We start from the raw sequence: 143,239 nt of genomic DNA, 5'->3' as shown, positions 1-143,239 counted from the left end.
ATGAAATCCGGTCCATTTGTCCCTTCGTCATGGGCCGAGTTATCTACTGGGTGCCAGACACTGTGATGGGGATCCAGCTGTGGGTGGACATGCATGCGTAGCCGTCACACAGTTCACATTCAAGAAAGAGGAGCGAGCACAAAGGACGCTGAGGCCAGAGGGAGCAGGGAGGGTGGAGCCGTCTTTTAGAGCGCTTTTCTCAATCCAGAGACTGACTGTGAGGCTGCTGCTGTCTCCTCTGCCTGCTCCCATTTCAGAACCTTCTCCACGGTGAGCGCAGCCAGATCTATGAAACACAGAGGTCCAGAAGCTTCGCGGTACACGAGGGAAAGCAGAAAGGTACCCCTGATACCTGGGATTCTCCCATGCTACCCAGAGGTGACAGGCTTCCCACATCCTGTCATTTGGGTGGATTCCTGATCCCAAATATAATTCAGTCATATGGTTTAGGAGACTTCAGTGGTAGGGCTATTTACAGGGTGTGGATGGGTCAGGCAAACCCAGAGACCAGGCACAAAATCAAGAGGCCACCACAGACCTCTTAATGGCCCTGGACTCCAGAAGTGTGAAGGGGGCGCGGGGAGCGGTATTCTCTGGGCTCTGTGAGAGCTAGGACTGTGAGGAGGCACCACACAGAGCAGCTATGGTCATGGGCTACTGTGGTAGCCGGAGCAGCGGCCATACGCTGGAGGGCCCCTCTGGTCTCTCTCCCACCATGGATATCTCTCTCACTGTCTCCCACTGGTAGGCCAAATCAGAATCAGAAGGCACCAATGGCTGCGCCATCCTCAGCATGGGCCTTCCAGCACTCAGAACGGAGCAGCAAATGAGTGAGGAGAGGTAGAGAGCAGTGAGAGGACCCAGGGATGCGTTCCCCGCGGAGCTGTGTGCTTAAACCACATCGATTATTCATTACTGCTTTCCACAGACCTGTGCTTAAGTGGCAGCTGGAGAAAATCAGGTTTTCCAGAAGGAACATCCTGGGAAGAATAATGATTAGCTACTAAAAGCCAGACTCCATGAAATCCCAACTCTGGCATTAAATGTTCACTGGCCCCAGGTATTGGAGAGCTTCCAGAAGGGCAGAGGGACAGGCGAGGATGCTTCCAGCTCCAGGGTTGGCAAAGACTGGCCAGTGTTTTCTATAATGGTCATGGAAATCTTGATGCAATGAACAGTGTTATAATTTTCCAAGTAAATTGTATACTGTCAGGTAGTGTTAGCAAGAGGGTGATCTCCGCCCCCCCCCCCCCAAAAAAAGACATGTGACATCCTGAAAGCCTGGAAGGCCATTAACTGATAATTATCTAAGCCTGATTCCAAGAGCTTAGGAGATTACTGCCTAGCAGGAGGCTTTCTGATAAAGGGCAGAAGCTTACCTTTTCCCTCCCGCAGGAGTCAGTCCAAACAGGCCTGTCAGTCACCGGGACAGGAAAGTTGTCTGGTCTAGATGTTTTAAAATAGTATGAAGCCCGTCTTGCTGTATGTAAAAATTAAAGTAATGATAGAATACAAGGTACCAGGCAGATATTATATCATACAGAGTTTATTAGATGAGCATGGGGCAGGGGGAGAAGAAAAAGGGGGAAGGGGTACCCCAGAAAAAGAGAGAAATAAGGTAAGAGCGGGGTAGAGAGAGGTAGAGAGGTAGAAAATTAGAGAGATTGCGCCTCGGGAAGGGTCTGTCTTTTATATGGCCCAGGGCAGGGCCACGCCCCCACAGCAGGTAAGCAGTGACATCACAGGTAGGCTGACTGAAGCAGAATCCTGACACACCTAAGGTGTCAACTGGCACAGTGGTCTCTCTGGCTGTGGTTGGCCCTCATCCCACTAAAGTGTGTTGCTCTCTCTCGGTGGCCTCGGTGGCCGCTGCCCACTATCATCCCTTGAGTGTCCTGCTTTACTCTGTGAGGAACTTGTCAACCTACGTGTCACATCTGAATCCTTTGAGCTGAGCTGAGGATCTGAGAGGAGACCAGAGACCCAGTGATAATGCCACGAGGTAAACTGAGAACAGCCTGAAACCTCTGCCCGAGGAGGCCTCTGGGCAACCGATAGAGTAGGTGGGCCTTAAAGCTCCTGTCAGTTCCAAACAATCATGGTGTTTTAAAGCCAAAAAGAATTTGTTGACAACTGTGAATGTTATTTAAAATCTGTGGCAGGAGAGATGGCTCAGCAGGTAAAGGCACTTGCCACTAAACACGATGACCTCAGATTCCTCAGTGGGACCCACATGATGGAAAAAGAGACATGACTACTGTAAGTTATCCTCTGACGTCCACATGCCTACACACACACACACACACACGCACACACACACACACACACACACACACACGGCCAGATATGACTGACAGTCATATAAGAAAGTCTTCGTAATCTCAAAAACCAAGGACCACAGGGGAAGAGAGGTCGGCTGTGGGTTTTGCTCAAGGCAGGCAGATGGTCAGATGCTGTGCTGCTGAGCTGGAGCGCCTGTGTCGGTGAAGCCGTGGGGAGGGGAGTGAGCACGGGCCTGCAGAGTAACAACAGCAGCCTGCCTTTCAGCTCTTACAGTCTTATTAGAAAACTGCACTGGCGAGACTCCCTGCCCTCCTCTCCCTGTAGAGCGTGTGGTCAGCTCTTCCCTCCCCTCTGATTACCCTCATTTTGTAGCTCAGAAGTGAACTAATCAGAAGGCCGGCGTTGCGCGAGCTACTTCAGGCGCAATTTAGAATCCAGTGTGATGAGGAGAGTTGGCAGGAGTGCGCGGTTGACGGCAGCTTTTCAAAAGTAAATGAACGCAGTTGCGGGTCCAGGGGTGAGGGTAAGAGGCGTGGGGGCGGGGAAGGGGGAGGAGCTGGGACACCGCCCACCCTCCCTTTCCTTACTCATCTCTGCCTGTCCAACCTGCCCAGTGCCGGTTGCTCCGGTAATAACCCCGCGTTTAGTGGCCCAAGAAGACGCAAGTTAATTTTGTTTGTTTGTTTGAGACAGAGTCTCCTATAACCCAAGCTGGCTTGAAACTCTTTAGTATGGAGCTGAGACTGGCCTTGAGTTCTTCATTCTCTTAGGGATTATTTAGGCCCCCACCACCACCCTCGGAGACAAGTTTTCCTAAAGCCCTGGATTTCAGAAGCTCAAAGCAAGGTGTCAGTAGAGCTGGGTCCCACTTGTTTTTCTTGTCTTTCCCAGAGGCTGCCGTATTCCTCTGAGAACTCATCTTTCTCACAGTGCATGCCTGTGACTCTAACTCTCCTGCGCTCCTCTCTCCCATTAAGGATCTTTGTGAGCACTCGCGGCCCACACCTGAGTAATCTTATTTTAAAGTCAGCTGGTTGGCAACTTTAGAGCCCTTTGCCAGTTATGTTTGTGCACGTTCTAGGGCTGAGGGCATTAGAATGTAGAGACATTAAGGGCAACGTGCTGCCTGCTGTGGGTTTGTTATTTTCCAGGAGAGAAGCTTCCACATTGCGTTTTGTGCAAACCAGAGACAGGCTGGCCTGCTGAGATGACCCGAGAAGCGTCAGCCCTGTGAGGAACAGAAGGGAGACTCTGACCCTCTCACTAAACACTGCTGCTGTCTCAGATGGCGTCAGAACACAGTGATGGCTGAAAGTTAGGAGGCAAAACAGCATCCTGATTTCAAGATCAAATACACATTTATCCCTCTTCTTTCTCCCCAGTGGTAATATTTTGTGGGATTGTTATAGAGTTTGGCCACTGGGAGAGCTTCAATTAAATCAGGGAGGAACAGCATCAGGCTTAGCCAACAGAAGATAGAATTAATTGAGCAGATTCAGGCAGATGTACATGGGTCATGCAGACTGCAGATGGAAGGAGAAGGTGGGAGATGCTATCAGAGGGGGACAGGAGGGAAAGTAAACTAGAAATGTCAAATACTCTCAATCTTGCTACCAGGATACCGAGGGCGGCTGAGAACCCAGTGGGTGTTCAACCAGACAGGGTTAAGGTTCGGTCAAGGATGGACTTTCCCGCCTCCACTCTCTGGGTTGCCCTGACAACCTCCTCCTCCTGGTATTGACATTAGAGTGAGAAAGAAGGAAAAGCAGACAAATGAAGAAAACAGTAATTAGAGGTGGGAGCAGCTGTGGTCTGGCTGGTTTTATCTTGGAGGAAGCTCCAGAGAGGAGCTTGAGGGTTGGGAGACAGGGAGGTTGGGGCTGGTGCTACAGACAGAGGGAGGGACACACTGGTGACATCGAGTCTGCATGCCAGGGATGTGGGAGGCATCTCTGAGGGGCGTTTAGGTCCAGTCAGGGCGTATACACTGAGCCTCTCAAGGGAGCCCTGAGAGCCACAGGCACGGGAAATGGTAGATACAAGTCCTTCCATGGCTTCAAAGTCACCGTGTCAGGCCAGGTCCCCTGTCTCCTTTTTATTACCCAGATGAAAAGGAGTAAGGGGGACAGAAAAGGTACAATGGCCGTTGCTACTTTTCTCTTTCCAAATGAGGAAACTGAGACCACAGAGGACATTAAGTCACGTACTTAAGATCACAAAATTAAGGTGGTCACGATTCTAAATGGGGGGGGGGGGGATAAAAAGGAAAGGGAATGGTTTCTCCTAGGTATGATGGAGGAGAAAAGTGATCCTATGTGGGAGAGCCTAGCCTGAGGCAGGACATCTGAGAGAGTCCAGGGTGGACGTGCGCCTGAGCCCTGTGAGGAGAAGGGGAGGGGAGCCAGGGGCAGCAGCCAGGAGGCCCAAAGGTACCAAAAAAGGCGGGTAACCAAAACAGCTGAACTAGACAGGGAAGAGCAGCCAGGCCCCCCTAGGCTGGAGAAGTTTGGGGTAGGGGGCGAAGTATGCCAGGCAGGAGGGCCCTGAGACAGGTAGGGGTGAGGTATGCCAGGCAGGAGGGCCCTGAGACAGGTAGGGGTGAGGTATGCCAGGCAGGAGGGCCCTGAGACAGGTAGGGGTGAGGTATGCCAGGCAGGAGGGCCCTGAGGCAGGTAGGGGTGAGTATGCCAGGCAGGAGGGCCCTGAGACAGGTAGGGGTGAGGTATGCCAGGCAGGAGGGCCCTGAGACAGGTAGGGGTGAGGTATGCCAGGCAGGAGGGCCCTGAGACAGGTAGGGGTGAGGTATGCCAGGCAGGAGGGCCCTGAGACAGGTAGGGGTGAGGTATGCCAGGCAGGAGGGCACTGAGACAGGTAGGGGTGAGTATGCCAGGCAGGAGGGCCCTGAGACAGGTAGGGGTGAGTATGCCAGGCAGGAGGGCCCTGAGGCAGGTAGGGGTGAGGTATGCCAGGCAGGAGGGCCCTGAGACAGGTAGGGAGGGAGGGAGGCTGGGAGGTTGGGAGGCTGACCTGGCAGCCAGGTCCACTTTGATGTGTTAAATAGGCATTTATCCCAGGTTCGAAACTTAACAGATGCGCTGGGCATTGGTGGCGCACGCCTTTAATTCCAGCACTCAAGAGGCAGAGGCAGGTGGATCACTGTGAGTTTGAGGCCAGCCTGGTCTACACAGAGAAACCCTGTCTCTAAAAACCAAACCAAAAAAAAAAAAAAAAAAAAAAGTGAAACTTAACAGGTGCAAAACCAAGTCCGGTCAGTTCTGAACATTCTTTGGTAGTTGCTTCACTGTGACACACAGTGTGGTTCTTACATTTTAGCTCGTATTAGAATCCCTTGAAAAACTGTCCCATGCCTGTAGTTCTTGACTCAGTGGCTGTGAGGTTTGGCCAGATAATTTGTATTTCTTTTTTATTTTTTTTATATTTTATTAATTTATTCATATTACATCTCAATGGTTTATCCCCTCCCTTGTATCCTCTCATTCCTCCCTCCCTCCCACTTTCCCCTTACTCCCCTCCCCTATGACTGTGACCGAGGGGGACTTCCTCCCCCTGTATATGCTCAAAGGGTATCAAGTCTTTCTTTGATTTTTTTTTTCAGAATAATTTTGACTTTTATTTCATATGTATGGATTTTTTTTGTCTGCACCTATGTCTATGCACTACATGTATGCCTTGCCGTGAGCGGGCATAAGAGGGTATCTGTTCCCCTGGGAGTTATAGCTGGTTGTGGTGACTGTGTGGGTTCTGGGAACCAAACCATCCTCTAGAAGAGCAGTTGGGGCTTTTAAAGTCTGAGCCATCTCCTGCTAACCCTGAGGTCCATGAGAGGGAACGCATTCCACGGTTCTGAGCCAAATCTGAAGCAAGTGTTTACTAAACACTGGCCGGGATGATGGACTCTGGCCAGATCCATCCTGGGGTTCCCAGGAAATGACAAGGAGCCACGTTTTGCAGAGACTCTAAAAAGCACAACCACAGGGCCACCATATTCCCCATCGGGTCCAACCAGCAAATCTACTTCCTGCCTACCTCCTGCCTATTTCCTGCCTACTTCCTGCCTATGTACCTCTGGCCACATCCAGTCATCCAGTGTAAACCAACTCGTATAGGGGAGAAAACACATGGCTTGTAATTTCCCAAGAACCATAGCCCCCAGCGTTCCAGGAAGTTCTCTGTCCTGGGCAAGCGGGGCTCACAGATTAATTTAGGCTACACAGAGTAACAAACAAACAAACAAACAAACAAAAACAGATTAACTTTGGCTCTTACACTCTCTAGACCCAAGAATTTTTGTTTGTAACACGTTTCCAGATGGTATTGATTTGGTGGGTCCTGGGACCATACTTTGAAACTGCTTACATGAAGTTAGATTTACACTTAACCCTTGGACTTTTTAGTATATTCTTTGTGAGATAAGCTGAGCCCAGTTGGAGAGCCCCTGTGTTTGTTAGTTTGGTTTTCGGGGTTACTTTAGCCCTAGGGTAGGGATAAAGCCTGGGGAGATTCAGGTCTACTCTTCTGACTTCAGGCAAAGAAACTTCCTTCACGTGAGGGCTGCACACAGTGTTTTCTGTCTTAGTTACCCTTCTCCTTGCTATGATCAGTTATCACAAGAGCTACTTAAGAAAGGAAGAGTTTACCACAAGGGAATACAATCCATCACAGGGGAGCATGGCAGCAGGGACATGAGGCAGTTGGTCATGTTGTCTCTGCAGTCAGGAAGAGGGCGTGCTGGCGGTCAGCTCACTTTCTCCCTTTATTCAGTGTGAACCCCCAGCTGTGAGACGGTGCCACCTACTTCAGGGTGGGTCTTTTTACCTAAATCTATTTCGAAGCCTCATTACAGAGACAGCCAGAAATCTGTTCCTGTGATTCTAATCAACGAGGCAATTCAGATAACTCATCACGGAAAACCCTATACACAGGGCCAGAGAGATGAGCCAGTGGGTAAGTTCCCATCTCATGAATCCCAAGCCCTGAGGCCAGCCCCCCAACCCCATGGTGGAAGGGAAGAACTGTTGTGGAAGTTTTGGTTTACGATATGTAAACATGTTTTTTGTTTTGATGCCAGCTGTGGGATAAGGGGGCTGGATCCAGTTTGTCCACAGCTGATAACTGCGTGTGAGAGGGCGTGTGAGAGGCCATATGATCTTTGTCAGCTGAGAACTGCCTTGTGCAGAGGCGTGGTCTTTGCCAGGGGGAATAAAGGCCAGGCCCAGGGAAAGACTGGGGGCTCGGAGAAAGAAGAAGGCTGCTTCTCCCCTGCTGCCCCTGGTTGCCGTTGATGCAGTTTGAGGAGAAGTTGGAGGTATCCTAAACCGAGGATTGGACTTGCCCCAAGGAACCTGATGGCCCTGAACAGCAGGAAGCAGCTAAGGAGAACCATGCCCCTTCTCCCCACTAACCTACTTTCTCTCCTAGGCAGTGTTGGGAGGTTGGAAGGGATTGGGGTGGGGAAGGGAAAAAGAGTGAAGAGAACCTAAAATAAAAATAGGTTTTAAAAATACACCAACAAAGAACCAACTCCCAAAAGTTGTCCTCTGACCGCCACACCTTGTAGCATACACATGCCTATATTCACAGACATATATCACACACACACATACTAATAGCAAATAATTTGTATTTTTGTTTTTTCAGGGCAGAGTTTCTCATTGTAGCCCTGGCTGTCCTGGAACTTGCTCTGTAGACCAGGCTGGTCTTAAACTCATAAAGAGCTACCTGCCTTTGCCTCCCAGGTGCTGAGATTAAAGGTGTGCACTACCACCACCTGACAATAAACACTTTTAAAAAGAATTATAAGCAATTGAAGTACATGATGTTAGAATCCTGTTTGTTCTTCTACCTTACTGTACCTTACAGTAACCATTCATTCATTCAAAGGTCTAAACTCAAATCCTAATTATTACATAGCAAATACTTTACACACTGAACCATCACCAGCCTCTGCCTTATAGCTAAATCTCTAGTTACATGAGCCAGTTCCTGTTTGCTGTTTTTCTGAGAGCCATGGCTGACACTGGTAAACTAAAGCAGTATCCCTAGAGCAAATGCCATAGAATACAAGTTTTTTGATGAATGCTAGTAAATCTTAAACTATTAATACAAATATGCTTCTGGGGGCTGGAGAGATGGCTCAGAGGTTAAGAGCACTGTTTGTTCTTCCAAAGATCCCGAGATCAATTCCCAGCAACCACAGGGTGGCTCATGACCATCTGTAATGAGATCTGGCGGGCAGGCGCACATGCGGGCAGAATATTGTATAAATAATAAATAAATTTTAAAAAATGGTTCCGCTGCCACTTATGTTTGGGAAAGCCTTTGTTAAAGGATGCATTCAGATCTCTGCTGAATTGCTTTCTGTAACTTGGCTGTGGATCTTGCTGTACAGGAAGTCTGGTGCCTTGGTGAAGGCTGCTCAGGGCTCATGGCAACCTTCCTAAGCAGTGAATCTTTATTCTGTTTTGAAAGTTTTAAAACATCTTGTTTGGCCTCTCTTTCTGAGGTTCTTGTTTACTGGAGACAGATGTCTCCTTGGGAACGGAATTCCCTGTGTTGGCCTCTTTTGTCAGAGCAGCCTTGTGGCCCCCATGCTGTGAGCTGGGGCCCTGGGAAACCTTTCCTAGCCCTGGCTGCAGGAGAACGTGAACTCCTTGCTTCTTCTGGAGCAGAACCAGCAAATGGGCCGCTAGAGGATGTTGACAAGATGCTTGTGCTTATGTGAGCATACGATGGTGCAATTCCTGGGGTCCTCAGCTCAGGACCATTGCCTCGGCCTGCTGTTGGTGGGGCACAGGTGGGAAGACACCTCAGCCAGCTCCCCAGAATGCGAGGACTTCACTCTGCTGGCTGCAGGCTACCCATCTGCCCACACCCCCGTTTAGGGAACTTGAAGAATAATCAGCCCAAAGAAGTAGGGGAAACATTGGCATCACCTCTTCCAGGATGCCTTTCCAGGTTTTTCCTCCTCCTTCCACTGCAGAGGGAGATGTGTGTCCCCTCCGAGTTCCTCAGTGGCCACGCTCGGCGCTATCACGGGTGACGGCAATTCATGCATCCAAAGTCCTCTCTGGATCCTCAGCACCAGAGATGCTATCTAACGTGCGACACTCAGATGTTGTATGGATCGACAAGTCTGTTCCTGTGTCACTAGGTCACAGAAATGCAGCTGTTTGGCTAGGGATAGTCTTTGCCTCTGGATATGCTGAGCAAAGTTAACACGTAAGCAAGAGGCAGGAGGAGAGGTGAGTTAGGCACTCTTAGGAAAAAAAATCTCTTTCAAGCACGTTTGACAACCTTTACTTGAAGAGCAGGTGATTAGTTCCAAGTGGTTTAAATGTATTTATTCAAGTGGATTCAACAGGAACAGTCCCTGATTGGCAGAAGCTTGTTAACACTCCCTTTACTGTTTGGCATCAGAAGGAATTCACTTCTGCTTTGCTTTCTCAGCCCCCTTCTTTTTTCTTTGAGGCAGGATCTTGCTAGTAGCCCTAGCTGCTCTGGCATTCAAGATTTTTCTGCCTTAGCCCTATGAGTACTGTGATTACATGCTTTTTTTTTTCTTTTAAGTTTCACTATTTACTCTGATAGACCTTTGCCCCAACAATTCACAGAATGGATAAGGCATCAGTGGTCAGGCGTCTTGGCTTTCCTTCTGCATTGCTCTGATGTTGCCTCCAACTCACGCGACAGCTTTTTGTTATTCATGCTGTGGTCCTTGCACAGGTGGTTGTCCTCAGCATCCATGGATGGTTGTCCTCAGCATCCAGGGAAGTTGTTTAGAAATCAGAATCTCAACCTCATCCCAGGTCATCTGGTCCCTGAGTTATGCATATGAATATTCACATTGGATGTAGACGACATGGGGACTGAGCCAAGAGAAAATGACTAAGTACATTCTCTGTGCACTCCATCCCCACTGCTAAGTCAAGGCCTGGGCTACATCTATGTGCTGCACACCCGGCAGCTCCACTCAGCCCCAGAAAGACACAGCCCCATCTGTAGCATCAGGGTCTGTGGCTACTGAAAGCTTCCCTGGTGTCAAACACTGCCGCAATTTTTCTGTGTCCGCTCTCACTTGATCCTTAAAACAAAAGCTTTGCTCATCCTCTTCTGCAGATAAGAAGCTAAGGGTGACAGAGATGAAATAGCTCCTTATTCTCAGTAGTCCCTGGCCTGTGACAAAGGTTCTACAGCAGAGAGCTGTCTCTGAGGGACAGATTATTCTGGTTTTTGAACAGCTTCAGAACAGCACAGTTGATGGTAGGCTGCACTGTGGCGACCGCCTGATGGCTTTGACTCACTGTGGCATTTCTCTGCCTGAGCAGGGAGCCGAGAAGATAACATCTCATTGCCTGCCCCGCCCCATGCATGGCTCTTTCTTCTGGTTCACCTGCCCCCTCCTCTTCCTCCTCTTCTTGTCCTCTGCCTCCTACTTTCTGTCCTTTATTCCTTCTCCTCCTACCATGAAAACCCACCTTAACCACTGTCTTTCATCCTTTCCCCTTGGGCTCCAATAGAAACTTTAGATGCTGATGAAGGCAAAGGTTTTGTTGTTATCATCGTGTAGTCAGCCAGGAATTGCTGTGGCTGGCATTTATTTGCTTGTTTACTTACTGTTCTTTTGATACAGAGTCTTACTCTGCAGCCCAGATTGACCTCAAACCTATGCTCCTCCTACCTCAGCCTCCTGAATACTGGGATAGAAGCTTAGTCCTGGAACCCTTGGTCAACGTGTGCAAGGCTCCGGGTTTAATCACTTGCAGGAAAAAAAAAAATAGATTTCAGGGTTCTCCTTAGGTATCTATTCTGAAGAATGAGTAGTTTAAAAAGCAACAAGCTACAGAGCTATGTTTGGCACCGTTCTCTGCTTAAGGTGTGTTCACAGTCACAGACAAGCAAAGCAAATCCAACGAGTCCCTCGGCCACTGAGAGATGAGGCACTTATGTCTATAAAAGTAACCTTTATTCTCCCGGCTCAGTTGTCTGAGAGGCTTTCCACCTCTGTCTGCTAACCTAGGCCTAGTCCTGGAAGCTTCCAGCCTCCGTACAATCTTATCTAGGCCTAGAGTGTTTTCAGCCGCTGAGACTTACTGCTCACCCTTTCTAGTTTTTTCTAAACTCTGGCTGGCTGGTTCAAGTCAGCTGCTCTGGCTCAGACTTCTCTCCAAGCTGACTGATCCAATCTGGCTTCTCTTTTGGGCCTCTGACTGAGTTGCTCTGCCTGGCTTCAAGCTAACTCCAGCAATCTGCTCTAATCATCTGGTTCCTTCTCATTTTCTGGCTCACTCCGTCTTTACCAGGAGAGTGTCTGTAAAACTCTGCAAGTGAAACAGCCTCTGAATTCCACAAACTGAACTGCCTCAAACTCAACTCCCCCGCACTGCCTCTCAACTCACTGACTCAGCTGAACTGCCTGAACAGAACTGACTAGAACCCAGATAATCCGCATGCCTCTATCTCCTGGGTTAAAGGCGTGTCCGTATTCCAGCTGGATCACACAGACCTGGAAGGTCTTGCCAGAGCAGCCATGTTCCGAATTAACATTCCTCTACATATGTTGTCATCGATATCAGCTGTCCAGCTCCCACAGTCCCTTCAAGTGTCCAGCGCTCATTAAATTTTTTCATACATGGCTACTCATGCCTTCCTCACTTGGACAAAATACCTGAGAGAAACAATTTAAAGGAGGAAACGCTTAACTTTGCTTCATGTTTTTGGAGGTTTCTGTCCGTGTTGGCCTACTTCCATTACTTGTGGCCTGTGGTGAGGCAGAAAGGTATGGTGGAGCAGAGCTGCTCACGGCTGTGGTTCCAATGGGAAATGTAGGCTCGGGCTTGAACACGTGGTTGTCTGTGTGGGGAGTTTAGGGCACGTCCAGTTCACTCTCTCTGCTTCATGCCTGTATTTGAAGGTGAGCTCCAATGTTTCTGCTCTTGTTCCCGTGCCTGCTTCTTTTTGATGTGCCTTCCTCCCATGACAGACTCTTACCTCTCTGGAATCATAAGGCAAAATAAACTCCTTTTTAAAATAAGTTGCCATGGTCATGGTATTTTATCACTGCAACAGGAAAGTAAATTGTACACACATCTTTGTTTTGTTTTTTGAGACACAGTTTCTCTGTGTAGCCTTGGCTGTCCTGGACTCCCTTTGTAGAACAGGCTGGCCTCAAACTCACAGCGATCTGCCAGCCTCTGCCTCCCCCCTAACCCTAACCCTAACCCTGAGTGCTGGTATTAAAGGTGTGCGCCACCACCGCCCGGCCCTGTATACACGTCTTACCTTGGCCAGGAAGCAGAGAAGGCAAAGGAAGGGCTGGGAGCAAGACATAGCTGCAAAGAGCTTACATCTCCACCACCTCCCGGCGATGGCTCAGCTCATCGGTTAGAGCAGAGCTGTGTGTGGTTGGATCCGCTGGCTGAGGACCAAACCTACAGCCTATGAGGCTTAACAACACACAATCTCTATATCCCACAAACGGGACAGAGTTGGAAACTGAGGCCTCTGTTTTCCTTGTCTGGTATGTGATTGAGGTGGAAAATAAGGTGTTAGATCTTTGGGATCTAGCTGAGTGGATGACTAGCTTTTCTTTGTGTAAAATTGCTGGACAAGGTCAGCAGGGCATGATCATTTGATATCACTCATTTACTGACTATTTGGGGGGCTGGAGAGATGGCTCAGTGGTGAAGAGCACCACCTGCTCTTCCAGAGGTCCTGAGTTCAATTCCCAGCAACCACATGGGAATTGATGCCCTCTATAATGTGATCTGATGCCCTCTTCTGCAGATAAAGCACTCATATGCAATAAATAAATTAAATCTTACAGACTATTTGGGAAGACAAGACACACAACACAGGGGTAACGAACAATGGGTAGCTGAAGCAGGAGGATTGCCGAGAGTATAATGCAAGCCTATTATTGTGGTTTAGATATGAAATGGCCCCCATATGCTCATGTTTTTGAACAGTTGCCCGCCCCCCCACCAACCAGTGGATGTCACAGTTCAGGAAGGCTGTGAAATGTTCGGGAGGTAAAACTTTGGTGAAGGGGTGGTCACTGGAAATGGTGCTTGGTGATTTTGTAGCTCAGCTCCATTTCCTGTTCATACTCTGCTTCTTGCTGGAGGGTTCAGTGTGACCAGCTGCCACCTGCCCATGCCACTGTGCCTAACCCATTCCTCCTCTGCGTTGTGTCTTGTCAGGCATTTAGCCACAGCAATGACAAAAGTCAGTACTGCACTTACAAGAGGGGCTTAGGCCAGCCTGAGTTATAGGGTGAGATCTTATGTCATTATAAGTTAATAAAATTGCCACTTTACCACTTCCCTGAACCCTAGTGTTGCAGGGTTGATGAACAATGCTCACACTGATGCAAAAGTTAATAAACAGGTTGTCAGAGCAAAAAAAAAAAAAAAAAAGTTAATAAAAATACAAGAGATTCCCCAAACATGGTACAACTAAATGCCATGGCAGAAATGTAGATCAGTACAGTGTGTTCATTAAAATGCGGATGAATTGCAGACAATCACCAAAATACAGACAAGAGACATTTGAGACACTTGGAAATAAATGTGTGTTGTCCATAGCCTCTTCTTAGCCTGATAATAACAAATTGTAAATACCTCTAGGCCAAATGTAACTAATACTATTTTATAAATTCAAACTTTCTTCAAATAAGATTATCTGTTTCCAGAAGCAATCACAGGCCTGAGGAGATTTGCAGCACTTGAAAGGATTTTTTTTTTTCATTCTCTCTTAATGAACAGATTAAAACTTAATCCCAAGGTCTGTCTCTGTGTCAAAGTATAATTGTGGTATGAGTCATTCCAAGTGGGATATTTTCATGTGTACTTGAGAATCATAAGGCTTTGGTAGGAAAAAAAAACCATGACGTTTTGAAAGTTAATTAAGGAGATGATGTTTGGTAATGAATCCTTTGCACTATTGGGCTCTTAGGAAAATAAGAGTCTCGTATCAGGATGCTCAAAGCTCAGCTGCTTGGTAGCAATTTGCAGAGAACTCCCAGCCTCACCTCCTCTTTGCTGCCTCTCAGACGTGGTGATCCCGAGGTTTGGCCCATGAAGGAGGAGCTTAGCCCACAGGTTAGGAGGTACCAAGGTGGGCGTGGCCTGCGGTGGCTTGAATAAGAAGAATGGCCCTCAGAGAGCCAGGTGATTGGATATTTGGTCTCCTGTTGGATGGGCCTGCTTCCGTAGGTTTGGGAAGTGTGGCCTGGCTGGAGGACGGGTCGCTGGGTTTTGAGAGCTTGAAGACTTGCACCATTGAGGCTAGAGATGTGACTTCCCAGATATCCTGCTGCTGTGCCTACTTCCCAGAAGTGATGATGGTGGCCTCTGATATCCTCTGGAGCTGTGAACCCAAAGTAAACCTTTCCTTCCATAGGTTGCGTTGGTCATAGTGGGGGTTTTTTTGTTTTTGTTTTTTGGTTTTTTTGAGACAGGATTTCTCTGTGTAGCCCTGGCTGTCCTGGACTCGCTTTGTAGACCAGGCTGGCCTCGAACTCACATTGACTCGCCTGCCTCTGCCTCCCGAGTGGTGGGATTAAAGATGTGTGCGTCACCTTGCCTGGCTGGTCATGGTGTTTTATCGCAGCCACAGAAAAGTAACTAATACCTGGCCCATCCAGTCCCCAAGCCTTTCCTCAGGGAGCAAAGGTGACAACTGATTTTGTTGTGCTGCTGAAAAATGAGGAGCTAGGTCTAGAAAAAACTTTACTAGGGCCAGCAAGAGGCCAGCAAGATATCAGCAGTTAAGAGCACTAGCCACGCCCGAGGGCCAGAGTTGAGATCTCAGCACCCAAGTCCGGCAGCCCACAGGCCCCTGTAACTAGCTCTAAGGCATTGGCTCTCAACCTGTGTGTCATGACCCCTTTGGGACTTGACAGACTCTTTCACAGGGACCATATATCAGATATTTTCATTATAATTCATAATAGTAGCAAAATGACAATTATGAAGTAGCAGTGAAAATAATGTTATTGTTGGGGTCACCATAACATGAGAAGTTGTATTGAAGGGTCACAGCCTTAGAAAGGTTGAGAACCACTGCGGGGGATCTGGCAGCCTCTTCTGGCTTCTGAGGTGTGTACATACACTCAAACACACACACACACACAAATAAGTAAACAAATGCAACTTAAAACTTCATTGGCACGTAGCCAGGCATGATGGCTCCCACCTTTAATGCCAGCACTCAGGGAGGCAGAAGCAGGTGGATCTCTTGAGTTCAAGGACAGCTGGTCTACAAATAGATTCAAGGACAGCCAGGGCTACACAGAGAAACTCTATCTCAAACAAACAAAGAAACAAACAACACCCCAAAAAACACCCAAACAGAAAAACCAAGCAAAAATAACCTTAGAGGTGCTCACAGAGTGAAACACATGACTCAAGGCCTGTTTGGACCTTAAAAAGGAGCAGCTAGGGCTCACGCTGTGGAGACTATGACAGTGACCTTCAAGGTAGGCAACCAACAACAACCCTTTAACCTTTCCTTATGCTTGTGGGGAGGACAGCTGGTTATATGGGGTGAGGGCCAGGTGACGCACTTGTTGCTTTTTCAGACATTTTGTTGTTGTTTTTGTTTTTGGAGACAGGGTTTCTCTGTGTAGTCTTGGCTGTCCTGGACTCGCTTTGTAGACCAGGCTGGCCCCGAACTCACAGCGACCTGCCTGCCTCTGCCTCCTGAGCAGTGGGATTAAAGGCGTGCAGCATTGCGCCTGGCCTGCTTTTTGAAACATTTAACTCCGGTTCTTCACGCAAATTTGTCCAGCAAGCACAAAGAGAGGCAGCTGGCTGTAGTGGGTAAGAGCTCAGACTCTGGAGCCAGAGACCCATGAGACATTTCACAGCAGTGCCGGTGCCGCTGTGCTGGCTAGTTTCACATCAAATTGACACAAAGTAGATTTCATTCGGAAAGAGGGACTCTCAGGGAAGAAAATGCCTCCCTAAGCCTGGCCCACGAGTGAGCTTGTGCTTCATTTCCTTAATGGAGGTGGGTGTGAATCTCCAAGCCCACTGTGGGCGGTGCCACCCCAGGGCAGGTTGTCGGGTTGGGGTGTGTAGGAAAGCAGGCTGAGTTGGGGCTGGAGAGATGCTCGGAGGCTTAGAGCACTTGTTGCTCTTGCCGAGGACCCAGGTTCACTGCCCAGTACTCACATGGTGGCTCACAGCCGTCTGCAGCTCCATTTTCAGAGCCCTCTTTGGCCTTCAGTGGCACCATGCCTACATGTGGTGCACATGCGTACATGCCAGCGAAATAAAATAAGTAAACCTAAAAAGTTTAAAAAAGCAAGCAAGCAGGCTGAGCAAGCCTTGGGGAGCGAGCCACTAAGCAGCACTGGCTTCTGCTTCAGCTCCTGCCTGAAGGTTCCTGGCCTGGTTCAGTTCCTGCCCTGACTCTCTCCAATCATGGACTGTGACATTTAAGTATAGACCAAATAAACCCCTTCCTCCCCAATTTGCTTTTGGTCATGCTGTTTTATCATAGCTATGGAAACATTACTACATAAGACAGTGGCCTTGAACAATAAATAGTCATAGACTCTAAGTGTTTCAGTTTCCTCAAAGTGCCCCAATTTCTGCAAAATGATGGTGGTAGCTGCACTGTCCCCAGTCAGATGGATGGTGGTTCTTTTGTTCTACTCAGAAGAAATCATGGCAGGCCTCAGTTATAACAGGAACTGTCCCTCCAAGTGTTACAGTTCTCATGCAGGCCTGGGGCATAGAGACCCTAAATTTTGTTCTTTTGTCTTTTTTTTTTTTTTCCCTAGACCTGAGGACTGAACCCAGGGCCTTGCCCTTGCTAGGCAAGCACTCTACCACTGAGCTAAATCCCCAACCCTGAGACCCTAGATTTTGGAAGTGTTGCAGTCCTCTGTTCAGTCCTTGGGTATTAAGAGCCTAAGCCCTGGGCAGTAGCCTGTGGTCTGAGACCTTGGTCCTATGACTTAGCGTCTCTCTGGAAAACTTCTGGTGACCGTAGTGTCTATGAATTCTCTTCTCTGGCTCCTGTGTCCTTTTGCCCTTCTTTAGTCATCTCTCCTTTCTCCTGTCATTTATTTTCACATCCCTTCTCCCTGGCTTGGTTGCTCTTGAGTGGTTCAATTACTGCCTCAGCATCTCTTCTTCAAATTCAGAGGCTTGCTGTTGAGATGACTCAGGGTACCCAACTCTGTGTTTGAGATCTGTTTGGGACCCAGTATGCTGCTCAAGAGTGGGGTACACTGGATGATTGGGGTCACTCAGATGTGGACACCCCTTTTTTTTTTTTTTGGTTTTTCGAGACAGGGTCTCTCTGTAGCCTTGGCTGTCCTGGACTCACTTTGTAGACCAGGCTGGCCTCGAACTCACAGTGATCCACCCGCCTCTGCCTCCCGAGTGCTGGGATTAAAGGCGTGCGCCACCACGACCGGCTTGGACACCCATTTTTGATCAGCTACCAAGTGGGTCTGGTACTGGGCTAGAGGGTGGCACCCAGTGGTCTTACATCTAAGACATACCTGCAAGATCTTTATCTACTGGGCTGACAACAATAATTGAGAATGCACATCTGAAACGTATTTTTTTTTCTTTTTGCTATTGTTTTTGTGCATGTCTATAAGTGACCTCAAAAGAAACATAAGTCCTATCAATTTTGGAGTTACACATCGACTTTAGCAAATAGAGAGCCACAAATACATATAATCTGCGATTAGTGGGAACTTATTTCATATTCTCTATGCAAAAAGATCACACTCAGCTGATGTGACATCACATGCTTGTAATCACAGCAGTCAGACCGCTGAGGTTGGAGAATCTAGCGACTTCTAGAATGTCCTGGGCTATATGGTGAGACTCTGTCTCAAAAATCTAGAACAAGGGCCAGTAACTTGGCTCAATGGGTTAAGGTACTTGTTGCCAAATCCGAAAGCCTGAACTTTATTTGTAGGACACACATGGAAGAAGGGGGGAAAAAAAGCTGACTCCCAAAAGTTGTCCTCTGACCGCCACACATGTGCCATGGCTGAGCACCCCTGATACAAATAACACATAAATTGTGTCAGCGATAAAGAGTGGAGGCTGTTGGGAGAATTGGGGAGGGACGGAACACCTAGTTTGGAGGATTGTAACAGGTACAGGGTGCCATGAGGGAACACGGAAGATACTTGAGAGACCAGGCAACAGGACTTTTATGTGGAAATGGGAAAAACCTAGTCTATATATAGAAGATGGTTTTACTGCAATGAGCAGAAAACTCTCAGCAGATTCCAATTCTGGTTCTAGAAGTGGGTTGGGAGGAGGGAGAGAGACGGAGGGAGAAGACCAAGCTCTGCACCACGGAAGATGGCAAGAGACAGGGAGGGAGGCAGGAACACGCAGGTAAGCGAGGAACTGAGAAGGCGAATTGGAGACTGTCCCTGTGCTCCCAGCCTCTGCTACAAAGCCTGGCTCCTGTGGGGCTGTTTAAGTGAACATCACAGCAGAGAGGAAATCACAGGATGGTAGGAAGTGAGGACATATGGGTGGGAGGCACACAGGAAGAAAAAGGGATCCCCCCCCATTTCTATTGTGTGGGAGCCCTATTGCAATATGGGAAAAGTGGTAATGCTGTGAATTTTGACCCTTGAGTCAAAAGAACCCTGGCTTAAACCTCCCACTGGGTGAACCATGGGTTTTAACAGTGTTGATCAAAGCGCCTCAAAGAATTCCACTGCTTTTTCTGAGAAAATCTGATAAGCACGCTGATGACCCATGGTTACAGTCAAAACATGTCTTGCCTTTTTAGGCCTATGTTTGGTAAGAACTCCGTTTTACTCGTCTGGACCTATGTTCTTAGTGATCAGCGTTCCTTCCTAATCTGTAAATGCGCCCAGGGCCTCTCCTCAGCTACATCACCATCTAATGTTCTAAAGGAAACTTCCTTGGGTGAAAATAACCATACCAGGGACTGGCCAGATGATCTGACTCTGAGCCTCAAAATCCACGTAAAGGTAGCAGGAGGGACCATCTCTGCGAAGTCGTCCTCTGAGCCCCACAGGAGTGCCATGGCGCACAACCCCTCCTCCCCGAATCATGCACAACCCGAGGCCCAGTCAGCCTTCCCTCCTGGTCAGGAAAAGACCTGTTCACTGTGTAAAATGAAGTTTCCGGAAAAAAAGACAGACCTGTTTAAAAACACTCTCTGAGTCTCACTAAGTGACTATGGGGAGGTAGGACATACAGGTTGGGAGCCAAATTATTTTGGGCTGTCTTAGCCCCCGAAATAGCTATGCACTGCCAATCCTTATGTGTGACCTAACTTCCTGTGTCTATTGGGTGAAATCCTGTGGGAAAGCACAAACAGGCGCTCTCTTCCAATGTCCACACGCCATCAGATAGCATCTGAGCCCTCCGGCAGATTTCTCCGCTTTACTGAAGCCCACTCTCCTGGTGTTTCCTCTGACGTATTGGGAAATTGTCTTGGTTTATAACTTGCTTTGTTCCATTGCTATAGAAACTTCATAAAGTGTTACCAAGTTGGAATGCGATTTTGAGGATAACCTGACTCTGTGTTCTCTGGCATCGCCACTCATATTTGGTTCCAGAATAAACCACTTTTTACTCCCTTTGAGACAACTATCTCACAACTCAAGCCTACAACATTTTTTGGCCTTGGTGCCATGGTTTTCTTTACATTCTTTTCAGGCACAGTGGGAGAAATTAGCAGCAACCAGCTCCTTCTGGCCAAGCAAGCAGTAGGTCTATTTCCCTTAGTAATTTCTATTTCCTAATTTTTTGTGGAACACAGGGAAATGAAGTGCTGGGCTATGAGTCAAGATTCTGATAACAAGCAGAGGCGAGGGCTAGGGTAATAGTCAAAGGCAAAAGGGTGGGGGGAAGGGGAGGGCTTGGTTTATAGTTAAAGGCAAAAGAGGTGTGTGTGTGTGGGGGGGAACAAATGAATAAAAGGCAAGTTAGTAATGTCCAAGCTTCTTTCCTTGCAAGGCAGGAGCGGGAATCAGAGAAGCCCAGGGAAGTAACCGGTTAGTTAATACAGGGAATGGATTGATAATACTGGGAAATAATGGATTAATTAACCCTGAGAGATAATGGATTGGTAGTGCTGGGAAACCATGGACTAGCAACACTGGGATATTTCAGGCTACTTTGTATGTGTGAAGATTAAAGCAGACGGAAGGAACTTTATCAGCGCAGCTTTCCTGGGCCGTTGGGAAACCTGCCCATTCTCTCTCTAACGCTCACTTAGCTTGGTGGTCTGGAACTTTGATGTGAGTGACTCCACCGGGCCTGGGACTGTTGGCTTCGAGCAGATTGAGACCTTCCTCTAGTTTTTACTTAGTCATGGGGAATCACTCCCTGTGGAGACGGTAGAGGGAAGCTCTTTCAGTTTCTAGTTTTTGATAAGATACATATGCCTACAATTTACCGCTTCAGCCAGGGGAGGAATGCAAAGAACTCTGCCCCCCCCACCCTCCCCACCCCCACCCCAACCCCGACATGTTTTTACTGTTTGTTTTGAGATGGGATCATTAAGTTGCCAGGCAGCTCTGAATTTGCTATTCTTCTACCTCAACTTCCTATGTGTTTGGAATTGCAGGCATGCGCCACTACTCCTAACTTATTGTACTCATATTTTTGTTTTGCTTTGTATTTTTCATGCAAGGTCTTGCTATATAGCCCTGGCTGGTAATCCTTCTGCCTTAACCTCAGAACTATTTGAAATACAAGCATGCACTACCATGCTCGACTTCCTTTTCTAAAAAGAAAAAGAAAAAAAGAAAAAAAAAAGAAAAAGAAAAAGATGTAACACGCTCTACACAGCTAGCAACTTGTCTCTTTTATCTAATAATGCATCTTTGCAGCATGATCTTTAAGAGTGAAAGGACTTACTTTCATGCTACTGTCTTTGATGTAAAAATAGTTACTTTTCAGAAAAGCAAATGACTTTTAGGAAAATTCCACTTGAAATAATCTTCTAAAAATGTCAATGTTAACTTCACTTCATAAGAGGACAGGGAGATTTTTGAACCAGAATAAGGACAGAGGTTATGTGTTGATGTGGGGTGGGGTGGGGAGACATTCTGCTTATGTATGGACATGGGCATTATGAGTCATAGGTTCAAAGTAGGCTACCCAAAGAGCCTCTCCTCTCTATGTTGCCCTAGACCCAACCCCATGGGCTTGTCCCTAGCACTGCGACAGAACACCAGCGCAGCCTTCCTTTACCCCTGCTAACCCAAGGGCCTCTCCTCCCAGAGAAACAATTGAGCTGGAGGCAGACCCATACCTCGCTCCTGACATCCTAGTCTCGCAGTCTCATCCCCAGCTCTGTAGCTAGAAGCCTGCTGTAGTCTACCCTTCCTCTCTGACCCCAGCCCAAAGGACCGCAAAGACCTTCTCTTCCAAATTTCCTTTTCCCCAGCTCATCACAGTATCCCAACCCCACCAACAGGCATGCTCTGTGAACACGCCAGCTGAACAGGCTGGAAAAACAGGCAACACACAGCTATCACACTCTCTAAAATCCAGATAGGGAGCAAACCAAGGAACAAAATACCCACCCAACAAAGACAAATTCAGAAGGCAGCACCTAGGCCTATAATCATCCCAAACCCAGAGGCCTGGACACCAACATTAAAAACAAAAAGCAAAACTGCAGTAACAGCAAGGGTAATATGTCTCTAGTAGAGCTCAGCTATTGTACTAGCAGCCCCTGAATATTCTAGCCGAAGCACAGAAAAAGACCTTAAAATGGCCTTTATGACTATGAAAGAGGTCACTAAAGAGGAATGAATCAATCCCTTAAAGAAATCCAGAAAATGAATAAATTATAATAATAAAAAAAAGAAATCCAGAAAAACACAGTGTAAGGAAACAAATAAAACTGCTCAAGACCTGAAATCGGAAGCAGAATCAGTAAAGAAAACCCAAAATGAGGAAAATCTGGAAATGAAAAATTATTTAGGAATTTGAGCAAGAACTACAGAGCCAAGCTTCACCAACAGAATACAAGAGATAGAAGACAGAATGTAAGGCACTGAAGACAGAAGACGTAGATATATCAGTCAAAGAAAATATTAAATATAAAGATCCCCTGACATAAAACATGCAGGAAATCTGGGACAGTATGAAAAGACCAAAACTAAGAATAATAGGTAAAGAGGAAGGAGAAGAAACCCAGTTCAAAGGTCCAAAATTTTTTTCAACAAAATCATAGAAGAAAAATTTTCTAACCTGAAGAAGTTGCCTATAAAGGTACAAGAAGCAGAGAAAACACCAAATATATTGGACCTAAAAAGAAAGTCCCCATTGGTACATAATAATCAAAACACTAACATACAGAACAAAGAAAGAATATTAAAAGCTGCAGGGGGAAAAAAAGACCAACATATAAAAGCAGACTTATTAGAATTTCATCTGGCTTCTCAATAGAGACTCTGAAAGCCAGAAAGGCCTGGACAGATGTGCTGTAGACTCTAAGAGAGCGCAGACACCACCCCAGACTGACCCAGCAAAACTTTAAATCGCCACAGGTGGAGAAAGATAACTATGATAAAGTTAAATTAACCGTATATCTCTATGAATCTAACAATACAGAAGGTGCTAGAAGGAAAACTCCAATCTAAGGAGGTTAACTGCACCCATAAATAATCTCACAGCAGCAAAATCAAAAGAAGAACCCCCCCCCCCACACACACACAGAGAGAGAGAGAGAGAGAGAGAGAGAGAGAGAGAGAGAGAGAGAGAGAGAGAGAGAGAGACAACCACCACTGTCACTACACTGCCACCACCACCACCAACAAAATAGCAGAAATCCACAATCAATGGTCATTGATATCTCTTAATATCAATGGCCTCAATTCCCCAATACAAAGTCACAGGCTAACAAAATGGATGCTAAAGTAGGATCCATTCTCCTGCTGTGTTCAAGACACAAACCTCAAGATCAAGGATAGACAGTACCACAGAGTAAAGGGTTAAAAAAAATTTCCAAGCAAATGGACCTAAGAATCAAACTGGTGTAGCCATTTCAATATCTAACAAAGTAGACTTCAAACCAAAATTAATCGAAAGAGATGGGGAAGGGTACTACATACTCATAAAAAAAAAAGTTCATCAACAAGACATTTCAATTTTTAGCATCTATGCCACAAACACAAGGGCAAACACGATTACAGCTTAAATCACATGGTGCTGTTACACACGATGGTGGCAGACTTACTACCCCATTCTCACCAGCGAATAGGTCATCCAGGCAAACCAAACAGAGAAATATTGAACCTAACGGATGTTATAAACCAAATGGACCTACCAGATATTTACAAAACATTTTACCCAAACACTAGAGAATATACCTTTACTCTGCACTCACGGAACTTTCCCTAAAACTGACCACACACTTGGACACAAAGCAAGCTTCAGCAGACACAAGAAAACAGAAACAACTCCCTGTGTCCTGTCAGACCATCAAGGGTTAAAGCCGGCCATCAACAACAGGAGAAACAACAGAAAGCTCACAAACTTGTGGAAACTGGACAACACTCTACTGAATGAAAAATGAGTCAAGACAAAAGTAAAGACATTAAAAAACGTTATAGAATTCAATGAAAATGAATACACAACCTACCCCAACCTATGGGACACAATGAAAACGGTGCCAGAAGGAAAGTTCAAAGCACTAAGTGTTTACATAAACAAAAAATTGGAGCCATCTCATACTAGCAACTTAACAGCACACCTGAAAGCTCTAGAACAAAAAGACGTAATCACATTGAAGAGGAGTAGATGGCAAGACACTGAGGGCTGAAATTAATAAAATAGAAACAAAGAGAACAGTACAAGAGTCAGTGAATCAAAGAGTTGGTTCTTTGAGAAAACCAACAAGATAGACAAACCCTTGTCCTAACTAACTAAAAGCCAGAGAGAGAGATAGTATCCAATTTAACAAAATCAGAAATGAAAAGAAAGACATAATAGACACAGAGGAAATCCAGAGAATCATAAGGATATACTTTAAAAATTTGTACCCTACCAAATTGGAAAATCTAAAAGAGATGGAAATTTTATTGATAGGTACCACTTACCTAAATTAAATAAAGAACAGACAGTTTAAATAGTTTTATAACCATAGTGAAATAGAAGCAGACATTAAAAGTATCCCAACCAAAAAAGGCTCAGGGCCAAATGGTTTTAGTGCAGAATTCTACCAGACTTTCAAAGAAGAGTTAATGACAGTGCTTCTCAAATTACTCAACAAAATAGAAACAGAATAACATTGCCCAGTTCATTTTATGAAGCCACAGTTACTCTGATAACCGAAACACATAAATACTCAACAAAGAAAGAGAATTGCAGGCCAATTTCCCTTATGAACTTAGATGCAAAAATCATTCAGTAAAATACTTGCAGACTGAATCCAAGAAAGTTGCAGGATATTTGATTCCATTGTGAACCCCAAGATTGTGAACTGTAAAAGCCTGTTTCTTGTGGCTCAACCCTAGCACACACCTTCAATCCAAGAACTTCCTGTTTATTGTGCACAGGTGATTATGGTATGGCTCAACCTTAGCACACACCTTCTGTACACAGGATTTAATAAAGTTAGCCCTGGGCCAAGAGCTTGAAGCCAGACACCAGTTGACAAGGATTAAGTAGAAAGGAGGGACTTGGGGAGAAAGGTATTTAAGACAGCATGGAGAAGAAGAAGGAGCTCTTTAGCTCTTTGGCTTTTAGCTTTTGACTTTCTCCTCCTGGGCTGTCAGATAAACTAGCAGGCCTTTTCCTCCAGGGCCTTCAGCTGAGCTAGCAAGCTTTTGGCCTTGGGCTCTGTAGCTTTTTGGCTTTTAGCTTTTGGCTTTTTCCTTTAGGGTGGGAGCTGAGTAGGAAGGTCAACTGGGTGCTTGCTCTGTCTCTCTGAGCTATCAACTTTCTACCCCAGTCTTTATTGGTAAAAATTGAACAATTTGGGATTTTCTTTCTTATTAAAACACAAGAACATATATTAAAAAAAAAAAAGATCAAATGGGCTTCATGATCAAGGAGGCTTCATTCCAGAGATGCATGGATGGTTCAACAGACAAAAATCAGTAAATGTAAAAAAAAAAAAAAATCAGTAAATGTAATCTGCCGCATAACAAACTGAAGGAAAAAACCCCATGTGATCATCTCATTAGAACAGAAAAGGCCTTTGACAAACCTAACACCCCTTTATGATAAAAGTCTTGGAGAGATCAGGGATGCATAATCAAGGCAGTTTACAGCAAGCCGATCAACAAATCAAATGGAGAGAAACTCAACGCAATTTCACTAAAATCAGGAACAAGCCAAGGTTGTCCACTTTCTCCACATCTATTTAATACAGTACTCAAAGTTTTAAATAGAGCAATAAGACAACTGAAGGATACAAAGATCATGGGGATCCAGGTTGGAAGGGAACAAGTCAAAGTGTCACTATTTGCAGATGAAATGGTAGTATACATGAGTGACCCTAAAAATCCCACCAAGGAACCCCTGCAGCTGGGAAATGCTTTCAACAAAGTGGATGGATACAGGACAAACTTGGTAAAAATTGGTAGTGTTCCTATATAGAGATGACAAATGGATTGGGAAATAAATCAGGGAGATGCCACCTTTCGCAACAGCCTTAAATAATATAAACTATCTTGTGGCAACTCTAGCCAAGCAAGTGAGAGACTTGTATCATAAAATCTTCACTTCTTGAAGAAAGAAATTGAAGATGATATCAGATGATGGAAAGATCTCCCATGCTCATGGATCAGTAGGATTAACCTAGTAAAAATGGCCATCCGACCGAAAGCAGTCTATGGATTCAATGCAATCCCCATCAGAACTCTAGCCCAGTCCTTTACAGATCTTGAAAGGACAGTTTCTCATTTTCATGTGGAAAAGAACCCCCGGGATAGCTAAAAACAATCCTGAAGAAGAAGAAAAGTACTGCTGGATGTCCCACCGGTCCCAACTTCAAATTGCACTAACATAGTACCAATATAGTAATAAAAGCTGCATGGTATTGGTATAAAAATAGACATGTCGATCAAAGGAATCAAACTGAAGACCCACACATAAATCTATATATCTATAGACACCCAGTTTTTGATAAAGAAGCCAGAAATACACACTGGAAAAAAAGATAACATCTTTGACAAATGGTGCTGGTCAAATTGGATGTCTACATGTAGAATAACACAAATATATCCATATTTATTATCCTGCACAAAACTCAAGTGGATCAAAGACCTCAACACAAAGCCAGAATCATTGAACCTGATAGAGTAGAGAGTTGGGGAATAGCCTTGAATGCCTTGGCACCCTGGACAACTTTCTGAACAGAGCACCAACAGTGCAGGCACTAAGATCGACAATACTTGGACATCATGAACCTGAAAAGCTCCTGTAAAGTGAAGGACACTACCAATCAGACAAAACAGCAGCCCACAGGATGGGAAGGCTTTTTTTTTTTAAACCAACTCCACACATTATAGAGGACTAATATCTAAAATACATAAAGAATTCAAGAAACTAGCTATCAAAAACCCACATAATCCAATTTAAAAATGAGGTACAGATTTAAACAGAGAATTCTCAATAGAGATGTCACAAGTGGCCAAGAAATTCTTAAGGTTCAACATCCTTAGCCACCAGGGAAATGCAAATCAAAACTAATTTGAGATTCCATCTTATACCTGTCAGAATGGCTAAGATCAGTAACACAGTGACAGCTCATGTTGGCAAGGATGTGAAACAAGGGGAACCCTCCTCCATTAATGATGGGAGTGCAAACTTGTACCAAAGTGGTGATTCCCCAGAATGTTGGGAATCGATCTACCTCAAGACCCAGCTATACCACTCTTGGGCATATACCCAAAGGATGCTCCATCCTACTACAAGGGCATTTGCTCAACTACTGTGGCTTTATTCATAATAGCCAGAAACTTGAAACAACCTACTTGTCCCTCAACAGAAGAATGGATAAAGAAAATGTGGTGCATTGACACAACAGAGTATTACTCAGCTGTTAAAAAAAATGACATCATGAAATTTTCAGGCAATGCATGGAACCAAAAAAAAAAAAAAAAAAAAAAAAAAAAAAAAAAAAGAAAGAAAGAAAGAAAGAAAGAAAGAAATCACCGTGAGTGAGGTAACCTAGAACCTTAAAAATAAATGTGGTATGTATTCATTTATAAGGGGATCTTAGCCATTACGTAAATGGTAGTCAAGCTACAATCCATAAAAACAGAAAGTTTATGTAAAGAAAAAGGGTCTGGGGATCTCCTTGGGAGAGGGTTAGATGACAGAATAGATTTTATGGGCTGCTTGGGGTTGAGTGAGGAAGGGATGGGCTGGCTGGAGGGAGAGGGTGTTGGGAGAGACACCTGGGATTGAGCGCTTGCGTGGGTGGGCGGTGGCTAGTGCAACGTTGCCACAGAACTTGTGGGAGTAGCCCCCCGGTTTTCAGGTGAGGTTTCATGCTGTTGTTTTGCATTTTCGACTATCAGGAAACTTTATTTATTTATTTATTTACTTACTTACTTAAAGAGTCTTGGAAAGGGACAAAAGTTTCCTATGTGTCCCTTGGTGGCACACAGAATGAAGTTTTATTCTCTGTAGGAGCGTACACCCTTGCCAGCCTCCCTGTGGGCTTCTCACGTGTGTGCTTAAAAACTCTTCCTGAAAAGGATAATAGTTACATGATCGGTCTTTTGCAACTCCTTGATTTACCACAGGCCAGAAGCACTTGCTCCCATGTGTGCAGGGGTTCGGGGCACATTAAACCTCAAAGGAAAGTGGTCAGGCAGCTAGCTTTCCTAACTGCCAGTACAGTTTATTCCTATTCTACGCTGGGCTTAGGTAGTTTCTGCGTCGCTGAAATTCAAACCCTAGCCGCGAACCACCTCAAAGCTTTTTTTACCATCTGCAGCCTTTATCCTTTAGCATCGTCCCCACCAGCCTCGCCTTGTAAGAAGAACTTGTTCAAGTCGGCTAAGCCTGCACAAGGGACCAGTCTGTGGGCGGAGTCATGGCCTCTGCGCAGGCGCCTCGTCCTTACTTCCTGGCTCCGCCTCTCCTGTCTGTGTCCGCTGCCTCTGCTTCTGATAAAGTTGTTGTTTTGCCAACATGGCGGCGCCCATAGTGACTTACCTGGCCACGTTCGTGTAAAGCTTGGGGAACCTGGGAGAAGGGAGCTGCTGGCCAGAGCCTGTGCACAGGTAACGCCCTGCTTGGAGCTCAGGAGGGCGAGAGACAGGCTTCGCTTAGCCCCAGTCGCCAGGGGCAGGCGTTCAGAGTCCCGGGACCTTGCAGTTTTCCACACTGGGAAAAGCTCCGAGATTTTAGTTTACAGGTTCTTTGAGTTGTGGACCATGTTGACAGCTCCAGACCCTCGCTGGGAGAACGCACATCTTCACATGGCGTTGTATTCGAGTTCTCCTCCACTGCTCTCCTGCCCCGGTGCCTGGATCTTCCTTCTGGGGTTGGGGGGTTTGGACCCAGACAAGGATCATGCAGTAGCACATCTTTGGGGACCCCACAGTGCATGAGGACCTGCAGGTCCTCAGAAGTCGCCTGGTCTTACAGGCTTACAGCTTACAGAGAGCGTGGAGTACCAGAGAGGAAATAACTTGCCTGAGGGTCTGCAGGGAATTAGGAGTAGCATCTGCTTATTAACATTTGTGTTTTCAAGACATGTTTGTTGACTTGTTTTGCAGGACTTGTTTGTTGGGGTGAGGTGTGTGTTTACTTACTTGTTTTGCTTCTTTGAGACCGGGACTTGCTGTGTATTCCAAGTTGTTCTGAGCTTGCTTTGTAGCCCAGGCTGGTCTTGAACTTACAGCCAGTCTTCCTGTTCAGCCTTCTGCGTGTTGGGATCCCAGGCACCCACTGGGCCTGACCTATCTTGGTTTCCTTCCTCCTGCCTTGTCTGACGACCTCTCCTCCCCCCACCCCCCCTTCCTCCTCAAGCTTTGCTGCCCCTCATGGCAGCCCAGGTTGCACTGGCACTCTTGGCAGTCCTCCTGCCTCAGCCTCCCAAGCTACTTCCAGATGAGACATCCAGCTTTGTAACCGCCGTGCATACATACATTGTCAAACTGCTCCAGAGAGGTGTCCGCAGTGTGCATTCCTACCGGCAGTGTTTACAAATTATTTTCATTAAAACACACTTGATAAACAGGATATTTAATTGCTTTCATTTCTTTGATTAGTTGTAAAGTTGGTCTTTTCATGTTTCTTAGCTTTTATCTTCTGTCTTATCTGACCCTCTCCCCACCATCAGCCCCCATTTTTCTGGTGGTGTGGGTTGAATCCAGGGCTTTGCACTTGCTAAGCAGGAGCTCTACCACTGAGGTACATTTCCATGCCTAAACCTCTGCCTATTGTAAACAGTTTTTTGGGGGGTGCTCTTCTCATATGTGAACTTTTTATGGAGTTGCATAACCTTTTGTCATTGTAGTTTGGGACAAATAATTTCCTTCAGCAATTTGTTTGCTCTTTAGCAATTTGTTTGTTTTTTTTTAAGATAGGAAATATATTTATTTATTTAATTTTATGTGTCTACGTGTGTGCTTGAGGGTATGTCTGTATCTCATGTGTTCAGAAACCCTTGAAAGTCAGGAAAGACATTGGATCCCTTAAACCGGAAGTATAGACAGTCTGAGCTGCCCTGTGGGTGCTCTGTAGGAGCTGTAAGTAGTCTTGTACAGTGAACCATCTCTTCAGCCTCCAGTGTTAGATGTCCCCCCCTTTTTTTTCTTTTTCTATCTCTCTCTACATTAGTGCTCATGACAGTGTCTCTCTCTGAGGCTGAAGCCCAGTGATTAGCTAACTTGGCTGGTCAGCAGGCTCCAGGGGACTTCCTACTTCCACAGCCCCCACCCACAGGGCTGGGCTTTTTACATGGTGCTGGGAATCCAAACCGGTTTCCGTGCTAATGCAGCAATCAAGACTCACTGAGCTGCCCAAGCTGCACAGACTGCCACTTCCTAATCTGCCATGTGCTTTTCTCTTTAACTTTAATTACATTTATTTTTTGTTTGTGGACACGTGCGCCACATACAGAGGCCAGTGGACACAGCTTTCGGGAGTCGGTCCTCTCATCCACTACGAGGGTCTCAGGCTCAAACCTGGGCTGTGGGGTTTGGTGGTGGCAGAGAGTTTCTGCGCGTTCACGATGTTCCTGCTGGTGGTTATGCATTGGCATTTTATCTGCTTTGATGGGTAATCAAGTCCCAAAATATGGCAATAGCAGTTCAGGTCAATCTGTGTTTTACCATCCTGTTCCTGCTTATAAAAGAGAATAGTCCAGAATACGCTCCTTATGTGCCATCTAGGAAAGAAATGTCAAGTATCTGTCAGATGCCTTCTACTAATAGATAGCCTTTGGTTTATGGTGGGTTTCAAATGTTTGCTTAGCAAGAAAACTCACACAGATAGTTCTAATAACATAGAAGTCTAAGCCCTAGGAAGGAATGCTATTGCCTTCCCTATATGAAGTTGGCCCTATAGAACTGCTAATGCTTCATGCCTTTCACTCTAATTCCTATATAGTCATACTTACCTATTTTAAAATATCCAAACCCAACTGATAGGCGATTTTCCCTCCCACCTTCCCAGTTGGTCACTTATTCTAGTCCTGAGAGTAAGCGGTGTTAAAAATAGTGGGATTTGGTATGTCAAGACTTGTGCGGATCAACTTATAACAACCATGCCACAGGGCCGTGTTCTGTGAGTGCGGATTCCTCTTACAGCAGCCGTGCCACAGGGCCGTGTGCTGTGAACGCGGATTCCTCTTCCAGAGCCTGTAGCGGCCCCAGCACAGTTGGCCCGCTGCCTTCCTGTACCAGGCCAAACCATAGTAGATACGGAAAGCATTTCCAGAGGGTCACATGATCAATCTTAGTTTGGGATGCCAGATTTTCTTGTCTCTCTTGTTTCTGAAAAGTCTTTTTGCTCTTCTCTCCATCACTCTTATGCAGGAAGGCAGAAAGTGGAGAGTGTTTATTTAGTGCTGCACCCTAAATGTCTGATGGACTCTCTCCCCAGCCCCTTGAAAGGGATAAAGCAGGGAAGTCTTCATCAAGGCCATTTCTATCACTCACCCAAGGAGGAAACCAGTCAAGTATTAGAATTAAGATTTGAGTCCCGGGCTGGAGAGATGGCTCAGAGGTTAAGAGCACCAGCTGCTCTTCCAGAGGTCCTGAGTTCAATTCCCATGGTGGCTCGCAACCATCTGTAATGAGATCTGGTGCCCTCTTCTGGTATAATGCAGACAAAACATTGTGTATATATGATAAATAAATAAATCTTTAAAAAAAAAAAAATTGAGTCCCAGGTGGTTATCCTGCTGGATCCCTGCACAGTGTGGTAATCCAGAGTTAACTAACAGCACCTCTGCGAGTTGTGTCATGCGTTTATTTGTTCGTGTGTTACCTGCTTCTCTGTGTATTTATAGTTGCTGTGAAAGAAGACACTTTGTCTTTTGTCTTTGCCTGCTTTGGATGAACCCAGGGCTTTGCACACAGCAAGCATGTGCTCTGTGTCTTACACACCCAGCCTGGGACTCTTTGTTGCTGTGTCTGTAGTGCCTGGAACAGTGTGTCATTCAATAATTGTTCAGTATAGTGGGACTTTCGGACCCACCAGCAGTATGAATTATGTCACAGAGGATTTTTAACATTTTAAAGTGAAGGCGTTTTAGCTGGGCGGATTCTCAGCCAGCTTTCTAGCTTAACCTGACTAACCCTGGCACTGTGGTCCGATGTGTGGCCAGCTCTACCTCTCTGCTCCTGTTCACTCTTGTCTGTTCACTTCTTCTTCCCGGAAGTTCCGCCTCTTCCTTGCTGCCTAGCTATTGGCTGTCAGCTCTTTATTAAAGCCAATCAGATACAATTATAGATTGCCTTAGGCAGATGAGTAAGGAACACATATTTACAAAATATGAGACCAGTGTGTTGGGAATGGGAGTTGGACTCTAGAGGGCTTCTCTACCCCAGCTAGTTCTCAAATAATTGAGACAGAGACCTTTTAAAAATTATAAAAGCTTTGGGGCTAGAGAGATGGCTCAGAGGTTAAGAGCACTGACTGCTCTTCCAGAGGTCTTGAGTTCAATTCCCATCAACCACAAAGTGGCTCATAACCATATATAATGTGATATGATGCCCTCTTCTGGCCTGCAGGTGTACATACAGATAGAGCATACATAAAATAAATAAATAAACCTTAAAAAAAAGAAAATAAAAAAAATTTTTAAAAAGCTTTAAGACACCATAACTGGGCAGGTATCTACCCTTTAAGCTATTTTGCTATTTCCCATCTGCATACCCCAAGTAACTTGCCAAAATTGTTCCTGCCTGGTGTGCTCTGTTCCATCAGGCCAGCCCTCAACACCACGGTGCTCATGGTCCTTTCTGCCCCATGGTGACTTCCCTCTCTCCAGCTTCTCCCTCTCGCCAGCTTCTCCTCCTGCTACATCTTCTGCTTCCTCTCTCTCTTTTCCTGCCTTGTCCCTCTGAGACCCCAAGCCTGGGAACCTAAACCCCGCCTGCTTCTCTCCTGCCTAGGCACAGGCTGTAAGCTGCTTTATTTAACCACCCTGAGAAGACTGGCCAGCAAAGCCACATACACAGCATTTGATATATGTGAGAACGCACTCATCTGGGCAGCAGACAGATGTTGGAGACCAGTCATTAGCATTACAATACATAGCACCAAACCAACCCCCACACCAGGGGTGGGCCATAAGAATAACTATACCAAGGTCTGGCCAGCACTCAGCTCTCTGCTGGTGCAGCAAGCAACAATTGAATATACAGAGACAACCTTCACACAAAGTACAAAATGTTACCCCAACAATTTGGCAAATGAAGAAACAAGTGAATATCAAGTTTTCTAAATAATGTTTTGTTTTTTTTTGCTTAGTCTATAAGGGTGTGTTGAACTCATAACACACATAAATATAAAATATATTTATATATAAATATAAAAATGTTAATTTTGTTCAGAGTGTCTTGTCCTCTGGGGGACCTGGGCTCAGATCCCTTCTGGTATTTGCATTTTGAGTACACGCCCAAGTCAAGATGTGCTTGGACTTCTTCTGGAGTTCAGACAGACAGCAGTCAGTATGCTTGACAGACTCTGGAGGGAGGGGCTTGATCACCTCCTATGCTGCTGGGAGGGTCCATAGCAAGTGGCCTTGTGGTGGCCTCCCTTTGTGTCTGTGAGGGGTTTGTATCGTTGATGTTTGGGGTGTTTTCTTATAAAAAAAAAGTTTATATCTAATTCAGCAGAACTTGTAAACGGTTCTATTAGGAAGTGATTACCAAAAGAAGAGGACGCATATGAACAGGCAGCAAATGCTGTGCTGTGTTGGTGAGGAAGAGCTGTCCTGAGCAGCCCTGAGCAGCCCTGAGCGGTCCTGAGTGGTCCTGAGCGGTCCTGAGCGAGTTCTGGAAGTGTACATCATGTCCCTTTGCCCTCTTTTCCAGGCTCTCCCCTCCTGAAGAATGGCGTCAGTTAGTCAGAGGCTGAGTTTGTATGTCACTCCTCTGAACAGGCAGTTGATTTGTGGGGGGCCAGCTGTCATCCACTGGGAGAGAAGAATAGTTCCAGGGTGTTCCAGAAGTATTTACAGTGCCACGGGGAAGTGGACGAAGGAGTACACACTCCAGACAAGAAAGGATGTTGAGAACTGGTGGCGTCAACGGATAAAAGAGCAGGCATCCAGAACTTCAGAGGAAGATGTGAGTACTTAAGAGGTCGCAGCATCAGTCGCTTTCCTTGCTGTTGCCAAAAACCTGTCAAGAAGCAGCTTGAGGGAGGAGGAGTTTGTTGTGGTTCACAGTTTGAAGGGACACAGTCCATCATGGCAGCCTGTCAGGAATGGGAGGCGGCTGGTCTCATTGCAGCAGAGAATGGACTGGAAGTGGGGCTCGGCTATAGCACCCCAGGGCTCATCTCTAGTGAGCCGCTTCCTTCAGCAGGGTTCCACCTCGTAAAGCTTCCACAGCCTTCCCAGATGGCACCGCCATGTTACTCCGGCTCACACTGCTTAGTTTAGGATAAGCTATTAGGCGTACGGCCTTAAAGTAAGTTGTTGGGTCTGTGTGTGCTTTTGTTTTCTTCCCTAAAATGGAGGGTGGTGACGGCACTCCCTCGGTTCCCAGGAGGATTGCTGAGAGGGGCCAAGGAAGTGATCAAGGTTAGGGCACAAACACCTTCCCAGTGTAAGACGTCCATGCTAATCACGTATGTGGTTGTGTCACAGGCAGCCCCATAGCTGATGTTTTGGAGCAGCTTTGATTGGGGAGCCAACCAAAGCTAGTGGGTGCTGGGCCTTGTATTGTAAGATGTCACCCATGGATCTAAGAGGCTGTATGTGAAATTGCAGGAGAGGCCTGTGCATCTGTCTGTCAGGAGGCTGTATGAGGTGAGACGTATCTGCCCCTTTCTGCTGAGGACTTGATTTGTCTGAAGAGGGAGGCCAGCCTGGTCTTGATGTGATCTGAAATTGGGGTGCAGCCTTCAACGTCGCAGTAGATCAGCAGACCGCGGTTTCTGGTCCCAGTCCCCACCCAGATCAGTTGCATCACGCACTCGATGGTCACTGATGTCTTTGGGATGTTCTCTGCCTCCTGTTATAATTGGATCAAAGCAAATGCTAGACACATTCTTATTTACATACTTTCCCTTTGTAACAGCAGCAACTGAATAGCAAAGATACTTGTGGAATTTATTAGGTGGGGCCACAGGCAGAGAGCCGAGTGTCCCTGCAGCTGACACTGTTATTGGACTTGCCTTTTCCTGTCCCCTGATTCTTAGGGAGCCACAGTCGCTCCTTCTGAGAGTGGGAGCTATTTGTATTCAGCTAGAAAGTGGTTTGGGCATTGTATAGAAAGAAGATTTGCAATTAGGAGTATAGTAGAAAATAAATAAATCAACACTAAAAAAGGAATTTGAGTGATTCCCGATGAAAACCTGGCCTTTCCCTTAGCCCCATGATCCTCAGTTCCTTACGTTGTTTATCTTACATGTCTGTCTTGAAAGTCAGATGAGAAAATGCGATCTCCAAACTGAAGCCTTAAATAGACAAATAAATAAGTAAATGTGCTTTTGTGCCTGGGCCTATGACTGAACACTGGTGTATATGAAACCTCAGAATTCACCTCGTGTTGATATAAGTATGTTGGAAATCCACTCGAGTGTTTAGAAGCCAAGTGTCTTGCCACCATCATCAAATCACCATTAAAACAAACAAAACAACCACTGCCCCCCCCCCCCAACTTCCATTTAGTGAGCATGTTGCCATGTACCGGGTACCATTTCCAGTGGTTGAGTTACTTAATACCAGAACAGCCTTGTGAGCAGGTACCAGCCTTTCCTGGGGAGTTAGAACACTGAGGCCCAGGTCGTGGGGCCAAGCTGGGACCCACTCCAACCCACCGAGAGCCCTTCTTTCTGAAAACTCTGTGTCATCGTTGGAGAATAGCCTGAGCCTGGGAAGGCCCAGGGATTTGTCTGAGGCCTCACAGCTCATGGCACAGTAAGGGTCAGACCTGGAGACCCTGCCTGTGGGGACTCCAGTACAGCTCCAGAGAGCAATCTCCAGAGCGGCAGGAGTGATGTTCTAAATCACAGTCTGATGGAAATGGGGGACCAGCTTTTAAAAGCCGTCCTCTTCCCATTGCTAGCAGTCGTACTTTCTCTTAGAGGCTTGAATTCCTGCACTTTTATGTAATTATGAAAATGTCCCTTTCAGCCAGATTCCTACTCAGTTATAACCCAAACTCCTGTCATTTCTTCTCTCTTCCCCACCTCCAGACGATAGAACTCATTTCATTGTCACAGAGGAAAATGACTTAATTCACACAGAAAAGCACAAGGCAGGAACAGGCAGTGGGCTGAATATATTTCTGCAAAGCTAAAAATATTCATGAATATCAAAGACTCAGTAGCATTGCTGTTCTGTGTATCTCCTGTGAACTCAGGTTAGAGTTCAGCTTTGCTCTCCTGTGATGCATCATTTGATGTTGCCATTAATTTAATCTTCACTGAACAAGCATACAGAAAAGGAGAGGCTAGTGAAGAAGCTGTGTATAGAAAATGTTTGGGCAAGGTTGTTAATTAATATGATACAATAGTACAAAAAGATAGGGGTTATAACAGAAGAAAATAGTTTTTACATAATACCTTAAAAGTCAAAGACTAGAAATAAGACAGGTGTGCACAGGCCCGAGGTGCCAGCACTCAAGAGGCCTGAGGCCAGCCTAGGTTACAAAGCAAGTCCCTGTCTCAGAAAGCAAAAAAACCCTACAAATGTGTATGTCCAGGATTTTTTTTTAAGCATTTCTACTTACCAAAGGCATGATTACTTTTTTTTTCCCCCTGTATCCCTGAAAATTCCCAAAGAAAAGCTCTGTGGTCTAACCCACTGCAGGTAGGAGAAGAGTTCAGTGAAGGAGTCAGCTTTATTTTTGCACTCAGTATAATTCCATCACTCACCTTCCCCCTGGCCCCATGCCAGGGGTAAAGCCCATGAGCTTGTACAGGCAAGCACTGTGTCCTGGAGCTGAGCCACCTGCCCGGCCTAGTCTGAAAAGCAGTGAAGCTCCAGAGTGTGCACCAGGCCTGGCCTCAGGGCCTCCCTGCCATGAGACTCCCATTCCCTGCCTGCTACTCGGCTTATGTAGGTCACTGTCACCCTCCCAGGGGTGCAGAGGATGCTCTATGTTTGTGTACTCCAGATTCTGAGAAAAACCTTAAAGAGTTTCCTTCTGCAGTGCTGCCTTACCTGGACATTTCTAGAACAAAGAAAAGCTGTTCTTTGCTTTTTTTTTTTTTTTTTTTTTGTGGGTGGTGGTTAGTTGTTGTTTGTGGTTCTGTTAAAGATTTAAAGCCGTTTGCTGAAGTTTAAGAACTTGGCAAGAAGCTGGACATGACATGGTAACATACACCAGCACTCTGGTGTCGGAGGCAGGAGGATGGCTACAAGTTTGAGGCCATCCTGTGTTACATAGCAACACAAGAGTCTCAAACCAAAACAACAACAAAACCCAAAAAACTTTGCTGCAACCTGATTCCTAGTTCAGCTTCCCTGATTGAAGTTGTATATTAGTTACTTTTGTTGTTGTGATCAAATACCAGGCAGAAACAAGGTAGGGAAGGGTTGGTTTGAGAAGACAGTCTGCCGAGCGGGAAGGCAGGTGATCATGTTACATCCTCAGTAAGAGAGCAGAGGCTCTTGTTGGGCTGTTGTTGGGCTTGCTTTCTCTTCTCAGTTCAGACCCGAGCCCCTGGAACACTCCACTCACATGTGCTGGGTCGTCCCACGTCAGTTAATCTAGGCTGACTGACGTGCTTTGCTCAGTGACTCTAGACCTGCCAGGTTAACAGTCGGTATTAACAGTAACAAGTGGGCTCTGTCTGTCATCAGCTATGAAAACACCAGCCAGTGAAGTCTAAAACTTTACCTCCCACACATGGTCAGGAAGGAATGTGTGTTCCTGTTGTGTTTGTGGTCAGTGCTTTGGTGCTTTGGCAGAGACTTGGTGTCCCTAAAGCTTTAGGAAGAAGTAGGGACCAAAAAGGGAGAGCCAGAAGGCCGAAATTAATACTAATGTGGCAGTAGCTGGCCCACCCTCATTGACCACCAGCAGCAGTTACCTGTCAGTCTTCCAGATTCCCCATGGCAGGATTTACCTGGACAGGGCTTGTAAAGTCTGCAGGGGGGAGGAGAGTGGGGGGCAGATGGAGGAGGGGGTGGGGGAGGGATGGCTGTGTCTTAGGTAGAAGGTGCTTCCCCAGAGGCCAACAAGAGATCATTTAAGAGTTACTGCAGTCCTACTGGGTGGCAGGTGGCAGGGAGGTGAAAATAGAGATGATTAATACATAGTCCTTGGGGCTGTGCATGAAGTCCAGCATACAGCACTCGCCTAGTATGTATGAGGTCTGCAGAACTTTCCAGAAGCACAAAAGATGTCAGGTCTCTCATAAGCAATCAGCTCCAAGACTAGACCCATTCCTCTGGGGCCTCGTCCTCTGGTGTGCACAAGCCCTCGACGACGTTTGCCATCCTGCCAGTGGAAGACTGAGGGGGCCCAAAGGCAGTGACCTCGTGGGGACCCCCTGCCCTGCCTTATTTATAGTCAGATATGTAGATTTCCTGTTTTTCATCCAGTGCCTGGAGACCTGTGGTCAGCTCTGGATCCTCAGCTGCGGGGAGCTGAGGAAAGGACTCTCTTTTACTTGAATAATGTGAAACTCTGGGTCAGAGGCTCGTTTGGAAAAACAGTGTTTTAAGACCTAGATAGAAACTACTTTAGGAGAGAAGCTTTTGAAAAAGGGAGAAAAATTAAAAAATACTAAGCTGATTAGCCCTTAATATATTGTTCTGAATTATTGTGGGTATTCTTAAATCATGATCTTTGAGTTTTGGAGGTTTTAACATTTTTTTTGTCAATTTACATATTGAGAATAGGTTTTTTCTTTAAAAAAATTTTAAAATGTTAAATGATTACTTTGAGTAAAGTGTTAAAATATTAGCACATGCAGAGCCTCTAGAAAAAAATGTAATAAACATTTTCTGTCACCCTTTGTCACTTTTTCCTAGAAATTGAAGCCCAAGTTCTATGTGCTGTCCATGTTTCCGTACCCTTCCGGCAAGCTGCACATGGGCCACGTGCGTGTCTACACGCTCAGCGACACCATCGCGCGGTTCCAGAAAATGAGAGGCATGCAGGTAAGGCCGGTACCTGCCTCGCTCTGCACAGGAAGGGAGTGTGCCAAAGGCGTTCAGGATAATGAAGAAATCTAAGTCTAGTTAAGACTGACTGACTTTAAGTGTGGACGTGAACAGTTTCCTTGTGTGCAGAGAAGCCATGTAATGAAGCATCTGGGTGACCCTGGAGCAGCTGCAAGGGTGGGTTCATGTAGGGGCCACAGATGTGGTTAGCATCGCGGTTCCTTCAGGAGGAGCGCCTCCATGAGCAGTGGCCACAGTGAAGCCTGCCCCTCTGTGGACATTACCTGAAATGACTAGTGAGAAAGAAAGAAGGCAAGATTAGAGGGGCCCAGAGTTGAGGATACTAGGTAGCCGTGGTGAAGAGCACATCAGAGCGCAACTGTCAACCCATGGCTAGGAACCAATAGCGAGACCCTTCAGTGATCCAGAGACTTCCCGCTGGACCCTGATTCTTGGTGAGGGCTACAGGGAATAAGCCCAGAGCTCTACACATTCCACGCAAGTGTTCTATCACTGAGCCACACCCTTAGCTCCTCTTCCTAATTTCATTTTGAGACAGGGTTTCACTAAGTTGCCCAGGCTGGCCTTGCCTTCTGCCTCAGCTGTGGAGTAGCTGGGAGGCTTGTGCCACCAGGCCCAGCTAGTCCCTACCTCTTGAAGATTCCACCATTGTCCAGTAGTACCACACTAGGGACAAAGCCTTCAACACACGGGCCTTTGGGTACATTCACGATCCAGACTATAAAGCTGTGTGGTAACGCACCCCTGTAGTTTCTGCACTTGAAAGTTTGAGGAGTAAAATCAGGGGTTCAGTGCCAACCTTGGCTACACTGTTTGAACATCACATCCCCTTGTTATTGGATGTTTTTTATATTCTCTGATGAACATGAATTTTATTTTATAGTGGGTAAGATAAAATTTTATAGGAAAAATATTTGGGGAATAGTAACTGCGGGGAATGGGAAAAAATTCCCTAAAGGAGAAACATCTTATTTTATTATATTTATGTTTTGTCAGGGATCACATACCACGGTACATATAGAGGTCAGAGGACAAACTGCCCAAGTAAATTTTCCTCCACCATGTGGATACTAGGGATCAACTGTTAATGACAAGACTCTCTAATTGCTGGGTATCCCACTGGCCTGGAGGAACCACCTGATCCTGATCTTGAAAGACAAATGAAACTTACAGGAGGATACGCCATTCCTTGGCTGATGTAGTTGGTTTTTCTTCTTTCAAGATTTTTTTTTTTTAATTATGTTGATGTGCGTGCTGGTGTGGCCTGTGAGTGCAGGTGACTGAGGAGGTCAGAGGCATCAGACTCTTGTGGAGCTGGGAGCTAAACTCAGGCCCTCTGCAAGATCAGTACATGCTCTCAGCCACCGAACCCCCACGATTAGCCTTGACTAACTTGACACAGTGTGGAATCCCTTGGGAGGGGAATCCCAGGGAGTGGTTGTCTAGGTTGGGTTGGCCTGCGGGCATGTCTGTGGGGATTGTCTTGATTACAGTAGTTGAGGTGAAGGACTTGCCCGCCACTTTGGCATCTTTCTGTAGGCAGGGATGCTGGCTGGGACAAGGGTAGAAAAGGAGCTGAGCATAGGATACGCATGCATTTGTTCTCTCTGGTCTCGATTGTGAAGGTAAGAAGAACGGGCTTCAAGTCCCTGCAGCAGTGGACTGTGACATGAAACTGTGGCTGAAACAACCTGTTCTCTCCTAGGTTCCTTTTGTCAAGGTATTTTATCGCAGTAACAGGAAATGAAACCAAGCATGGTCCCAGAGCTTTCTCTGTGGTCTTTAGCAACAGGGTGTCTATAAGATGGGGGTGGGAAAAAAATCAGTCATTATATCTTGCTTAGTGACCCACAGGAAGCGGGGGTGGGGGCAGGAGATCGTATCGGGGCTGAATATGAGATGGACTAGACTTCCAGGATTCGAATAAAGGTGGTATGGTCTTTGTCCAGTTAGTTGCCTCTCTAAGACCTAGTTTCTTTGCAGCTGTGGGGTTAGAATAAAATAGTATGTTAGTCAGGGTTCTCTAGAGTAACGGTTTCTAGAATGATCCTCTCTGTATAGAATCAAGATTTATTGGAATGACATACAGGCTGCAGCCCAGCTAGTCCAGCAATGGCTGCCTGTGAACAGGAAGTCCAGGAACCCAGTACTCGCTCGGTCCACAAGGCTGGGTGTCCTGAAGAAGTGGCCTCTAATGCCAGCGAAGGAAGGACTTGCTAGCACGGCGACGGCCAGCAGGGACAGAGCAAAACCTTCCTTCTCCCATGTCCTTTAGTCACAGGCCGTGGTAGCTACTGAGATGCCCTAAAGCAGTGGCTGTCAACCTACCTGACGCTGCGGCCCTTGAACACAGCTCCTCATGTTGTGGTGACCCCCCCAACCATAGAATTATTCTTGTTGCTGTAGTTTCACTACTGTTATGAATCCTAATGTAAATATTTGATGTGCAGGGTAGCTGATATGCAGCCCCTGTGTGCGGCCCAGGGCTTGAGAACCACTGCTGTAGGTGTGCACTTGGCAGCAGACAGCGTTGTAACAGGAGTGGACACTGGTAGAGGCCTTTGGGCAGCTTCTTCATGTGACTTGCTGGTGCCTTCGGGGCCTCAAATAGTTACCTCCCTTTGACCTTACAGGAGGATACACTCATCACACTAAAGGTGGCAGTAAGTACTGGCAGGTGCCCACTGTGAGCAACAACCTGCTCCACCAGCCTCCAAGAGCCACCTGGGTACATTTCCGCCCAGTTCTGTGTATTGATCATCTTGGTAGCTGGAGAGCTAGTGTGGTGGGAATCTGCAAACTACAACCTGGGATGTTTTGTTTTGTTTTTAATACAGGGTCTCCATTACCCAGGCTGACTTCCGAGTTGTAGGTAATCAAGGGTGATCTTGACTTTCGGATCTTCTGCCTCTACTTCCTGTGTCCTAGGATTATAGGGATGTGTTACCTTGCCTGGCACCAAACTGGGACTTTTCCATGAGAGAACCAATTGTTACATTTACTGGTACACATTTGCTATTGTTTTTATTAGCATGTCAGGACCTATGCAAGTGGCACCTTGCACTTCCTAGGCTTTTAGGAAGGTTATGAGACAACTTGTTGGAATTTTTTGTTGTTGTTGTTGACAGAAATATCCCATAAAAATGGGGTCATGTTATCATGTGTTTGTCACTTGAGAACAAATAAGCTTATATTGCTGAACCCAGGGTTACTATGAAATTTAAACTTACCACAGTTATTTGTCACCCTGGTTCAGGAAATCTGTTTTTCTCAGACACTGTCTTTCACTATTTCTTTGTTTGTTTGGTTGTGTTTTTTTTTTTTTTTAATTTATTATTTTTTTTGAGACAGGGTCTCTCAGTGTAGCCTGGCTGTCCTGGACTTGATGTGAAGACCAGGCTGGCCTCGAACTCACAGTGATCCGCCTGCCTCTGCCTCCCGAGTGCTGGGATTAAAGGTGTGCGCCACCACTGCCCGGCTTTACACTATTTCTTTTCTTTTCTTTTTTAAAAGATTTATTTATTTATTATGTATGTACACAGTACTTTGCATGTCCACCAGAAGAGGGCACCAGATCTCATTATAGATGGTTGTGAGCTACCATGTAGTTGCTGGGAATTGAACTCAGGACCTCTGGAAGAGGAAGCAGAGCTCTTAACCTCTGAGCCATCTCTCCAGCCCTACACTATTTCTTAAGATGAGTCAGAACAGAGGCTGGAGAGGTGGCTCAGCAGGCAGAGCACTCTGTTCTTGCCGAGGACCTACATGCAGTTCTCAGGGCTCCGTGGCTCACTGTGACTGCACTTCTAGGAAATCTGGTGCCTCCTCATGGCCTCCGCTGGTTCCCGTACCATGTGGTGTGCATATGATCATACACATACATATAAATAAAAGCAAAATCTTAGAAAAGGGCCGAATTAACTGGCTACTTGCCTAAAGTATAATCTCCCCCACCCCCACTTTATGCCCAAGTGTTTAACCCAGAATCTTGCACATTAGGAATGTGTGCTGTCGCTGAGCTATGGCCCTTTACAGTGTAATTCTGTAACTAAATTTCAGCTGTATTTGTCTTTTTAAAAATTAAACCAACTTAATTTGATCAGTGCACACAGGCTTCAGGCGCACTTTAAGCTGCAGCATTAAAGCAAAAAGCATGTTATTGGTGACAGGGCACAGGGAAGCCTGCCAGCCGATAGGTGAGTGAAGAGGCGGGTGTGTGTGGTCTAGTTGTCCTGGGAAGGATGGGATGTTAACAAAAGATGCACATGAGGAGCCAGCACCTTAGAAGCAGCTCAAATAAAATAAGGGGTCTCTACCCATAGCTGAAGTCCAGAGTCTCCCTGTCCTGCTACTCTGTGGAGGAGCCTGCACAGTTGGTTCGCTTCTCTGACTGCACTTGCTCATTTGATCTGGAGGGCGGGCTTTGGTTTGATCTGGAGGCGGGCTTTGGTTTGATCTGGAGGGCGGGCTTTGGTTTGATCTGGAGCGCGGGCTTTGGTTTGATCGGGAGGGCGGGCTTTGGTTTGATCGGGAGGGCGGGCTTTGGTTTGATTTGGAGGCGGGCTTTGGTTTGATCTGGAGGCGGGCTTTGGTTTGATCGGGAGGCGGGCTTTGGTTTGATCGGGAGGCGGGCTTTGGTTTGATCTGGAGGCGGGCTTTGGTTTGATCTGGAGGCGGGCTTTGGTTTGATCTGGAGGCGGGCTTTGGTTTGATCGGGAGGCGGGCTTTGGTTTGATCGGGAGGCGGGCTTTGGTTTGATCTGGAGGCGGGCTTTGGTTTGATCGGGAGGCGGGCTTTGGTTTGATCTGGAGGCGGGCTTTGGTTTGATCGGGAGGCGGGCTTTGGTTTGATCTGGAGGCGGGCTTTGGTTTGATCGGGAGGCGGGCTTTGGTTTGATCGGGAGGCGGGCTTTGGTTTGATCGGGAGGGCGGGCTTTGGTTTGATCGGGAGGCGGGCTTTGGTTTGATCGGGAGGCGGGCTTTGGATGCAGCCCAGCAGCCCAGTGCTCATCTAGCTCCTAGGTGAGCATCTAGGCCCTAGGTTCGGTATCCAGGGAAGAGAGAAGGAGGGGGGAGTGAGGGACAGGAAGAGGGAGGGAAGGGAGAAAGAGAGGGAGAGAGGGAGGGAGGGGGTGACAGAAAGAGGGAGGGAGGGCGGGAAGGAGAGAAGACATTGAGACTGATTTCTCCTCAGGTTGCTATGAGGTCAGAGTAGGTAGCGCAGTACGCCTCGTGTCTGGTATATAATATGACCCTTAATAAGTGATAGCTGTAATTATGATTTATACTGATTGATTGGCTCTGAGCTGCTCAGGAAAGTGATTCAGCTCCACTTAATCAAGGAGTCCCTGTAGTCTTCTGCTGGGCGCAGGCGCAGGGCTGCCCCAGCCAAGCCGCTGCTGCTCAGTGCTGCCACTGACCCTTCTGCTAGCTGCTGGCTGAGTCTGAGCCTTAGGAGGGTTGATGTCAGTGTGTTAGTAAGGGCTCTCTAGAGGAAGACTGAAGATACCCGCAGACAGACAGACAGACAGACAGACAGACAGACGGACAGACAGAGGAGCAGGAGCAGAACTGATTGAACACTGAATATATGTGCAGATAGATAGATGATAGATGGATAGCTAGATGATAGAACAGAACCGATTGGATACGTGAATATATATGCAGATAGACCAGAGTACATGAACACACACATATATCTACATATTTACCTGTCTATCTGTATCATCTGTATCTATATCTGTCTATACTTATCTATACAGGGAGAGAGAGAGAAAGAGAGGGGGGGAGAGAGAAGGGGAGAGAGAGAGAGAGAGAGAGAGAGAGAGAGAGAGAGAGAGGGGCAGAGATAGAGGGGGTGGAGGAAAGAGAGATTTATTAGAGTGCCTTACAGGCTGTGGTCCAGCTAGTCTAAAAATGGCTGTCTGGCGGCAGAAGGTCTAAGAATCCAATAGCTGTTTGGTTCTTGAGACTGATGTCTTAAACATATGCTAGAGTCCTGGAGAAGCGGCTCTAAAGCCAGTGAAGGGATGAGCTTGCCATCAAGAGCAAGAGCGAGCAGGCAAAGAGCGAAGCTCCCTTCCTCCGTGTTCATCTTATAGGCTGCCAGCAGACGGTGTGGTCCAGATTGAAGTGGGCCTTTTCTCTCTCACAAGTGTAACCGGTCACTTGGGTTTTAGTTAATTCCAGGTGTAGTCAAGGTGACACCTGAGAACAGCCATTTTCCTAGGTCCTCTGGAAGAACAGCCAGTGCTATTGATGCTCAGCTGTCTCTCTAGCCAACTCTATCCAGAAAATATTTATGTTAGCCGTCCCCGTTTAAGTCAGCTCATTATCTATGAACTGCCAAACTTTGTGAAAACTCATCAGGCTGTTTACATTAATGTGGAGCAGGGAACTAGACGTCTCTCTCTTTGCTGTCTCTTCTTTTTGGTCAGCAGTGTTGGAGACGAGTACAGTTGCACACATCTATAAGCCAGCACTTGGCAGGCTGAGGCAGGAGGATGGCATTTCAGGCCAGCCAGATCTCTCTTGCCTATACAGCAAGACACTGTCTCAGAAAATAACGAAGAGCGTGTACAAGAAGGGTTGTTGGATGTCCTTGCTGGTTTATGAGCTGCCTTGTGTCAGTAGTCCCTGAACGGTGCTTGTTCTAAGTAGGAGGGACTGTCTGCTCCGGGACAGCCAGTCAAGACTGGATGGGTATGTGTGTTTGTTCTCTTGGTCAGTAATGGTCCTTGGCCACAAGCTTCACTGTAAACTCTTGGTCTCACTCTGTATCAAATATAAAACTGGTGCATTTGATTAAAAACCAGTAATGTTTCATTTTTCTATAGTTACTAAATTGTTAACTTTTAAAAAATGTTTTTATTGGTCTTGTGTGGTGGCATATACCTTTAATCCCAGCACGCAGGATGGAGTCAGAGGCAGGAGGATCTCCGTGAGTTCCAGGACAGCCAGAGCTCTTATCATGTTTATTTTATATATGTGCATGCACATGCACAGAGGTCAGCTCTCTTTCTTTCACCATGTGGCCTCTAGGGACTGAATCGTTGGGATTTTACCCCAGCCATCTTGGTAGTTTCAGTTTGTGTTTTTCTGGTTACTATCCCATTGAGACCGAGATACGCACGTGTATATTTTCTACATAACCTTTCTTTTCTCTGGTTTGTTTGTTCACTTTATTTAGTTACCAAGATTGTCTTTTTATTACTCCATGTTGTATTTTATATACCATTTGGATTATTGACTCAGTCCTAGAGTGCAGCTCAAGCATCTTCTCCCAGGATCCAGACTGTTTTTTTGTTTTGTTTTGTTTTGTTTTGTTTTGAGAGACTAAAGGCAATGGGTTACAGTCTGGCTTTGAGAGTAGGCAGGGATGGTAATTCAGAAAGTTCAAGGTTTTCAGGTTGTGCAAAGGGAGGAAGTGAGGTAAGAAGGCCTGTAGTCCTGAGTTCCTAGACTTGGCCTTGTCTCTCACAGAAGCCACCTGAGAGCCATGGCCTTTGCAGGTCTCTTGGTGAATATGGGCCCCGTCGTCCCGTGCCTGAGTGAAAGGTCCTAGCATGTGGTTCAAGGTTGTTACAGCCCAGGATGTGAGCATCAGGAGCATCATCCTTCTTAGAAGACAGATTCCTTTGATTTGGAAGCTGTTACTTAGGCCCAGAGTTCAAGCCTTGACATTCTTCCTGTACCAGATAACAGGACAGTTTTCCTGTGTCTGTGCCAGTGACTGGCGAGCCTGTATGACTCTCTGATTATAGTCCTCCAGAGCCAATCCAGGACCCTGAAACTGTGTATCCACCTATAAATATGCTTAAGTCAAAAGTTACTCAGCATTTCAGTTTTCTTTTATTATTATTATTATTTTTAATTTGTTTACTTATTATGTATACAATGTTCTGCCTGCACGTGTGCTTGCAATCCAGAAGAGGGCACCAGATCTCATTATAGATGATTGTGAGCCACCATGTGGTTGTTGGGAATTGAACTCATGACCTCTGGATGAGCAGCCAGTGCTCTTAACCTCTGATCCATCTCTCCAGCCCCCTAATCTTTTTTTTTTTTTTTGGTAGAACAGGCTAGCCTCGAACCCACAGTAATCCGCCAGCCTCTGCCTCCTAAGTACTGGGATTAAAGGTGTGTGCCACCATGCCTGGCTTTCAGTTTTCTTTTTATAACATCTTAAACATTTTTTCCTTCATTTATTTTACACGTATGAGTGTTTTGCCTGCGTGTATGTCTGTGCACTGTGTGCTTGCCTGGTGCCCAGGGAGACCAGAAGAGAATGGCAGATCCCCTGAGACTGGACTTATGGCTGGTTATTAGCCATCATGTAGGTGCTAGGAGCCAAGCCTACAAGGTCCCCTGGAAGTGCCTAATGCACCTAACCCCTGAGCCATCTCTCCAGCCCCTTTGTAATGGTTCTTTTTTTCTGGCCTGCTGGCCCATGCCTCATGGATCCACGGTCCCTAATGACGTACACAAGCTTTTCATGGTGATGATCTTTGTTCTCACCCCTGACTCTTCTCCCCGTGTCTCCTCCTGAAAGTGTTTCTCATGCCCTGCTATGTGTAAATCCTTATTATTATCCTTCAGGGTCCACTTCATCTTCCTTGTCCTGTAAACTGGCCTTCAGTTCTGTAGCTCACGTTTATCAGCACTTACAGGCAGAACCAAATTCTACCCTAGCTAAGCTCACAGGTCCTCTATGTCACTGCCATCTGCCCAACACTACTTTAACTTCTTGGGGACAGAGAATGTCCCTCTAACTCCCTTTGTGGGTAGCATGTCAGCTGTTTAATGGTTACATGGAACCTACTCTTTTTTTTTTTTTTTTTTAATATTCTACAAGATCCTTTGTTTGCAGCCAGCCATGGTGGTGCACACCTATAGTCACAGTGCTGGGAGCCAATGGTTTTGAGGTCAATATAGGTAATATAGTAAGACTTTGCCTCAAGTTAAACAGATCCAACAACATCAAAGAAAAGCAGCATGCTCTTTCCATGAGCTGATCTCATTCGTGGCCTCTCCATAAGGTGGCCTGCAGACAGCCATAGTGTCCCTGTCTGATTCGTGGCCTCTCCATAAGGTGGCCTGCAGACAGCCATAGTGTCCCTGTCTGATTCGTGGCCTCTCCATAAGGTGGCCTGCAGACAGCCATAGTGTCCTTGGCTTAGCAATCCTTTTAAGATTATCACTGAATGTGAAAATTAGACATTTGAGAACCAGATAACGGCACTTTGCAAATAAGCCTGATGTCCTGAGTTTAATCCTCAGAACCCACGTGAAGGTGGAAGGAGACAATCAACTAAAAGTTGTCCCGTGACCTCCACGTGCACTCTGTGGTGTGTACCCTGTACCCTCACAATAGCAGAGGAAACATTTAAGTGAGCTGTTAAAACAGGACTTCCTTTTGACTGCCAGCTCCTGGATAATGGCACAAAGACTTACATTTCTCTTAAGCGTGGGCGCTGTAGCTGGGTGGATTCCCAGCTGTTCTAACGCGACTGTCCTGGCCTGGCTGTGTCCTGCCGTGTGGCCCATTACCTCTCAGTCTCTAGTCCCAGCACTTGGTTCTTCTGCCATGTCTGGCTGGCAACCCCCTCCCTCTCATTCCTTCCCAGGGTCCCCGTCTCTGCGGGAGCCCTGCCTGCCCTCTCTTGCTCAGCTGCTGGCCGTCCAGCTCTTTATTTCACCAATCGGAAGGTGTTGGGAGACAATGCTTACTGAGGCTGGTGGTGCTTCACAAAAATGACACCGAGGTCCGGCCTATACTTACCTCCCTGGGCACAGAAATCAGCATTTGCATAATATGAGGACAATCTTCACGCACTGCACAAAAGATCACCCCTACGAGCTTGAAAGCCATCATGGGAACTGGATCCCCAAATTGGAGCCAAAGTGTCAGTGTTCCCCACACAGTGCAGCGCTCAAGCATTGCATATTCTGTGGGTGCTTCTGTGATCGCAGTTTTTTCTTTGAGTTTGCTAGGGGTGGAGGTAGGACTGGGAGTGTCCACAACTTGAAAGAATAGTTTAGGTAGCTGGGCCAGGACTTTTGTACATGATGAATGAGTAGCATCTCCACTGAACCAAATGGATATGGCTGTCTAGGTTTGGCCCCAAGTCACACTGACATATAAGAAGAGAGCTGACGGTCGTTAGCAGCTGACCTAAGCCATAGGCATGTGTAGACTGGATGAGAACTGCGCGAGTGCGCCAGTACTAGGTGGTTTGGGGTGTTGCTGCTGTGTTACTCAGGTGATGAGCAGGGTTCGGCTCACACCCCAGAATCGGAGCAAAGCTAAGCTGAGCTATGTGACATTCTGTCTTAAAGACAAGCAAACAAAGAAAGGGTGTAATAGAATTTCGAGTGTAACCCAATTTCAGTGGCCACAATAAAGCATTCCTAAGATGTGCATGTTTACTCAAGGGCCACTTGAAGCCAGAATTAAATTCTTCTTTTTCTGCAGTCAGGCAAGGCGACGCTGCCATTTGATTGGTTGCTCCTTCCACTCAAGGGACGCCTGATGACATACTTAGAGCTTAGCTCCATATGGTGACTTTGTTATGTTTTCATGTGTTGTATGCACAGATGGTTGCCTCCCGCCTCAGTTGGTGTCCCAGCACTCTCTGGTCCAGGAGCAGGATGCTGCAGGCACCAGAAGTACTCACTCATCCCTCTTGCAGAGCTGCTTTGAACTAGTAAGTCTCAGGAAGGAAGCCCAATCATGGCCCCTGTCCAAGTGCAGGAAGACGTCAGGACTCAGCGTCTCACAGCTGTAGTCACTGTGTGGTCACCCACAAAGCCAGGGCCAGGGACATTCTCAGCAGTTAGTGTCTGTGCTGTGCCCAGCGTGTGTGGTGTGGCAGGTCTTCAAAGCTCTGTGTTATCAGGAGGTTAATATATGCTCTCGGGTGTGTTCTGGGAAGAAAAGACATGTGGCCTAGTGCCTTGACTGGAGAGTGCCTGACTTGCCTGCCAGTCGGGTTCTGCATTCCCATAGAAGGCATGTCCTTTGGGTATAGGTGCACTGGTTTTTCATACTGTGAAGTAGGTGATGTTTATATCCAATCTGTAATAATGGTGGTTTATTACACTAGCTAAATGGAATTAAGTACTGCATTTCTCATTTCTTGGAAATAGAGTGCTGAACCCACTCCAGAGAAGCCAAGACACTGAAAATAGTATTTATTTGCAAAGCAGTAACCATGGTGCCCGAATCTGCAGCTGAATTGGTTTCAAGGATAAAGCTGTGTTTTATGGGGAGGGAGAGAAGCTGGCCATTGCAATAACTGGCCATTGCCCCTGTTGTGGAAGCATGCTCTTTCTCTGGCGGAAAGGCAGGGGACCGGATGCCTCAGTCTCCTTCCTGCTCACATCTAAACTCTTCTTTGCTTAGCTCACAGTTGCTTCCTGTGTTAGAAATACAAATGACCCCTTGTTCATTCCCCACTGCCTTCTTAAAGTATTTTTAATTTGATATAAAATTCCATGTTGCCTCTTTTGTAATATGATGCAACATAGATGAGGCTGTAGCCTTGACTCTCTTAGCCCTGTGTCCCTTTTGCTGAGTCCGCTTGCCTCCAGCCCACCTGCCAACCCCAAAATGCCCAGGTTCTCAGCTCTGGAGGACTGTCAGCCAGAGGCTAGCCAACACCCAGCTCCTAGGCTTCACTCTGTTTCCAGTTCTGGTCTGACTTACAGAGCTCTGGCATAGGTATAACTATACCCTGGGCTAGCAACCTCTGTTCTGCCATGATGCTAGCCAGACCTCACATGGAAATGGTCCATCTGCTATGATAGGAGCCTATTCCGACTCCCGCTTGGGACCTCACATGGAGATGCTCCATCTGCCATAGTATCCAGCTCCAGCTGTCCTTTGAGAGCTCACATGGGCGTGGCCAGCTCTGACTCCCACTTGGGACCTCACATGGAGATGTGTTCCTACACCGTTTCACCCCTGCTTTCTAGTAAGTTGTGTGTTTCTCAAGCTGTGGGATCAGCTGCCTAGCTGGTGTTCTCCTGTGATTTGTTTGATTTTGTGATTCAGTGAGTTTAACTAGGGTTACTTACCAGTAGCTGTTACCAGTGAAGAAAATCAGTAACTATTTCTGTATCTTTGTCTCTGCCACCCACCTCCAGCAGACACTGACCACTCTTACTGTGGCTGGATCTGAGGCCTAGGAAATCCAGGTGGAGTTGGAGGGCAGGTAAATAGAGAGATCAGGGAGCTCACCCTCTACTGCCCCCACCCCACCCCCACTCCACCCTCCCACCCCCCCACTCCCCCCTCACTCCCCCCTCACTCCCCAACCCTGGCCCCTGCCTCAGCCACTGCCTCGGAACGTGTGGCTCCATCTGGTAAGATCAACAACACATTTGCACTCCTGCCCTCACACCAGCCGTGGGTGCTGTCCATTACTGCCTTTGTCTCCTGGGCTCTAGGTGGTCATGGTGTCTCTGTCAGGTCCTAGCTATAATGCTGTCCTGCTCTTCTGAATTTTGGGGTAGCTTCGCTGCCTTAGTAGCTGCTCATCAAAACTTACATACTTAGGGCGTTTGTTGTAAGAACTAGATAGAAATTGGGGATGTTCACATTTTGATTTCTAATTTAAGCAACTTGTATGTCTTGATTTAGTCTCTGAATATTTTTACATTTATTATCTTAAAATTATAATTTTTATCTTCTGCCACTTTCCATGATGTCACATTCCCACTGTTCCAGAATTGACGTGATGGTTATTTAAAAGTATATCTTAAGTAGAATTATAAAAATAGGTCAAATATCTGGAAAGATGAAGATACGCTTCTGTAGGAAGCATTCACATCCATGAAGAAGTTATCTTAGAAAATAAAGAGGTTAGCTTAGGAAATCAAGGATGTTCAAGGTCTTTCATATCATGAAGAGGTGGCGCCCAGCATGACCTCCAGCTCGCATCCTTCAACTTCCCAGGGAGCTGGGATTGTAGGTGTGGACTGTGGCACCTACCTGGGCCCTCGCATGTAAGTGCAGATGCCCTGCTTTCTGTAGGGCAGATTGCCGTGTCTGTGCATGCGAGCTATAGGTGTAGTAACTTATTTTAACTCTGTAAATTCAGTGATATAAAGAAAGCTAAGTCATTTTAAAACTAACTGGAAGAGTATAAAGTTCTTCTAGTAGATGGTTGGACAATGTTGGCTCATTGAAGCCAAGGGTAAGAAATATAGATGTCTTTTGTTTTGTGGTGTTTGGAGTTAAATCTGTAGCTTTGCACTTCTGAGCATGTGCTCTAGCACTCCAAGCCCAGAGTTAATATCAGGCGCCTGGAATGTGATACACGCAAACTGAGTTTTGTCTTGTTTTTGAAGCAGGGCCTTACTGTGCAGCCCAGGCTAACTTAGAACTCATGATCCGCCTACCTGAACTTCCTGAATGCTGGAATTACAGGTGCGTGTCACCTACAGGGAATAGTCTGCTGTCAGAGGGACGGAGGCCCTTGGGCACACTGCAGTGCTTAGGTCTTTACTCCCTGTTTCTCCCACAGCAAAAGAATGGGCTCTGCATATGGTTCCAGGGCTTGTGAGCAGGGCACCTTCTGGTCTACAGGCATTTGCCTTGCAGGGACATGTACTACAGTGACTTGATGGACGGGAGAAAGAATGCTCCTGACTTTGAGTTCTAGAATGGACCTAACCAACTGGGTTAGGCAGTTGAGTTTGTTAACTTTTGCCAAGAATCTGAAATATTAAGGAAGCTTAAGATTTTTCTAACTTTATGTTCATAGGTGGTTTGGAAAACATTTGACCTAAGAATATCTCCTCATGTTAATTCCATCTGAAAATGAAAATAGAAATGAGTACGTTTGTTACATGAATCTAGACTCTGTGTGTGTGAGTGTGAGAGTGTGTGTGTGAGAGTGTGTGTGAGTGAGTGTGTGACTGAGTGAGTGTGTGACTGAGTGATGTGTGACTGAGTGTGTGAGTTTGAGTGAGTGTGTGAGTGTTGTGTGTGTGTGTGTGAGAGTGACTGTGTGTGAGTGTGTGTGTGTATGAGTGAGTGTGTGACTGTGTGAGTGTGTGTGTGTGTGTGTGTGTGAGTGTGTGTGTGTGTGAGTAACTGTATGAGTGTGTGTGTGTGTGAGTAACTGTGTGTGAGTGTGTGTGTGTGTGACTGTGTGTGAGTGTGTGAGTGAGTGTGTGTGTGAGTAACTGTGTGTGAGTGTGTGTGTGTGTGTGTGACAGTCTTTCTCTGTACTGACCTTATGTAAAAACCCAGACAGCCCTAACAGACTGTTGGTGGGCAGAAGCACTGGACTGGCGCCGTTGCTGTTCTGACAGTGACTCCTGTAAGATTAAGTCCCCTCTCTGCAGAGCAGCCACACAACAGCTACCAGGAAGCAACCAGAATTCAGTGCAGCCCTAGCAGAACTCAGGGCAGGCCTGGCAGTGTAGAAACCTCCTGCGTAACCCAGAACAGGGCTTTATAGTTCCTGAAAAAGAGGGGAAAAGCAAACACAGGAGGACTGTGTCGTCTGTGGATAAGCAGTATTCCAGAGCAGCCTGTGTGCCCAGGGTGCCTATTTAACGAGGCTCTCTGGTTCCTGCTGTTGTTTTGTTTTATTTTTTTACGGATCCTAATAAAACTCACAGCATCCAAGGAAATGCTGCAGGTGCCCAGGAACACTGGGTTCTTGGATCAGGTCCCTGAGGCTCCTCTGGGCGTGGACCTGCCTCAGCTTTCCTAGATGTCACCATGAGGTTGGCCCCCCACTGGGAATCCTGGTGGGAAGAGTCCCCACCTCTCCAGTAGCCAGCCTCGCTCCAGACAAGCCCAGGAAAGGGCCCAAGCCCATGCTTTCTTCTCTATCAGAAAAAGGCTTTGAAATTGGCCATCCACACCAGGGCTGGGTGAAGAAGTTTAAGAGGAAGCAGTTTCTGAAAGGGGGTGGGACACTGTCTAGGTCAGCCATTATTTCAAAGAGACCTCCCAACTGGACTGGCATGTGTCTAGTCAGGTTCCCAAAGCGTCATAGAACAGGGTCACTTGGCAAATGTTAGAATTTTAGTTTGTAGAGATTAGTAGGCATCAGAGGTAGGCAGGAGTTAGCGTGTAGTAGGCAGTAAGGGAAAAGGACCCATGGTGAAAACTACAACTGTGCTGCAGTAGGAATGGGTATTAAGGTGAAAAGGGGGAATAGAAGAGTTTCTTCTGACTTTGTCGTAAGTTCTTGATCATTCTGTGATAATTCTTAACAAAGCCTACTGTCATCTTAGTCCTCGAGAATGTGTCGTCAATCTTCTTTGGTGTGAGACAGCAAACTCAGCACCACTGCCCTGGGTTGATTCTTTTTTTAAAAATGAACTTGAACATCTGGCATCTCCCGTCCTTAGGTCATACACAGTTGTGCTGTGAAAGCTGCCATCACACTCAGAAATGGCTTCAATACTTTTGCATTTAGCACAGGTGCCTATGATGTAATGTTAACTGAAAGAGACCGGTCATGAAATATTTATGTAAAAAAAAAAAAGAAATATTTAATGTATAACAGTTCTATCCCCATAAACCCCCCGCACATTCCCCATATGCGTTTGGATGAGTATTTTGCTTGCATTTATGTCTGTGCACCATGTGCATACAGCATCCACAGAGGCCAGAAGAGGGCATTGAATGCCCTGGGAGTAGAGTTACAGACAGTTGTGAACTGCAGTGTGAGTTGTGGGAAATGTGGGCCATTTGGAAGAGCAGCCAGTGTTCTTAACTACTGAGCCATCTCTCCAGCTACAATTGTATTATGTTTTTTGTTTGTTTGTTTGTTTGTTTGTTTGAAAAACATGAAATGAGCCAGGCAGTGGTGGCACACTCCTTTAATCCCAGCACTCGGGAGGCAGAGGCAGGTGGATCGCTGTGAGTTCGAGGCCAGCCTGGTCTACACAGCAAGTCCAGGACAGCCAAGGCTACACAGAGAGACCCTGTCTCAAAAAACAAAAACGAAAGCAAAACAAAACAAAAAAATTTATTTCTGGTTGGCTCCAGAAGAGCTGTGGCTATGGGAACTTATAGAAAGCAAAAAGTCCCTGTGCACAGATGGGAAAGGGCTGTTTACTTGTCTTCCTCCTGGAATGCTACGGATGGGTGGAGTTCACCACCCGTTATCCTCTGTTAGCTGCTGAGCCACGCCCATGTCCCCCAGAGTTTATGCTTTTCCTATCCCAGGTCCTTTCCCCTTCCATCGTGAGCGTTGCCTCCAGGCCATGAAACCCATTCTCCCGAGTGATGTCACTTGTCCTTTCCAACAGACTAAGAGACTTACTTGTATGTTACCTTAGGGCCAGGCCAATCCTGACACCCCCAGGCGTTATGTTTACCTCAGCTCGTCTCCCTACATTCTCAATCTTGGCATTAGTTATCTCTGAGTCAACAGAACCCATCTTTGTGAATGAAGCCATGTGTACTTTGTAAAGAACGTCCATGTAAACACATCTTAAGCTCTGCTATACCCATGGGACTGAGTTAATTGTTACCAGAAAACTTTTTCTTCTTTTCCCAAAATTGTGCTGGTGCTTAAATATGGCTAAAGTAAACCAACTGGTATCAGACTCTCAAAGTTTGGCCCAGCACTGGTTCCCTAAGTCAGGCTGAACTTATTTCATTCTTCCCTTAGGCAGATTGTTTCCCTGCCAGCTGTAAAGCCTGCAGTGAGCCCCCACCCTCCCACCCTCCCCCTCCCCTCCCCCTCCCTCCCCTCTCCCTCCCCCTCCCCCCAGGGACTGACCTAATACCCAGTTTTTACTTCTTAATTTAACTTAAATGTATAACTGGAAAATTCTGGCATGAGATGGACATTCTGAAAGCATTTTATTTTTCTGATGCAAGGTCTCTCTGGGTTTTGGTCTTGTTGTTAGACATAGTCTCAGTTTATAGACCAGGCTGGCCTGGAACTCAGGGAGATCTGCTTGCCTCTGCTTCCCCAGTGCTGAGATTAAAGGTGTGCAAGCCTGGTGAAGTAGGGTCTCTTAATCAACCCTAGATCTCCAGCCAGCTTGTTCTCAGGGTCCCCCCTTCCTTTCTTCCTTTCTTCCTTCCTTCCTTCCTTCCTTCCTTCCTTCCTTCCGTCCTTCCTTTTTTCCTTCTTTCCTTCCTTCCTTCGTTGTTTTCCGAGACAAGGTTTCTCTGTAGTGTTGCCTGTCCTGGACCCACTTTGTAGACTAGACTGTCTACAGAGACCTGCCTGCCTCCGTGCCCTCACCCCCTTCACTCCCCATCCCCCCAATCCCCCCTCACCCTCCACCCCGCCCCCACCTGTGCTGGGATTGCAGGTGTGCTCACCACTGCCCCATGGTTCCCTGCTTTTACCTTCAGCGGCTGCAGTTGCACATAGGCTGCTGTGCCCACTTGCATTCACGTGGGTCCCAGGGCTCAGGCCCCTTCCTATAATCTTCTGTGACAAGCACTTTATAATCCCTGAACCGTCTCAGGTCCCAAGCCCTGTCTGGGTATTTTAAGGAGCCATAGTTTACTCTGGGGTACTCTGGAGTGCCTCTTCTGAGCCAGGGACCTGCTTTAGTCAGGGGCAGTGTTCTAGCCTTTCACTCCGCCAACTCGTTTTCCTTTTCTCTTTCTTCCTCTCTCCCTCCCTCCCTCCCTGTCTCTCTCCCTCCCTCCCTGTCTCTCTCCCTCCCTCCCTGTCTCTCTCTCTCTCCCTGTCTCTCTCCCTCCCTGTCTCCTTCTCTCCCTCCCTCTTCTTTGTTTTTTCTTTCTTCCTTCTCTCTTTCTTTCTTTCTTTTTCTTTCTTTCTTCTTTCAAGACAGAGTTAGCTGTCCTGGGCTCACTTTATAGGCCAGGCTGGCCTTGAACTCACAGAGAGCTGCCTGCCTCTGCCCCCTGAGTGCTGGGATGAAAGGTGTGTGCCACCATGTCCAGCTGGCAAAATTTTTTAAAAATATTTATTTATTTATTTATTATGCACACAGTGCTATGCCTGCATGCACCACTGTAGATGGTTGTGAGTCACCATGTGGTTGCTGGGAATTGAACTCAGGACCTTCGGAAGAGCAGCTGGGCCTCTTAACCTCTGAGCCATCTCTCCAGCCCCGGCAAAATTTTTTTATGCGTGAACTTTATAAGGCTTTTAATGAAGCTGTGGGGGGTAGCATTCAACCTTTACCCACCTCACGGTACAGCTGTGGAGATGGCCTCAGGTGCGATGCGGTGACTGGTGGGGACTCCGCATCTGCACTTGGAACACACTTTTTGATGGGTTTGCAGGGCAGAGACTTTCCTTCACACCAGACCCCTGGGCCCCTGTTAACAAGGCTCTGTTAGAAATGAAAGACGGTGATGGCAGAAGAGAGAGAAATCAGGACAAATGTCTCTCCTGGAGCTTAAGATGCCGTGTGAGGAGGGCAGCCTCTTGCAGTCAGGCGGAGGGAGGAGGGTAGCACAGAAGCTGTTCCTTCCTGGCGAGAAGACGTGGCTCCTTTTGTAAGCCTGTTTTCATTTTTTTCTCTTCAGTTTTCACTTTGTTCTGTTATACCAGGTTATCAATCCCATGGGGTGGGATGCATTTGGATTGCCTGCCGAAAATGCCGCCATAGAGAGGGATCTGCACCCACAAAGCTGGACTGAAAGGTAAGTGTTTAAGACACACTCAAACACTTATGTATGGAAACCTTTTAAAACATTGTATTTTAAGCCTATGCACAGGAAGAACAGAAAACAAAAAAGAACACAAAACCAAACCAGCATAACGTTGCAAATTGCCAAGACACAAACAGACAGGACTGTGTATGCTGCTGTTTGTCTGGTTAGTTAATTATGGGGAGGTGTGTGTGTGTGTGTGTGTGTGTGTGTGTGTGTGTCATAGTGCACATGTAGGAATCAGGGGACAGTTATGGGAGTGAGCTGTCTTCTTCCATCATGTGCGTTGTAGGGACCACACTCAGGCTGTCAGGCTCAGTGGCAAGCGCCTGTTGTGCAGCTCCTGTTACTTGTCTTTTAATACTCTGGATAGATTACTCTTTTTCAGATCTGAGGACCAAACCCAGGGCCTTGCGATTGCTGGGAAAGTGTTCTACCACTGAGCTAAATCCCCAACCGCTCCCTTTAGCACTCTGTATTCCTGAGAAGAACCCAGAAGGCTGCTGTTTGCTTGTGGAGAGGTTGTGGGGTGCTTGCTATTAGTTAGATCATTCTTTCCTGGAGCGTTTACCTTTGTGGAGAAAACGAGGGGGAGAGAATGGCACTTGCTCAGTTGCCGCAGTGCTTGGCTGCTGGGCCTGAGTCGGATCCACGTGCAAACACGGCATTCTGACTTTCTATGAAGATTACATTTTGTTTTCATCATCTATGAGCAAGGAAGCTTAGTGTAGATACACAGCTACCTGAGCTGGGGGTGTCTTTCTCTTACTGCCCCATGGTTCAGACTTCCTAGCCCTCTCCCTTCTAGTAAAGTGCTGAACACCTTATACCAGAATCTTCTGGGTCCTTCCATCAGCTCCCCTTCAGATACAGGAGGGACGTTCCAAGGTCTGTCTGGAACCTCTACTGGTTCCTCTCCCCCCCCCCTCGCCTTCTCTCCCCTCCCCTCCCATCCCCTTACCCCCCTTCTTTGTGGAAAATGCATACATATGAATGTATAGGTATAGGACCCCGTACACGTGCCCAGCTGAGTGTCACTGGACATCCAAAGCAGGGTGCCGAGTGGCCTCCTGTGTCACTGTCTCTCACTAAGATGGAAGCTCACCATTTTGGCTAGTCTGGCTCCAGTGAGCTCTGTCCACCTCAGTGCAGGGTTACGGCAAACAAGCCTCGCAGGCATTTTACGTGGATGGTGGGATTTGTATTCTGGTCCTTGAGCTCACGAACCAGCGCCCTTACCGCCCCACGCCTCCCACGCTCTCCCCAGCCTGGTCACCTCCTCTTCTTGTTTCTACCCAAGGCTGCACAGCAGCAAACTCACTGTACCCTCTGCCATACCATTAAGTCTAGATTAATGGAAATGATAAAAAAGGAGAAACGGAGGAAATGACAAATCTAATAAAGTAGATCAAACATGGCATAAGTAGATCCCAGCAACAGGAACTGTAAAGTGATTAATGCCTTTTGCCTTTCTCTATTATCCAGTTTGGGGGCAATTTTAGGCTCTGATAGATGGAACACTGTGTGATTTTTTTTAATTTTCCCAATTTATACATGAAGAGGTGTGTGTGTGTGTGTGTGTGTGTGTGTGTGTGTGTGTGTGTAGGTAGAGTTCTGCCAGGCAGGAACTTCTTCCACTGAGCTCCAAACCAACTGGCACATAAGGGTTTGTTTTTGTTTTTGTCTTTAATCACTTTAAAACTTGCTTGCCCGGCTTAACTCTGTGTAGATCAGGGATGTGGAGAGGCCAGGCTCACCCACTCAGGGAGCTGCTTGTCAGAGTGGCCAGGGGGAGGAACCGCCTCCAGGGCCAAGACCAAAGTAGCATTTAGTGGATGAGCATGCCCAGATCATGGTATCTGCTGGAATATCAATATTTTACTGATTCTTAGGGATTGATTTTTTTCCCCCCTGCCAGGGCAAAGCAACAGTTAAGCTTCCTTGACTGAGGTAGACTTTTTACGTTTTCTAAAATATTCTTAAAATGTAGTTTATCTATGGCCCTGACCCCTCTCAAAGTCAAACTTGCTTCCCTTTGTTTCACAGCAATATCAAACACATGAGGAAACAGCTTGACCGCCTCGGCCTGTGCTTCAGCTGGGACAGGGTGAGTCAGCCTTTCTTCCTGGGGTCTGTTCAGGGAAGGGCTGCTTGCATGGGGCCTTTCCTCCTGCTTGTGTTGGGAAAAGAAAAAGGAACTGACAGGTCTCAGGAGGGAAGGCTTAGCACGCCACAGACACAAAGAATCCCCAGTGGGTATTTTTTCTGCAAACAAATAATTTTCTACAAGATTAAGCTAAGAGAGTTTACTTCTTATTTGACTTCATAATGGGCCGGGTTGGGCTGTGTGCACAAAGGCTTTGCACCAGTGTTTATGGCTCACAGCAACAGTTTAAAAGGATTATTGGAATCCACATAAAAGTGATTAAATATTAACCTGCTGGTCCTCTGGGTGATTAACTGGTCATTTATTTATATTTTGTTCTGAGTTCAGAACTGGTATGCACACAGCCCACAGTAATTCTGGCATATAACAGTCTTCAGTCTGTAAATCTTCCAGAAAGTTTAACACCAAAGGCAGTGGGAAATTCCAGCCTCAAGGGAGTTCACCGGTGACTACTGGGGGGTCATGCTAACCGTCAAAGAGACCCTTAGAGACCCAGGCCTTGGAGGAGTAGGCTGCTGAACAAGAGACTGCGGTTGGATCTTCAGTGAAAGGCCCCTCCCATGCCGTGATCCCTCTGAGCACCCCTGCCATGCTGTGATCCCTCTGAGCATCCCTCCCATGCCGTGATCCCTCTGAGCACCCCTCCCGTGCCATGATCCCTCTTAGCACCCCTCCCATGCCATGATCCCTCTGAGCACCCCTCCCATGCCGTGATCCCTCTGAGCACCCCCCTGTGCCGTGATCCCTCTGAGCACCCCTCCCATGCCGTGATCCCTCTTAGCACCCCTCCTGTGCCGTGATCCCTCTGAGCACCCCACTTGCTCAACAGACTGAAGCATTTTGCGTCGGGAGCGGGGGGGTGGGGGGGTGGGGTGGGCGGGGGGGGGGAGCAGGCGGGGGGGGGGGGGAGGCAGGGTCACTTACTAAAGCACTGGGCAATGCAGTGCGGTTCAAGAGGCCTTGGCTTGTTTGGTTTTGGTTTTCTTCTCCTGCCTCACATCATGTTGTCTTGAGCACTCAGTGGAGATTTGTTGGTAGAGAGTGAAATACAGGCCATCACAGAGAACCCCTCAGGGGTGACATTTGTGGTTTCCTTGAGGGCGAAGATGGACTGTTGGCCCTTTGTCATGGTAATAGTAACACCCTCCACAAAAGACTTGAGATTATAGGATCTTTGGGTATGGTGGTAAATTTGCAGTCCCAGAGAAATGAAAGGTTGTTTGTATTGATTTTCATAACTTGTTCTCCTTCTCCCTCTCCCCTGACCCCGCCTCTCCCCTGACTCCACCCCCCACCCCTGCCCTCTGTTTGTGTGTGCGTGTGTGCATGCGTGTGTGTGGGTGTGTATGTATGTGTACACGTGCGTGTGTGCGTGCGTGCGTGCGTGCGTGTAACCCAGGGCTCCAGCTCTAGCTCATACTTATTTTCTAATCAGAATTTTAAGAAACGTGTATGGGTGTTTTGCTTGTGTGTATATCTGACCATGGAGGCCAGAAGACGGTGTCAGATGCTTTGAAATTGAGTCACAAGTGGCTGTGGGTGCAGGAGACCAAGCGCAGGTCTCCTTGGAAGAGCAGAGCCTGCTCCTAACTGCTGAGTTGTCGGCGCCGCACCGTCCAGCAGAAATAAGACGCCAACAACCAGACTTCTTCTCGAGATCTTTACTCAGGATTAAGCTCAGTGGGAATGGCCCCGAAGAAGGGAAGGGCCAAGCTTAAGTACAACTCAAGGGCCAATCAGCTCATGCCAGGTGTCACCTCCTCATAGGTCCGCGTCAGAGCAGGACTGCTCGTCATCAGATCACCTGTTACCCTTGCACAGCCTTTTGCCATATGAGGACTTGTTTATCTTAGAGAGCGCTCGCCTTCGGGATGGCGGAAACCTGCGCCTTGTTAAGGCGCGGCACCTCGCAGCTCTCCACACTGAGTCATCACTCTAGCTCTTCAAATCCAACTTTTAAAAACAGTTGTGGGAGGCTCTTGCAATTAAGGTTTAGTTCCTAGCATCCACATGACGGCTCACAGCCAGAGGGTTCTGATCCTCTCTGAGGGCCCTCCACTTATGTGGTGCACACCTAATACACATAAGATAATAATAATAATAATAATAATAATATATATATATATATTTTTTTAAGCCAATAAATATCCTTTTTTTCATGGTTTCTTCTCCCCCCCTCCCCCAGACAGGGTTTCTCTGTGTAGCCTTGGCTGTCCTGGACTCATTTTGTAGACCAGGCTGGCCTCGAACTCAGTGACCCGTCTGCCTCTGCCTCCTGAGTGCTGGGATTAAAGGCGTGTACCATCACACCTGGCCTTTTTAATGATTTCTTACATTTGGCATTTTGTTTTCTTTTTTCTCTAGGAATTTGAAAATATCAGTTCTGGATTATATTCTGTATTCTGCTAAAACATAACTGTAAAGTTTTTGTTTGCTTGGTTTTAGCAACACATGCTAGGTATCAACATTAAAAATATAAATAGCCTGTTTACATTTTCCACTTTAAAAAAAAGATTTATTGATTTATTAATTACAGTGTTTTGCCTGCATCTACACCTGTGTGCCAGAAGAGGGCACCAGATCTCCTAATGGTTGGTTGTGAGCCACCATGTGGTGGCTGGGAATTGAACTCAGGACCTTTGGAAGGGCAGGCAGTGCTCTTAACCTCTGAGCCTCTACTTTTGTTTTCAGAGGTCCTAGTTTTTATAAGCAAGGGTACAATACAATCATTGTTACTGCTCCATGGGTAAAAAGAAAGGGGACCAAACAGCCAAGGATCTCTCTTGGGAGGGCTTGGGGCAGAGGAAATTGGAAAATGGCAGGAGAAACATTGTATTTCATGTGACAGGGAGCTGGGAGGAGGGCTCTGGGCTGGTGGACGCCATTTGGAGTGACCTTGCATGAGGTAGTTGACTTTGGGGCAGATCAGGGGGTTTAAAGGAGGCTTCTGGTAAATAGAAACCACCCTTTAGGCCTCTGTTTACCCAGCCAAAGCCCTTTTGTTTAAGATATTGTCACCAGCACTGCCATTTTGAGGCTGCTTTGGACCTAATACCTTTGTTGTTGTCTGCTTTATAGCTTGAGACAGTTGCTTTCCATTTCATAGTCACATTTAAAGCTGTTATTTAAATTTAATGATATTCAGTGTCATCAGGGTTAGATTTCTGAGGCAGCAGAAAGGAATGGAAAGCAGGAAGAGGTACGATGAGACCTCTCCGTGGGGAATTGAGGAGTCTGCCTTCAGTGGACAGGACTGGCTGAGGGGCAGCCTCTCTCCGTGGGGAATTGAGGAGTCTGCCTTCAGTGGACAGGACTGGCTGAGGGGCAGCCTCTCCCCATGGGGAATTGAGGGGTCTGCCTTCAGTGGACAGGACTGGCTGAGGGGCAGCCTCTCTCCGTGGGGAATTGAGGGGCCTGCCTTCAGTGGACAGGACTGGCTGAGGGGCAGCCTCTCTCCGTGGGGAATTGAGGGGCCTGCCTTCAGTGGGCAGGACTGGCTGAGGAGCAGCCTCTCTCCGTGGGGAATTGAGGAGTCTGCCAAGGGAAAAAGCTGGCTGTGCCCTGTACAGGGCCGAGGGGCTTAAGAAAGAAGATAGTGTTGTAGCATCAATGGGCTACCCACCTCTCCTTCCTGAAACTGTTTGCCCAAGGCAGAACAGACTATCCTTTCTGGGTTGAGCCATAAAGGCTGAACAGAGGCATCTGTACTTGTGTAGGATTCCTGTTTACAACTGACCACTCAGGCAATAGATCCTTTAGAGTACAACTGTCCATTTAAATTTGTAAAAAAAAAAAAAAAAAAAAAGAAGAAGAAGAAGAAAGAGAAAAAAGAAAGAAAGAAAGAAAGGACAGCCAATGGTTTTCCTTTGTTTGGGGTCCAGGTAAAGCCTGGTTACGCTGATGTTTGTCCAGGTAGAGCCTGGTTACGCTGATGTTTGTCCAGGTGCAGGTTGCAGCATCATGGATGCATTGTGCACATGACCTTTTGAAACACTGCAGCGTCTCTGCAGCAGCAGTTTGGGAGCCTTTCTGCCCACCTCGAGCCCATGGTCCCCCAACCTAGCCCTTTCAAGTAGCAGAGCCCTACTCCTTACAAGCCCTAAAAGGGAGAGATGCCGCGTGGCGTGTGGTCTTGTCTCATCTGCTGGAATTCCTTTCCGCTGTAGCCTGTCCGTGGCCCCTCTGTTGCGCTCCCAGCCTCATCTTTATATTCTGCTTGTCATTTTAATGAGAACTAATGGGAAGAAACTTAGATGTGTGTTTAGATGCTTGTGCCCTCTTGTTCAAGACTCCGCCAGCCTCTGGAACATACAGAGCAACGAAGTGAGGGGCAGAGGGCCAGGGATTTGATGAGACAAAGCTGTGCTCTTTGCAAGCCACGGTCCCATGTCTCATAAAAACCAGCAGATGGCTAAGTGGCAAGTAACTAAATATTTGAAAGATCAGACAGCTCAGAAGTGCTAGCTTGTCCTCCAGACAGAGGAACAGCCTAGCAGCTGGGTCATAGCCCCCTTCCTCCTGACTCACTGGGTTAGGAACAGCCCTGCAGCTGGGTCATAGCCCCCTTCCTCCTGACTCCCTGGGTGGAAAGTGCTGTGTGAGGCCCAGCTCTGGAGCTGTGTTCTCCTCCTCCTCACAGAGAAGGATAGGTTCTCTGGCCTGTGAAGCATATACATTCCTGGAATTAGTGCATTTCTGGTGATCCAGAGAGAATGTGAAATGTTAGCTCTCAGCACGGAGCTTCTCTGTCAGATGTCATTGTCAGAGCCGTGTTGCCGTGTTGAGAAAAGCTGAAGGCTGAAGGCAACTAGCTCAGCATGTGCTAAGGGAAGAGGAAAGAGGGAATGGAATACCAAACTGTGGGGGAGAGGGAGCAAGAAGAGAAAGGGGGAGTGAAAGAGTGGGAGAAGGGGCTTTATTTGTGGAGCACTTGCCAGGGTGTAAACTGTTTTAGCTGCTTCCCCTTGCTGTAAGAAATACCTGAGATAATGGAGTTACAAAGAGAAAAGGATTGTCCTGACTCACAGCCTTGGAGGGTCTGGGCAGGGAATCAGCCCGTCGTGGCAGGGAGCATGTCACAGGAGCGAGTCACAGGAGCGTTGTCACTTCATAAGCAGCAGCATGTAGGAGAAAAGCAGGAGACCGAGGACCTGAAACTCCCATAGGCCTTTCCTCATAAAGAGTTAGCACTTGCCAGCAATGCCGAGCTGGGCCTGCACATGGCCTTCAGGGGAGTGTGTAAGACACAGCTGTGGCAACTGTAACTTCCTGACTGAGAGGTGGTTCTGAGTTCCTTGTGACAGTGAGTTGGTTTCTAAGTCGGTGGGCCCCATGAGCTTGCTCTGGACCAAGCCTGCCCATGACTGGGGCTCCTTCTGTCAGGACTCACCCAGATACTTACTTGGGGGCATCCCTAAGAGTTCATTTGAAAACCAGACAAATGTAATAAGAAAAAAGCCCAAACAAGATGTGCTGGCTGGTTTTATACCAACTTGACCTGTGAGAATCATCTGAGAGGAGGGAACCCCAACTGAGAGCTTGCTTCTGGCTGTAGAGTGTTTTTACTTAGATTGATGGGGATGGGGTGGGGTGGGGTGGGAGGAATGGACCACCCAGCCTTTTGTGGGTGGTGCCATTTGACCCGGGGCTGGTGGTTCTGGGTTCTGTAAGAAAGCAGGTGAGTGCGCCAGTGCCACGCTTCTGCATAAGCTCTTGCTTCCTGGTTCCTCCCTGCTTGAGTTCCTGCCCTGACTTTCTTCCTCCCCAACTTGCTTTTGGTCATGGTGTTTCATGATAGCAGTACTAACCCTAACTGAGATAAAAGACAAGATCCAAAGTCTATTTATGGCCATTGCCAGAGGAGAGCATTATTACTGGTCGGTAGATCTCGCGAGCAATCAGAACCTCATTCTCCCATGGAAACAGAGGTTTGATGTCTCAGGCCCGGGTATCAGTGCTGTCTGGATTGACTCAGCCTGTATTGTTTTCCATGAATCTAGAAGTGATCATCTTCAGAGATTCTCTGCTGCACAGACCTTGTTTCTACTTGCGTTCATTTTTACTGGACTTTACATTTCAATGTCTGATTTCTCCTTTCTGTGTTCAGTATTCTGCATGTGTCCGTGCCCACAGAAAGGGTGACTGCTTTGTCCATTTTGAGGTCAGGCAAACACAGGAAGTGCTGTCCCAAGACACTTATCAATGGAAAGAAACTTGAAGTGTGTGACCTCATGCTCTTTGTGCAGGGCATGTGGCTAAGAGAGATGTCCCGTGCAGCTAGTGCAGAGCTGTGGGCGGGGCTGCATACGAGTTGGCGCCAGGGCAGCAGAGCTGCTGTTTCTTAGCCTCTGTTTATACTAGGGCACAGCTTTCCACATTTTGCTCATCAATGCCTTATAGTTCGGATAAGGCTGTGTGTCTGTCGAGGACATGAGTGATGCTTCGCAGCTTGAATAAGTGTGGTAGCTACTGAAAACGCCATCTCTACCACACAGCCTGAGTAAGGCCCCGTTGCCACTGCGTGCTTCAAGGCATCCTCTTTGTCAGCACACCATTTTTGTTTCTATTTCTCTTGCTTTTTCATCACGGTATAATTTCTTTCTTTTCTTTTCTTTTTTCTTTTTTTTGTTTGTTTGGGTTTTTTTTGTTTTTTGTTTTTTTGTTTCTTGAGACAGGGTTTCTCTGTGTAGCCTTGGCTGTCCTGGACTCACTTTGTAGACCAAGCTGGCTTCGAACTCACAGCAATCCACCTGCCTCTGCCTCCTAAGTATAATTTCATCTATAAAGAATCAGGGATTGGAGAGGCCACTCAGGAGGTAAGGTAAGAGTGCTTGTTATGCAGTTGTGAGGTCTAGAACTCATACAACACGTGTCCCCACGCATCCCTGAACCCCAGCCCGTTTTGGCTTGCTGTCTAGCTGGTAAGATGTGAGTTCCAGGTTTAGGGAGGCCCTGCCTCAAAGGACTAGGCAGAGAGTGAAGAGGGAGGGTGTTCGATGCTCTCTTCCGGCCTCATGTGAATGTACAAGTGTGTGCACACACACTAGCACGTTCGGGGTGAGGCTGAGGGGAGGGGGAGCGCAGGAGAGACAGCGTGCTTTGTAATAGCAGCTTACACGTTTCCCATCTCCAGGGTGGTGTTGGAGTTCTTCGTGCTGTGGGCTCATTTGTTTCAGCCTTTCCTTCCCCACCCTTGCATGGAGATTACAATTCAGAAATGATGTCCTCCTCATGCCAAGCGCACACGCCCTGCATCCTTCCTGCCTGGGTTCATTTTCAGATGCCGTGGCTGTGATTGCAGAATGAGAAGTCAGTATTACTTCAGGGTCCTGGCACCTTATTTGAACACTGAATAAGAAGGGTGAACCACTAGAAATAGCAAGGTCCTCAGGGGAGAAGATATATTCTTAATGCTTTTTTTTTTTTATTCTGAAAGAATAAAAACCCATCTTAAAACAAAAAGTAGTTTGAGGAAGGTGAGTGGCTGACAACCAGGCTGGGGAGAAGCTCCCACTGTGAGAGCTCGGAGCTAGTTGCCTTGACGACATGTGGCAGACACTGCAAGTATTTGACTAAGCCAGTCACCTTTTAGGGCCTTGCAAGTGGAGCCCTTTGTCTGGCTAGTCTCTAGCTGTGGGTTTCTGGTTCTCCCTCAGAAAAATGAATGTTTCCTGTGGATGTTCCCTGTAGCTGGACCTCGCCTTTGGGAGGGGAAGGTGGTACCTTTGTTTTTGCTGCAGTGATTTTGCTGTGCATCTTTTGAGACTAGCACGTTTCAGTCATCATGAAGCCCGGCCTTGGCGCCTGTGCATGTCCAGCCGGGCCAGGGTTAACCAGCCTCTTACCGTCCTCCACTTGGGCCCTAGCCTAAAAAAAAAAAAAAAGAACTCTGTAGATTAGGAGCTGAGACAACGGTCGGCCTGAAACGCCTGCTGTACAAGCAAATGCAGCTGAGTCTGGGTCCCGGTATCCAGCTCCAGGCCAGTGAGAGGCCTTGTCTCAGAAAACGAAAGGGAGAGTGACTGAAGAGGATGTCCGTTGTCTACCTCTGGCCCCTATACACACACACACACACACACACACACACACACTTCTGCTGTCCCTTACACACACACACACACACACACACACACACTTCTGCAGTCCCCTACACACACACACACACACACACACACTTCTGCTGTCCCCTACACACACACACACACACACACACACACCTGCTGTCCCTTACACACACACACACACACACACTTCTGCTGTCCCCTACACACACACACTTCTGCTGTCCCCTACACACACACACACACACACTGCTGTCCCCTACACACACACACACACACACACACACACACACACACACACACACACACTTCTGCTGTCTAGTAAGGTAATTTTTTGTGACTTTTTCTAAGTTTATGTTTTCATTTCTTGGTCTTAGCCTCAGGTGAAATTGCTCACACTGAGGCAAATTTCTCAGCTCATTGCCTAACAGAGCCCCAGATGGCTCTGTGGCTGCCACTTTTGCATAAAGAAGATGCTCCCTTCATCTCCTTGGCCTTGCCTAAAAAATTGCCATCACATCCTCAGGAAACCCAGAGAACTGACCAAATGTTCAAGGACGCTTCAAGTCACATAATTCATCAGTGTTCCTTCCCTTCTAGAAAGATGGAGTGCTGGCCTCTGCCCACCTAGACTGACAACAAGTTGCAACTGAAGCTAATTAATCTCCTCTGTAGCTTTATGGAGGGTATCTGTCCCTATATGTCACATTAGCCAAGCTGCCCATTTGTTAAAATGCCTTGATGAAGTTCTTGTCAGTTGGCAAAGAATAATTACTAAGAAATTTAGCAAATTGTTGCTTTTTGTTTGCATATGGGCAGCTCCTAGGATCCTGAGTACCATGAGTGGGGGAGACTGTGAGACTGTCAGGGTAGCAGGTACACGGTGAGACTCACATACGGATTCATGCGCCCTCTCTCCCGCCCTCCCTCTCTCCCCCCTCCCCCGTCTCTCTCTGTCTCTGTCTCTCTCTGTCTCTCTCTCTCTCTCTCTCTCTCTCACACACACACACACACACACACACACACACACACACACACACCAAGAGGAGCTGTTCTCAGTAAGAAAGTGTCTTCAAAACTGTAGGCCTTGATCTCCCAGCTGTTAATATTCTAAATTTTCTTTAAGAAATGCAGACCATGAACCTTTCAAGTCACTTGAGAGCTTAACTTGAGGCCCCTGGATTTGGAAAGCAAGACCTTCAAGAAAAAACAAAAACAAAAACATACACTTTATATAAAAGTGTAATGTCTAGAATTTGTCAGTTTTTGGTTTTCTTTAAATGTTCATTTTCAGTCTAAAGATCATCCTGTATGGAAGAGCATAATTGCATAAAAATGAGTGTTTGGACAAACGTTAGGCTCAAGATTAATTAATTATCCTGTTATTAACACCTTTTGTTTCAGTTCTGCAGAGAGGTGACCAGGGAAGGAATAAGAGATGGAGGTGAGCTGGGCGTGGTGGCGCGCGCCTGTGATCTCAGCACTCTGGGAGGCAGAGGCTGGGGGATCACTGTGAGTTCGAGGCTAGCCTGGTCTACAAAGTGAGTCCAGGACAGCCAAAGCTACACAGAGAAATCCTGTCTTGAAAAACCAAGAAGGGGGCGGGGTGGAGGTGGAGCTGTGGCAAATGGAAACGGACAGATGGAAGAGGCGGAGCAATAGAAGAGGCCAGGAGAAAGCCCTGGGGTCTCGGTGAGCTGCCTGAGAGGGTCGTGAGGATGCTGGATCTCTTGAACCTGGGCTTACAGACAGATGTGAGCTGCCAAGTGTATGCTGGGGACTCAACCCTCGTCCTTGGCAAGGGCAGCAAGTGTTCACCTGCTGCCTCTTTCAGCTATGTGAGCTCATCTGAAAACTGTGAAAAGTAAGGTACAGAAATGTTGATGATTTACGGACAGTCAGCCTCACTTGCTTTTTCTGATGGTTTTACCAACTGTGCTGACCGTGCCTGTGGGCAGATGAGGATGGCACAGAGCCCCACCCCACAGACACGAGGTGCCTGAGTGGCCCTGCAGACGGGGTTGGGTCTGGACATTTGGCCTCATGGGCTAGATTCCAGGGGATGATCTTTATTTTTTTTTTTTTTTTTTTTTTTTTGGTTTTTCGAGACAGGGTTTCTCTGTGTAGCCTTGGCTGTCCTGGACTCTCTTTGTAGACCAGGCTGGCCTCGAACTCACAGCGATCCACCTGCCTCTGCCTCCCGAGTGCTGGGATTAAAGGCGTGCGCCACCACGCCCGGCTGGGGGATGATCTTTAAACACTCCTGTGTTGACACCTGTTTTGTGGAAGGAACAAACCGATGACTCGATAATCATATGCCTTTCTGACTTCAAAACAGAAACATTTATTACATGAGATTTTCTAAGTCAGATCACCACTTGGGGGCATATTAAATTATTTAAATTTTAGAGTCTAAAATAAATCACTTGTCCCTAGCAAGCAGCATTCTAGCCCTGAGCTGTCTCTGTGGCGCAAGGGTCCTGGTGCTTTGCCAGGAATGCGCAGGGAGGGGCCAGATGTGAAGGCAGAGGGAAACTCAGAAAATGGACTAGCCACAGGGGTGACGGTTAGCTCCTTTGTCACCTTTTATGGACTGCTCACTAGAGAGCTGATTGGCTAATGTTCCTTTGATCTGCTTGTGGCTTCAGACTTAAAATGAAATAATATAAGCGCTTAAATCAAGATTGCTCTATTAACATTTGAAGGTGAAAAGAGTATATGATGCCTCGCCCCTGTAACCCTGCTACTCCGGAGGGTGAGACAGGAAGGTTACCTTGAGCGTGGGCCAGCCTAGGGTCCATGTAAGACCCGAGCCCGAAACATGGAATCCATACAAAGCTGCATACTGTGACTGTCTTGTTTGTTTTAATTTTGTTTTTTCAAGACAGGGTCTCTGGGTAGTCTTGGCTGTCTGGAACTCACCCAGTAAGCAGACTGGTCTTGAACTCACAGAGATCTGCCTACCTTTGCCTCCTCAGTGCTGGAATTAAGGGTGCACGCCACCACTTCCAGGCTAGGGGACTCTAGTGTTAATATATGTGCCCACTAGATGATGGGCACACTCGCGCTCTCACTTTCTCTCTCACTCAAGGGGGATGAAGTCGGTGCCATTACATGAGGTCAAAGTTGAAAAGGTAGCATTGATTGATAACGGGATTTGGGGAGGTGAGCTATTCCTCGTCTGCCAGTTGATTCTTGGGCTGAAGGAGTTCACGTGCCTGGTACCAGGTGCCCGTGGAGTCCTGGGAGCTGCTGACTCACGCATGTGGCAGAGAAACGACAGCTCAAGCATTGGTGGCCAGGCTGCTGGACCCACCATTAGATTGCCTGGTTTCTTACCGTGGGGAGATGCAGCTGTAGTCAGGATTGAGTTATTTTAAAAACTGTTGTTTATTTATTTTATGTATACTGGTGTGACCTCACGGATTCTGTGAGACTGCAGTTCTGGATGGTTGTGAGCTGCCGTGTGGATGCTCGAATTTGAACCCAGAACCCTTGAAAGAGCAGCCAGTTCTCTTAATTGCTAAAATATCTCTCCAACCCCTGTGGTGCATTTAAAAACAAAAAACAAAAAAAACCCAAAACCTTTTGTGGGCTGGGCTTATAGCACTTGTTAACATGCCTGAGGCCCTCGGTTTGATCCCCAGTAACACCCAAATATTTAATTGTTATTAATATTAGGTCGCTGCTACTTTAAAAAACAGCAATAACAAGTCAGCATGTAAAACTCCCATGGAAAGCTAGGAATGCAGCTCAGTTGGTAGAGTGCTTGGCAAGCGTGCATGAGGTCCTGGATCACATCCCCAGCAGCACACAGCCCTGGTGGCGTAGGTGCCATGGCAAATGTGCATGAAGCCCTGGATCACATCCCCAGCAGCGCACAGCCCTGGCGGCATAGGTGCCATGTGCCTGTAACCTCTGCACTCAGGAGGTAGAGGCAGGTGGATCAGCAGTTCAGAGTTTGAGGCCAGCCTGGAATACATGACACCCTTCTCAAAAGAAACAAACAAATGAATCTTACATAAGAAAAACAACCCTGTTAGCTTCCTGCTGTACCTGCCCTCCTCCTGGGTTTGTAGCATCTCATTTGTTCATCTTTAGGATACAGAATTGCTCTCCACTTTTGGTCCAGCTCCAGATGGAGCCATTTGAAACATGTTTTCCCATTACCTTTTGTTTTTTCCACTTAGAGCCTTGCCGGGGCCTTACCTCCAAGGCCTCGGGGTTTGTAGGCAAGCACTCCACCACAGCCTTTTACCCACTTCTTTCACTGCTGCTTAAACTTCCGTAGCACTATAAAACAAGTGCATGGTGGGTGTAAGATGGCTTGACTTTACCAAATGTAAACTTTGTCAGTTACTCAAGATCTATTTTTTTTTTTTTAATTCTGTGTTAAACTTGTTTTTCAGGCAGAAAGTAAACTTTAGAAATTTTGATTAATCTTCCCCATGTAGACAACAGCTTGATTCATATTATAAAGAGAAAACAATGTGGCTATATAAGCTATTAGACCTGGCTTCTATGTAGACACAAGATTTATTTTGTTTTTGTTTGTTTGTTACAAGATTTATTTTGAAATGAGAATCACATCACAGTGAACAAATACCTTTGACATTTATGATTACTTTTTGGATGAGCTATATTCTTGGCCCCAGCATGCATTTATCCTGGCCAAAAATAAATAAGTAAAATAAAATGTCCGTAGCTAGATTGGAAAGATGGCTCAGCAGTTAAGAGAACTTGCTACTCTTCCAGAGGCCTCAAGTCCGGTTTCCAAGACCCAGATCTGGTATCTCACCGCCACCTGTAACTCCTGTAACTCCGGGGGATCTGATGGCCTCTTCTGGCCTCTGTCAATAGCAGCACGCGTGTGCATCTGCTCCACAGCCACTAAAAACTAAACTTCTTAAAGAAGTTCACAGCTGTTCCCTGCACTGTAACTCTTAGTCGTGTATGATAGGCAGAGACCTGAGAGACTCCTCTGACTGAACACGAGCCGGGAAGGTGGGGTGGGGGGTGGGGAGGCATTCCAATAGCAGCGTCTCTTTCATCCCAGAATGAATGGCTTCTTCACTCACTTTGCCACTTAGTGGGAATGAGTTGGTCAATACTTGGCCGTTTCATTGCTCCCAAGAGCTGAATCTCTCAATGTGGCACTTGGGAGGTGGAAGGGTGGGGCTTCAGGCCGGACTCTGTACTTAATGCCTCTTCCCTTTTTGGCAGGAAATCACTACGTGTTTGCCAGATTACTACAAATGGACTCAGTACCTGTTTATCAAACTCTTCGAAGCTGGACTGGCCTATCAAAGGGAGGTAAGTTCATATTAGCTACCCTTTTAAAATTGTATATATCTCTTTCATCTTTCAATCATCACTGTTAGCCTGGAGTGATGGCACACACCTTTAATCCCAGCCCTTGGGAGACAGAGGCAGTAATAGTGGTAAAGATGAATGCTGCTTCAGGTTCATAGGCCCATCTGCAGCAGACCTGGCACTATCAAAAATAAAATAATATTCGGTCCTTTCTTTTTGCCTATAAAGTAAAATCCTTCCTGCCATGTCCATGATGTAAATAGTAATAACAGAGGAGCCGATTTTCCCAGATGCCTTTTACCGTGGTCATCTCTGTACACATACGAGAGGAAGACCTTGGGATCCAGTGTTGGAGGAAATAAACTGTTTAATGCTCGTCTTTCCTTCTGATTCTGGATGGCAGACCTTCGAGTCTCTTGTGACTATACTACCTTAAGTTGTAAAGTCAATCATAACACATGAAAACATAGCTCATGGGCTAGCTAGCCTCTCTCCGCCCTGACTTTTATGTAGGCACAAGAAACATCCAAAACCAGTCAGGTCCCAACATACCCTGAAAGAGCCACTGAGGAACACGTAATAAAGGCCTTACTGTGCTGTCGTTAGCACAGCCTCAAAGGGCTGGAAAGTGTAGCCCTGGTGACACTTGACACAGGCTGGAGGGCAGTGTCAGGCCCCTGACAGAGCAGGAGCAGCCTAACAATGGAGTCACCTGCAGAAGCACCGCCTTCTACCCACTCGAAGGCCTCTTCAGGTTGGAGCCACACTGTTGCCTTACAACCTTGTTCTCCCAAGGCACCTCCACAGGGCATCAGCACACTGTACCCCTGCCTCCTGCATCCTAACAGGGCATTCAGCACACTGTACCCCTGCCTCCTGCATCCAGACAGGGCATCAGCACACTGTACCCCTGCCTCTGGTACCTCCACAGGGCATCAGCACACTGTACCCCTGCCTCCTGTATTGTGACAGGGCATCAGCAAACTGTACCCCTGCCTCCTGCATCCAGACAGGGCATCAGCACACTGTACCCCTGTCTCCTGCATCCTGACAGGGCATCAGCAAACTGTACCCCTGCCTCCTGCATCCTGACAGAGCATCAGCACACTGTACCCCTGCCTCCTGCATCCTCACAGGGCATCAGCACACTGTACCCCTGCCTCCTGCATCCTAACAGGGCATCAGCACACTGTACCCCTGCCTCCTGCATCCCAACAGGGCATCAGCACACTGTACCCCTGCCTCCTGCATCCTGACAGGGCATCAGCACACTGTACCCCTGCCTCCGGTACCTCCACAGGGCATCAGCACACTGTACCCCTGCCTCCTGCATCCTCACAGGGCATCAGCACACTGTACCCCTGCCTCCGGTACCTCCACAGGGCATCAGCACACTGTACCCCTGCCTCCTGCATCCTCACAGGGCATCAGCACACTGTACCCCTGCCTCCTGCATCCAGACAGGGCATCAGCACACTGTACCCCTGCCTCCTGCATCCTCACAGGGCATCAGCACACTGTACCCCTGCCTTCTGCATCCTGACAGGGCATCAGCACACTGTACCCCTGCCTCCTGCATCCAGACAGGGCATCAGCACACTGTACCCCTGCCTCCTGCATCCTCACAGGGCATCAGCACACTGTACCCCTGCCTTCTGCATCCTGACAGGGCATCAGCACACTGTACCCCTGCCTCCTGCATCCTAACAGGGCATCAGCACACTGTATCCCTGTCTCCTGCATCCTAACAGGGCATCAGCACACTGTACCCCTGCCTCCTGCATCCTGACAGGGCATCAGCACACTGTACCCCTGCCTTCTGCATCCTAACAGGGCATCAGCACACTGTACCCCTGCCTCCTGCATCCTAACAGGGCATCAGCACACTGTACCCCTGCCTTCTGCATCCTGACAGGGCATCAGCACACTGTACCCCTGCCTCCTGCATCCTAACAGGGCATCAGCACACTGTACCCCTGCCTTCTGCATCCTCACAGGGCATCAGCACACTGTACCCCTGCCTCCTGCATCCTAACAGGGCATCAGCACACTGTACCCCTGCCTCCTGCATCCTGACAGGGCATCAGCACACTGTACCCCTGCCTCCTGCATCCTAACAGGGCATCAGCACACTGTACCCCTGCCTCCTGCATCCTGACAGAGCATCAGCACACTGTACCCCTGTCTCCTGCATCCTGACAGGGCATCAGCACACTGTACCCCTGCCTCCTGCATCCTAACAGGGCATCAGCACACTGTACCCCTGCCTCCTGCATCCTGACAGAGCATCAGCACACTGTACCCCTGTCTCCTGCATCCTGACAGGGCATCAGCACACTGTACCCCTGCCTCCTGCATCCTCACAGGGCATCAGCACACTGTACCCCTGCCTCCTGCATCCTGACAGGGCATCAGCACACTGTACCCCTGCCGCCTGCATCCTGACAGGGCATCAGCACACTGTACCCCTGCCTCCTGCATCCTCACAGGGCATCAGCAAACTGTACCCCTGCCTCCTGCATCCAGACAGGGCATCAGCACACTGTACCCCTGCCTCCTGCATCCTCACAGGGCATCAGCACACTGTACCCCTGCCTTCTGCATCCTGACAGGGCATCAGCAAACTGTACCCCTGTCTCCTGCATCCTGACAGGGCATCAGCACACTGTACCCCTGCCTTCTGCATCCTAACAGGGCATTCAGCACACTGTACCCCCTGCCTCCTGTATTGTGACAGGGCATCAGCACACTGTACCCCTGTCTCCTGCATCCTGACAGGGCATCAGCACACTGTACCCCTGCCTCCTGCATCCTAACAGGGCATCAGCACACTGTACCCCTGCCTCCTGCATCCTGACAGAGCATCAGCACACTGTACCCCTGTCTCCTGCATCCTGACAGGGCATCAGCACACTGTACCCCTGCCTCCTGCATCCTCACAGGGCATCAGCACACTGTACCCCTGCCTCCTGCATCCTCACAGGGCATCAGCACACTGTACCCCTGCCTCCTGCATCCTGACAGGGCATCAGCACACTGTACCCCTGCCTCCTGCATCCTCACAGGGCATCAGCAAACTGTACCCCTGCCTCCTGCATCCAGACAGGGCATCAGCACACTGTACCCCTGCCTCCTGCATCCTCACAGGGCATCAGCACACTGTACCCCTGCCTTCTGCATCCTGACAGGGCATCAGCAAACTGTACCCCTGTCTCCTGCATCCTCACAGGGCATCAGCACACTGTACCCCTGCCTTCTGCATCCTAACAGGGCATTCAGCACACTGTACCCCTGCCTCCTGCATCCTAACAGGGCATCAGCACACTGTACCCCTGCCTCCTGCATCCTCACAGGGCATCAGCACACTGTACCCCTGCCTCCTGCATCCTCACAGGGCATCAGCACACTGTACCCCTGTCTCCTGCATCCTAACAGGGCATCAGCACACTGTACCCCTGCCTCCTGCATCCTGACAGGGCATCAGCACACTGTACCCCTGCCTCCTGCATCCTCACAGTGCATTCAGCACACTGTACCCCTGCCTCCTGCATCCTGACAGGGCATCAGCACACTGTACCCCTGTCTCCTGCATCCTGACAGGGCATCAGCACACTGTACCCCTGCCTTCTGCATCCTGACAGGGCATCAGCACACTGTACCCCTGCCTCCTGCATCCTGATAGGGCATCAGCACACTGTACCCCCTGCCTCCTGCATCCAGACAGGGCATCAGCACACTGTACCCCTGCCTCCTGCATCCTGACAGGGCATCAGCACACTGTATCCCTGTCTCCTGCATCCTGACAGTGCATTCAGCACACTGTACCCCTGCCTCCTGCATCCTCACAGGGCATCAGCACACTGTACCCCTGCCTCCTGCATCCTGACAGGGCATCAGCACACTGTACCCCTGCCTCCTGCATCCTCACAGGGCATCAGCACACTGTACCCCCTGCCTTCTGCATCCTGACAGGGCATCAGCACACTGTACCCCTGCCTCCTGCATCCAGACAGGGCATCAGCACACTGTACCCCTGCCTCCTGCATCCTGACAGAGCATCAGCACACTGTACCCCTGCCTCCTGCATCCTCACAGGGCATCAGCACACTGTACCCCTGCCTCCTGCATCCAGACAGGGCATCAGCACACTGTACCCCTGCCTCCTGCATCCTCACAGGGCATCAGCACACTGTACCCCTGCCTCCTGCATCCAGACAGGGCATCAGCACACTGTACCCCTGCCTCCTGCATCCAGACAGGGCATCAGCACACTGTACCCCTGCCTCCTGCATCCTGACAGAGCATCAGCACACTGTACCCCTGCCTCCTGCATCCTCACAGGGCATCAGCACACTGTACCCCTGCCTCCTGCATCCTCACAGGGCATCAGCAAACTGTACCCCTGCCTCCTGCATCCAGACAGGGCATCAGCAAACTGTACCCCTGCCTCCTGCATCCTGACAGGGCATCAGCACACTGTACCCCTGCCTCCTGCATCCTGACAGGGCATCAGCACACTGTACCCCTGCCTCCTGCATCCTGACAGGGCATCAGCACACTGTACCCCTGCCTCCTGCATCCTGACAAGGCATCAGCACACTGTACCCCTGCCTCCTGCATCCTGACAGGGCATCAGCACACTGTACCCCTGCCTCCTGCATCCTGACAGGGCATCAGCACACTGTACCCCTGCCTCCTGCATCCAGACAGGGCATCAGCACACTGTACCCCTGCCTCCTGCATCCAGACAGGGCATCAGCACACTGTACCCCTGCCTCCTGCATCCTGACAGGGCATCAGCACACTGTACCCCTGCCTCCTGCATCCTCACAGGGCATCAGCACACTGTACCCCCTGCCTCCTGCATCCTCACAGGGCATCAGCACACTGTACCCCTGCCTCCTGCATCCTGACAGGGCATCAGCACACTGTACCCCTGCCTCCTGCATCCAGACAGGGCATCAGCACACTGTACCCCTGCCTCCTGCATCCAGACAGGGCATCAGCACACTGTACCCCTGCCTCCTGCATCCTGACAGGGCATCAGCACACTGTACCCCCTGCCTCCTGCATCCTCACAGGGCATCAGCACACTGTACCCCTGCCTCTGGTACCTCCACAGGGCATCAGCACACTGTACCCCTGCCTCCTGCATCCTGATAGGGCATCAGCACACTGTACCCCCTGCCTCCTGCATCCTGACAGGGCATCAGCACACTGTACCCCTGCCTCTGGTACCTCCACAGGGCATCAGCACACTGTACCCCTGCCTCCTGCATCCTAACAGGGCATCAGCACACTGTACCCCCTGCCTCCTGCATCCTGACAGGGCATCAGCACACTGTACCCCTGCCTCTGGTACCTCCACAGGGCATCAGCACACTGTACCCCTGCCTCCTGCATCCTAACAGGGCATCAGCACACTGTACCCCTGCCTCCTGCATCCTGACAGGGCATCAGCACACTGTACCCCTGCCTCCTGCATCCTGACAGGGCATCAGCACACTGTACCCCCTGCCTCCTGCATCCTCACAGGGCATCAGCACACTGTACCCCCTGCCTCCTGCATCCTGACAGGGCATCAGCACACTGTACCCCTGCCTCTGGTACCTCCACAGGGCATCAGCACACTGTACCCCTGCCTCCTGCATCCTGACAGGGCATCAGCACACTGTACCCCTGTCTCCTGCATCCTCACAGGGCATTCAGCACACTGTACCCCCTGCCTCCTGCATCCTCACAGGGCATCAGCACACTGTACCCCTGCCTCCTGCATCCTCACAGGGCATCAGCACACTGTACCCCTGTCTCCTGCATCCTCACAGGGCATTCAGCACACTGTACCCCCTGCCTCCTGCATCCTCACAGGGCATTCAGCACACTGTACCCCCTGCCTCCTGCATCCTCACAGGGCATCAGCACACTGTACCCCTGCCTCCTGCATCCTGACAGGGCATCAGCACACTGTACCCCTGCCTCCTGCATCCTGACAGGGCATCAGCACACTGTACCCCCTGCCTCCTGCATCCTGACAGGGCATCAGCACACTGTACCCCTGCCTCTGGTACCTCCACAGGGCATCAGCACACTGTACCCCTGCCTCCTGCATCCTGACAGGGCATCAGCACACTGTACCCCTGTCTCCTGCATCCTCACAGGGCATTCAGCACACTGTACCCCCTGCCTCCTGCATCCTGACAGGGCATCAGCACACTGTACCCCTGCCTCCTGCATCCTCACAGGGCATCAGCACACTGTACCCCTGTCTCCTGCATCCTCACAGGGCATTCAGCACACTGTACCCCCTGCCTCCTGCATCCTCACAGGGCATTCAGCACACTGTACCCCTGCCTCCTGCATCCTAACAGGGCATCAGCACACTGTACCCCTGCCTCCTGCATCCAGACAGGGCATCAGCACACTGTACCCCTGCCTCCTGCATCCTCACAGGGCATCAGCACACTGTACCCCTGCCTCCTGCATCCTGACAGGGCATCAGCACACTGTACCCCTGCCTCCTGCATCCTGACAGGGCATCAGCACACTGTACCCCTGCCTCCTGCATCCTCACAGGGCATCAGCACACTGTACCCCTGCCTCCTGCATCCTGACAGGGCATCAGCACACTGTACCCCTGCCTCCTGCATCCTGACAGGGCATCAGCACACTGTACCCCTGCCTCCTGCATCCTGACAGGGCATCAGCACACTGTACCCCCTGCCTCCTGCATCCTGACAGGGCATCAGCACACTGTACCCCTGCCTCCTGCATCCTGACAGGGCATCAGCACACTGTACCCCTGCCTCCTGCATCCTGACAGGGCATCAGCACACTGTACCCCCTGCCTCCTGCATCCTGACAGGGCATCAGCACACTGTACCCCTGCCTCCTACATCCTGACAGGGCATCAGCACACTGTACCCCTGCCTCCTGCATCCTGACAGGGCATCAGCACACTGTACCCCTGCCTCCTGCATCCTGACAGGGCATCAGCACACTGTACCCCTGCCTCCTGCATCCAGACAGAGCATCAGCACACTGTACCCCTGCCTCCTGCATCCTGACAGGGCATCAGCACACTGTACCCCTGCCTCCTGCATCCTGACAGGGCATCAGCACACTGTACCCCTGCCTTCTGCATCCTGACAGGGCATCAGCACACTGTACCCCTGCCTCCTGCATCCTAACAGGGCATCAGCACACTGTACCCCTGCCTTCTGCATCCTGACAGGGCATCAGCACACTGTACCCCTGCCTCCTGCATCCTAACAGGGCATCAGCACACTGTACCCCTGCCTTCTGCATCCTGACAGGGCATCAGTACACTGTACCCCTGCCTCCTGCATCCTAACAGGGCATCAGCACACTGTACCCCTGCCTCCTGCATCCTGACAGGGCATCAGCACACTGTACCCCTGCCTCCTGCATCCTGACAGGGCATCAGCACACTGTACCCCTGCCTCCTGCATCCTAACAGGGCATCAGCACACTGTACCCCTGCCTCCTGCATCCTGACAGGGCATCAGCACACTGTACCCCTGCCTCCTGCATCCTGACAGGGCATCAGCACACTGTACCCCCTGCCTCCTGCATCCTCACAGGGCATCAGCAAACTGTACCCCTGTCTCCTGCATCCTCACAGGGCATTCAGCACACTGTACCCCTGCCTCCTGCATCCTGACAGGGCATCAGCACACTGTACCCCTGCCTCCTGCATCCAGACAGGGCATCAGCACACTGTACCCCTGCCTCCTGCATCCTCACAGGGCATCAGCACACTGTACCCCCTGCCTCCTGCATCCTGACAGGGCATCAGCACACTGTACCCCTGCCTCCTGCATCCTCACAGGGCATTCAGCACACTGTATCTTCTGCCTGCTCCACCCTAACAGGCTTTGGTTAACTGGGATCCAGTGGATCAGACAGTGCTTGCCAATGAGCAGGTGAATGAATATGGCTGCTCATGGCGTTCTGGAGCCAAGGTAGAGAAGAAATACCTCCGGCAGTGGTTCATTAAGACAACCGCATATGCAAAGGTAAGTGGTGGTCAGAGACTCTCAGGAATGCCCAGTGTGTGGGTATGCCACCCTGGCAGCTCAGGTGAAGGCGCCTAAGCAGAGTCCTCAGGGGTGGGAGACAGAGAGCCTCAGTGTTGTTCACATGCATACAAGGTGGTGGGCAGGGCCTTCATGTGTTTTAACAAGAACGAGGCCTGGAAGTCATTACAGGTCTTTGTTGGATGAGCTGTCACAAAGCAGCAATGACGCTATCTGCAGTTATGCATCCAAAAGAGGAGTCCATGTGAAGCCCCAGGGTGCTCAAGTTGTAGTTTCTCTGCACCATAGCTTATAGGGACCTAGAAATGAAGAGCTGACTGGTCTCCCCAAGGGAGGGCCAGAGCAGCAGTGAGCTGGGCCAAGTCCAAAGCTCCACACACGGCTCTCCCATGCCTCTGGTTAATTGTGCAGGTTGCCCTGGGCCTCGGCTTCCTTATAAGTGAGATGAACAGTTAGATCCAATGATGGTTCAAGACAAAGCCATGAGTCTGTGTGTGTAGTGCTCAGTGCTTCTGTCTGAGCAGCTGGGTCTCATCTGGATAACGCAGGTCAGGTAATGTATATGAAGCACATGTGCAGAGGACGCACAAGGTCCCAGGCAACCTCTGATCACCACATCCTGGACCAAAACAAAACCACAGCCCACCAGCTCCGCATTTCCTCAGTGTCCTCCCTCTAAAGACTGTCTGCAGTGAGACTCATTTCCTTTAGTTCACTTTGATACAGCAGACCCTGGGCCTGGGCCTGGGAAAGACTCCAAGAGCATGTTAGCTTGCCTGGAGGAGAGCAGAGCTGAGAGTGCAGCTTTCTGTGTAGGCCCTCTCCGCTAGCCTCAGGTCCACCGTATTCCTGAGGGGAGGGGTGTCTTGTCTTCCCCTCCCTCTAGCCTTCCGGGGACTCTGATGGCATATTGGAAAGGAGGGGTGCGGGGTCCCTTCCTGACCTGCCATGCAACTCTAATGGCTGTATTGGAAGGACATCTAGTTAGCGCCTGTGTTTTGACCTCTGCTTTGAGTTAGAAATGTAATAACCTGACTGGGGGCATTGTTCTTTAAACTGTTAGCTGTGAATTTTTAGCTGTTCAGCAGAGATGGTAAGTTGCCATGGTAACTCGTGGTTCTTGCTGAACTCCTGTGCAGGTTTATTGAAAAAGCTCTTAGGAGGTTAGCACTGAAAACTGGGAGAAAGAGAGTCCATGGTGCTGACACGTGCAGGGGCTCCAGTAGGAGGCAGACCCAGGGCTCTGAGCACATGGAAACCGTTTGGGTTACGCCTGGCTGAGAGGGGCCCTGAGTCCCCAGAGGCCATCGGGAGCATGAGCACCACCCTGGGAGTGAGGCAAAACAGAATAGAGTGGCCTTGCTGACGATTAAAGGTGAGCCTCTGCAGGGCTCAAACAGAATCAGTAGAGCAAAGTCGGGCCAGAGGGGCTCAAGCATGATCCAGCACCCTAAAGGGTGTCATCTGCAGCACCCAGCATGTAATAAAGATGCCGACATTCGCCGGGCGTGATGGTGCACAGCTTTAATCCCAGCACTTGAGAGGCAGAGGCAGACAGATCTCTGAGTTCAAGGCCAGCCTGGTCTACAGAGTTTGTTCTAGGACAGCCAAGACTGTCAAGGACAAAGGCTATCAAGACAAAGAAACCTTGTCCTAAAAAACAAACCAACCAGACAAAATTACTACATTTTTTAAAGGCAAGATGCTGTGACCCAATAGATACAGCCCCAGAAGTTGACGTTAGTTGATAACATGGAGGCATTCGTTATGTAAATGAGCAGGACTTAAAAGAAGAGATGACCATAGTGAATCTTAGGAGAACAGAAACCACCTTTAACAATGAACTGACTGAAAATCTGGACCAGAGGAGTACATCTGAAATGAAAGCTCCAGTGTTTGGGCTGCAGAGGGACCAGCAAGAGTGGAACGGACCATAAAACCACCTTTATGTAGTGAGGACATCTTGATCTTCCGGCAGCAGGAGACTGTACCACACCATGAGGGCATGGACCTCAAAGCCCTGTCCCCACAGTGACACATTTCCTCCAACAAGGCCACACCTACTCCAGAAGGCCACACCTCTTAACAGTGCCGCTCCCTATGGGCCAAGCTTCAGGCACAGGAGGCTGTGGGGGCTGCACCTATTCAAACCACTACAATCGGTTGAAAAGCTAAGAGACGGACAGTGAGTGTATTTGTGGATGTGTGCATATGAGTACAAGTGCCTGAAGAGGCAGAAGTTTTGGATCCCTCAGAACTGGAGTTACAGATGTGAGTCCCCCAAAGTCAGTGCTGGGAGCTGAACTCAGGTCTTCTCAAGAGCAGAAAGCACTCTTAACCATGCGGCCATCTCGCCTGTCCCCAAAACCGTGTTTTCATAAGGACGTTGTGGGATGGACACGATGTGGCTCCAGGCAGCGGTCTGAATGCTTTCACATAAGGACGCTGTGGGGTGGACGGTGTGGCTCCAGGCAGCGGTCTGAATGCTCTCACATAAGGACGCTGTGGGGTGGACGGTGTGGCTCCAGGCAGCGGTCTGAATGCTCTCACATAAGGACGCTGTGGGGTGGACGGTGTGGCTCCAGGCAGCGGTCTGAATGCTTTCACATAAGGACGCTGTGGGATGGACGGTGTGGCTCCAGGCAGCGGTCTGAATGCTCTCACATAAGGACGCTGTGGGATGGATGGTGTGGCTCCAGGCAGCGGTCTGAATGCTCTCACATAAGGATGCTGTGGGATGGACGGTGTGGCTCCAGGCAGCGGTCTGAATGCTCTCACATAAGGATGCTGTGGGATGGACGGTGTGGCTCCAGGCAGCGGTCTGAATGCTCTCACATAAGGACGCTGTGGGATGGACGGTGTGGCTCCAGGCAGCGGTCTGAATGCTCTCACATAAGGACGCTGTGGGGTGGACGGTGTGGCTCCAGGCAGCGGTCTGAATGCTCTCACATAAGGACGCTGTGGGATGGACGGTGTGGCTCCAGGCAGCGGTCTGAATGCTCTCACATAAGGACGCTGTGGGGTGGACGGTGTGGCTCCAGGCAGCGGTCTGAATGCTCTCACATAAGGACGCTGTGGGGTGGACGGTGTGGCTCCAGGCAGCGGTCTGAATGCTCTCACATAAGGACGCTGTGGGATGGACGGTGTGGCTCCAGGCAGCGGTCTGAATGCTCTCACATAAGGACGCTGTGGGGTGGACGGTGTGGCTCCAGGCAGCGGTCTGAATGCTTTCACATAAGGATGCTGTGGGATGGACGGTGTGGCTCCAGGCAGCGGTCTGAATGCTCTCACATAAGGATGCTGTGGGATGGACGGTGTGGCTCCAGGCAGCGGTCTGAATGCTCTCACATAAGGACGCTGTGGGGTGGGTGGTGTGGCTCCAGGCAGGGTCTGAATGCTCTCACATAAGGATGCTGTGGGATGGACGGTGTGGCTCCAGGCAGCATCTGAATGCTCTCACATAAGGATGCTGTGGGGTGGACGGTGTGGCTCCAGGCAGCGTCTGAATGCTTTCACATAAGGACGCTGTGGGGTGGACGGTGTGGCTCCAGGCAGCGGTCTGAATGCTCTCACATAAGGATGCTGTGGGGTGGACGGTGTGGCTCCAGGCAGCGGTCTGAATGCTTTCACATAAGGATGCTGTGGGGTGGACGGTGTGGCTCCAGGCAGTGGTCTGAATGCTCTCACATAAGTACGCTGTCGGGTGGACGGTGTGGCTCTAGGCAGCGTCTGAATGCTCTCACATAAGGACGCTGTAGGGTGGACGGTGTGGCTCCAGGCAGCGTCTGAATGCTCTCACATAAGGACGCTGTGGGGTGGACGGTGTGGCTCCAGGCAGCGTCTGAATGCTCTCACATAAGGACGCTGTGGGATGGACGGTGTGGCTCCAGGCAGCGGTCTGAATGCTCTCACATAAGGATGCTGTGGGATGGACGGTGTGGCTCCAGGCAGCGGTCTGAATGCTCTCACATAAGGATGCTGTGGGATGGACGGTGTGGCTCCAGGCAGCGTCTGAATGCTTTCACATAAGGACGCTGTGGGGTGGGTGGTGTGGCTCCAGGCAGCGGTCTGAATGCTCTCACATAAGGACGCTGTGGGGTGGACGGTGTGGCTCCAGGCAGCGGTCTGAATGCTCTCACATAAGGACGCTGTGGGATGGACGGTGTGGCTCCAGGCAGCGTCTGAATGCTCTCACATAAGGACGCTGTGGGGTGGACGGTGTGGCTCCAGGCACAAGTCTGAATGCTTTCACAGTGATCCCAGCATGCAGAATCTAGATCTAAATGATCCCAACATGTAAAGTCTAGACTGGGGTAGGAGAAGTAGAAGGGGATTTTAAAAAAATGCTCAGAGGCAGAATCTCCTGAGCTTGGTGATCTATGCAAGTAGCGATAACACCCAGGAAGACCTGACTTTAATGAGAGGCTTAAGGGTAGATCCCTCTCTTGGGCAGAAGCATCCCTCACGCACAGGGGTAGTCCTTTAGAGTTCGAGATGGCCATCAGACACCTCAACGGAGAAGGAAAAAATAATAGGATCTTGGAAAATTTGCTCCAGGATCTTAGAGATCAAATAGGATGGGATCTCTTACACCTGGTGTGATAGAAATGGCCATGGATGAGTAAAGAGGCTGTGGACATAGACGAGACAGCAGATCGGCCAGGAGTGCTCGGCGGCAAGCACCTGAAAACCCAGGTCAGGCTGGCTTAAGCAAGTAGGACATTGCTTTTCCCACATAATGAGAACCCATCGCTGGGACCAGACGGACACATCCCAGGGCTTCTCTTAGACGTTCTTCCTGCTTGTGAGCCTACGGTTGCTAGGCGGCTACTGTAACCCAGATACCACAACTCCAGGAGCAGTGCACATGAGTCCCTTTATCTGGAAAGCAAGAACTTTCTCAGACAGCCCCACAGAAGAATTCCACTCACGTTTGGTGTCACATGGCCACCCCCAGCATTGAGGGAGACAGCAAAGTAGACATGGGCTTTTTAGCTTCTGCAGTCCAGGTGGCGGAGGAGCAGGCAGTCGGGGCTGGCTTGTCCTGAGAGCTGTCTGCCACAGGGGTCTTCAGTGCTCTGTGCTTGCCCAGGGCTGTCTACGTGAGCCGCTTAGGAGCAGGGCTACATCCAGGAACCCTCGTCCTCACTTATGTGGCAGAGTCTTAAGGGAACTCTGAAACAGAAAACCATTTCCTCAGAGCGTGCTGTGTGGTGGGCTGCACTTCCTCCTGCCACCTCTGCGCAGCCCTTCAGCGTTCTTCTCTGTGAAGGGTAAGCATGCTCACCCACTGACTGACAAGTGAGTTGAAGTGGAGGAAAAGGCAGTGCAAGCCTAACAGAGCAGTGGGTGGTGGCTCAGGGGCAGCTGTGCTGTGTCGCCATGAAGTGAGGAGGATGAATGGGCTTTTCCATGAAGGAGGCACAGGGTGGGCTGTGTTAGATGCCTCGTTTCCCATCAGCGGTTTTAGCTAACTGCCCTTATTAAATGGGGATAGTTAAATAGATAGTTTCCGCTGAGTAGGGGTGAGAGGGAGATGCCTTCTTCCAACTCTGATATACTGGCATCCTTAGATTTGCTTTTGTGGATGGAAGCCGCTGAAAAGAGCAGAACCTTCCATTGATCCACCCTCAAGGCTCACTCACTGATTAGAAACAGACATGTAGAGACGTTAGATGTTGCAAATCAAGACTAAAATTTTTCTGGAGCAACTTTAGCCCTTTTAGTAGCCATTTTCTGCTCCCTCCATACTTGACCTAGCTAGCATCTTTCTGACTATTAGGTAAACCCTGGCAATGTATACACAGAACTCCAGTCTTTTGGGATGTATAAACAGATCTCTAGTTTCAAACCGTCAGAGAGAAGAGAATGCTGTCAAATAAGATCTGAGCCCTAACGCAGAGGCTTTCCCACTTTGCTGTAGCCTGTGTGCTGTAGCCTGTGTGCTGTGGCCTGTGTGCTGTGGCCTGTCTGCTGTAGCCTGTCTGCTGTAGCCTGTGTGCTGTGGCCTGTCTGCTGTAGCCTGTGTGCTGTGGCCTGTGTGCTGTGGCCTGTGTGCTGTAGCCTGTGTGCTGTGGCCTGTGTGCTGTGGCCTGTGTGCTGTAGCCTGTGTGCTGTGGCCTGTGTGCTGTGGCCTGTGTGCTGTGGCTTGTCTGCTGTAGCCTGTCTGATGTTAGGACCGGTGCCTTTAAAGCCCTGACTTACGACTTTCTATGTTCTGTTGCTATGAAAACTTCACCAAACTGTTACCACATTGGAACATGGGATTTGGTGTGATCTGAATCTGTGATTCTGGGCTGCAGTCACTCATATTTGACTCCAGAATAAACCATCTTTTCTCCCTTGGCGCGTGAGAGCTGGGCTTTTATGGTGTGTGTGTGGACACTTTGATTTGTGTGTTTATGCACAGGGTCTTTTGAACTGTAGTTCATCTTGCCCCAGCCTTCATAGTATGTTCATAGTATGTTCATAGTATGTTCCACCAAGCCTAACTTCTCAGGATTTCTTTCCTTCTTTCTTTCTCTCTCTCCCTTCCTTCCTTCCTTCCTTCCTTCCTCCTTCCTTCCTTCCTTTCTTCCCTTCCTTTTCTTTTGATTTTCAAGACAGGGTCTCTCTGTGTAGCCTTGGCTGTTCTGGACTCACGTTGTAGACCAGGCTGGCCTCGAACTCACAAAGATCCACCTGCTTTTACCTCCCAAGTACTGGGATTACAGGTGTGCACCACCACGCCCAGCTCTCCTCAGGATTTCATAGCACTTTTTTTTTTAATTGTAAAAACTTGGAGTTTACCCAATTTTTCTTTCCTGTGAACCAACTAGATTTCTCTACCTGTGGCTGGTGAGGTGGGAAGAAGAGCTGCCAGGGCTGCTTGCCGTGGGTAGAGATTTGAGATGAGACCAGGACTGCTCGCTGGCTCGGTAGTTGTAGCCCCCTTAGAGAGGCTGGGCGGCTGTGGCCAGCAAAGACTGAGTGTCACTGCTCTGTCATATGCATTCCCTGGAGACCTGCTATTCCAAAATTAGCCTTGAATAAATGCACTTATTATACAGGCGACTGAGCTTATGTGGTGCTTCAAGATTTCATTTGGTCAATTAAGAAAAACTTTTCATTTTGTAAGAATATTCGTAGATTTGCTCAGATTTTAGGCTAGGGTCTGTCTAGAATTAGCATGTAAAAACATTCCTATTTCTTCCGGTTTGAATATTTGGGCCTCATCTCCCTCCGAATGTTTTAAGCTTAAGCAGCTCCACTTGGCACTTCCCTAGCCCTGATGTGCAGTCTGAGAAGAAAAACAGAATGAAAAAAACAAAACCTTTGGCTGCCAAGCATGAAATGTCAGCACTCTGTAGGAGGACACAGGAGGATTGGAAATTCAAGGTCAGCCTGGGCTGTGTAAGACCCCATATCAGGAGCTGGGCGGTGGTGGCGCACACCTTTAATCCCAGCACTTGGGAGACAGAGGCAGGCGGATCTCTGTGAGTTCGAGGCCAGCCTGGTCTACAAAGCGAGTCTAGGACAGCCAGGGCTACACAGAGAAACCCTGTCTCGAAAAAAAATAAAAATAAAAATTAATAATAATAATAATTTTAAAAAAAGACCCCATGTCAAAAGAACCAAAAAGAACTTGAAGAGGTAGGGCAGGACCAGGAAGAGGAAGAGGAGAGGAGGAAACACAAGGCGAGGGAGGCTCTGTGTGGCCCAGTGACTCTGGGGAGCTGCAGGCAGTCAGCTGCAGGGTTCTGTGAGGCAGTCAGCTGCAGGGTTCTGTGAGGCAGTCAGCTGCAGTGTTCTGTGAGGCAGTCAGCTGCAGGGTTCTGTGAGGCAGTCAGCTGCAGGGTTCTGTAAGGCAGTCAGCTGCAGTGTTCTGTGAGGCAGTCAGCTGCAGGGTTCTGTGAAGCAGTCAGCTGCAGGGTTCTGTGAGGCAGTCAGCTGCAGGGTTCTGTGAGGCAGTCAGCTGCAGGGTTCTGTGAGGCAGTCAGCTGCAGGGTTCTGTGAGGCAGTCAGCTGCAGTGTTCTGTGAAGCAGTCAGCTGCAGGGTTCTGTGAGGCAGTCAGCTGCAGGGTTCTGTGAGGCAGTCAGCTGCAGGGTTCTGTGGCAGGGAGAGGCAGAGCTTATCTGCAGACCATGAACTTCTGACCCAGGCTGGGGAGAGAAACTGTAAGCACATTCAGCAACGATGTAAATCGTCCCTTAGCCCTCTTCTGTGAAACCTTGAACCTTGAATAGAGGTATGTCAGGTCAGTCTTGCTTCAATGGCTTGTGAATTGAGCACCTGTGTTGTGTTTTGTTACCTCTGTTGTCTGAGGCAGGAGAATGAGGGGGTCCGATGTCCAGAACCTTCTTCCCTTTCCCCACCCTTCCTTCCTCAAGCCCCACAGCATTTGCTCTCACCTGAGTTTTGCATTGCTATGTTTCTGTTGTGTTTTTCTATTCCCTCAGGCCATGCAGGACACGTTGGCAGACCTCCCAGAGTGGTATGGAATAAAAGGCATGCAGGCCCACTGGATTGGGGACTGTGTAGGCTGTCACCTGGACTTCATATTAAAGGTGATCACACACTGGCACACGGTTCATGCCCACACACGTCTTTTGCGTCTTGGAGCTCTTTGAATACACGGCAGCTCTTCCCAGCAGAAGGAGAGGGGCGGGGTGTCTGTGAGCATGCTTTCTCTGCCTTCGTCTTGGCATGCCTGGTGCTGTACAGCAGTGGGGCCTGACCGGGGGTTTCCCCTTCTGCTCCTGCCTGGCCCTACCTTGTGCACACGTTCCAGGTCCTCTGCCCCAAAGCTGCCGTGGCTGTTTGGAAATCAGAGGATGGGTGGCTCGAGGAGACAGACGGCTCAGAAAGAGGACTGAACGTAAAATGTCATGTTTCATCCTGCCAGGTTGATGGAAAAGACACAGGGGAGAAAGTGACAGCCTACACAGCCACCCCTGAGGCCATTTATGGCATTTCCCACGTGGCCATCTCTCCTAACCACAGGCTTCTCCATGGCTGCAGCTCTCTGAAGAAACCCTTGCAGAAGGCACTAGTCCCTGGCAGAGGTGAGCTGCGCGGTGGGGCACATGCTGTGGCGTCACCGCCTTCAGCTGGCGAGGAGTTGACAAGACTCACACTTCCCACATGGTTGCCAGTTTTCATCATCTGTTCTTTACCTGAGCCACAATTTCTACTTTCTAAATCTTAAAACCTGAGGACAAAATAGCTCTGGTAACATTAAATTGCCAGCCCTGGGTTCCCGTGAGTCCCTGCCTTGTCTGCATCCAGAGATCGCCCAGGAGCTCAGGCTGTTGCCTTTTGATTTGGTATCAGTTTAAAGCTGTCTTCCAATAGGGAGAGAATCTTCTCCTGGATTTTTAATTTCTCTAACAAATAAAACTACTTTAAAAAGGCCGGTGAGGCTGCTCAGTGGATAAACGTGCTTATCAGTGTCAAGCCGGTGACCTCAGCTAGATCGTTATGACCACTCCCAGCCTGGGCTGTGTAAGACCCTCTATCAAAAACAAGCAAAAAGAACTTAAAGAGGTGGGGCAGACCAGGAGGAGGAGGAGGAAGGAAAGACTGCAGCGTATACTTCAGCCTTAGCTGTTGTGTCATTGCTGACGGTGGCCAGCTGCCTTATTCTTTCCTTCACTCTCAGGATTCTAGAATAATACGTGTCAATGTAAAATGAGTCCCTAGTCTGTTACTCTGAGTTTAAATTTTGAATTCAGATTTCTGCTTCCACTGAGTTGGCTTCTGAACACTGGCCCCTGATTTGCCGCAGACAGACAAGAACATATCTCAGTGGCTTAGCCCGTGCACAGGTTCTGGCCCTGGCAACATAAAATAACTCACGAAAGGAATGTAGCCCCAGATGCACCCTTACAGCACGGCACCTGTGTATGTAGTTTTCTTAGTTGAGAAGGTGGCTGGCCCTTGAGTTTGGTGATTTTAGGTGGTCCTTGTGGGAAGAGAAGACTCTTCCTGAGGGGCTCTAGGAAGGGCAACTCAAGTGGACAGGGTAAAGCCTGAGTGGCAATGTGCTCACAAAGGACCAACTTACCCCATTAGTGGCAGGAGAAGATGATCAAGGCCACAGAACAGTGAGAATCAGTGAAGAAGTAGGACCATCTCAGAGAAGCTTCTGGAAGATAGGTCTGAAGATCTCTCCCTGGCCTCTGGCTTGGCTGATGGGGTTGCTGATGTCCTGACTAAATGAATTGGCTTTTGCTTAGCAAACTTGGTGCAGGTTCCTTTACAAGAAAAAGTACAGTGCTTGCTTAGAGTTCTTGGAATTGGCTTCCATAATCACTGGGGTCGCTCCCTTTTCTCAGCTGTCTCCTCTGGCTTTCTCTAGAAAGATCTGGAAACCACCTGGAGCATGAGGGAAGAGATGTCTTCCAAGTTCCAGAGCTGTCTGTCTCCTAATTATCTTAAACCTATATATAACACTGTATGTGCTGGGTCTTATCTACGAAGGTAGACAGCTGGCTTACATCTCTTTCTCCTCCACTTCCTCTTTTCTTTTTTCAGATTTCATTTATTTTTATTTTATGTGCCTGTGTGAGTATTTTGCCTGTATGTTTGTCTATGTACCGCATGTATGCAGTGCTAGTACAGGCCAGAAGAGGGCGCTGGATCCCCTGGGGCTTTTATAATATCTTCCTGAGGAGACATGCCCGAGAGTGGGATTTTTCCAAAGGTATAACCATTTTTCTAGCTCCATCCCATGTTGCTTTTATTGGCTTCTGAAAGAGCTTTATCATTAGCATCAGAGTCCAGAGTGCTGTACCCTACCTTCCTCCTAGACCCTGCCTTTACCTCTTTGAAATGTAAATCGTGATTCTTGGGTGATTTTAACTTGAGGTCTTATAGAATCTGTTCTAAACAACTATATGAAAGTTCAAAACAAGTGCCTGCAAGTGCAAATTGCAAAAGCTAGCCAGTGACGGCTCTAACTAACGGTGAAGTTGTAAGTGCACATGTAAACTAAAGCGTTCGTCAGTTACTGCTCCTGTGCCTCCTTTTTCCCTCTGGACTTTGGGTATTGATACTTGCAGTTCACCGAGGAGTCTCCATGTAAGGCTCTTTCCCTGCTCCTGTTCTCCTGTTCTCGGCATGAGCTTCATTCATGACAATACAGGGACTGGGTAAATTGCAAGTCATTTGCCTTATAAATATTCATAACTGGTTCATGTATGCTACGATTACATTATTCTGTTTGTTTATTTACTTGCTTGTTTTTGAAAGAGGATCTTGCTGTGTAGCCAAGGCTAGTCTAGAAGTCACTGCACAGCCCAGGATACCCCAACCCTCACAGAGCGCTGGGGTTATGGACGTTCACCACCCGGCCCAGCTTTGCTTTCTCACCTAAGTCTTACGTAACTTTTTACTTTTTCTAAAATTCAGTCTCTTCCTCTGTGTGTGTCTCTACATTTCTCTAGTTTGTTTGTGTTCTTTGGATTTCTGGCAGGCTCTTCCCGCACTCTCCATAGCTCTTTAAAATTCTTGATACAGTTTTCTTCAAATTCCAGCCTCCCAAGCAATCACTTCCCTCATTTTCCTAAAGATACTAATGATGGTGGTTGGTCAGATCTGACTTGGTCTGACCCTCCTGCCCTGGGCTGCATATCTAATGTTCCCTCTGACTCTGGGTGGTGGTGGTGGGGGGGGGGGTTCCAGACAGGGTTTCTCTGTGTAGCCTTGGCTGTCCTGGACTCACTCTGTAGACCAGGCTGGCCCCAAACTCACAGCGATCCACCTGCCTCTGCCTCCCGAGTGCTGGGATTAAAGACGTGCACCACCACGTCCAGCTTCCCTCCGACTTCTTTCTTGAATGTTCTGTGGCTTCTCTTTGTTGGGTCCCTGTTCCCTGGATCCCTCGCCTGTCTCGTTTTCCATCTATGTACCCCGGTGTCCCCTAAGAAAAGGCTCTGCTCTGCTGTTTCCTGCTTGCTAGCCACATCATCAGCTGTTTGCTCTAGGAGCTCATGTCTCTTCTCTTCACTATAGGAAGGTTTTGTGTGTTTTATTATTCTCACTGCTGGAGATATTTTTGAACAGTAAAAGGTGGGAATGAGATTGCTTTTCTATCTGGAGCTCGGAAACCCTTCTCACTTCTTTATGTGTGCAGGTGGACAGGACTTTTCCCCTGTGTTTGTTTAATCTTCTGGTCTCCACTGGTGTAAATTACCTGCTAATCCCCTTCAAAGGGCCAGCGCTTTAGCAATTAGCACCCAACGCGAAAGACACTACGCTGCTTTCTCTTGCTGGTCTGCTCTTGGATGTGCCCAGCTGATGGTCTGCTCTTTTTCCAGATTGCCTGACACCAGTGATGGCCGTGAACATGCTCACCCTGCAGGAGGTCCCCATCGTTGTCACGGCTGAGTCGGACCTGGAAGGCACCCTAGATTCAAAAATAGGTATGTGGCCTTTAGATGTCACCCATGCTAACCAACTATGCAGGGCTAAGGGCAAAGGGCTCAGAGCCCTTGTTTACTATTGATCATATGTTAGATTTTGTCACTAAGTGAAAATTCATGCCCTGTGGGTTTTTTGGTTTGTTTTGGTTTGTTTTTTGGTTTGTTTTGGTTTTGTTGTTGTTGTTGTTGTTTTTTTTTTTTTTTTTCTTTCATCTTTGGAGCTAAGGATCAAATCCGGTGCTTCTTGCTGGCAGAGCATTCCACCCTGAGCCACACCCCAGTCCTCACCTCCGTGCACCATTATTTAGTTAAGAACTGCATATTCAAGTGCACAGTGCTACACAACTGAATTCCTAGCATTTAGGAGCCTGAGGTGGGATGATCACACGTTTGCATTTTTTTAATGTGTTTTTGTGTGTGTGGATGAGTGTTTTGCCTGCATGTATGTATGTGCCTTGTGCCTGTGGAGGTCAGAGTCAGGAGTCAGATCTCCTGGAACTGGAGCTACAAATGGCTGTGTGCTGGGAACGGGACCCAGGTCCTCTATAACAATAACAAGTTTATTTATTTATTATTTAGAATAACAATTCTTAAATGTAAAACTAAACTACCTGGTCTTCAACCCCATCAGAGACTTGAGAAGGAATAAAATTAATTACCTGAGTATACAGGGGGCGCAGGTTAGCAGCTTCCCAAATGAGAGGGTGATGGAGACAGTTTGCTGCCTGAGCAGTCACCCAAAACTCTCTATAATGTTGGAGCATCATCTTCAGCCTTCTGGCTCAGTATATCTGACAGACATATTTGTGAGACAGGAACTATTGAGGACTGCTTACCCTGTGTCTTGGCAGAGTTTGGCCATTGACTCTGCCTGAATCCAAGCTTGCCCCTTTTTAGGCAGAATTCTGTCTATGGTAGAAATGAGGACATTTTGCCCAGTGGCTGCTTTGCCACATTTGAAGCTAACTCCATAAGGAGGTTCTTTGATGCTCATCATCCGATTTGAGGTAGGCTGGGTGTTGCCAGGAGTTAGTTGTATAGGGGTTAAGATGTTTTTAGGTCTAAATAGATGTTTTAAGTTAATAATGATGAGATATGATAGATACTGATTTACATTCAGAATTTTAGATGCACCAATATAAGATGATTTCTTTAAGGCTGCCAAATACAAGTAGCTAAAACACTAAGAATGTAACATTTATATGATTCCTGATTGTTTCATGGTTCTTCTTGCTGTAGGTAGATTAGTGTGTGTGTGTGTGTATGTGTGTGTGTATAATAAATGTATATGTAAAAATAAAAATATTATTAAAAAAGTAAAATAATGAGCTTCTAGAGTAAAAAAAAAGCCTGGAAAACATGGTAAAATCACATTTTTAAAAAAAAAAAAGCAAGGCATGGTGGTACACTCCTTTAATCCCAGCATTCAGGAGGCAGAGGCGGGTGGATCTCTGTGAGTTTGAGGCCAGCCTGGTCTACAAAGTGAGTCCAGAACAGCCAAGACTACAAGAGAAATCCTGTCTTGAAAATTTGAAAACAACAACAAAAACAAAACAATACATGTATTTGAGAGCATATTGTGGGATGGCTGAGAGCCTGGTGTGCTTGCCACTCAGGCCTGCCAAGCTGAGTAGAGTTCCCAGAACCTGACCAAGAAAGTTGTCTTCCAAATCTCCGCATGAGCCTGCACACATACACACTCTAACAGTAATAATGTTTAACTTTTAAAGAAAGAATATTAGGTATATCATTCCTTCCAGCTCACTATTGAAAAATTAAAAGCTCAGACTCATGAATCATAAGTTAGTTTCGAGCACTTGGACACATGATAGATAACACAGCACAGACTAAAAATCTAATTTTACAATCCCAGCCAGGCTTAGTGATTCAGACCTCTAACATAGAGGAGCCTGAGGAAGATCTTGAGTTTCAGGTCAACCTAGGCTATATAGTAAGATCCTATCTTACAAAACCAAACCAAATAGAAATCACAAAACCACCAGCAAAGGCAGAGACGGGGGCTCCAGGCACATGTGGTCCATGCGGGCTAGGTTTTGGTGTTGTGGAGGAGGCTCATCCAGGCTACTCTAGAAAGGGTCGTGAAGCAGCATACAGAGGCGTCTTAGAGGCGAACTCGGTGTCCTTGGCAGCCTTACTCATGAGCACCCCTCCTCCATTAGCCTGGGGCAGGGTGAGAGCAAAGGGAAGCACCTGACCACAGCCTGGCCGGAAGCTGCCGTCTGTATGTGTGGGCCCACCTGGCTCACCTGCTTTCCTGCGGGAGATCCCAGCCGCCCTGCCGAGCAGCAGGCCTCTGTGGCAAAAAGCTGGCACCAAGCATGCAGGTCACCTCTGACCACTCCAGCCATGCATTTTATAATTAGTCAGGTGTTTTAAACAGCAACCAGAGTAAACACAGAAGAAAACCTCGATAGGACTGTTTGGGGCAAACAAGGGGTGTTTGACATTTTGGGGTAAGTCACTGACACAATATTAAGGCTCTAAAGGATTTAGGTGTTTTTAGGTGAGCGTGTGGAATTGTTTTTTTCTGTTGTCTTGATTTCCCTCGGTTGCATAATTACTATTGTCTAAAGTACTGTTTCTTGCCTTCTAAGGACAGAAGCATAAAAAATGAGAAATAAAGCAGAAATTTCACTCTTCCACCTGTACAGTTAGAATATATCACACTTTCAAGTACTCTTAATGCGTCCCGATAAATGTGATGGTCACTGAAAGGGACTGGCATTGGCTCCGTACACCGCAAGAACAAGTTCTTAGCGCAAAGGAGATTTATTTACCTCAGGGACAAAGGGCAGCGAATGAGAGACAAAGACAGGAGATTGAGAATGGGAGAGGACCAAGGGAGGGGGAAGGAATATTTGTCCCAGAGGGGGACAAACGGCTGTCTGGATAGAGAGAAGACAGAGTGGCCCATAGGAAAATGCGGTTTATTAAGGTAACGGGAAAACCCATGTGAGGATGAGGTGTTTAATTGTAGTTGGGCATGTTAGTTAGGTGAGCGAGGGGCCTTCTGATTGGTGGACTTGAGCACTTTGATAGCTGGACCTTGGTGGTCAGCCTCAGGAGGAGGAAGTGGCCACATAAAGGGATAGGCCCTGGCGCCTAGCTTTAGAAATGTGATCCAGTGGTTTTTAGTCAGGCAGAGGGGATGGAGGAGAAGGGCCAGGCCTGCCAGCGCCATGTTTGCTGTGCTTGGGCTGGCTAGGTCTCCCCTAAGCTGGACACCGGAGATGCAGTACGTGGTCACTGACTCCCTGCTGTGACTGTAGACGCCTCTTGGTCCTATTTGCGGTTTCCCTGCATCCTCACCTCCCAGTCCGGTCCACCGACACTCATTCACCTTACTTTGTTTTTTCTGTCACACCGTACCTTAGAACTCTCAGGCATGTCCTCTGTACCTTAAGTTAGCCCTCTGGAACTGGTCTGCACAGGAGCCGGCTTAGCCACATGCATGGCAGCATTTTCCGTGAGAGAGAAGTCAGCACCCAGAGACATTTGGCAAATTTGGGAGGTGTTTTCTTTGTCCCCACTGAGGAAGTGGTCTGTAAAGGGCCCAGGGTGAGGTAGGACGCTCCCTGTGTGACCGTGCTCAGAACGGCCCATTATGTTAGCAGTATCCCGTTCCGAGCCCTGCCCTGTAGACCCAGCTACCAGAGCTGCTCCTGTGCGCAGCTGATGCCAGAACAGCTGCCTTCACCCCTCTGGGTGAGCGGCTTTCTCGTGCCTCACCTCATTTCCTCAAGGGTATATGTGGGTTGAAGAATAAATGCCTGTTAAGAATGTCCTGGTGTTCTCAGGGACACAGCACGGTCCCCAGCGCCAACTCTCAGTGTCCAGGCTCGGGGATCTTTCTAGGGTAATAAAATGCTGAAGCAGTCAGCACTGCGTCCCACCAGGGAGCCACTGGAGGCACTCAGGAGGCCCTCCCCAAACCTGTAGTGTACAGTTTCCTAGGTGGTAGATTTTAGGGTTGCAACTATGCTTTTAAGAAGAGGAAAAATCAGACACAAAGACCTAAAGAAAATAACTCCAACAATGTGAGCAGCTGTGGTAGGGCTTCAGGCTCTCAGGGCTGTGTGCCAGTGCCCAGCGAGTTTGCTGTGGCTTTCTGTCTTCTGAGCTGAAAGAGACCGTCTCTCTGAAGAAGCCAACACCGAGGGCCAGTGTTGCATGATTCTTTGCTTTGAGCACTAAGAAGAGATGAAGTTTTGTGTTTTTTCCCCCCTCTGAACAGGAATCCCCAATACCAGCTCAGAGGACACCAGGCTAGCCCAAGCCCTGGGCCTGTCCTACTCTGAAGTCATTGAAACGTCACCGGATGGCACAGAGAGGCTGAGAGGATCTGCTGAGGTTGGTGCCCTGGCCTGTGCCTGAGAACTCACCTGTGAATAGAGACCCTGAGAGTGGAGTGGCGAGACTGCTCTTACTCAGTCACGCCACAGCTCACCTCCGCCCTCGCTCTCCCAGCAGCCTGCGGCCTGGCTTGGTTCCTCAGAACAGAAGGCTATTCTTCCTCAACACCTAGAAGTCTTTAGCCTGGAACAAGGCTTGAGAATCTTGCTTGAGAAATGATCTTTCCAAAGAGTCTTCGGCTTCTTAGAGAGGTGTCTAGAGCTGAGGAAGAGGATGGCTCACTCCAGATTGTCTGCCGTTTCTGTCTGAAGTCTGAGTCACTCACAGACCTTTGTATAAACGCCCAGGGTTGTCCTAATCAAGGTTGTCTCTTTATTGATTTGGTACATGTGGCAGAATGTGACCCACCAGCGCTGGCCTGAACCTGTGTGACAATTTTGGAATTTCAGTTTCTTTAAAAAGCACAGAAATATTAAAAGAGTGTGCTTCCATTTTAATCCCAGGTTGGGGTATGAGCTGCTTTGGGCTGTCCGCAGCCGCTGACTGTGATGGGCCTGGTGCTCTAGCAGAGGCGTGGTTTTGCCAGCTGCAGATCGTTTCTGTAGTCGTGTGACGTTTGGAATTCTGGGAACTTTTCAGAGGGTCTATACATGCTAGGTCCCGATAGGTGGGGTTGGTGGTTGGTGGTCATCCAGGGGGTTGGGTGCAGTTTATTAGTAGCTGTACAAAAGGAAAGATATTAAATTCAGGGATCTCTGTCTCTTTCTCGCCTACTCCCCCTCTTTCTCTCCTGTCTAGTAATAGGGGGTGAAACCTGAGGGAGACGGGGATAAAGGGTGGGAAAAAGAAGAGCCCACAAGGTGACAGAGAGCAGCCACATGAACCAGAAAGTGACGCAAGAGGCTGTTTGGGGTGGGAAGTGGCTCAAAGGAGCGACTCTCAGACTCGAGCACACATCAGAGTCATGCTGGCCTTGTCGACACTGGCTAGCAGTCCACAGCCAGAGTCTTGACTCTCCCCAAGGGCTTCTGTTTCCAGCAAATTTGCCTGTGCTGGTGCTGGTGGTTCCTGTGCTGCTGTTGGTGTTGGTGCTGCTGGTGTGCTAGTGTTGTTGGTGATGGTGTTGCTGGTGATGGTAGTGTTGTTTGTACTGGTATTGGTGTTGGTGCTGGTGTTGGTGTTGTTAGTGCTGGTGCTGGCACTAGTACTGCTGGTGGTTGCAGGCATAAAATGATTGGGTTATTCAAATGCTGATTTCTGTATCCCCCATATCTGGTTGCTAGCCTTGTTCTGAGAATCTCCTGTTTCAATGTCGTGTAAACACTGCTCCCCAGTTGTCCCCTGATGTTCCAATAAGGCAGCTCACAGATAATCGCTGAGCAGGGGAGAGATCAGGGCTGGACTTCCTGCCAGCCAGGGGAGGAGGAGTTAGGAGGCTGCAAAGCGAGGGTGCAGCCATGGCAGAGGTCCGAGAGAGATCAGAGAGAGCGGGAACAGGGAACGCTACAAATGCAAGTGTCTCTGGGATGTAAGCTGGGTGGAAACCAAATTAGCTTAGAGAGTTAAGAACAGAGTAATAACTGCCCAGTTATTATGTTGTAAAGCTCATTAGGAAACAAATATAAAAGAGTCTCAATTATTTGTATGATAGCCGGCTTAAGAGAGAAACCGAGAAACAAACACTGTTTTGTACAACTAACATTAACAGGTGGTGCTGGTCCAGGGGCCACTGTTGGGCATGTGGACTCCCAACCCTACATAAGCTCCCTGAGTGATTTGTATGCACATTAAAACTTGAAGGCATTGACTTAGAATGCTTGTTTTTCAACTTGGCAACACAGTAGAAACACCAGGAAAGTGTTTTCAGATATTGGTGCTTGGGATAGACGTGTGGTGACGCACACCTGTAGTCCTATGTTTGAGAAGTGGACCGGAAGGTTAGGAGTTGGAGTCTGTCCTGGACTATGAGCGTGAGACCTGCCTGGTCTATGTGAGACCCTGTCTTAAGAGACAAAACAAATAAAATAACAATCTGATGGGTGAGTCTTACTCCAGAGATTTCAAGCCAGTGCTGGGTGGTAGTAAAGACACAACTAGTGGACATCAGGAGTTGTTACCGTTCCTCAGGAGATTTGAACATAAGCCCCAATCTGGGACCTGCTGGCTCAACATGTTAGTCCCACACATGTCCATTTATGAATCATGGAGAATCATACTGATCGCCCCCTGGTTCTGGTTCTATTAGACCTGAAGATCCAGGTGTTTCAGGTTTGGGATCACTTAGCTATAAGGGTTTCCTGTCGTTCTGTTTCTTTCTGTCTGTCTGTCTATCTATCTATCTATCTATCTATCATCTATCTACATATCTGTCTGTCTGTCTATCTCTCATCTGTATCTCATCTATCTAATTTATCTATCCTCCTGTCTACAAGAGAATAGTGTGGCTGGAGAGATTCACCAGTTAAGCTGTCCTTCCAGAGGACCTGAGTTCAGTTCCCACACCCACATGGCAGCTTACAACTGTCTATAATTCCTGTTCCAGGGGATCCAACCCCCTCGCACATGCAGGCAAAACACCAATGTACATACAATTAAAAAATAATACTACATTTTTGAGAAGGGGGGAATAATGACCTGGCTCCCTCTCGCCCTTTAAAAAGAGAAGCAGTTCCTGACTTCATGTTTGTATCTCCAAACATAAATCATATTCTAAGATGTTAAGGCCTTTTCCTCTTGGCCTTGTTTTATATAGGCCTCCCCAGGGTAGAGCAGAGCCAACCACAGGTGTCTATAAAGGGGCCCCAGCTCTGGGCAGTGAGGAAGGGAAGACCCTCGTTCCTCCGGACGGGACGCCCAGCGTTGTTTATCCTCTTTGCTTTCAGACAGCTTCAGGTAGCCTTTGAGTCATCTCCTAGCTCTTTGCTGAATGCTCAGCCAGAAGCCATCAGTGAGGGGTGGAAGGGTCATGTGACTTAGACGAGGTCATGTCCTGACTGTATCGTGACTGCATGGTGTCAGGAGTGCAGACTGGAGCACCTCTCTCCTGGAGCACAGCCACCTCTGTACAGTAAACTCAGAAGACACTTCACACCAGTAGTAAGAAGGTTGCTTTGTTAAACATGGCTGCACTCTGCTTTTAATGACATGCGTGTGACCGTTAGCTCCCTGAGGACATGAGCAGATTTATCTTGGTGTCTCTCAGGCCTGGCATACAACAGGACTGATCCTAGGTGCCCACATTCTGAATGTTAGTAGCCGATGAGTTTGGCCTCTGGGTAACGTCAGGAAAGATAGCAGTCTACCTTTGGACCTGCAATGTTCTGCCCTGTTGTCTACAAAATGGGAATATTTACAAATAAGAATGGTTTGTCTCTTTAAGCTGAGGCAGCTACAGACCCGTGCTTAAGATGTAACATTGGACTTTTCCCTCTGGATATTTTCTCTGTAAGAGGAAAGAGTCTTTAGGGATGTGGATTGTGCAGCTCTTCTCCGGCACCTAGACACTCGGTGATTCTCTCTTGAGGTACTGCAGAACATGGCAGAAAGGAAGGGCCACAGAGGCAGCGCCAGCTGCCCGCCACACACAGGACACAGCGGCCCTGGTCAACATTGTTGACCAGGCTCCTGGAAATGTTTTAGTATCTCTAAAAATTGGAAGTAGAGCTGAAGAAATGGCTTAGCAGTTGAGAATCCTGTTCTTCCAAAGGACCCAGGTTCAACGCCCAATACCTACATGGTGGCTCACAGCCATCTGTAACGCTAGTTCCGGGAGGTCTGGCTCTGCTGACCTCTGTGGGCGCCCGGCACAGTGTGGTGCCGAGACATACATGAAGATAAGGCACTCATACACATAAGTGAATAATTTTTAATTGTAAAGAACAACAGAACCTTGAACTTTTAGGATCAAAAATCATACCTGGTTTTCTATCAGTGCAATTGAAAATGTGAATTTTAATGTGTTTGGGGGAGCCCTGATGTGGCCCGACACAGACCTAGACCCTTACGAGAGTCGCACCTTGATGCGGTGGCACAGGACGCTGGGCAGGGGCAGTCTGTCTTACAGCTGTCTCTCTCCTTCCAGTTTACAGGTATGACCCGGCAAGATGCCTTTCGAGCCCTGACTCAGAAAGCCCGGGAGATGAGAGTGGGTGGCGACGTGACAAGCAGCAAGCTGAAAGACTGGCTGGTCTCGCGGCAGCGCTACTGGGGCACACCGATCCCTGTTGTCCACTGCCCAGCCTGTGGCCCTGTGCCTGTGCCACTGCGGGACTTGCCTGTCACTTTGCCCAGCATCACGTCTTTCACTGGCAGAGGAGGCTCCCCGCTGGCCTCGGCTTTGGAGTGGGTGAACTGCCCCTGCCCAAGGTAAGGAGCTGCAGCCAGCACCCTGAGGTGTCTCGGATACTCTCCCCTCACTGGGTGCTAAATGCTGCCTTCTTCACCAGCCTAAAAGGAAAACCAAAGGGGCTTTGGAACCTGTGAGACAACAGCCTGAAATCTGGCCTCGTCACTGACTGGAGAGGCCCTGAAGCATTGATCCAATGGAGGGAAGACATAGATTTTCATCCTATTGCAGTGTCTGCCCCTCCTATGCCACGGAGCTTCCTAGAAGTGAGAGAGGGTATTTCTCCCCTGCTGCGGTTTTGCAGTGCAGAGCCTGTGAGAGCCATGGAGGTCTTAGCACAAATCACAGATTATGGGAAAGATGGCCAGTGTGCTTATTCATTTTTGTTTGTTTATTTGTTTTGTTTTTATGTATATGAGTGCCCTATGTGCATCTATACCTGCATCCCAGAAGAGGGCATTAGATCCCAGTATAGGTGGTTGTGAGCCACCATGTGCTTGCTGGGAATTGAACTCAAGACCTCGGGAAGAGCAGACAGTGGTGCTCTTAACTGCTGAGCCATCCCCCCAGCCAGTGTGTTTATTCTTTGCCTTGCTGAAAGACACCGAGGGTTCTTTATAGTTTACTTCTGAGCTCTAAGCCTTAGGCCTGTTTCTGAACCTCTTGGAAGCCTCACTTTTCTCCTGCACAGTGGGGGTGGGGAGGACTGTCTCATAATTCCCTGGTGTTCCAAGAACCCAATGAGACAGTGTCTGTGACACCGTTGGTCCTGTTCTGCTTTCCACCTTCTGCTGCCACTGCCTGGCCCAGCCTGGTGGCCTTATGTCCGCCACCTGCTGACGCTCCTCTTCCCTACCGTCCAGGGCTTTGTATGGGTGGTGGCACCTGGTGTCTTCAATCCCAAGGACACATTAACTGGAATGAACATGACGAGTGTCAGTCCGACCTCGTCGCTTCTGAGTGCGGGCCTCTGTTTTCCTGTTTCCCCAAATTGGGCCAGGAGGACAAGTTACCTTATCTTCCGGTCACTTCCCAAACTGTTTATGTGTTGCCTGGGCTTCCCCTCCCGGCCCCAAGCTCCTGGAGCAATGACTCGGACTCAAAATAAATTACAAATACCTAGGCTGTACAGCCGGGCTCATTCACTGACTAGGTCATAACTTAGTAACCTGTTCTAATCTAAGTTCTGCCACATGGCTGGTCCTTTGCTCAGGCTCCATGTGTCTGTCTGTTTCCTGTCTTCCCAGATGACTCTCTCATCCTGGCACAATCCCAGAATCCTTTCTGTCTACTGGATGTCCCACCTTCTAGTCCACCCTGTCCCATAGGCCATAGGCTTTTGAATTGGCAGGTGATACATCCGTACAACACACAAAATATTCTTTCTATATTTATGTTCTAAATAAGATGTAATCCCAGTAAAGACCTGGCTTCGCCTTAGAGAATCTCACTGTGGAGATTGTCACCCTCTCTGGTGGCCCACAGGATTTTCTAGGAACTTCTTGAGGGACCCCACCAAGCCCAGGTCTGCTGACTAAACCACAGGTGTGAGAAGTGGAGGGCTGATTCCTTCTGTAATATTTATAGAGCCAGTGTGGACTGCTTGACAAATATGGGGTGTAACACACAACCCTTCTTTTCATTTTTAAATTGAAAGCAGATTGAAGCTCTTATGTGCTCAGTGAATGGAAGGTTCCTTTGTTCCTCTCGGAGACTCCGTCCCCCGTCTCTGCTCTCCGTGATCACTCTTGTTGATGTTTGTTTCTTCCTCCCTATTTTATTTGGGGTAATGATGCCTCTACCTCCCTTCCACCAACCCCTTAACCCTGGGTATGAGAAAGAATGCTAGTGGGGAGAGGGGGGCACAGACCCCTTTGCTTCTCCAGGCTGTTTAGGGTCAGTTGGGTTCTTTGGGGGCAACACCAATCTCCATCCACAGCAAACGCAGCAGGCAGTCTCCTCCGAGCCCTTGCATTGAAACGTCTCTCTCTGTCTGCCACAATGGTCTCTGGTCTCTCCCAACTGCTACATGCCTTACGCCACCATCACACGCCACAGCAGTCTCTGCTCTCCTGTTCATCTTCCTCAGTGTCCCAGACCACACCCCTCTTTGGGCTGCACGAGGCAGGTTCTTACCAACTGGCAAAGACCATGCCCTGTGCATGAGACAGTTATCAGCTGTGGACAAACTGACAGCCCACACTTGGAATTTAAACAGAAACATATTTACACAACATAACTGAGTTTACAAAGAAACCAAAACTTCAATTACATATCCGTTACACACCCTCCCTCAAACTTATGCAGCTTGAAGTGAAATTTTGGGAGGCCCCACATCTCACAAGCACAGCTTTTGGAAAACTACACTGAAATGTAGAAAAAAGGCCAATTGATAAATTTCTTTTCTCAGGTGCAAGGGACCAGCCAAGAGAGAGACAGACACCATGGACACCTTTGTGGACTCTGCATGGTACTACCTCAGATACACTGACCCTCACAACACTCAGAGGTAACGTCCCTACTGTGTAACACGTAGCACTTGGCATCTTCCACAAAGCAAAACCAAGATGGAACTAGATGTGCAAGGGAGATGCCAGGGCAGGGTAGAGGGGAGCTGAGCTGGTGTGGAGAACGCCCACATCATGTGTATGCATAGCTGGTACCCAGAGACAGCAGAAGGAGGAGGCTTCAGAGGAGCCCTGGACCACAGCAAAGCTCCAAATGCCTCAGCAAGGCTGTGGGAAGACTGCCCTGTGCACATGTTCGTTCGGAACCCAAGGTGGACAGATGCACCTTTGCGCTAGGCCTTCCTTTTCTTCTGCAAGCAGCCGAGGCCAGGGGCTGGGCCAGAGGAGTCTCACGGACAGCGGTGGCCATTGTGGGTCAGCTGTGCACCCCGTGTCAGGCACTCGGTTTGGGGAGGGTCAGGGACAGAGCCTTTGCCTAGCATGGAAAAGCCTGGGGCACCAGAGGGGAAGGCTCTTTTAAAGCAAGTATGTTCATTATTAAGTTAGGTTACTCAGCCCAGTAAATCACATTTATAATACAAATTGAAAACCAGCTAAAGGAAGAAGCTGTGGACACCCTGCACTTACGGGGCTGTAGAGATGACTGCGTGGGCTGCAGAGCCACAGAGCCAAGTGCTGGGGGCAGCTAAGAAGTTAGATTCTTACCACACATGGTCAATAAATCTCCTAAAGTGGAAACCAGTAATGAATATAAACATTTTTAAATAATTGAAGTAAGCATGGAAGGCAAGAGTGTTGGCACATGTGTATAATCCCAGCAGTCAGGAGGCAGGACCAGGACAATCAGGAGTTCTAGGCCAGCCTGGGATACACAAGGCCCTATGTAAAAAAAAAAAAAAAAGAGGAAGGAGAAATGGAATTAAAGTGACTAGGTTGGCCAAGTGTGGTGATGTCTTTAATCCCAGCACTCAGGAGACAGAAGCAGGTGGACATCTATGAGTTCAGAGTCAGTTTTGTCTACAAAGGAGTTCCAGGCCTGTGGGAGCGACACAGTGAGACCCTGGCTTAAGGGGGGAAAACAAAAAGCAGTCGGGCGTGGTGGCGCACACCATTAATCCCAGCACGTGGGAGGCAGGAGCAGGTGGATCACTGAGTTCAAGGCCAGCCTGGTCTACAATGTGAGTCCAAGGCTACACAGGGAAAACCCTTTTTCGAGAAGAAAAAAACAAAAACAAAACAAAAAATGCTAGAGTTGAGGCCTGAGTTGCAGGGAGAACTGAGGCTGAGACCACTGGTTTTCATGGTAAACCTCCAAGTGCTGTTTGACTTTTCAGCTCTTCGTTTCTTTAGCAAGACAGAAATAAAGAAAAGAACAGTAGGTAGCCAAGCAAAGCTAGATTGGGAGCTAAGGAAAACCATTCCAGAACCAGGAAAACACACTCTGCTTACAGACCGTAACAAGTTGCTCCTGAGCGTGGCAGGAGCAGCCTGGACTGTATTGTCCACTGTGAAGGCCTTCCATCCCGGGCGTGGTGGTGTGCGCCTGTCTCCCAGCACCGAGACCAAGGCAGGAGGAGGCTTAAGCTCAAGGGGTCTTGCTCTACAGCGTGGTGTCTTATGGTGAAAACAAGCAAAGAAAGCGCTCCCCTTTTCTGGATTAGCCACGCTGAGCAGCAGAGTTGCGGTTCCATTGTTTGTGTTCATTTCAGAAATGAGTGGGATCCTGGGTAAATGGAAAGATTTAGGAAGACCAGGACCTCAGAGCAGCCCATGCGAGGCAGAGAGAGTGCAGGCGAGGCCTTCCCTCCTCAGGCCGCTTCCCAGCTGCCCTGAGCCTGCGTAGCCCTCTCTGTGAGCAGCACAGCTTCATGTCCCTTCCGGCGTGCTAACCCCACACGCAATATTGTCTTGGGTCTTCCAGAATGATGTATAGTTAGAACAGAAACCAAACATTTAACCTCATTTATCCCAAACTTGTTTGTAAGGTAAATACCACCTTCTATTCTGGCTTTACTGTTGCTTGGAGCAGCAGTTGCATTCATTTACTTACTTTTAATTTTTTAATTTGTGACAGGGCCTCACTGTGTAACCCGGTTTTCCTGAAACTCACTCTGTAAACCAGGCTGGCCTTGAACTCACAGAGATCAGCTTGCTTCTGCTTTCCAGGTGTTGGGATTAAAGGTCTAACCCACCATGTCCAGCAGCAGTTAAATTTCTTTAAGAAATGTTTTTTTTTTTCATAAAGAAAAAGAAAAGGTAGTTGGAAGTTTGTTTGTTTAGTTGGTTTGGGTGGTTTTGTTTTGCTTTTCTCTTATTTTTAATTTTGTGAGAGTGCTGGCACAGTAATAGCTGCAAAAGAGACCTGTGCTAAGATGTGCACGGCTTGGCCGCCTTCCGAACCTGCCACTGGCAGTTCTATGTCCAGCCTCAGAACTGGCCAGCCCAGAGCACGCTCGGGGGGAAGAGCACCAAGCAGCACTGAGGAGAAAACCCTGGACTGTTGGAGCTAGAGAACACAGACCGTGTCAAACAGAGGGCTGCCTGGGGAACAGCTCTGTTCCCAGCTACGGTGACCCTCTCCCAAGGCAGCAGCCAACAGACAGAAAACCCGGAGAGGCCTTCCCTCTGTACGTTAGGGCCAGAAGCAAGAGGAGGCTGACCTGTGTCCATGTTGGCCAAGAAGCATCTAGCAGAAGGAGGAGTTACTGGGATGTTTTATGGCCCTAGACACATTTCCTTCCTTCTTCAGTAAGCCACATGTGAACTCTTACTGTCTATTTCAAAGCACTTTTAAAAATAAGATTGAATTTCTGTTTCGAAGTGAACATTTAATAGCATGCTAGTTTCTATTATAAATGCTACTGTTGCCCTCTACTGGTGAGACTTTTTAAATCTCAATTATCTAATCATACTAAAAATTGAAGTTTACCATTCAAATACGCACCCTATGGAAATGCCTTGCTGGTGGTATCTTTTTATCTTGTTCTTTTTTATATAAAAATTACTTTTTAAAAATATTTAATTTTATGTATATGAGTGCTCTGTTTTTCATGCACACCAGAAGAGGAGATCAGATTTCATTACAGATGGTTGTGAACCACCGTGTAAATTGCTGGAAATTGAACTCAGGACCTCTGGAAGAGCAATCAGTGCTCTTAACCTCTGAGCCACCTCTCCAGCCCCCAAAATTTCTTGTTGTTGTTGTTGTTGTTGTTGTTGTTGTTGTTTTGAAGCAGGGCTTCTCTAAGTAGCCCTGGATGTCCTGGAACTTACTCTGTAGGACTAGGATCGTCTTGAACTGAGATCTGCCTGCCTCTACCTCCCAAGTGCTGGGATTAAAGGTGTGCGCCACCACTGCCTGATTCAAAACTCACATTTTATTACATGTATTTAGTGTGTGTGTGTGTGTGTGTGTGTGTGTGTGTGTGTGTGTGTGTGTACTCACATGACACGAGCCATGCACAGGGTCAGCGACTGACTCATGATCCAGTCAACACTGGTCCTTCTCTCACTTATTGTTACATTTTCTGTTAGGAAAAGAAAGTTGAGCTGGTGCAGTGGCTCGCACCTGTAATCCCAGCACTCAGGAGGCAGAGGCCGGCGCATCTCTGAGTTCAAGGCCAGCCTGGTCTACAAAGTGAGTCCAGGAGAGCCAAAGGCTGCACAAAGAAACCCTGTTTTGAAAAAAAAAAGTAATTTTTTCTGAAATTAATTGTTTTCAAGGCATATGCAAATTGAAACGGGTCTACTTTGTGCGGTTGTGGCAAAGGTTTTAAAACGCCCATCTGTCTTTCTTCTAGTCCTTTCAGCTCAGCACTGGCAGACTTCTGGATGCCTGTGGACTTGTACATCGGAGGGAAAGAGCACGCTGTCATGCACTTGTTCTATGCAAGGTTCTTCAGTCATTTCTGCCATGATCAAAAGATGGTGAAACACAGGTGAGCATCTGTGGGGCTTTGCAAAAGAACTCTGGTCACAAGCAGTGACAGGAAGCAGGTGTGTGTTCTGAATCAAGATAGTGTGTGTATAAAAACATCCTGCTTTCAGACATTGTAGGCCTTTACAGTTTGAGGCCCATTTACACAAACCCTTGCTTAATCATTTGGTGTGGAATGTTTTGGGCTTGCATGGAATCCAGCGTTCAGTGCATCTGTCTGTTAAGTCATTGCAATTTTCACTTGTGAAGAGGAGTGCTGTAACATTATGTGGGTTTTTGTAGCATCTCACACATTTGTCACTCTGCGTAAACTGTACTGCTAAGCTTGGCTGAATCCTCTCCTAATACGTCACTCTGATATTTGTGTGCCAGAGCAGAGGATAGCATTGTAAATCCATTAATATTTTTTTCTACTGGCTTATGTTGTGTTCCTTATAACATTCGAAAGATGTAAGAAAGGCGTCGTGCTTTTGTAATCCTAGCACTCAGCAGGCAAAGACAGAGGATGGCTGCACACTTGAGGCCAGCCTTGGTGGCATAGTGAGTTTAGGCCATGTGGAGAGACTGTCTCTAAGATATATTGCATGTTTTTCCCCATGAAATATATGTTTAATATATTATACAATACATTTGGGTATCTGAGTAAAAAAGATTATGGTTTGAAGCCAGCCTTGGCTACATAGAAAGACTCCATCTCTAGAAACCAAAAAATAAAAAGTAAATGAGCATCCATTCTCCCCCTCAGTGTGGGAGGTGAAGATGTTGCTCACACTTTGGTGCATGCAGGGAGCCCCTTGCCAGTTAGCATCCCTCCACAGACAGCTCCATCCCTCCACAGACAGCTCCATCCTCCACAGACAGCTCCATCCTCCACAGACAGACAGCTCCATCCTCCACAGACAGCGCCATCCTCCACAGACAGACAGCTCCATCCTCCACAGACAGCTCCATCCTCCACAGACAACTCCATCCTCCACAGACAGCTCCATCCTCCACAGACAGCTCCATCCTCCACAGACAGACAGCTCCATCCTCCACAGACAGCTCCATCCTCCACAGACAGACAGCTCCATCCTCCACAGACAGCTCCATCCTCCACAGACAGACAGCTCCATCCTCCACAGACAGACAGCTCCATCCTCCACAGACAGACAGCTCCATCCTCCACAGACAGCTCCATCCTCCACAGACAGACAGCTCCATCCTCCACAGACAGCTCCATCCTCCACAGACAGACAGCTCCATCCTCCACAGACAGACAGCTCCATTCTCCACAGACAGACAGCTCCATCCTCCACAGACAACTCCATCCTCCACAGACAGCTCCATCCTCCACAGACAGCTCCATCCTCCACAGACAGACAGCTCCATCCTCCACAGACAGACAGCTCCATCCTCCACAGACAACTCCATCCTCCACAGACAGCTCCATCCTCCACAGACAGACAGCTCCATCCTCCACAGACAGACAGCTCCATCCTCCACAGACAGACAGCTCCATCCTCCACAGACAGACAGCTCCATCCTCCACAGACAGACAGCTCCATCCTCCACAGACAGACAGCTCCATCCCTCCACAGACAGACAGCTCCATCCTCCACAGACAGCTCCATCCTCCACAGACAGCTCCATCCTCCACAGACAGACAGCTCCATCCTCCACAGACAGACAGCTCCATCCTCCACAGACAGACAGCTCCATCCTCCACAGACAGCTCCATCCTCCACAGACAGTTCCATCCTCCACAGACAGACAGCTCCATCCTCCACAGACAGACAGCTCCATCCTCCACAGACAGCTCCATCCTCCACAGACAGACAGCTCCATCCTTCACAGACAGCTCCATCCTCCACAGACAGACAGCTCCATCCTCCACAGACAGACAGCTCCATCCTCCACAGACAACTCCATCCTCCACAGACAGACAGCTCCATCCCTCCACAGACAGACAGCTCCATCCTCCACAGACAGCTCCATCCTCCACAGACAGACAGCTCCATCCTCCACAGACAGACAGCTCCATCCTCCACAGACAGACAGCTCCATCCCTCCACAGACAGACAGCTCCATCCTCCACAGACAGACAGCTCCATCCCTCCACAGACAGACAGCTCCATCCTCCACAGACAGACAGCTCCATCCTCCACAGACAGCTCCATCCTCCACAGACAGACAGCTCCATCCTCCACAGACAGACAGCTCCATCCTCCACAGACAGACAGCTCCATCCCTCCACAGACAGACAGCTCCATCCTCCACAGACAGACAGCTCCATCCCTCCACAGACAGACAGCTCCATCCTCCACAGACAGACAGCTCCATCCTCCACAGACAGACAGCTCCATCCTCCACAGACAGACAGCTCCATCCTCCACAGACAGCTCCATCCTCCACAGACAGACAGCTCCATCCTCCACAGACAGACAGCTCCATCCTCCACAGACAGCTCCCCAGGAAACTTTACCTGTTTTCTTTGTAAGTTTATCACTCTGATTTATTGTATTTATTAGTGGTGTATGTTTGTGTGTGTATGAGAGAGAGAGAACGAGAGAGAGAGAGAGAGAGAGAGAGAGAGAGAGATTGAGAGAGATTGAGATTATGGGGAATGGGTGCATGTATCACAGCCTGCCTGTGGAGACAACTTTGCAGAATCAGTTTCCTTTCCCACCTTTAGGTTCTGGGGATCAAACGCAGGTCATGAGGCTTATGTGGAAGCCATCTTTGTTTGCAGAGCCATCTTCCATTTCTCTGTGTGCTTCAGAACACATGTGTGGTTTTGATTTCCTGCATTGATCCTTCTGTGTATAACTACATTGTACATATTCTACAATGTTCTTCACCCAACATGTTTTGAGATTTAGCACGGTTGATATACCTCTTTCTGTTTCATTGCTGAGTGATGTCATTGTGTGGACTGGAATTTTCATTGCAGAACTTGGATTGTGTAGCCACAGCAGCACAAGGGCTCTGCCCTTTGAGGATTTTCCATGCTAATTCCTTTTCACTGTATCTATTGCCAATACTTCCTTATTCTTGACTTATCTCTTATTTATGGCATCTTTTGATGAGCAGAAATCATTAATCTAATATTGTAAAACTTAATACTGGGGCTGAAGATAAAGTTCAGCAGAGTGCTTGCCTAGTGTGTGCTTGACCCTGGATCCAATACCCAACACCGCGCACACACACACATACATACACATGCGCGCACACACACACACACACACATACACATACACCACACACACAGAGACACACACACACCACACACACACACACGCACATACACATACACCACACACACAGAGACACACACACACCACACACACACACACACACACACACACACATACACATACACCACACACACCACACACACCATACACACACACACACACCCCTCTTCCCCTCCATGGCTGTTGCTTTTCATGCCTGTGTTCCGTGTTGAACAGCCCCGCCCTCTCCCCACTGTTCTGTGTCTTCATCATAAACCAATGTATTCCATCCACCAGCGCTGTCAGTTGTCACACTCCTTGGGACCCGTGCTCCGTGCCTGGTGGCTGGCTGTCTGCTGTGCCACCTCACTACTTACAGCCTGTTCTTTAGTGTACACATCCTGACGTCCTTTGAGGGAGTCCCCCTTTTTGTCCGTTTTCCTCAGGAGAATCTGGCTCTGGTCACACCCTTGTCCTTTACAGTGTCAGCCTGCAGAGTGCTGAGCGCGGCTTTCTTTGCGCTGGACCCGCATTTGCCGATGCCTGTGCTCACCGTCTCTCCTCTCTCCAATCTTAACATCTGAAATTAATCCTTTTGGCTGAAATATATCCTTCGTATGTCTTTTTGTTTCCTTTATTGATAACCCTTGTATTTTTTTCTCTAAAAGTAAAGTCATTTCAACTTCATCTATTTATTTATTTATATATTTATTTGGTGTTTGAGACAGGGTCTCTCTGTGTAGCTTTGGCTATCCTGGACTCACTTTGTAGACCAGGCTGGCCTCGAACTCACAGCGATCCGCCTGCCTCTGCCTCCCGAGTGCTGGGATTAAAGGTGTGCGCCGCCACCACCACCTGGCCATGTTTTTCTCTCTTAGCATAGTGAGTATTACACTTAGAGCTTCATGTACACTAAACAATTGAACTACAGAGCGCTCCTTTCTCAGCCCTAAATATCCTCCATAGACAACCCCTCAACACAGGGCTTTCAGCTGGCATGTCCCTTCAGGCTCAGACGGCGGCGGCGGCTGCTGCTGTGTTGTATCGGGCCAGGTGTGATGGTGCACACCTATAATCCTAGCACATTGGAGGCAGAGAAAGGTGGTTATCTGCTGTACTTTCTGAGTGTTTAGGGACTTGGGGGAAAATTGGGATTGTTGTTGTTGTTTCTTTATTCTGCTTTTTTTTTTTTTTTTTTTGCCAGCTCAATGACACATTTTAAATAGTATGTTTTATACCATGTCTAGCCTTTTTTGTTATTTTTCTGTTAGGACAATAACTTGCAGTCTCCTGTTCATGTGCTGCTAAATGACCCCAGGTCATCCTGTTAAGTACTCATTTGCTGTACAGAAAGTGTACATCTCCCTTCCCATCCCGACCTTCTATCCGTTTCCTGGGCTTTTGTTTCTTTTCATATTCCAGAATAAAATATATTTTGTTTATCTTCCCCATAATGCATGTGTCCCAATGATCTCCTTTTTGTTGAAAGGGGAAAAGTTGGCTATGTTTAAACTTACTATGTAGTAGAAGACGACGTTGAACTGATCCTCTTGCCTCTGTCTCCCAAGGCCTCGGATTACAGGCATGCACCACTCACTTGTAAATGTTACATATATTACATATGTCTTTTGCTTTTTTTATTTAATGGAATATTTTGATTTCCTATCAGAACATACATATTTCTCATTCTCTTTTATTTCTGCATTGTGTATCATAATTTATTAAAGCATTCACTTAATTTTCTAATTTATTATTTTTAAAAGAATGATGCTTTATTTCTTAGGAGGAAAGGGGAGTATATCTTAAGGATCCGTCCTACACAGCTATCTATCTATCTATCTATCTATCTATCTATCTATCTATCATCTATCTGTGCGTGTGTGTGTGTGTGTGTGTGTGTGTGTGTGTGTGTGTGTGTATCTCCCCGAAGGCGGCACATGACTTCATTCCCAGCACTTGGGACAGAGGCAAGCAATCTCTGAGTTTTAGGCCATCCAGAGCTGCATAGTGAGAACCTACGTAAAATAGTTTTCTTACATTTATTTAGTTAGTTTGTGTGTGCACATGTGGCGGCGCTGTGCCTGCCACTCTGTCCCGTGGGGTTCAGAAGGCAGCTGCAGGGGTCGGTGCTCGCTCCCTTCCAGCACGTGGGTCCCAGGGACTGAACTGGCTCTGTCCCTATTTTAAAATTTTTTGATAGATAAAAACGTATGAACTCTGTACATGCCCGGAACCCCACTAGTTAGAGGGCAAAGATAGGAGGATTGGCCCTGCCTCAAACAAACAAAATATGTATCTATAACTTTGAGTTTCTCCGAAAAGCAGACAGAAAGTTCGCTTCGTTAGAATGAGGGTGCTGGGAGCTCCACCCTCACCGCTCTGCGGCTAGAGCTCTGCCGGGTGAAACACATCCGGGAGTAGCTGAGCGCCGAAACCGCTTTCTGCTTCTTGCCCAGAGCCCCTGATGTGTGGGGAACACCCAACCCGAGTAGGAAGGACACTAAACACAACAATATCACTGGGCCCAGAAGATAATTAGCTAAAATGCTTGTGGTTCACTCGGGTTATGCTACTCAGTCCACTTTGCACTTTGTATCTGTGAAAACAAATTTGTTGGCTGTGAGCTGTGTCCCGTTACTGTCACAGTCTCGTGGACATTTTGTTAATGTGCTTTGGTTTTTTCTAAACTCACCATCAGACCCAGGTCAGCCAGGAACTCCTGTTCTTCCTACCTCCGTGTTGGGATTGTTCACAGGTGTGCACACCACACCCAGCCCAGGTCGGCAGTGATTACATAGTAAGTGTTAAAAGTGGCCGTTTATGGATGTAGTCTGCAAAAGGCAACCTAGGGCGGCTCCTGGTAATTCTGGCGAGGGTGGACAGCAACTTGGTTTCTTCATGGGTCTACATCAGCAGCCACCTGGCCCAGTCAGGAGACTGGGCAGCTGTCTGTCCAGGGCTTCGGTTTTCATAGCCACGGCACTCAGAGCAGCCAGTTGATGTGTGCCTGGAGTTCCCTGAGCTTGCGCCCTCCCCCTTCTTCCCATCCTCGGGGGCAGCACAAAAATCAGTTGTTCTAGTTTCTGGCTCTGGGGAGGAACCTGGTCTAACCTGGTCTAACCTAGTCTTCTTGCCTACACAGCTATGCTGTGGTGTCCCAGGGGTGCAGCTGAAGGCCCGTCCAGCTGCAGAGGCCCAGCGTGGTGCTTCCCACCTCCCCTTAGAGGGGCTGCAGGCGCCTCTCATTTTCCTGCCTTCACAGGAGTCAGAGTTGTTCAGTTTGCGTTGTCATGTGTGTTTGGGCAGAGACGTCTTCAGAAGTGAAGAGCTGCTGGGGCTCGGGAGCCTGGGGGCCGTAGCCAGGCCAGTGGCACGCAGGCCATTTAAACAAATATATATATGTGTGTGTTTTGCCTGCGTGTATGTTTACCACACATGTGCAGTGCCCTGGAGACCAGAAGAAGGTATTGGATCCCCTAGAGCTGCAGTTAAAGATAGTGAGCTGCCATCTGGGTGCTGGGTCTCCAAGCTGGGTCCTCTGGAAAGGCAGCCAGTGCTTTTAGCGCTGGTTTTTATCACCTCTGTGCTAAGTCATCATCTTGGGACAGCGCCTGCCTGCCGCACTGTAACTGGGAGGCGCTGGGGCCTAGAAGGACTTCAGAGATCTAGTAGCACAGCTTGCAGAAGTGGAGACACGTTCCTTATCAGAGCCCTGGTCCTGGTACGCTGCTGCTCTACAGAGAAAGGGCAGTGTGGGCACCCTGAGGCCCTCACTCAGAAACTCTTTGAAGTAGTTTTGAAATAGAAAAGTAAATGATTCTGGTAGTGGTCAAGCTAGTTAGGTGGCAGTAGAGACAGAGTGCCTGCAGGTGGTGCCACACTGGTGCTGTTTATGTCTCTGTGTTTGTACAGGTGTCGGTGTCATGAAGACTCATAGCTTGTACCCATCCCAGGACTAGTGTGCTTTTCAATGTGAGTGCTAATTGTCACTTGACAATTTGCTTTAAACACTGGAAGAAAGAGAGGAGAGGGGAAGAAAGACAGTGAAAGAGATTGAGGAGAGAGAGAGAGAGAGAGAGGAGAGGAGAGGAGAGGAGAAGAGAAGAGAAGAGAAGAGAGAGAGAAGAAGGAGGAGGAGGAGAGAGATTTAAAAGCAAGATTACAGTCTTAGGACAGTGTCAGGGTCGTCAGGCTGGTGAGCTGCAATTCTACACATTCCCAGAAGGTGGCAGTGGTGTGCCACTTGACTGTATCAAAAAGAAAGAAAAAAGAAAACAAAAACAAAATCCAATGATAATAATAAATAATAAGATTTCAACTCCCTACCTTTAAGCCTTTTTTCCCTCTGTCAGAAAATTTCATATATAGCCTAGGCTTCGCCTCAAAATCAGGATTGTCCTACCTCAGCCTTCTAAATGCTGAGATTGCAGGTATGCAGTCATATGCCCAGTCCCAAGTCTGTCCCTCTGTCTCTCTTTCTGTCTCTCTGTCTCTGTCTCTGTCTCTGTCTCTGTCTCTGTCTCTGTCTGTCTCTGTCTGTCTCTGTCTGTCTGTCTGTCTCTGTCCCTGTGTGTGTGTGTGTGTGTGTGTGTGTGTGTGTGTGTGTGTGTGTTTTGGTTTTGGCTTTTCAAGGCAGGGTTTCTCTGTGTATCCTTGGCTATCCTGGACTCACTCTGTAGACCAGGCTGGCCTCAAACTCACAGAGATCCACCTGCCTCTGCCTCCCCCAGTGCTGGGATTACAGGTGTGTGTCACCATGCCCAGCTCAGTTCCCTGAGTCTTTTTTTTTTTTTTAAGATTTATTTACTTATTATGTATGCAGTATTCTTGCAGGTCAGAAGAGGGGACCAGATCTCATTTTAGATGGTTGTGAGCCACCATGTGGTTGCTGGGAATTGAACTCGGGACCTTTGAAAGAGCAGTCAGTGCTCCTATCCCCTGAGCCATCTCTCCAGCCCGTTTCCCTGAGTCTTAGTGCTGCTGATTTTACTCACTCTAGGCATGTTTTTAGGTGCTGAGTGTAAACCCATGGCTTTGTGTGGTGCCCATGTATTGTGCCACCGAGGCACACGTCCACTTCCCTGAGTTTCTCTTATGTGCGACTAAACCCAATGCTCAGTATGAGAGAAAACCTCACGCCCTGTTCAGCGGATGCTGGCACAGGAGACAGTAACCACAACATTGAATAAACACAGGGTAGATAAACTTGTGCTAAAAACATGCAGCTGGGAGTGCCCAGACCAGCCTGGTGGGCCACTGAGGCACCACGTGGTGCTGAGGGGCAGCGTTCCTACTTTGTAGGGCACTACTTCATTTGCTGTTATCTGCACGCAGCCTCTCCCTTCACCTACTCAGCAAAGAGTGGTTGTGCTGGTTGGTTCCTGTCACCTTGACACTTCCGTGCACACATAGCGAACCTCTCGTATCTGGACACAGTAGCACACTCACTTGTCCCTGTGACATCATCTGATGCACTGAACGGGGCCTCGCAAACATGGCACTCAGCATTTCTATTAGAATGTTAACTGCACTGGATCTTTTCCACCTTTGCAAATGTGCCCCATCTCTCACCATTGCCTCTATATACCTTATGCGTGTGTATACGCATGCGTGTGCCCCGCCTATGTGCACACACAAACACACACATGCTCACTGAAAGATTTTAGAGCAGGAAGGCGTGCTTCATCCCAGGCAGAAAGAGCGTGCATTTAGACCTGGCCCTGAGGACATTACGGTGCAGTATAGGTTTGACATGCACGAAAGTGAGAAATCCTTTGTCTCTGGCCCTTATGGCTCTCAGTGTCTTGTCTGCCCTGTCCGCCCTCTTGAATCTCCTAGAAAATGTCCTCCTCCTTGTTACCACTCACCACAGTTGCTGGACAGGGACCTTGGTTGGACTCTCTTGGGTCACTACTCATCCAAATCAGATGACCCTGACGTAAAGTCAGAGGCTCCTGGGATTGACCTGCCAGGCTAAGTGGCTAGTGGGTTAGGGTTTGGGATTTCTGATCCCCTGAGTAGAAGCTCCCCAAAACCTGTCTGCCCCACCCCATGTCACCCCAGAACTGAGATGTTGGATGGTCTGCCAGGACAGCATAAATGACCCAGCCTCTTGTTGTTACATAGGATGGGGGCTAGAATCACTTGCTAAAATTCATCAAAATAGAATTGGGCAGATTCTTACAAGGCAAAATAAAATAGGGGAGAAAATTGAGTGCTTCTTAAGAAGAAGAGTAAACCATTATGGTGAGTGTGGTGGTGCACGTCTGTAATCTCAGCTCTCAGGGGGCAGAGGCAGACGAATCTCTGTGAGTTCAAAACCAGTTTAGTCTACACAGACAGTTCCCGTCTAGCCAGGGCCGCAGAGGAGGAAGGACCATGTGTCGGGGACAGGGCAGAGCAATGGACGGCTCAGCAGTTAGGAGCACTGGCTGCTCTTCCAAGGACCTACCTGCCATGCCTGCCCGCCACAGTGTTCCTCGCCATGATGGTCGTGGACCCCAGCCCCCCAGAATCGTGAGCCCCAAAGCAAGTGATTTCTTTCCTAAGTCGCTGTGGTCATGTTGTTTCGTCGTGGTAATAGAAAAGTAACTGATAACACACCAGCTGCTGACAGCTGCCTCCTTGGTGTGAAGTGGGCCAAGAAGAACAGGTAGATGACACTTAGATTTTAACAGAAATCACCCTTTCCTGCCCAATTTGTCCGATTTAAAACTTTAGAAGAGTCTAAGCAGATCCTGTGTTCAGGGAAGTAGTCCGGCCTCTCTACACCGCCAGCCTTCAGGACGCCCGCTAGGCCCCTCTGCGCTGGGCAACGCTGTGTGGCTCTCACGTTTTCACGCAGTCACTGGTTCCATCTGCCCGTTGACACCCTGAGACATGTACTCTTGCCCCCATGTTATAGGTGGCAAACTGGACACCCAGACAGGTAAGTGGCATTCGCGGCTCACAGGTAGGAGTAGGTGGCATCCAGGCAAGTGGCATTCGTGGCTCACAGGTAGGAGTAGGTGGCATCCAGGCAAGTGGCGTTCGTGGCTCACAGGTAGGAGTAGGTGGCATCCAGGCAAGTGGCGTTCGTGGCTCACAGGTAGGAGTAGGTGGCATCCAGGCTTCCAGCTCTGACCCAGCGCTCTCTCCACTTCACGTCAGTGGGGATGGGAATGTGTGCTTAGACTTGGCGGCCGCTGAGTCGGTGTTACCACTGTACCCAAGTGTCCTACTTCAAGGTGTGGTCTGTGGCGATGATTTCTGGGTACCTTGTGTCCCAGTTGCTAAACACACACACACACACACACACACACACACACACACACACACTTTCTTTTTCTATGATATTTCCTCAGGGAACCTTTCCATAAACTGCTGGCCCAAGGCCTCATCAAGGGACAGACATTCCGCCTTCCATCTGGACAGTGTCTGCAGAGGGAGGATATAGACTTCACAGGTAAGGAGGGCCCAGCGCGGCTGCGGCAGGCAAGAACCAAGGCCAGGTCCAGGCGCTCTTGAGAAGTCAGCATCTGCTCTTGGGCCCTGGCTGGGTGCAGAGTCTAAGGCAGATCTGGACAGGCCTCTGTGGGCTGCTCCTGGGTGGTCACCCCTGCTCCCCAGCCCCGTCCTGTACAACATAGTGTTTGCTTGGACATCCCTGCCTTGTCCAGCTTCACTGGACGCTGAGCTTAGACTCAGAACACGGACTCTTCCAGGGTCTCGTCCGCCCTGCCCACTTCCTCGGCACCTACAGCAGCTCTGAGCTCCCTGCCGAGGACCCACTCAGGGGCACATACCGTCCCTGAGCATTCTTTTGGCTTCTAGGTCCTGCTCCTGTTTGTGCAAAAACAAGAGAGAGGTTAGAGGTGACGTGGGAGAAGATGAGCAAGTCCAAACACAACGGGGTGGACCCCGAGGACATGGTGGCGCAGTACGGGATTGACACGACCCGGCTCTACATCCTCTTCGCAGCGCCTCCTGAGAAGGACATCTTGTGGGATGTGAAGAGTGAGTCACCTTCCTCCTCCTCCTCCTCCTCCTCCTCCTTCTCCTCCTGCTTCCTCTACAGGCTGCCCTGGACCTGGAAGGCGCTGGGGAAGGAAACTGGGAACAGCAATGGAGAATTCTAGATGTCGTCTTGTCCAGGCTTCTGTCCCACTCCCAGACCCTAGCTCTCCATGGTTCACGGGCCTTGGGTCCCTTGGGGGGGGGGAAGCGGGGCAGGTGGGGGAGGTGGGAGGTGGGGGAGGTGGGGGAGGTGGGAGGTGGGGGAGGTGGGGGAGGTGGGAGGTGGGGGAGGTGGGGGAGGTGGGAGGTGGGGGGAGGGTCCCACTGCATACGCACTTCCCAGTCCTACACTTGCCGGTGCTGGGGCCCAGAAGTCCACTCCATTGCAGGCTCTGTGCTGACTAAAATGTGAGCTCTCTGGACAGCTGTCTCCTTGAAGCACAGCCCCCCATGCTTACTACAAAGAGGCCAGTCTTCTTTATCACTCCCTGAGAGGGCTTTATAGACCAGAGCCCTCCCTCATCAAGATGTCACGTGCGGCCCATCAGCCACTCCCTGCCAGCTTGACTTCTCCTCATGAGATTTGTGTCTCCAAAACTTTGATTTTGCCCTTGTGATCTGCCTGGATGTGGATGTGGGAAGTGAAAGCCAGTGCCTATGGGAGGGGTCTGTTCTATCTCAGCATAAAGCTGACTGCCTCTCTCACTGTGTCTCACGGCAGTGGATCTGGACTTGGTGGCAGGTCAAGTCCTAACAAACTGCCTTTAAGTAACAGAGGCAGGACTTGCATCAGGGCGGGCCCCAGCTCAGTTTTCTCCTTTGTACATGTGCAAGTCCCCATGTGTGCTGTTCACACAGCTGTCCCTCTTGAGAATACCCAACCCAGTGGCCAGGGTTCAGGCATCTGCACCCATATTTATTTGGTCAGCTGTGTGACCCAGGACCACAAAGTGGGCTGTTCTGCTTTCTCAGATCAGAAAAATGGTTAGACTTGGTTAGCTGACCTCACACTGTGCCGTTCCCAAGCATGTTGTGCAACCGCTGCCGCTGTTACCTGTCCTCGTGAGATCCCAGCTTTGCTAGTATTGGGGACTGTCTTAAGCACTGTTGGCCCCAAGGCATATCTGTCACAGCAAGCGTGCTGACCCAGGAGGCACAGCAGGTATGCTGACCCGGGAGGCCGTGTGCTGGTGCCCGTGGGCAGGCACTGACCTGGGAGGCTGTGTGCTGGTGTCCGTGGGCAGGCACTGACCCGGGAGGCCGTGTGCTGGTGTCCGTGGGCAGGCACTGACCTGGGAGGCTGTGTGCTGGTGCCCGTGGGCAGGCACTGACCTGGGAGGCTGTGTGCTGGTGCCCGTGGGCAGGCACTGACCCGGGAGGCCGTGTGCTGGTGTCCGTGGGCAGGTGCTGACCCGGGAGGCCGTGTGCTGGTGCCCGTGGGCAGGTGCTGACCCGGGAGGCTGTGTGCTGGTGTCCGTGGGCAGGTGCTGACCCGGGAGGCTGTGTGCTGGTGTCCGTGGGCAGGTGCTGACCCGGGAGGCTGTGTGCTGGTGTCCGTGGGCAGGCACTGACCCGGGAGGCCGTGTGCTGGTGTCCGTGGGCAGGTGCTGACCCGGGAGGCCGTGTGCTGGTGCCCGTGGGCAGGTGCTGACCCGGGAGGCCGTGTGCTGGTGCCCGTGGGCAGGTGCTGACCCGGGAGGCCGTGTGCTGGTGCCCGTGGGCAGGTGCTGACCCGGGAGGCCGTGTGCTGGTGCCCGTGGGCAGGCGCTGACCCGGGAGGCCGTGTGCTGGTGCCCGTGGGCAGGTGTGCTGACCCGGGAGGCCGTGTGCTGGTGCCCGTGGGCAGGCGCTGACCCGGGAGGCTGTGTGCTGGTGCCCGTGGGCAGGCACTGACCCGGGAGGCTGTGTGCTGGTGCCCGTGGGCAGGTGCTGACCCAGGAGGCTGTGTGCTGGTGCCCGTGGGCAGGCGCTGACCTGGGAGGCCATGTGCTGGTGCTGTGGACAGGTGCTGACCCGGGAGGCCGTGTGCTGGTGCCCGTGGGCAGGTGCTGACCCGGGAGGCCGTGTGCTGGTGCCCTTGGGCAGGCGCTGACCTGGGAGGCTGTGTGCTGGTGCCCGTGGGCAGGCACTGACCTGGGAGGCTGTGTGCTGGTGCCCGTGGGCAGGTGTGCTGACCCGGGAGGCCGTGTGCTGGTGCGCGTGGGCAGGTGTGCTGACCCGGGAGGCCGTGTGCTGGTGCTGTGGACAGGTGGTGACAGCTGAGCAGCCCTGCTGCCCATGCTCAGAGTATCAGGGATACCGGAAGGAGTGTGGGTGACTCTGGAAGGACCATGGGGCTTTTCTCATTCCTCTCTTACCAGAACTCTTTCTTTGTCCTCTTGGTTGCCACAAAATGCAGCTGATGCCCTCCCTGGCGTGCTGAGATGGCAACAGCGGCTGTGGTCCCTGACAACACGATTCATCGAGGCAAGGACGTCCGGGTCAGTCCCCCAGCCTCAGCTGCTGAACAGCAAGGAGAAAGCCAGGGCCCGAGGCCTCTGGGAGTACAAGAACTCAGTCGTCACTCAGGTCAGAACCTCTGCGGATGAGCCTGCAGTCTTCACGCCCCGAGGTCGCAGTGCGTCTTCTTTCCTTGTGACGTGACCCTGTTGCTTTAATTAGTTTCTCTCACTGCTGTGGCTGTTTACTTAGACTCCCTGAAGGAAAGAGATGTTCTCAAAAAATGGCTGTCCCTCCCACCCTGCCACCTTCTCCCACCTAGACCTCAGGAAGCCATCAATTTCCGTCTCTGGACTTGACCTGCAGGTGAATCCTATCTACTCAGTCCCTGATGAGACAGTGCACATTTTATTAGCAGGGGTGCAGAGTTGAAAGAAGCAGAGCCTGCCATAAAATCCCTTCTCATTTTATAGATGAGGCTGAGACCCAGACAGGTCAGATGCCTTGCTGACAGTACTGCAGCTAATGAGGACCTGGGTGGGCACAGACTGGGATCCGTGCCCCCCGATACTCATCAGTTCTGCCACGTGCTTCCTTTGGTACAGTGTCCCAGGACTTGCTGTAGGGTAATTTCTTCAATCTGAGGTTATTTTTAATGGGTATCTGATAACCGAAGTTCTTCTTAGGCTAACTTTTTTTCTCACTTGCTAATTCAAGGCTGGCTGTAGGTTGGTGGTAGAACATTTGTTTAAAGTGTGCCAGGGCCTGGGTTCCATTCCCTGAGCTAAAAAGGGAAAGCTTGTTGATTAAAGCCTGCGAAGGCTTCAAGGCCCCTTCTTACCCGGACAGTAATTCAGATGACATGGCAAGTTGCTTGGTTGGTTTGTTGACTGTGTTGTTGTTGTTGTAGTGACCCAAGGGAGTGGCTCTGGATGTAGCATGCTCATCTAATGGCGTTTCTTCAATTTCATCTCCACCCTTTGTGTAGAGGGCGTCACCAAGGTGACTCTGGAGATCTGAGTGCTGCCAAGTGCTTGCTCTCATACCAAGCATTTTCTCTCCGCAACAGATAACTGATGGGTTGTTTCAACACCTTAAAGATGTGTCCTTTCCTTTCTTTCTTCCTTCCTTTCTTCCTTCCTTCCTTTCTTTCTTTTCTTTCTTTCTTTCTTTCTTTCTTTCTTTCTTTCTTTCTTTCTTTCTTTCTTTCTTTCTCCCAGTGGTGGGGGTTGAGCGCAGGCCTCACTCGCGCTGGTTGAGCACTTTCGCAGGCCGCCTGCCTCTCATGTCTGTCTGTCAGCAGCTCCCACCTCCCAGTCAAGCATCTGGCATTGCTTTCTTTCTTTCTTTTTATTTTTTATTTTTTCAGTTTTTGGAGAGTTTGGGGGATGGAGTTCAAGACAGGGTTTCTCTGTATAGTCCTAGCTGTCCTAGACTCACTTTGTAAACCAGGCTAGCCTCAGACTCACAGAGATCCTCCTGCCTCTGCCTCTCAAGTACTAGGATTAAAGGCATGCATTGTTTTCTTAAGCATCTGTTGTGGGAAATGACATTGTCTCAGTGATGTGGAAAGAGAGCACTTTTTTTTTAAAGATGTATTTATTATGTGTACAATGTTCTGCCCACCAGAAGAGGGCACCAGATCTCACTATAGATGGTTGTGAGCCACCATGTGGTTGCTGGGAATTGAACTCCGGACCTTTGGAAGAGCAGCCAGTGCCCTTAACCTCTGAGCCATCTCTCCAGCCCAAGAAGCAGTCTTAAAAAGTAGAAACACCATTGACTTTAAATTTAAAAGTCTTTGTGCTCATGAAATCTAGTTATTATTCAAGGCAGTGAATATATTTATAAGTATCTTTTGTTATGTTCTGTTTTGTTTTTTATTTGTTACTTGGTTTATTATCATTCCCTTTTCTTCTGGAAAGCTCAAAGGAATTTTTGAAGAAAGTGAGTAAAAAAAAAAAAAAAGAAAGAAACCAATTTTTACCAACAGGTGACTACACATTTCACGGAGGACTTTGCACTGAATTCTGCAGTCTCTCAGCTGATGGGACTCAGCGGTGCCCTTTTGGTAAGTGGCTGGGCCTCACTCAGCAGTGCCCTCTGGGTAAGCGGCTGGGCCTCACTCAGTGGTGCCCTCTGGGTAAGCGGCTGGGCCTCACTCAGTGGTGCCTTCTGGGTAAGCGGCTGGGCCTCACTCAGGAGCTGAGGAGAGAGGGCAAAAGCACTGGGAACACACCTTCCATGGTCACAACCCTGTCTACTACTTCAAGGCTTAAAGGTCATCTGAGCAAAGTCACTTGCTTTTTCTGAGGCAGAGTCTTACTGTGCGGCCCAGGCTGGCCTCCAATGTATGATCATCATCCTAGCGCCAAGCCTCTGTTTATCTCCAGTCTCTTACAAGAGGCCATGGAGGCCCGGAAGGTTAGACACCTTTCTGACTAGTTGCAAAGCCAGGGCCAGGCCTAGGCCTCTCTCTGTCCTGCCCGAGTTCCTGAATGTGTCAGGATGTTTCCTTGGCACCACTGGTGCTGGTATTTGCTTAACTAGATGGAGCAGAGCTGCTCCGCTGACAAAAAGGGCTGCCATTGTCAGCGCCGTTCCTCTTTTTGCTGCATATGACTCTAGTTTTTCTTGACAAGAAATAATCTGTCAGTAATTGGTGGGTAGAGGTGACCCACATCCAGGAGTCCCACAGTGGAGGCCTTGGGAGGTAATGCTCTGCATTCCCCCGGGCCACAGCACATAGCAAGTCTTGCCGAGTGCCGAGTGCCGACAAGCCTGACCTATTCCCAGAGCAGATTCTCCTCTTTGCTGAGGCTTAGCTTCTTCATCTGCCGGATGGGTACAGATCCTGCCCTTGAAGGGCAGTTGTGAGCGCCGAGTGTGTGCTTCTGTGGGGGAGTCTTTTGACCTGAGCAAAGAGGTAGTGAAGTGTTTCTCCCACCTGCTGAGCCTCTGGCGTCTACTTCGCTCATGGCCTGTCTTACCCCTGCCGATTTTGTCTTAAATGTTCCTTCCTCTTTCTCAGCAAGCCTCTCAGAGAGTGGTTCTCCACAGCCCTGAGTTTGAGGATGCCCTGTGTGCCCTGCTGGTGATGGCTGCCCCCCTGGCCCCTCATGTGACCTCAGAGCTCTGGGCAGGTATGTTGGAGGGTCCTTGCCTAACTAGTTACTAAATAGCATTTTCCCAAGCCTCTTCGCTGATTATCTGTAGCTCAGCAAATGTCTGTCAGAGGGCTCTTCATACCTCAGGCTTCAGCTGCTCACTGCCAGTGTGTGTGGGGGTGCACAGGTGCTTTGTTATGGGTGTGGGTACAGGCATGTGTGTGCCAGGCATGTGGGTAGCGGTCAGAGGACAACCTTCGGGTATCAGTTCTCACCTTTCTACTTGTTTTTATTTTTTGTTTTTTGGGTTGTTTTTGTTTGTTTGGTTGGTTGGTTGGTTGGTTTTGGTTTTTTGAGACAGTTTCTCTGTGTAGGCTTGGCTGTCCTGGACTCACTTTGTAGACCAGGCTGGCCTCGAACTCACAGAGATCCACCTGCCTCTGCCTCCCGAGTGCTGGGATTAAAGGCGTGCGCCACCATGCCCGGCTTCTACTTGTTTTGAGACATTGTTAACCATGTGTAAGCCAGACTAGCTGGCCCAAGAGCTGATACAGATGCTCCTGTCTCCACCTTCTGTCTCTCCATAGCTGCTCTCGTGGACCATAGGTGCTTAGTCGGCTGTGGCCTTCCATGGGCCCTGGCATCCACACTCAGAGCAGCAAGCTTGCTTGACAAGCACTCCTGCCCACTCCTTCCTAACTTGTCTTCACCGTGAACGCATGAGCTAAGTTAAGATTTTATCTGTTTTGGTGTTCAAAGTTACTTCCAAATGATCATCTAAACAGAATCTCCATCCCACCAGGCTCTCTGATCTGTAATGAGAGTTTTGCAATTTTTGTTTCTTTAAAAGCACAGAAATATTATAAGAATTTACTTTCACCTTAACTCCAGGTGTGGGGATATGGGGCTGTTTTGCAGCAGCTGACTAAGATTTGCCTCGTGTTCCAGCAGGGACGTGATTTTGCCTGCTGCAGATAGTTTTTGCGATTGTATGACCTTTGGAATTCTGGGGACTTTTTAGAGGGTATATGAATGCTAGGCCCTGAAGGGGGTGGTGGGGGTGGTATTTCTGGTTGGTTGCTGTTGATCAGCGTTTGTTAAGTCGTTATTGTGCGCAAAGAAGAAACAAGAAATTAGATATGCTAATTCTGAAGATCAAACTTGCCCCAAGGAGCTCAACACCCCTAAACAGCAGGAAGCAGTCTAACGGTTGCCCCCTTTCTGACCCCTGACTTTATTCAGGGATCTCTTTCCTTCCCTCTTTGTCCTTTTTTCTCTCTGATCTAGTGTTGGGGGGTTGGAAGGGTAGAACAAAAGGGGTGAAGAAGAGGGAAGAAAGAAGAACCCACAAAGGACTTACAGCCGGATGCACTGACGGGTTTGTTTGCTGTTAGTTTCTGGTGTTAGAAATTGAGACCAGCTTCCTTCATGCCAAGCCCATGCTCCACACCGAGCCAGACCCCCCTTCTGATGGTGTAGTTATGCCGTGTGGATGTTGTTATTTCAAAAGCACTTGAGCAAATTCATTTCTCTGGGAAAGGTCAGTGTGGAATGGCCTTGCTTCCTGTTCATTTTCTTGGAATTGCCAGGGCTGCTACAAGCAGCATCAGCACAGACCAGGCCTATGCAGTGGGATCAGCGAGCATACACAAGGATGGAGGATGAGGGCAGACACAGGCCCAAAATGCCCCCAGAGATGACTGCCATGCACAGAAACTCTGCCCCCAGGAGAGGACTGCCATGCACAGAAACTCTGCCCCCAGGAGAGGACTGCCATGCACAGAAACTCTGCCCCCAGGAGAGGACTGCCATGCACAGAAACTCTGCCCCCAGAGATGACTGCCATGCACAGAAACTCTGCCCCCAGAGATGACTGACATGCACAGAAACTCTGCCCCCAGAGATGACTGACATGCACAGAAACTCTGCCCCCAGGAGAGGACTGCCATGCACAGAAACTCTGCCCCCAGAGAGGACTGCCATGCACAGAAACTCTGCCCCCAGAGATGACTGACATGCACAGAAACTGTGCCCCCAGAGAGGACTGCCATGCACAGAAACTCTGCCCTCCACTCCTGACCCCCAGCATTCACCGCGGGCCACCAAGCCAGCCTGGCAGCCTGTGCTCAGGCCGGGAGTTGGGGGTGTGTTTTTGTCTTCTGCAGGAAGTGGGGATGCAAGGGGTGCAGCTTGCCCTGCATGACAGTCCTGCATGCCAGAGTTGTCACTTACCTCCTGCATTCAATCCAGCCCCATGTGACCTGTCGCCTTGGCCACCTTTGTATTTGCCATGAGCATGTTGGTTATTTTCACTTAATAGAGCAAAGTGGCAGAACCTGCACATATTCAGGGTACTAGGCTCCACCCCTGCAGCCAAGCCTCGCCCACCATCCAGGGAAAGCCTGGCTAGGCCCATACCTATAAATAAGCATCCTGATTACTCCAGGAAGTCTGAGCTTCCTTGTTTTTTCAGTGGAGTTTATAGTCGCTTCTGTGCAGAATGTTTTCACCCAAGGTCCTTTCATCTCCTAGGCATCCTGTATGACTTCCATACAGAGGTTTTGGAAACCTTCCCAATACATCTGGGTCACAGGACAAGCCACTACCAGCTCAGCAAATACAGAAATGATTGTCTGCTTTCTGTGACCTCCACCTCACTTTTAGAGAAGGAAGAAGCTGGAATCTTTTCTGCATTTGCCAAAAGGCCAGTAAGCTCACTGAGAAGTGCAACAGCTCAGGCCAGGACCAGCTGGGCACCAGGAGGAGGTCAGGTCTTGTGCTCAGGCCCTGAGGAGCCTTCACTTCCCTCCCAGTAACTGGGTATCAGATAGGAAAACTTTAAAAGCTGCAGCGAATGAATATGGCACCAGCACAGGAGCCAAGGCGGAGGCTAGTGGAATAAAATGCATCACACTACTCAGTGGCCTGAGTAACCCTGACTCTACCTAAGGGCTGTTAGTTTCAGGCTGTGAGAAGAAGGGGAGCTGGTGGTGGGCGTAAGCCAGCCATGATTAACACATGTAGTGTGTGCGCACGATCCTGTATGTGTGTGCACATGTGTGCACACTTGTTTGTTTTTTGTGTGTGTTTGCAATTGCTGGTGTCAGACCCAGGATAATGTTCATGCTAAAAACATTCTCAACGAGCTGTGTCCCTGCATTTTGTTTTCTAAGTCAGTGACTTGTTTGTGTTGATTCAACTGTGGCTCAAGGTCTCTGCTCCTTGCACACACGCACTTGGAATCTCTGGCCCCAAAGCAATCCCAGCATAGTAATACTTTGAAGGAAAAGCCACAAGTCAATGGGGAAAGGAAGCTTTGTGCAGCAAACTGGGTTTGGAAAGTTTACTTGTGTTTTTTGAAGATAATTTTCTTATAGACAAAATGAATCACTACTAAATTTGAAAGTTAAATGGGGAAAACTTTCAAAGAAACCAGAAGAAAATTATTGAACTGGTTTCGCAGTATGGAAAAACTTTATATTTAAATATCTTTTCAAGTTATGAAAGAGCTGTTAGTGTAGCTCAGTGGTAGCCTGCAGTGTCCAGTGAGCCAACTCCCAAATCATCTCTTTTCTGGACAGGAAGTGCTACTTCTGACACAGCAGATCCAATGGGATGAGCAGTCTTAGGTGCTCTGCTTCCACTTACTAAGCAGACGAGAACATTTAAAAAACCAGCAAGTTATCTCAGCCTGTACTTAGCATGCTTGAGGCTCTGGGTTCAATTCCTAGCTCTAAAAGGAAAGAGAAGCCCCAGCAGTCTAGGGGGGAACACTGGAAAGGGTTTATACCTTACCCCTTTCTCAAGGCCCACCACGAACCACGGGCCCATTCATGAGTGCGAGCCATTGAGGCACAGATGTGTAGTAGGGTGAGAGTGCCAGGTTCCCAGGGGCTGAGAGCATCCTTCTGTCCAGTGCACTCTATGTACAAAGAGCTGGGACATGATTTTCAGACCACGGTTACTCATGGCAGGAGAAGCTGTGAGGACAGCTGCACGTGGGGCTGGTTCTCAGGAAGGCATTCCTTCCTTTGCCAGCAAAGGGGCAACCCAGGACATCGGCAGTCTTGCTTTCTACTCACTTCAGAGCACCATGTCCGTCCGTCCATCCTCACATCTCTGCACACTGCTTGAAACCTGGGATCACAGCCCAGCTGTGGGAAGAGGTCAGCTCTTCTCACTACACCAGTACGCCCCTTGGTCCTCAGGCCCATTGGTCAGCTATACAGTCATAAGAGTGTCAGATAGGAAGAAGTTTTAACATTTACAAGAAATCCTTGATATTGGAAGAATCCAACAAAGTAAAAGGCACCAGAACTACTCAGAGTGCCAGTCTTCAGCTTCATGGAAAAAGGCATCCATGGCATCGCTAGCCTCCTCAAAAGGCTCTACGCAAGGGCAGAGCCTTGGACCCTGTCATTAACACCCCTGCGTGTTCAGAATGGCCTGACCTTCTGTGCCTTGGTGTTGCAGGCCTCGCACTGGTACCAAGCAAGCTCTGTGACCATTATGCCTGGGATGCTGGTGTGATGCTTCAGGCCTGGCCCACTGTGGACTCAGAGTTCCTTCAGCAGCCTGACATGGTGCAGATGGCTGTTCTGGTAAGTGCCACCCACAGCCACAGGGCCAGACTGTGGTGTACAGACTGCTGCTCTCCTACCAGTGATCAACCCAGCCCCCAGCCAGCCCTTTCTCGTGACCAAGCCCACAACACAGAGGCCTGAGTTTGTTGACCCTTATTTTTTTTTTTACGATTTATTTGTTTGTTTGTTTGTTGCATATTAGTGCTTTATCTGCAGAAGAGGGCATCAGAGCTCATTATAGATGGTTGTGAGCCACCATGTAGTTGCTGGAAATTGAACTCAGGACCTCTGGAAGAGCAGGCAGCGCTCTTAACCACTGAGCCATCTCTCCAGCCCCTGACCCTTATTTTTTAATCTTTATTTTATTTTGGGTATTGATGCCTCTACCTCCCTTCCACCAACCCTGGATATGAGAAAGAATGTTAGTGGGGAGAGGGGGGCACAGACCCCTTTACTTCTCCAGGCTGTTTAGGGTCAACGGGTTCTTTTGAGGCAACACCAATCTCTGTCAACAGCAAACACAGCAAGCAGTCTCTTCTTCTGAGTTGAAACGTTTCTCTCTGTCTGCCACAACAGTCTCTGGTCTCCCTCAACTGCTACAAGCCTCTTGCCACCACTGCAAGCTACACCCGCTCTCTCTGTGCTCTCCTATTTATCTTCCTCACAGCCCCAGACCACGCCCCTCTCCATGCCACACAAAGCCCCACACAAGACAGTTATCAGCTGTGGACAAAATTAACCCAAACTAAAATTCCACACTTGGGATTAAAACAAGAACATATTTACATAACATAACTGAGTTTACAGAGAACCCAAGACTTCGTTTCTTCATGCCTTGGAGGGCTGGAGAGGGTAACACCAGCCCAGCCTGCCTTAATGTCTCCAGGGTCGTCAGCTGCATTCAGGGGTACCTGGGTACCTTTAGGGGTGCACAGTGGGGAGACACATAGAAGAAGACAGTAAAGAATGCCTCTTTGGGGCTGGAGAGCTGTCTCAGTGGTTAAGAGCACTGGATATTCTTCTAGAGGACCTGAGCTTGGTACCCAGCACCCACATGGTGGCTCACAACTATCTGTAACTATAGCTCCAGGGGCTCTGGCATCCTCTTCTGGCCTCCACTGGCACCGAGCATGCGTGTGGTACACAGATAATACATGCAAGCAAACTACCCACTCACATGAAGGACATTTTTTTTTAATTTAATGCTTCTGTCAAACACATTTCTTTTTTTTTTTTTAAGATTTATTTATTTATTACTGTGTATATAGTGCTCTGCCTGCACGTACACTTGCAGGCCAGAAGAGGGCATCAGATCACGTTATAGATGGCTGTGAGCCACCATGTGGTTGCTGGGAATTGAACTCAGGACCTCTGAGAAAAGCAGTCAGTGCCCTTAACCTGTGAGCCATCTCTCCAGCCCATGTCAAACACATTTCAGTAAAGCTACATAAAACTCTTTTCTTCCCACTTGTTTGTTTTGGTAAACTGTACCATTTTTAATATATAAGAGTAATAATACGGGGGAGTGAGGAGGAGTTAAAGGTTCAATTTTTGTTTGTTTGCTTGTTGTCTTTTAAGACAAAGTTTCTCTGTGTAGCCCTGACTGTCCTGGAATCTGCTCTGTAGACCAGGCTGGCCTCCAACTCATGGAGATCTTTCTGCCTCTGCCTCCTGAGTGCTGGCATTAAAGGCGTGTGCCATCATGCCATGTTCAAGGTTCAAATGTTTGTTTTGCTTTGTTTTTAGCTTCTGAGGTTGAACCTCGAGTGTAGTGCAAGTAGTACCCTGCTAAGCTGCATTCCCAGCCTTCTTACTGTTTACCTTAAGACGGGGTCTCAGTAAGTTGTCCAAACTGACCTTGAGCTTGATCTTTAGCCCAGGCTGGCCCAGAACTTTGATCCTCTTGCCTCAGCCCCCAAGATATATGGAAATACAGACCTGTGGCACCAGGCCCAGGAAGAGTAGTTTATTATTTTTTGTTTTTCCCTTAAACCTTCTATGCAAAAACTAGATCCCCGAAGGCTCCCTTTACACATTTCTAGGGATTATCTGTCAATGGCTCATGTTCAGAAGGTGACGAGACCAGGATAGGCTTTTACCTGACCCTCTGGGTGGCAGGTGGGGTGGGAACGAGGTCGCTCACATCCAAATGTGATTGTCCTTGTCTTATTCTACAGCGGGCTGCGCCATTTTCAGGGAAGGAAACAACTGAAAAAAGTGACCGAGCTTCCCCGTGTCCTGTCCTGACTCCAGGCCAGGCACAGTGGTTGACTCTGTCAGCTCAGCACTTGAGAATCTGAGGCAGGAAGACCACTGTAAGGTTGATGCTAGCCAGGACTGCACAATAAGTCTCAACAAAAGCGAAAATCCAGTGGGACAACAGGGGTCCTATCTTCATGGAGCTTAAAGTCCAAAGAGACAGAAAAGCACAAAAGAATAAACAAAAGGGAAATGTATTGTGGAAAGGGCGGACATCCACCCTGGAGGCTGAGAAATAGCCAATCTCCTGAAAGCTGCCCAGCATGGCTGCCCCATTGTTCCTGTGCCAAACCTGGACCACAGGAGCCCGTGTTTAGAACAGATACTTTGCTCAGGAGTCTGAGTGCCCTCGCAGCTGCCTCCCTGCGGGCTCTCCTTATTCTCTCTGTCCTTTCTCTCCTCAGGTCAACAACAAGGCCTGTGGCCAGATCTCTGTGCCCCAACATGTTGCCCGGGACCAGGACCGAGTCTATGAGTTCGTTCTCCAGAGTGAGCTGGGCACCAGGCTGCTGCAGGGGAGAAGCATCAAGAAGGCCTTCCTCTCCCCGAGAACTGCCCTCATCAATTTTCTGGTGCAGGAGTGACCAGGACTTCGAGGACCCGTCTTCTCTGCCGAGATCAAGGGAAGCCATGTTAATGCATCAGGGACATTGGCCTTTGTGCCAGGACCAGTTGGAGCCAGCAGGGCCCGTGTGCTGAGGCCTGGACTAGGTGAAAATGGATGTGGGCAGCGAGGAATGAGGAGCAGATTCACTCAGTTGCCCTATCCCTCCACTCCCACTCAGGGTGCGAGGCCACCAGAGTTGCTGCTGGGTGGGCACAAGAGGGAGACAAGCAGGCAGGCGGGCAGGCGGCCAGGAGCTTCTGCACCTACTGTGGTGCTGTCTCAGCGAGGCTCAGGGACTTCTCAGGAGTCACGGGAGCTAAAGGGGCCACTCAGGCTCAGGGCCGCACAGTGACTACATGTGTGGATGGTGCCGGCTGGGCTCTGGCTTATAGGGTAGGTAAAACTGTCCACTGTGGAACTGGCATCTCTAGAGACTGTTCTGCGTGTCTCCAGCACCCTCCAACTGTGTCACACCGGTCTCGTCCAGTCCTGCCTGGTCTTGAGTCTGATGCTGCTCTGGGATCGGCTTCCACTTCTGAGCCTGAACAGGGCTGCACCTCTGCTTCAGCGTGCAGTGTGCTCAGTGGAAGCATGTTCGGAGCTGCTAAGCCCCGAGAGCCCCGTTACAGCCCAAATGGCTCACACGGGCCCCCGATAGTGACACCACTGTAGCAGGCGTGGCCCAGACCACCAGCAAGTTCGACAGAGCTGACTTTATGTGGGTCATTGGTAAAATACTCTCACAGACATGGCCCGAGCAAGGGCTTAATACTTAGTTGAGGGGCGGGGAGAAGAAACCAGCAATCTCAGGACACTCAAGCTCTGTATCTGTAACCCGATGTCACCCAGAGGTGGCTGTCATGTGACTTCCTCTCATTCGGATGCCTTTTAGCGTCATAAACATCTATCACTTTGAGACATAGCTGTGATCTTAGAACAGCCGTTTATTCCAGTAAGGGTTGATTGAGAGCAGACCAACATCCTGCACATCACAGGCCCTGGCCCTGCCACCACACAGGAGCACCTGTGGTCCATCACCCTGAACCCACACTCCATTCAGACAGTGCTCATGTTGGCCCACGAGCAAGGGAGGCTCATGCACAGGGCTCCATGCCTAGAGATGCCAACTTGATCGGAGCTGTCGTACAGGATTTTGTATGTTTACAAGTGAGGCCGCTGAGGATGTGGCCCAGTGGTAAGAGTATGAGCCTAGCATTGCGAGGACCTAGGTTCTATCCCCAACACAAGAAAAGCAAAGTAACTCTGCCAAAGAAACTGGTAGTACACTCGGGAGGCAGAGGCAGGTGGATCGCTGTGAGTTCGAGGCCAGCCTGGTCTACAAAGCGGGTCCAGGACAGCCAAGGCTACACAGAGAAACCCTGTGTGTAACAAAACCCTGTGTGAAAAACAAAAAAACAAAAAAAAAGAAAAGAAAAGAAACTGGTAGTATACACTTGTAATCCCAAATGTAAGAGGCTGACGTGTGAGGATCACGAGTTTAAAGCCATCCTTGGCAACGCGAGACTCTGTCTCAAAGAAACTCTACCATTGATCCTCTTTGAAAACCACTGTGCTCATAAATGTTATGAACCATAATTTCTACCTAGTCCTTCATCCTTCATTTTCATCTTCCCTGGGATGAGTGTGGCCCAGTACCCTGAGGAAGTAGGGTTGGGAGAGAGTGGGCCAGAAGGGAAGGCAGGCCACAGCTCTGGAGGTGTTTTGAGATTCCCCAAGCTGACACAGATGACAGTCCCATGACACACAGGAAACACGTGGAGGTGAGGTGGGGGCTTTTTTTTTTTTTTTTTTTTTTTTTTTTTTTTTTTTTTGCTGCTTCATGTTCTCCTGGAATGAGCTCATTGGCCTTGACGAGCTAAGGGTAGGATGTCTTGGTTGGGCGTTGTCTGCCCTAGGCAGTGGACCAGTAAAGTCTGTAGGCTGCTGGGATGACACACCGGGCGTTGGAGAGCATTCTCTCCCAGAGGATGAAACTTGAAGCACAAGCTCACTAGTACTCACTTCCTAGGAGACAGTAGATAAGAAAAACAACCGGACAGAAGATTGCTCCCTGTGGGTGAGTGCGTGGGGTGGGGTGTGATCTGAGTCAGAAACTCATTATCTGGGTTCATTCCCACCCAAACCCTGGAGGCTAGGAATTATTTTCATGAATATGAAGAAACCCAGGCTTGGAGGCTCAGTAATTTGCCCGGTGTTCAACACTAATGTGTGGAAGCGGCAGGGTGTAAACTCACATCTGGCTTCTCAGTGCTCCCCTGCAGTGTTGCCAGGCCTTCACCTAAATGCCCGCCTTGACTGAAGTGTGACAACATGACAAGATGCCAGTCTCCAGGTCTGGGAAACCAGAGCAGTGGTGCCTACTCTGCTGGGCTGATGGTTGGCAAGGCTGGGCCTGGTTCTGTAGGGCTAGGGTGAAGGTTGTTGCTAGCTCCTGGGAGATTCAGGCTCCAGTGGATGAAGGTTATTTGTGTTGGGGAAGTGGATGAAGAGAATTTGTTGCGAGGAAAATTGTGCCCAAAATGGATCGTGTCAGAGTGGACATCTGCCAAAGAAAATGAAACTGACTCCAAGAACCAAACAGTAAGTGCGGTGGTAAACTGCCCAGGCATTCCTCTTCCCAGCCAGAATACACTCCTTCAGAGAACAGATCATTACAAACGGGAGCATCCCGTCGGTGGAGGAAAGGCAGCCAACCCACAACAGTTTCTAAGATTGTGACGTGGGAATAGTCTCATAACTAAAAACAAGCTACCCCGGCAATGTGACGCTAACCCTTTGCTCTGGTCAGCCTCACTGGACAGCCAAGCTGATATTCCCGCTTCAGCCTCCTGAGCACTGGGTGTCAGAGAAGCATGACCATGGTTTAACACTTATTTACGTGTGTGTGCGTGTGTTTGTGTATGCGCGCGTGCCAGCTTGTCCGCATGTATACCATGTGCATGCAGGTGGCCGCAGGAGCCAGAAGAGTACGTTGGACCCCTTGGAACTAGAGAGAGAGGAGGCTGTGAGCTACGCCGTGACCCTCAGTCCTCCATAGGAACAGCAAGTTCTTCTAACTACTGAGCCGTCTCTCTAGCTCTGCCAATCACATGAAGAGGGTCTTTCCTTCTGTTTATGATTTTTGCATTTTCTTTTATTTCCTTTTTCTTTCTTTCTTTCTTTTTTTCAATCAAGTATTTCAGTAATAGAGAAAATGTCAGCCCAGTGTGGTGGTGCATACTTTTAATCCTAAGCAGGAAAACGTTATGTCTAAAGCCTCCTGGGCTATTGAGTGAATGAGGGAAAATAACAGTATGATATTGTGAAGATGCACATGAATTAGGAGCCTGGCACCTTGCGTGACTTTGTCTTCTGGGTCAGGTGTCCTGCCTTCTGGGAATGTGGGTACAGTTAGAGAATGTTCCTTCTTTTTTTTTTTTTTTTTTTTTTTTTTTTTTGGTTTTTCGAGACAGGGTCTCTCTGTGTAGCCTTGGCCGTCCTGGACTCACTTTGTAGACCAGGCTGGCCTCGAACTCACAGCGATCCGCCTACCTCTGCCTCCCGAGTGCTGGGATTAAAGGCGAGCGCCACCACGCCCGGCTCGAGAATGTTCCTTCTTGTGTGTGGAACTGAATCCAAAGAGTCACAGCAGCACTTGAAGTCAGGATCAGCCTAGGTACTAGGTCTGAATAGGGAGGGGGCTTTTGTGGGCTAGCCTTGGGATGCTGTAGGGAAGGGGCTTCTTGTGGCCTAGCTTTGGGATGCTGTAGAAGGCACTCCTGTTTCTGTCATGAGTAAGGCCCTCCTGCCCATCTGCTAGCAGTCAGCATTGTAAGTGAGATCAGACAGAACGCCCTTAGCCCGTGTCGAGACATGTTTCCATATGTTGCCACCAGCTTGAGACCGCAACAGGATGGTGCGCGGTCTCAAACTCTCCACTGCACAAATGTCCCACTTGTAGGGCCCTCTGCAGAAGCGTGTATGCTGAGTGGGGGTCAGTCACGCCCTGGAGCTCCTGGAAGGCCAGTGAGAGGAGCAAGCAGGGAGCGGCTCCTTGCTTCTTGGGAGGCCAAAGGCGTCTATCCAGGCTGACACGTTTGTAAAATGGAATCTGAGCTGGTCCACAATGGTCTAGTAGCTTGTCCTTGTGGAGTGTAGTGGGTGGGGATGACCCTGACAGGACAACCGAGGGCAGGACAGGCCTAAGGCAAAGGCCTCAGATCCAAGTCTGAGGCCAGTGACTTCCCTCGGCTGCATCCTTGGAGAAGAAAAGTAGGAGGAAACGTAACAAGGCCCTAGGGACAAGGGCGGCCTCAACACCCATGACCTGCCTCCCTGGCCCCACACTCTCAGCTCAATTCCAGTTTTTGTTTGGCCTCTGGAAGAGCACAGCTAACTCAGTCATCCCTTAGTGTCAAGATGCTGTGGGCTGTGAGCCCTGCTGATGGCAACAGTAGGGATGTCTGTCTGTCGCTGTGGCCTGTGTGCCAGGCTCCACTGTACCACATACAGGGCCTTGTTCAAGATCATACAGAGAAGATGGCAGAGCCATGGCCCCAACTTGCTCCACTGTTTTATTGGAGGCTGCCCTGTAGCTTCTGCATTTTCCAAGGCAGGCCTGATGCCTAGAGTCTCTCAGGTTCCTGAGCTACCCCAGGACCTGTGACTGTGATAGACAACCTAACTTGGCACACTTGAACCTGAGACTCCCCAGTCTGAGGAGTCGTTACCCCCGGCAGACAGTCAGTTTCCCCTGAGCTCTGTCACCAGGACTCAGACAGCAGGAAGTCACCTGGCTTGGCTTGGAAGGGGAAGCTGAAAAGTTGGGTGGGGCCTGCTAGCAGTGTTTCTAGAGTTTCCCTAGGGCACCCTTTCCACAGACATTGAAGAGCTATCTGGGGTTCCTAAGGCATCCCCTGGCCCCCCAGAATCAGGGGACTGGATCCTAAGAAAGGAATGCCCTTTGACAGGCATATTGAGAAGGGCGGGTTGCAGATGAGAAATGTTGGTGCCACTGCACTGGAAAGAGGAGGCAGGCTACACCGGCGACGTCACTTCTTGAGGGTAAAGGCAAGTCTTTTCCACTAGAAAAGGCCAGAGGGATTTTATCAAGTGCATTGGGCAGAACTCCCCACCACAGTAAAGTCACAAACAGGCTGAGCTGAACACTGAGAGCATCAAGTATGACCAGTGTCCACACCATTAGTGGTCAACTTCAATGTCAGGAAATAGCTGTTTCCAGGAAATAGCTTGTTTTCTGTTAGTCTTTAAATACAACCATCAGCTCGCCTCTGAGCATTTACTGCGTTAGGACTTGTGACTTCTTAGCTGCACTAACACCTAGCGCTCTGCTCGTGCCTCCACTGCTGGTCATCCTCAGATTTAAAATGTTGACATCTGTGGCCTAGAGAGATGGCTCTGGTTAGAAGAGCTTGCTGCTTGCAGTGGACCTGTCTGTGATTCCTAGCACTCATGTCAAGTAACTCACAGCTACTTGTAACTTCAGTTCCAAAGGTTCCAATGCCATCCTCTGGGCTCTGAGGACACACACACACACACACACACACACACACACACCATCAGTGTCCTACACAGCAAGTGCTGGGAATGGGGTGAGGGGCTCCAGTCCATGAATTCCTGTCAGGCTGGGGTCCATTTAACTTCTCTTTAGAGCGTTGAGGCACCAGACAGTGCAGGCACTGGACAGGAAGGAACAGAGCTTAGCCAAGTGGGTGGGTTTGAGGATCCCAGCCCAGTGGTGAGTCCCTGGAGGGAGAAAGCCTTCTCCGAAACAGCCCTTGGAGTGTTACAGCACTGTTAGCATCACAGCTCTCCTAGTGGTACAGCAGCTCTCTGTGGTGGGAGGAATGAGGGCTGCGTAAACCTTGGGGAAGTTGGTAGAGGCTTTCGGGGCGACTGTACATGACTCACTTGGGCTGAGGTGCTGGGGATGCTCCATTTGCATGGAGAAGAATTCCAGGTGCCAGGCTACCTGACCACCTTGAGAACTATGGGAGGGGGGTGTCCCAGGACTACATGTCTGGGACATGCAGGCACAGAACAGGGAGGGAGCCATCCCTACTCCTGCGGGTCTCAAGATTGAGCTAGCTCCATTCCAATTTCCCCGGTGGCACAGTCCAAGTGCCCCACAGATTCCAGCCTGCTGCAGGGTGTGGGGTCCTAGCAGCTACCATCTGCAAAACCTGAAGATATCAGAGTGGCTCACAGAGAAGTGGGGAGGTGGAAAGCCAGGGGAGATTGAGAACCAGATCTCAACTGGCACATGCCCCTTTTGCCTACTCACTCTTGGCAAGAGTTCAGTCATAAGAGGTCAGCCAGTGGCATGGAGCTAGGCAGCTGCTCCTAGCAGCAGTGCTGCACTGAAGAGCAAGACCTCAGCCCTGCACAGGAGAGGAGGACCCCAGCCCTGCACAGGAGAAGAGGACCCCAGCCCTGCACAGGACAGGAGGACCCCAGCCCTGCACAGGACAGGAGGACCCCAGCCCTGCACAGGACAGGAGGACCCCACCCCTGCACAGGACAGGAGGACCCCAGCCCTGCACAGGACAGGAGGACCCCAGCCCTGCACAGGACAGGAGGACCCCAGCCCTGCACAGGACAGGAGGACCCCAGCCCTGCACAGGACAGGAGGACCCCAGCCCTGCACAGGACAGGAGGACCCCAGCCCTGCACAGGACAGGAGGACCCCAGCCCTGCACAGGACAGGAGGACCCCAGCCCTGCACAGGATAGGAGGACCCCAGCCCTGCACAGGACAGGAGGACCCCAGCCCTGCACAGGACAGGAGGACCCCAGCCCTGCACAGGATAGGAGGACCCCAGCCCTGCACAGGACAGGAGGACCCCAGCCCTGCACAGGACAGGAGGACCCCAGCCCTGCACAGGATAGGAGGACCCCAGCCCTGCACAGGACAGGAGGACCCCAGCCCTGCACAGGACAGGAGGACCTCACCCCTGCACAGGACAGGAGGACCCCAGTCCTGCCACTTGACCATTCTTAACTGTCTAAATCTGGCTCATCAGCGTCTTTACTTGTCTTGTAAATATCTAAAGGTTCTGCTGACTCTGCTTAACCAACACCTCCTGAGTGACAGCCACGTCCCTTCTGAGTCTGTGAGATCTGCTGACTGTGAAATAGCTGTACAATCAGAATCCATTGCTCTCTGCCAGACTGGGCTGCCAGCCCTCCCGTCTGGCTTGGACCCCATTCTCCACAGAGACGTGCGATATAGACACTCTGTGCCAGTCTTGGCACCAAAGGTTTGTCCCTTGGTCCCCAAGCCTCCCACTTCTGGTCTTTCATGAGACCCACATATTGATCGATGCAGATAATGATTTAGGGTGCTAGGACTTTTGAAAGGTATGGGGACACCCTGCAGGAAAACTGGGGAATCTTTCAGATTTCTACTTCTGAGGGGGCATAACTTCATGCAAGGTGCAAGTGGGTCACTCCTTTGAAGGCCACCATGTGTTCTGGGCCTCATTGTACCCCACACATACATGTGCCATACCACACACATATACACACATTAGTATATACCAAGCCGCATTTGAACATAGTATATTCATCTAATCACAGATACATGTCTCACATATAAACACAGCCCTCCATACCACACATGCATACACGCATGCAGCACACACATATTTTACCACATGCATCCCCCCCATACACACACCTACCCCTTGTATAGCACACCACACACACATCACATATATGACACATAGCAACAGACCTGATTTGGGGGAAGGTATACGGAGAAATGGTTTTGTTTTTCAAAGAAAAGTGCTTCATACTGTGTGCCTGGTGTAGGAGGACAGTTAACTCTTGAGAACTAATAAAGTCCAAGGTGAGGTAAGTCCAGGGCCTGAGGGATGGCTGAACAGATTCCGCCCCCTCCACACACACACCAATATATTCAGATAGAACAGTACTCCTGAGGCTGTATACAGATGCTCCACCACCTGACATGGCTGGACCTGACCCTCACCACTGAGCAGCTGAACAGATACCCCACCATCTGACATGGATGGACCTGACCCTCACCACTGAGCAGATGCTCCACCATCCGACATAGATGGACCTGACCCTCACCACTGAGCAGATGCTCCACCATCCGACATGGCTGGGCCTGCTCCTCACCACTGAGCAGATGCTCCACCATCCGACATAGATGGACCTGACCCTCACCACTGAGCAGATGCTCCCTCCATCTGACATGGATGGACCTGACCCTCACCACTGAGCAGATGCTCCACCATCTGACATGGATGGACCTGACCCTCACCACTGAGCAGCTGAACAGATACCCCACCATCTGACATGGATGGACCTGACCCTCACCACTGACAGATGCTCCCTCCATCTGACATGGATGGACCTGACCCTCACCACTGAGCAGATGCTTCCTCCATCCAACATGATGGACCTGACCCTCACCACTGAGCAGATGCTCCACCATCTGACATGGCTGGACCTGACCCTCTGAGGCTGGTGAGTTCTGGCTACTGGCTCAGGCCCTGAGCATCTGAAGGAGAGCTGTGACTCATACTACTGGAGCTCACACCCGTGGATAGAGAATTAAGATGTAATGAGACCTGTAATACATGAAGCTGTTTGTACAATGACATGCACAGACACAGCGTCCAGGGAGAATCACACACCATGCACATATGTCTAGTACATGAGAACCCTAACTCTGTTCAGTGGTGGGGGGTATTTGAGCTACTGAACTCTCTGCTCCAGCCATTTCCTGTCTGAAAATGTCTCTGCTTCTGTTACAATTATGTCACTGTACAATCTTTTATCTAGTACACAGGAACTGGACACCCGCCTTCCCCAGGTGTGCGTTCGAATCCCCACCTGCCTTGGTTCTTCCTTGTTTGTCTCCAGCACACTCCAGAGGTTTTTGTTTGTTTGTTGTGTGTGGTGTTTTGTTTGTTTGTTTGTTGTTGTTGGTTGGTTTGGTTTTTCAGGACAGGCTTTCCCTGTGTAGCCTTGGTTGTCCTGGAACTGACTCTGTAGACTAGGCTGGCCTTGAACTCAGAGATCTGCCTGCCCAGAGTGCTGGAATTAAAGGTGTGCGCCACCACTGCCCGGCTACACTCCAGCTTTAAATGTCACTTCCACAGAGTTCTTCTTCGGCTGTATGTTTTCCAGCCATGCCTTGTCTCCCGCCCATTGTCCCTGAGAAACACTTCATCCACTCAGCAGTTTGACGCTCACCTGCTTCTGTTATTGCGGTGCCACGGGCAGCCATGGGCAGCGGTGATCTGCCTTGCTGTGGTGGCAGGTGCAGCCCTGTCCCCAGCTCTGCCTTCTGGGGCTCTGAATATCACATGGAGGGGGCTGGTTAAAGAACTAAAGCCCTGTCAGGGACCAATCGACCCCTGTGCTCAAGTTTTCTATTCTTTTTCTGGAAGCCTGCCTTGAAAAAGTACAATAAACAGCCATCCTCTCACACTGCTAGAGGCCACGAGTCCAAGCCAGGGTGTGCTGACCACCAGCATCCAGTGCTTTCTGCCCAACTGTTGTCGTCCTTAGTTGAAACTACATCTCTCCAGTTCCTGAGCATCACCTCAAATGAAGTGAGAAAGAAAAAACAAAACAAAACAAAAACGACTTTCCCTCTGAGGGCAGCTAGATCTCAACCTTGCACAGCAGCTTGACTGTTTGGCTTAGCTGGCAGGAGAGCATGTGGCCAACCACTGAAATAGAAAAACAAGACCATCCGGGAGCAGCTAGGATCCATGTGGCCAAACAAGAAGACCACCAACTGTCATTTGCCTCGTCACAGTGGCATTCCACATCTGCCTTGCAGGATTGCCCGCACGTACTGTGTTCGTACCTGACACCACAACACGTCCAGGAAACTGGATAGAATAGAAAAAGGAAGTAAAACCTCATTCCAGGAAACCCAGACGCACTCCTGGAACTCCCTGGGTCTGTGTGCTTGAACTCATAAACAAGTCTTCCCCGCCAGGAGAGCTGCCCACAACCCTGGGGGAGGGGCCCTTGAGAAGTGCGCACTTTTTCCTGAGTGGATACTCTCGCCCATTTGTCTCAATTCCGAATTCTTTCTCCGTTGGGACAAGGACGTCTTCCCCTGCCCCCCTCCCTCCTCTCTCTTCTTTCTGTCCTCTCTAGCACACGGTCTCACTTGCGCTGCCTCCTCATCTCCACTGCCACCTCCTCA

General features: G+C 48.9%; 1 protein-coding gene across 2 annotated transcripts; it reads left to right on the top strand.

Moving 5' to 3' along the window:
* The first annotated feature begins 28,409 nt into the window (after nucleotides 1-28,409).
* On the top strand, nucleotides 28,410-134,620 carry LARS2 (leucyl-tRNA synthetase 2, mitochondrial). 2 transcript variants are annotated; one of them, XM_084752338.1, is made up of 21 exons: nucleotides 28,410-28,528; nucleotides 33,800-34,054; nucleotides 38,920-39,048; nucleotides 57,593-57,684; nucleotides 59,740-59,800; nucleotides 73,144-73,233; nucleotides 81,126-81,269; nucleotides 89,730-89,837; nucleotides 90,176-90,335; nucleotides 93,591-93,695; nucleotides 97,951-98,066; nucleotides 102,151-102,434; nucleotides 104,825-104,923; nucleotides 108,683-108,820; nucleotides 119,378-119,478; nucleotides 119,847-120,029; nucleotides 122,428-122,597; nucleotides 124,462-124,539; nucleotides 125,500-125,611; nucleotides 130,049-130,176; nucleotides 132,822-134,620. In XM_084752338.1, exons 2-21 carry the CDS (start codon nucleotides 33,818-33,820, stop codon nucleotides 132,999-133,001), a joined length of 2,715 nt encoding a protein of 904 aa, XP_084608464.1. In that variant the 5' UTR covers nucleotides 28,410-28,528; nucleotides 33,800-33,817; the 3' UTR covers nucleotides 133,002-134,620. The 2 variants fall into 2 exon arrangements, with proteins under 2 accessions (XP_084608464.1, XP_084608465.1); XM_084752339.1 differs by lacking the exons at nucleotides 28,410-28,528; nucleotides 33,800-34,054; nucleotides 38,920-39,048; ... (2 more) ...; nucleotides 73,144-73,233; nucleotides 81,126-81,269 and adding an exon at nucleotides 89,332-89,518.
* The last annotated feature ends 8,619 nt before the right edge of the window (nucleotides 134,621-143,239 follow it).

This window comes from Acomys minous (assembly GCF_964271855.1).
Source record: "Acomys minous genome assembly, chromosome: 13".
Classification (NCBI taxonomy): Eukaryota; Metazoa; Chordata; class Mammalia; order Rodentia; family Muridae; genus Acomys; species Acomys minous.
This window is presented reverse-complemented; position numbering and strand designations above follow the sequence as displayed.

What these genes read in the sequence shown, in the direction of transcription:
- LARS2 (XM_084752338.1), top strand. Translation starts at nt 33,818, where the DNA reads ATGGCGTCAGTTAGTCAGAGGCTGAGTTTGTATGTCACTCCTCTGAAC. An exon ending in CCACAAAGCTGGACTGAAAG is followed by an intron (nt 57,685 to 59,739) that starts GTAAGTGTTTAA and finishes TTTGTTTCACAG; the next exon opens with CAATATCAAACACATGAGGA. An exon ending in GACCTCAGAGCTCTGGGCAG is followed by an intron (nt 125,612 to 130,048) that starts GTATGTTGGAGG and finishes TTGGTGTTGCAG; the next exon opens with GCCTCGCACTGGTACCAAGC.